The sequence below is a fragment of the Malania oleifera genome, chromosome 6, assembly GCF_029873635.1.
Source record: "Malania oleifera isolate guangnan ecotype guangnan chromosome 6, ASM2987363v1, whole genome shotgun sequence".
NCBI lineage: Eukaryota > Viridiplantae > Streptophyta > Magnoliopsida > Santalales > Ximeniaceae > Malania > Malania oleifera.
In genome coordinates, this window is record NC_080422.1 from 3928036 (window position 1) to 4037644 (window position 109609).

The following is a 109609-nucleotide window of genomic DNA, read 5'->3' on the forward strand; positions in this document are numbered from 1 at the left end:
TCAAGATTTAAACAAGTTCTTTGGAAAATTTATTAATAAAGTTAGTGTTTTTATTCAGTAATTTGTGAGAGTTTAATTTTGCTTCTAGTACTTTTATTTAGTTGAACTTTATTATTTTGCATAGTTGGTTCTTATTCAGTTGGATTATTGCAGGGCTATTGTCACGCCCCAAACCTGCCAAGTGGGGTACGGGATGTGAAGTGATCCAATCACCTGTGTCTGATACCATAACTTTAATCATGCAACGAAAAAATAAATAAACATTCTCAATAATATACCAGAATTCTATATAAATGTAACGACCTGCTTAAATATTCATATAATAAAAGAAGAATAAATAAAATAGTCAACCCGAACCTATGGGTAGCGGGAACACCTGTCATACACAGAGGAACCTAGGTAGCAGTAAATGTAAATCACATTCATCAAACAATAATTACATAATACTAGAATCTACTATATTCCCAAAGATACTGTGTTTATACATATAATCTCCAAAATATCAAAATAAACCTAAGATCTTATAACAAAATCTCCTGATCCTAGATCAGAATTTACCCTTTTAGCAGGGAAGCTCAACTCACTCAGCGGCGGCCCTGACTCGCCGCTCTCTCCGAGTTTCCTGAAATAATCATTTAATGTTCGAGGGTGAGACACTTCTCAGTAAGGGAAAATAAACTAAATACAATTGTGTGGCAACATGAATACTTACTGATAATATAGATATACAATACAATCTTCATACCAGAAAACATTCATCATTTAATAACTGCAAAAGCGTATACTTTCATATTTTAATAAATCATACTAATCATAATTGTCTGGAATAACAAATAATACTGAAAACATACCCAAGATGAATAGCTAGTCGGTGTCATGTATTACCCTCCATGATGGGTTGTTCTGCCCGAAGGCGGGACCCTACAATGGCTGGCCGACCACTGCCGAGTTAAATATGTCTGTAAATATGATGGACCCGCCACACCCTGGTCCAGACTGTTAGGTGGACGTCTACAACTCTACACTGAAAGCCACATCGACTATCCATCTCCCACCCCCTCGTGGGGTGGTTAGCACCAATCTGATCATAAATGTATGATCTATGAGCTAAGGTACCACGCTCCTGAAACTGAACTAAACTAACATCCGGGTTCTGATAACATATAATACATGATAATATAACGTTTAACATAAATGGATTGATAGCATTTTCTATAATTTCATAAATACGGCCTCGTGCCGACTATTAATCATGGTCTTGCGCCGATTATCTTATACATATCATTCTAAATATTAAATCAATTATCATGTATTTTCAACATCATTTTGTACTGTATTATTTCATATTCCTGAAAACATGCTTCATTCATAACATTGTCATATCATAATACTTCTTATGTAAAGTAAAATTCATGCCACACATTTGTTGTATAAAACCATATATTATATTCTAAAATCATAATTTCTGGCATCTCATACATATATATACGTTTCAACATAATAACAGTATTTTCCCAAATGTGCATTTCCTTCATAATATACACATATAATACATGCTTTCCTAAAAATTAATTTACTGATAAATAATAATAATTTGCATGGAAAATAATTACTTTAGTTTATTCCCATATCTGGTACTGAAAAGAAAACCCCCCTAAAAACCTACTCGTTCTGTACCCGCAGGGTTCCTCGAGCAACATCCTGAAACCAACAATTCACAGAACTAAACTTCAATATTTTCATGTAAGTATCATTTCCTATAACTGCGGAAAGATTAAATTTGGCATAAAAAGTCTTACCTCAACCCAGGGATGAATGTCAACTCGCTTCCACCAACGATCCGCTCCAGCAGATTTGGAGAGAACTTCCCCAAAAGCGTCGCGGTGGCCTCACATTGTCGATCCGGGGAATGACAGAGCCGAAATCGAAGAGAGAGGAGACAGAAACCAAAGGGAGAGAGAGAGAGAGAGAGAGAGAGAGAGAGAGAGAGAGTGTGTGTGTGTGTGTGTGTGTGTGATTTTTCTTAATTTTCTGCATTTAAATTTGGGTTTTGGGTTATTTATAGGGCTGGATTCGTCAACAAGACACATCACCTCATCGACGAGTCCTGTAGAAAGTTCGTCGACGAACCTGCACCTTTGTCGACGAATTTCAGATTTCCCTAAAACCCTCTCTTGGTATCATCTCGTCGACGAAACTTGTCTTTGTCAATGAGGCCCTCTTGTACCCTCGTCGATGAATCCCCTGTGTTTGTTGACGAGGACTTGATAAATTTCCTCAGTTATTACTCCCAAAGTGCAATGTTGTCGACGAACGCTTCGCGTTCATCGACGAAGTCTACTGCCTCCTTCTGTTATTGTTTCCATTTCCCTACCTCTCTATTTAAATTACATTATTATTATTATTCGGGTCATTACAACAAACATCCCAAAAATTTCCCAACATCCAGTATCCACATATATACTTCTCAAAAAAACTAAAAAAAATACATTCAAGATATGTACCCTCTTACAAAAATGCTATGCCAAGAAACCCACCCCGCGCTTGGTAAGCTCAATCATGCAAAGGTCCTGAAAAAGATGAATTGTATAACGGGTGAGACACATTTCAGTAAGATGGAATAAATTAATACCAGTGTGTGGCTATCATGAAGTTTGTGTACAACATATAATCATCATTTATAAATTAATCCACAATTATGAAATCATTCTCTATACCTACTCACACACATGCAGTGTATTTTATTAACAAGAGCTTCCTAAGGATTGGGATGATTTGTGACGACCTGCTTAATTTTCACATTTTTTTTATACAATAAATACAATATCACAAAGCTTGGCAGATCATAGCCCACCTGGACCCGTGGGTACTAGGGATATATCAGAACATATAGCAAAAGCCTAAGCAGCAGGAAACATACAATCATTTACATCTCATTATACCATACATCACAATACCAGAGTTACTACAATCACTGTATATATATATATATATACAACACTCAACCCAAAAAGATGTCTTAGGGCCATTTCCATAAAATAACACCCACCCTATCAAAATACTTACCCTTCTAGAAGGGTAGATCTACCATACTAGATCAGCGGAGCTTTACCCGCTCTCCTATTAGGGGCTCTTGAAATATTTATAAAATTGTGAGGTGAGACACTTCTCAGTAAGGAAAATAAACTAATACCAGTGTGTGACAACATGAGTATTTTGTGTTATACATATACCATATAGAACATATTTAGTAACTGATTTGTTAAATCTGGGAAAACATATATATATCATCAAAACATAGCAGAACATACTGCATCTTCATAAACATATTTCATCTCATATAATAATAATACAAAAACATTCTTGGTAGGTTAGTTGGCTGTTGTCATGTATTACCCCCACATGAAAGGGTTGTGTGGCCCAAAGGCGGGACCTGACAATGGTTGGCCGATCATTGCCAAGTCAAAAATACAGTATGTAAGTCTGATGGGTTTGCCTGACCTGGTTCGTACACCAGGGGCGCTCACACACTTCTTAAAAACCACATCGACCATCAAATCTCAGACCACTTCGTACAGCGGCGTTAACACAAATATCATGATCATGAAGACCATAGACACATAGCAACAGTACCGTGCAAGTGCTAGCCTAGACCAAACCAACCAGGTTCTGATATCATATAACATATACTGAAACTGTGATACATGAATATTTCATATCATTAATTTTCAAATCAATCATATCGTTTTGCATATATACGTATATCATGAAAATCATCAGCCCGTACACCGACAAATCATAGCACAACCCGTACGCTGGCAAATCATTTCTATAGCTCGGCCCGTACGCCGGCAAACATACACATAGCTCGGCCTATACGCCGGCAAATCATACACATATCTCGGCCCGTACGCCAGAAAATCATACACATAGCTCGGCTCGCATGCCGAAAAATATATCAAAATCTCAGCCTATGCGCCGGTTTTCCATTATAAAAATCCGTATCATTAACACATTCCCAGAAAACAGTATTTCATAACAATTTCTACTCATGCCACACTAACAGGTTTTTCGCATATTCAACATACCATCATTTTCAACAGTATTTTCCTAAATATAAATCATATATAAATATATTTATTTTCTAAAAATCAAATGCTATACCAATATACATATTTTTCATAAAATACTAGTTTAGTTTATCCCCTTCAGATTCCTGAAAAGCCCCTAAGAAAATTTATCCCGCACTCGCAGGATTCCTCGTTCAACACCCTGAAAACGGAATTTTTCAGAACTAAAGTTCAGTATTTCTATGTGTATAACACTTTCTGCAACTGCCAAATATCCAAGTATTGAGTAGAAAGTCTCACCCTAGATTTGGGATGGTTTCCACCTCAGTCCCACCGACAATCCGCTCCAGCTGATGTGCAGAGAACTTTCCTAGGAGCGTCGTGGTGGCTTCAGATCCTTGAACCGGTGAAAATTCTGCCCGAAATCGAAGGGAGAATAGGGAAGAACTGAAAGATGAGAGAGAGAGAGAGAGAGAGAGAGAGAGAGAGAGAGAGAGAGAGAGAGGGTTTCTGTGCAATATTTCCATCAAAAATCTGAGTTTTTCATTATTTGTAGGGCTGGATTCGTCGACGAGCCACATCATCTCGTCGACGAGTCCTTTAATAATTTCGTCGATGAAACCCACTCCTCGTCGACGAAATTCAGACTGCCTAAAACCACTCTCGGTATCTCCTTGTCGAAGAGGTCCTCTTATACCATCGTCGACAAATCCCCTATGTTCGTCAACGAGGCCTTGATAATTTCCTTCGGTTATTCCTTCCAAAGTGCAATGTTCGACTGCCTCCTTCTATTTCCAGTTTCCATTTCCCTTTCTTTTATTATTTAAATACCATTATTCTTCGGGTTGTTACATGATTACCTGTGTAGAGACTCGAATAATTATCGTAATTTAGTAACAAAAGTATTTATTTATGAAAAATATGTATATTTATTTTTTTGTGTTTAAAATATGTATATAAGTATTTAAAATACTAAAAAAGACCTTTTAGGTTTATTTCCCAGCACCCACGGGTCTGGGTGGATTATGTATGTGGTAGTTATAATTATTGGCAGGCTAATATGTCGAATATATATATGGAAGTTAGATAGGTTGTTACACGGATGTTTGGCACAATTCCTATGAGGAGCAGCTTGACAGCTCGGCAAGAATGGCCACGAATAGAAGCTCGACAACACGGTAAGAATGCCCAATGAAGAGTAGCTTAACGGCTCGGCACAAATGCCCCACGAAGAGTTGCTCGACACGAATGCCCCACAATGAGATGCTCAGTACAAATGTCTTATGGAGACCTGCTCAGCACAAAATGCCCGACGAAAACCTACTCGGCAAAATACCAGGCTCGGCATGACTCACATATAGAAGCATCGACTCGGATGAGCCAGCATGTTAGTACATTTGGCTCGACAAGCCACACCCAAATCCAGTTCGGAAAAATGGCTCGACAAAGTCGTGTACGCCTCCACCTCGGCTCGGACTAGCCGACTCCCCCTCAAGTTTGGCTCAGCAAAGCCAGGAGCGCCGCAAGATCGACTCGAGTTAGCCGAGCACATCCTAAATCCTATGGGCCCAAGCATTCGCTCCACGCACCTTGTCTGTCAAGTTAATTAACTTTTTAGGGTTAATCTCACTATCCCTGATGCTACTCTTGATTCTGCCTGCAATAGATTAAACATGCGAAAAATATTATACATATATGCTTTATAAGGTTGTGTTTGGGAGATAGAGCTTTAAGTTTTTGAATTTGAACTTGTATGGATTTAAACAAAACTCAACATAACTTTGTACCATATTTGTCTAAATCCAATCAAACTCAAATATAAATGCAAAATCTGAAAAGCAAACTCTCAACACATATAAGTTTTTGAAGTACCAAATCATGTAAAGAATTAAGGTGGATCCACGCACCTTGTCTGCCAAGTTAATTAACTTTTTAGGGTTAATCTCACTATCCCTGATGCCAGTCTTGATTCTGCCTGCAATAGATTAAACATACGAAAAATACTATACATATATGCTTTATAAGGTTGTGTTTGGGAAAATGAACTTTAAGTTTTTGAATTTAAACTGGTGTGGATTTAAACAAAACTCAACATAACTTTGTACCATATTTGTCTAAATCCAGTCAAACTCAAATATGAATGCAAAATCCGAAAAGCAAACTCTCGACACATAGTAAGTTTTTGAAGTACCAAATCATGTAGAGAATTAAATTTTCTCACCAGCAGATGATGAAGAGGTAAACAGGAGGAGGAGAATAAGGAAAACTAGTGTTTTCATCTGAGGTGCCATTGTGAACACTCGTGAAATTTTCTCTTTCTGCTAGAAGCTTTTCAGGTTTGGTGCTTGGAGGGTAGGGGATGTGGTGGCTTTTATACTAGGAGCATGGGCTGAAATGAGATTGCTGATGAGTACACAGTACTCATTAATTAATTAGGGACCCCATAAAAAGTCAAGAGCACTATCTTTTCTATCATTCCAATGGCCAAAGTTTACCTAATGAGTACTCAAACTCAAACACAGAACACCCTAAGGGATTGAATCACTTATACCAAAGTACTTAGAAAAATACTTATATGAAAAAAAATTTATCCAAAAAAATTTATAATCACTTATTATAAGTACTTTTTTAAAGATAAGTAGTTCTTTTAACTGTGTATCAAGCCATGCTTGTTATCACAAGTACTTAATTGAAGTATTTTTATAATAAATACTTATTTTTTAAGACATTCCAAGTTGCTGCTCTACTATTTTTGGGTCAGGGGCTGATTACCTCATATGATTTGTGCTGTGCAGTTTGTGTGCTTACTGCAATCAACTAAGTTTCACTAGTCTCAAAAAGGTAGGGCACTTCCATTGAAGCTGAGCACCTCATCTATCCATTTCTTTTCTTAGACTCAAAATTTCCAACCATGGATTCTTTCTTTGGCAAGAGTTACGGAGGACCATTCTCTATGTTCGTGTTACATGAGTTTACCATGAATGGTCGAACAACTAATGATGAAACATATATTACTATGACATATATATATATATATATATATATATATATATATATATATATATATATTTATCACGGATAATTTTTTCACTCAAAAGAGAACGATTCTTGCAGTCCCTTAATAAGGACAGAAGTCTTAGCTCAAAATTTCAACGCTTACTTAGAACAAACAAAATAATTCAATTTTGTTCTAAAAATTTTCTCCCAAAAGCTTTAATATTTCTTCTCTAATGATAGCTATTAGCGCCCCACTTACATCATGCTCAATGCATTAGTTTTGAGTGCTTGATTCTATCTTCAAATGATCAAACCCTTTCTTCTGAATCCCATATTCAATGCTCCAAATTGATGCTTACAAACTAAACATGGAATATTTTCACTTGTTTCTAAGAGATGAGACATTGATCTAGTGTTTAGATGTTTCAAGTTCGGAATATTAGATCAGATTTGTGTAGACTTAAACTGCACACGACATAATATTATATTTAGTCTCATACAAATCGAAATAAATTTAAATTTAAGATTCAAAATTCGTATTCATAAAGGTTGCCCAAAAAGGACTGATTGAAGAGGGAAGGTTTGGTGTGTTGAATTAATTAAACAAGATTAATTAACCCTGATTCCACAATATTTCAAATATGCCATCTTGAGAAGTGGATTCTTTTAAATATATAAATTATAAATTCAAGGGAGTGAGAAAGGCTATGGAAATTTGGTGTCTTTCCATAAGGGAGCATAGGCATCATGTAGCTCCCCATTGTATATTTTTGTGCAGTGATTGCTTTAGGCTGTTTGAGCAGAGGAGGGGAGAAATTGAATTAAAGTATTCCACTAAGTAGTGCATGAAAAATCTTTTTATTACCATATTCTATTCAATGAGTAATTAATTGGGAGCTAAGGTACAAATGAATGAAAACTGATCTACTGGCCTCCACGTGGTACCTAGTAGCCTCCTCGAGTAGGTCTAGGAGAAGGAGCAGCACCAATCTGAGCCTGACAATCCCTCATCATATGTCTTAGCTCCCCACACCAGTAACAGATACCTCGCTCGGCATGACACTCCCCCGAGTGTCTCTTCCCACAAGTCGGGCAAGCTGGAAGTGGCTGCATACCTTGAAAACCGTGAGTCCCTATCTCCTGCCTCCAGTCTCTGTAGTAGCCACCTCTCTTCCACGAACCATGGCCAACTCCTTGCTGGGAACTAGAAGGTGCAGATCTTTTCTTCTGCCTCTGCTCCTCAACCTTCAACCGCTCCCCAACCTCTGCTATAGTGGCCTTATCTACCACCTCAGCAAAATCCTATAACTTCAGTATCGACACCTGCTTATATATTTCTCTTCTCAGGTCTCTTTCAAATTGTCGTACCTTTTTCGCCTCATCTGGAATAATATATGGGGCGAAGCAAGATAGTTCGATGAACCTCGCTACATACTGCTGCACGATCTTCTGTCCCTGCTTCAGATTCAGAAACTCCTCAATCTTAACTTCCCTAGACAAGGCTGGAAAATACATATCGAAGAATATCTCCTTAAATCGCTCCCATGTCATCTCCACAAGTACTATCCTCTGCTGCTCTAAGAGTTTCACCACCGTTTACCATCTCTCGGCCTCTCTAGACAATCTGTATGTAGCGAATAGCACCCTCTACTCCTCCGTACACTGCAGCACTACAAATACTTTCTCAATCTTCTACACCTAGTTTTCAGTGCAGATTTGTAGATGTCCCCTTGGTAGTCTGGACTAGGGTGGGGTGGGTCCATCATACTTACAGACTTATATTGATCTAGCATGGTCGGCCATCCAGTGCTAGGTCCCACCTTCGGGCCGCACAACCCAATCATGTAGGGTAATACATGCCATCAGCTGGATATCCATCCTAAGATTTATTTCACGTATTATACAGTGATATAAGATGTTTTACATGTACCAATATATAGCATGACATGTATGCTACTTTCAAATATGTTTATTCCGTATTTATCAAACATGATTTATGTATAGTATATGCTTATGACACGTGAAATACCTATGTTGCCACACACTAATATTAGTTTATTTCCCTTACTGAGAGGTGTCTCACCCTAGTTTTTAAATATTTCAAGGAATCCAAGTAGGAGAGCGAACAGAGCCCCGTAGCAATAGTGGTCGCCTGATCTACCCTGCCAGAAGGGTAAGTCGTTCTACTAGGGTCAGATGGATTTTGGGGTAGTGATCCTAGGGAACTTTATGTTCATGTTGGTATATGTGTATTTGAATATGATAGATTTTTGTATAACTTTGGTATTGTGTTTGTTGGACTATTTGATATGTATATGTTGTAGCCTTCCACTGTTAAGGTGTCAGGTTCATATGACAGGTTTATTTCCCAGCACCCACGGGTCTGGATGGATTATGTATGTGGTAGTTATAATTATTGGCAGGCTAATATGTCGAATATATATAATGGCAGGCTAATATGTGGAATATATATATATATATATATATGGAAATTAGATAGGTTGTTACACGGATGTTCGGCACAATTCCCATGAGGAGCAGCTTGATAGCTCGGCAAGAATGGCCACGAATAGAAGCTCGACAACACGGTAAGAATGCCCAATGAAGAGCAGCTTAACGACTTGGCACGAATGCCCCACGAAGAGTTGCTCGGCACGAATGCCCCACAATAAGATGCTCAGTACAAATGTCTTACGGAGACCTGCTCAGCACAAAATGCTCGACGAAAACCTACTCGGCAAAATACCAGGCTCGGCACGACTCACATACAGAAGAATCGACTCGGATGAGCCGGCATGTTAGTACATTTGGCTCGGCAAGCCACACCCAAATCCAGTTCGGCAAAATGGCTCGACAAAGTCGTATACACCTCCACCTCGGCTCGGACTAGCCGACTCCCCCTCGAGTTCAGCTCGGCAAAGCCAGGAGCGCCGCAAGATCGACTCGAGTAAGCCGAGCACATCCTAAATCCTATCGGCCCAAGCCTTCGCTCCATGGACTAAGCCTAAGTAAGAAATCTCCCATTAAGAAGCCACGCATCATTACTTTGGATCGGTTCATCACTCGGATCAAACACAACTAGGCTTCACAAAAGCCCAACGAGAACAGTTTTCAAACTTTGGGAACACGATTCAAAACTTCAAAACTAAAGAGGAGCAACTGATATACCCCAAATATATCACCTACCCTATAGAGAAGGCATGTGCCCAGCATTAATAGGGGAAATCACCTACAAAGTCAATAGCTCGACCAAATCCATTGACGCTGGCCATATATTAACTAGAGTGATCCACGCCCACACTATAATTATCAGAGTGATCCATGTCAAGCGCTATAAATGATAGATCTACCAGGGTCATTCCTAGCTAGTATAAAAGGGATACTACGAAGATGTTAAGGTATCTCATTCTAAACTCATATTTACTGCTTCTTACAACCTCTCTTGAACAATCTCTTACTTAAGCATCGGAGTGATCCCCCAAAGTACACCCCGGGTCCTCCAAGTCGCATTTTTTTCATCCTTTTTAGGTGATCGGGATCGGAAAGCTCGTTAGAGGTCAAATCGACATTTTTTGTAGCAAGAAGCTTAAAAAAAAGTCCTCAAAAAGAGAGAGAGAGAGAGAGAGAGAGAGAGAGAGAGAGAGAGAGAGAGAGAGAGAGAGAGAGAGAGAGAGAGAGATCAGTTTTCATTCATTTGTACCTTAGCTCCCAATTAATTACTCATTGAATAGAATATGGTAATAAAAAGATTTTTCATGCACTACTTAGTGGAATACTTTAATTCAATTTCTCCCCTCCTCTCCTCAAACAGCCTAAAGCAATCACTGCACAAAAATATACAATGGGGAGCTACATGATGCCTATGCTCCCTTATGGAAAGAAACCAAATTTCCATAGCCTTTCTCACTCCCTTGAATTTATTATTTATATATTTAAAATAATCCACTTCTCAAGATGGCATATTTGAAATACAGTGGAGCCACTTTGAGGGTTAATTAATCTTATTTAATTAATTCAACACAACAAACCTTTCCTCTTCAATCAGTCCTTTTTGGGCAGCCTTTATGAATGCGAATTTTGAATCTTAAATTTAAATTTATTTCGATTTGTATGAGACTAAATATAATTTTGTGTCATGTGCGGTTTAAGTCTACACAAATCTGATCAAATATTCCAAACTCGAAACTTCTAAACACTAGGTCAATGTCTCATCTCTTTGAACCAAGTGAAGATATTCAACGTTTAGTTTGTAAGCATCAATTTGGAGCATTGAATATGGGATTCAGAAGAAAGGGTTTGATCATTTGAAGATAGAATCAAGCACTCAAAACTAATGCATTGAGCATGATGTAAGTGGGGCGCTAATAGCTATCATTAGAGAAGAAATATTAAAGCTTTTGGGAGAAAATTTTTAGAATAAAATTGAATTATTTTGATTGTTCTAAGTAAGCGTTGAAATTTTGAGCTAAGACTTCTCTCCTTATTAAGGAACTGCAAGGATCGTTCTCTTTTGAGTGAAAAAATTATCCGTGATAAATATATATATATATATATATATATATATATATATATGTCATAGTAATATATGTTTCATCATTAGTTGTTCGACCATTCATGGTAAACTCATATAACACGTAGAGAATGGTCCCCCGTAACTCTTGCCAAAGAAAGAATCCATGGTTGGAAATTTTGAGTCTAAGAAAAGAAATGGATAGATGAAGCGCTCAGCTTCAATGGAAGTGCCCTACCTTTTTGAGACTAGTGAAACTTAGTTGATTGCAGTAAGCACACAAACTGCACAGCACAAATCATATGAGGTAATCAGCCCCTGACCCAAAAATAGTAGAGCAACAGCTTGGAATGTCTTAAAAAATAAGTATTTATTATAAAAATACTTCAATTAAGTACTTGTGATAACAGGCATGGCTTGATACACAGTTAAAAGAACTACTTATCTTTAAAAAAGCACTTATAATAAGTGATTATAAATTTTTTTAGATAAATTTTTTTTCATAAAAGTATTTTTCTAAGTACTTTGGTATAAGTGATTCAATCCCTTAGGGTGTTCTGTGTTTGAGTTTGAGTACTCATTAGGTAAACTTTGGCCATTGGAATGATAGAAAAGATAGTGCTCTTGACTTTTTATGGGGTCCCTAATTAATTAATGAGTACTGTGTACTCATCAGCAATCTCATTTCAGCCCATGCTCCTAGTATAAAAGCCACCACATCCCCTACCCTCCAAGCACCAAACCTGAAAAGCTTCTAGCAGAAAGAGAAAATTTCACGAGTGTTCACAATGGCACCTCAGATGAAAACACTAGTTTTCCTTATTCTCCTCCTCCTGTTTACCTCTTCATCATCTGCTGGTGAGAAAATTTAATTCTCTACATGATTTGGTACTTCAAAAACTTATGTGTTGAGAGTTTGCTTTTCAGATTTTGCATTTACATTTGAGTTTGATTGGATTAAGACAAATGTGGTACAAAGTTATGTTGAGTTTTGTTTAAATCCACACAAGTTCAAATTCAAAAACTTAAAGCTCAATCTCCCAAACACAACCTTATAAAGCATATATGTATAATATTTTTCGCATGTTTAATCTATTGCAGGCAGAATCAAGACTGGCATCAGGGATAGTGAGATTAACCCTAAAAAGTTCATTAACTTGACAGACAAGATGCGTGGATCAGTACGGTCATTTGAGTCTTACAAATGCATGAATGCTAGGGACTTTAAATACAATTATCCTTATGCTACGTTTGGGAGCACGAATTTCGGACGTTAAATTTGGATTTGGTTGGGTTTGAACAAGTTTCAGTACAATTTAATAGTACATCTTATCCAAATCGAATACAATTCCAAATTCAAGACCTCTACAAGTATATATAGGGTTATTGTTCTTGAAAAATATGCCGCTACTCTTTTAATTTGCAGATTTCTTGTTAATCACCTAATTAATTTTCTAATTAAGCTCTTGTCTTGTACATCTTGAAGGCTAGTACTGCAATGAACATGAGAGAGGCAATGGAGCTTGATGCTTCTTTGGACTATGACAAACCAGGAGCCAATAATAAGAATGACAAGGGAAAAGGGAAACCTCCAAGGATCAGTGGCAGCAACAATTGACTCCAAGACATATATGATGCCTTCTCTATATATTGCTTGTTGGCTTACGACAATAATACTCACCATTTATGGAGTGAGGATTGGTTTTAACACTACCAAGATGTGATCATCTCTATGTATCAAGTTCTTATGGCTGGATTTAATTGAGAATACCATTATATTTACATGTATACACTAACTAGCACCGAAATGTCGTGATCCTTAAATAAATATGTCACATGCAATATAGCAAGTGGTCGATTGTAGCTCTCCATTCTCTCTTCAAAGTTATAAAATAGAGGAATATGTCGAAAATGTGTTGTGTGCTTGTTAAATTTAATATGTTTTAACTAGCTTAAATTTTGATAATTAATTTCCAATACAAGTTATTGTATATCTTGATTTACTTCTTTAAGTTATAAAATATTGAACTTGCATGTTCTATGCTCTACTGTTAGATTCTTTATTATACTTATTATAAGACAATCTATCCTATGTTTTATGGATAGACGGCATGTTGTTGTGTACGTATTTGGTTTATGTACTAAGCTTTGTATAGTGGGTTTGTTTAGCGACTTTGTCTAATGGACTCTCTAATGTCTAAACATGTTATATATTGCAGCATATTCAATTTTATTTTTCGAAGTTAGGGTATGTCTTTTATTTAATATTCTTGATTTCAAAATCCTAAGCAATATATCATGGATATCTCATTTATTTAAGATAGATTTTTATGAATAAGTTGACTTAATCAAGCCTTGAAATGTATTTTACTCGGATAGAAATTTATTTTTTTTAATATGGATTTCTAGTTAATCTAACCACGATTGAGTTGCCAATTTGGACTGCATCTTTTCTACAAAATAATTTAAATTATTAGGCTTTCAAAGATATTAAAATAAATAGAGATTTTCTCACAAAAATATGGTATTTCTTTCTTCATTCCTCTCTTATAGTAAGTTAGCAACTCTCAAGTGGTGTTTAAATCTTTTGGCCACGCTTATTTAAATTTTGAAACTTGCATTTAGTGGTCAACTTTTGTTGAATGATTCTTCGACAGTATTTATTCGAAGAAAACGGGGACTACTTGTTGAAGTAATGAGTAGCGGATCACAAAATCTTGGTGATTTTCTCTATCTAATGAATGGAGAGTCTGCTTTTTCATGCAAGAAATTGTTCAATAATTTTTTTATTTAATTATTAAGAAAAAGTTTTGATCGCTTAATTCATCCCCTCCTCCCTCCTAGCTAGGTGCCCAGATAACCAAACTAACAACAACAAATCTTAAAATTATAACATAAGAATATACTAATTAAATTCATATAATTTAAAATTTAACTACCTTACGTATTACAAATACTAATTTTTTTTAATATTTATGTAACACTATATATAAAAAATTAATAAATAAAATACATCTTCTTCTTTCTTTCTTATTTTTTTAAAAATCTAAATACATGACTTTTTCAATATTGGGAATGCATGTCAATATGTATTTTGTAGTTTTGAAAAAAAAAACTCGTAGTTGTACTGCTCTTCGCTATATTAGGGTTTTCTATGAATAAAATAGAACATGAATGCATTATTATATGTCTCAAACATGTTTAAAATTTTTCTAAGAGCTCTAATGAGTGCCAAAAAAGTGTTGAAAATAATTAGACATTAAAATAGATATTTAATATTATATAAACATATTAATCGAGTCCCTAATGCATGCCAAAATACTAAAACGGTACCTACTAAAAAATGTCGATATCATTTATAAATATGAAACAAACATGCCCACTTGGTTTTTTTATTCTTTAATTTCCAAAATACATACAGATCCCGATCTAAGTTGGTCGAAGATAAAATCTAATTTAATATAGCTTTAAATTCAAATAAATAATTAGTTTTTCCTTTTAAATTTTTTTTCTTATCAATCAATTCTATACATCTAATGTTATGTTTGGTTTGCAAAATAAGATTAGATGGAAAAGAAACATAATCAAAACTTAAATTAAAAAATATAACAAAATTAAATGACCAATTCAATTGTATTCTGTTTGGTTTTATTTTATTTTATTTTATTTGTCAAACATGGTGTACGGCGTGTTTGGCGTTTTTCATTTTTTATTAGTTGCTAGCCGTGTTTGGCGTTTTTCTTGCCAATGCAGCACTTTCAGCATGACCCTTTTTTATTTATGATTTTTTAAATTTTTTTATCAGTACTTTCAATCCCAACCATACACGTGGAATCCAAAGTCTAATGTGAAGACCGATATTGTAATTTTAGTGTAAAGTCGTTATTTAAAATTCTTAAGGTTGGCTAAAAGAGATTGGCTGAGAATGAAAAGTTAATATAAAAAGTTAGATTCTAATTCTTAAATTTTAAGATATTTAATGTCAATTTAAAAAATATTTCTTATGATACGGGCATGCAATATGTATATGATACAGCAAAACGATATTTTGAAGTGAGAAAATTGCCGAAAAGAGATTTGGAGTTGCTATCTTATTTTATTTTAGAAAATAGAAAAATTTATTTTAATTTTGAGAGCATATATAGATTTCAAATCAAAGAAGATGAATTTAAGAATCTAAGTAAGGCTCTATTTGGAACTCAGAAAATATTAGGGAAGGAAAGAAAAATACCAAGAAATTCATATTTTTATATTTGGTTATTGAGGAAAATCAAAAGGAAAATAAAAAATATATACCAAATCTGTGAATAAAATTAGTTTTCTGATTTTTAGTCATATTAAAACAGACTTTTATTTTTTATAATATTTAATGGAAAAGAAAAATATAAGAGAAAATGAGTTTCCATCTTATTTTCCTTTCATTTACTTTCCAAGTAAAATCTTTAATCTAAATGGACACTAACAGTCTATTTGGATCAAGGATTTTATTCGAGAGGAAAGGAGATGAAAATAAGAGGAAAACTTGTTTTCCGTATATTTTTCTTCTACATTAGATTTTATGAAAAATGAAAGTTCGTTTTTATATGATTAAAAATTAAGAAAAGCTAAACATCAATGATGAGTAAAATCAAAATTTTGTTCATGAATTTGGTATATTTTTTATTTTCTTTCTTACTTTTCTCGATAACCAAACATGAAAATGTGGATTTCTTGATATTTTCCCTTCATTCACTAATATTTTCAAAGTTTTAAATGGAGAAAAAATGTATGCAAGGTCGATGATTTTAAAATCTCAACACCCTTGACATGACTAGATCTCGTGTTTATCCAAAGAAATATTTAGTAATTAGTCAGCTGCTTTCTCAAAAAGCAAAAGTATGTTTACTTTGAAGGAAAATGGAATGACTTTGAAAAAAAAATTAAAAAATAAAAAATAAAAACATAGTTGGAGAAAACGAACAGTCTCATGACCTCTAAGGATGACCACTGATCCTTATTGTATTCCTTATTGTTGTGAGCAAAGAATAAAGAGAAAATAAAACATTAATTTTGCACTCCTCTTAACTTAAAAGAGGGAAAAAGAATTCATATTCGTGAAAACCCTTTGCTAGTCCCATTGTCGGCCAGTCAAGCTAGAATACGAAGAAACAGAAAACTCTATTTTCAAAACAAACTTTGAAATTTATTTTCAAATTAATGAGATGAAAAATAGTTTCTTAGCTAGTTCAGGAGTAGTCCTCCCACATACTCGATACAAATGGACGAGGACCAATTCCACTAACTAAACCTAAAAATTTAAGTCACTAAATTCTCAACTTATGCATATACATAATCCACTCTTCTTCCACTCTATTTCCCTCCCGATAAGATGGAACAACTTACAAGTGAATATCTCAATCACATAGAGAGTGCTATGAGCTTAATCAGTGCTCAACTCCAAGGGAAGTGCCCTGCCTTTTGTGACAATGACTGTCTTGGAACATGCAAAGCAAAACCCTAGCTCTCGTCCAATTCCAATTTCCTAAATTTTCATTTGGGGACCCCCCGTCCCCCCACGCCTCCATTGATCCAGTTTTGCCCGTAAGCAATACAATGAATGTGAAGGAGAAATAAAGTTGTGGACTGAAATTGGGGAAATACCCAATTGATACAGTAAGCATACAAACTGCACGGCACAAATCACACGGGGTTTAGGGTTAAAGCTCATCCTAGAGGCTGACACAAAAGTGGTAAGGGCTGCTTTTAGCCATGCAAAGGGGATTTCAGTCCACAGCATTAATAGATTAAAGGCAAAGTTTGGCCTTTGAAATGATAGAAAAGATAGTGCTTTTGACATTGTAGGGGTCTCTCCTAAATTAATTAATTAATTGGAACTGTGCTTCCATTATCAGTCCCCCACCCCCCGGGCCCTGAGTCCTTACATACTCTCAACCCCACTAGTATAAAAGCCGCCACACCCCCACGCTTCAAATCCCAACTCTGAAAAATAAGCTTCAAGCACACACAGAAAATTTCACAATGGCACCTCAGAACAAAACACTTTTTCTCGTTCTCCTCCTCATCCTCTTCAGCTCTTCATCATCTGCTGGTGAGCAAGTTAATTTCTGCATGATTACGTTGGCACCAAACTAATTTGCATGCACTCATTAGCTTCTAGCAACACATATATAACATTTTATGTGCATTTAATCTCGTGCAGGCAGAATCAAAACTGGTTTTTGGCATACCAAGATTAATCCTACAAACCCACTTAGCAAGGTAAATATTGTACGAGTTTCATACATGAATTTTGGGGGACTTTGGCCTCTAGCGGGTCACCCCATTGGCAAATTTCAGTTGGGAGTAACTAGTTAGATCCATATTATGAATTGGAGTGAGAACGATCGACTCGTCTGGCCGTGTTGATGCTCTTGCATGTATATCTATCTACTCAGACAGTGCACTATCCCGTTACTCGGTCGAGGTAGGAATCAACCGAGGAGGGGTCAGGGATGGGAGGGCTGCCGCCACTCAATGGATTAGCTAGTTGGGCCTCGGACGTTATACGCCACCCGTATTAAAAATAATAATATTATTCTTGAAAATTTTTCTCATTATTTAAAATTTTTGTGTTGGGTGATTTGTTTATCACCCATTAAATTAAGTTGCTAATTAGTTGACATCTTATTGTGTTGTGCATTTTGAAGGGTACTACCCTAATGAAGATGAGAGAGGCTATAGAGCTTGAGGATAGCACAGATGACTACCATCCAGGGGGGAATGACAAGAATCAGAAAGGAAAAGGGAAGGGCCCAAGTGGCGTTGACACCGCCAATTGACTCAAATTAAGAAACCATGCATGCATGCCTTGTATCTCACTTGTTACTTATACAATAAATGCCATAATTGACAATATAGGGAGCAAGAGTTTGTTCTAGTTAACACTACTACAAGAAATATATGTATGATCATCCTATAATATGTAAAATTCTTACAGCTTTGATTGGAAATACGAGAATATGAGTACTATTTAATCTGTTTGATCCCTTTTGAGTATTGGGTTTCTATTTTTATTTTTATTTTTCTTAGAAAGTTAATATATATTTGGTGTATTAATTGATTTAATCAGCATACAACAAGATGAAGACATGATACTCTGATATAGTAAGCAAAAATCTTTTCGATAACTCAGTGTAACTAATTTATTTATTGGTTCTCTAAAACATGACTTACATAAAAATATGAAAAATTGTTAGAAAATTTAATAAAATAAAAATAATAAAACTTAAACTTAAACACAAATAAAAAAATAAAAATATAAACACAAATAGGCTGAGTCACAAATATCTCGATCTCTTTAAGGAGATTCAAGCCCTCCGCGGTTTATTGTAGAAGAACTTTCTTTCTTTCTTTCTTTCTTTTCTTAATTGATGCATGTTGTAATATGGATTGAATAATAAAGATGCACAGCGAAATAAACAACAAGTAAATGTAAATAACACACAACCAAAACAAGATCAACACGAAGATTTATGTGGTTCGGTAAAGCCTCATCCACGGAAGCAATGACACACAAATTTTAGTATGAAAATCAATATGTACACAATACACTTCTCAAATGATCACTCTCCATCTCAAAATATGCCCAGATGACATATATAGAGATTCCTCGAAGGTTTCCTCCCGTTTGCCAACCACCCAATGTTTAAAAATTCAAATTTCTGAAGAAACTGTCGCAGTCCAGGTGCCTCTCGTCGACGAACACATGGTTTCGTTGACGAGACCAAGAAGAACCTTCATCAACGAATACAAGGCTTTCATTGACGATTCCCGAAATCTGAAATTTCCTACTCTCGGTAATTATTCGTTAACGAACTTCAAAGCTTTCGTCAACGAACCTCTGCTATCCCCTCGTCGACGAACATAGTATCAAATGTAACTTTCATTCATACCATTTCCATAAAATTGAGTACAAGATATAGAGATACAAGAAACTATTTTAAGAAGCTATTTTATTTATGTACAATATTTACGGCTACAATCATGTTTGACCCTTGATTGAAGGAATTCCTAAATCTAGGATTTCCATAGCTGGCTAATTGTGGGACTCACGCCAACACTCCCCCTCAAGTTGGTGTGTAGATATCTCTAACACCTAACTTGTCAAGTGAGTCATTGAAGTTTCTGTTGGAAACTGCCTTGGTAAGAATGTCAGCAAACTGATCTTCAAATTTAACAAAAGGGAACTAAATGATCTTCTCTTCCAGGTTCTGTTTGATGAAATTTCGGTCTATCTCCACGTGCTTGGTGTAGTCATGTTGAACTGGGTTGTGAGATATGTCGATGGCAGCTTTTTTATCACAAAATAAATTCATTGTAGAGTCAGGAGGAAAACCAACCTCTACGCCAAAGAAGCTCACATAATCCTTTCGCCATGCCTCGGAACTCAACTTCAGCCCTGGATAACGCTACCACCTTCTGCTTTTTACTCCTCCATGTAACTAAGTTTCCTCCAATAAATGTAAAGTAGCCTGAAGTAGACTTTCTATCCAAGATATTCCTAGCCCAGTCCGCATCCGTGTACCCTTCAATCTTCAGATGAGCATTCTTGGAGAACATTAGTCCTCTTCCTGGTGATGACTTTAGACAGCGGAGAATTCGAATTACAGCACCCATATGGTCTTCACTCGGATTATGCATAAATTGGCTTACCACACTTACGGCGTAAGCAATGTCTGGACGAGTGCGAGATAAGTAAATGATCTTCCCCACTAGTCTTTGATACCTCACCTTATCGATTGGCACCTGGTTTGAATATTCTCCAAGCCTATGGTTCTACACAATCGACGTACCCACAGGTTTACACTCTAGTAATCCCACTTCCATTAATAAGTCTTGCACGTATTTCTGCTGAAAGAGGAATATGCCTTTTCTTACCTCGTCACCTCTATTCCCACAAAATACTTAAGCCCTCCCAAGTTTTTCATTTCAAATTCAGTAGACAATTGTTCTTGTAGCCTCGAGATCTCATCAGCATCATCCCCCGTAATTATCATATCATCCACATAGACTATTAATGTTGTCACCTTCCTTTGTCGGTGTTTTAGGAAGAGAGTATAGTCAGAGTTACTTTGGCGATTGCCATACTTCCTCATAGATGAACTAAGTCGGCCAAACCATGCTCGCGGTGACTATTTTAGTCCATACAATGCCCTCTCCAGTTTACAAACAATTTTGTTCCTAGCCGATCTTATATATCTTGGCGGGATATCCATGTATACCTCCTCGTCAAGGTTGCCATGAAGGAAAGCATTCTTCACGTCGAGTTGATGTAGTGGCCAGTCCAAATTTGCTGCAAGAGATAGTAAGACTCTAACGATATTCAGTTTAGCTAATGGTGAGAAGGTTTCTGAGTAGTCTATGTCATACGTTTGGGTAAAACCCTTTGCCACAAGTCTCGCCTTGTATCAGTCAATTGATCCATCAACCTTGTACTTTATAGAGAACACCCATTTGCATCCCACTATTTTTTTTCCTTCCGATAATGGGACCAACTTCCAGGCATTATTTTTCTTTAAGGCTTCTAGTTCTTCTTATATTGCCTGCGCCCACTCTGGATCAAATAACACCTCTTCAACACTACTGGGAATATGGTAGGAGGATAGTGTTTGAGTGAAAGTCTTGAGTGGCTTGGACAAACCTTGAGTAGATACATAATTTGCAATTGGGTATTTGGACTTCCTTCATTCTTCATCTGGGTTGTATCTGTTCGGTGGTTTCCCACGATTGTGTCTAAAAGGCAACACATAACCAGTAGATGAATCCAAAATATTAGCATGTAAAGGTGCATCAGGAATACTTACCCCAAGGACATTCTCAGGAGGAGGAGGAGGGTCTTCGGGTACTGAGGAGTGAGGGGACTGAGGGTACTCTGTAATTTCTGCTTCTTCATTTTTGGCTTCTTCATTTCCAAGTTCTTCGGCTTCATCATTCCTCAATTCGACATATTCAATCTCTAGTGGTACCTCATGCGGTTCAACCTCTCTATTTCCAGTTCCATGCTCACCTACAGGGGCCATCAACCAATTTGTCTCTTCTACTTGAGTCTCCCCCTGAAGGGAAGAATTGGGTACCGGTGAAGGATAGAAATTCTCGGACTCAAGAAATGTAACGCCCATGGTTATACAGGTTCAGTTGGGGGTCATAGCAATGGAAGCCTTTTTTATGTAAACCATATCCCAAAAATAAGCACCGAACGACACATGGGTCCAGTTTGGTACGTTGATTCTTGTGGAGGTGGACAAAAGCAACACACCCAAAAATTATAGGAGGAAGCATCAATATTGAGGGAAGGGATATATGAGTAGAGAGGATTTGTAAAGGGATTTTAAAGTGTAAAATTTTAGATGGCATACGGTTGATTAAGTAAACTGCAGTAGCCACAGCATCCCCCCAATGGCAACTCGGCACCATTGCTCCAAGGAGTAAGGCACAGGATGTTTCCAAAATATGCTGATTTTTCCTCTTGGCGACACCATTTTGTTGTGGTGTTTGAGAGCATGAGGTCTCATGGAGGAGGCCACGTTGTTGGAAATAGGCCTGAAATCTTTGGTTGATGAATTCGCCACCATTATCGGAACAAAGAATTTTTATCTTGGAAGAGAATTGAGTCTGAACCATGGCATGAAATGCTTGAAAAATAGTGAAAACTTCGTCTTTGGTATTTAGTTGATAGAGCCATGTCATTCGAGTACAATCGTCGACAAAAATTACAAACCAACGGTGACTAGAGGAAGTAGGTATCGGGGATGGTCCCCACACATTAGAGTGTATCAATACAAACAGAATATTAGTTTTATTTAAGCTAACTGGATAAGAAACTCGTTGGCTTTTAGCCTTGATACATGTATCACATTTAAAGTCCTCATTCTGCAAATGGGAAAATAAAGATGGGAGTAGATGCCGGAGATAGCCGACTGATGGGTGCCCCAAGCACTTATGCCATAGCCAAATATGTCGTTCATGGGGACTGGTTTGATGGTGCGTGTAGTATAGTCCCCCCCCCCCTCTTAGTACCACGCCCAATAATCTCCTTGCCAAGAACATCTTGAAGAAAACAAAAAGTAGAGTATATCAGCACAACACAATTAAGCTCTTCAGTAACTTGACTCACAGATATCAATTTGTTGGAGAGAGATGGAACAAGAAGTGTGTGAGTTAGAGAGACAAAGGGGGAGACAAGGGCATGATTCCAGCCTCTGTGACTGGGTAAGTGGCCCCATTGGCATTGGCAATCCAAGTCCTCCGTGGCTGAGTTGTGTTGGAGAAGTCATTTGGATCAAATGTCATATGATCCGTCGCTCCGGAATCGATAATCTAGGCACCATCATTTCGAGTAGTAGAGCTGCAATAAACTTGACCACAATTACCTTGATCTAGGGTTGAGGTAGATGGTTTAGCCACGGGAATAAGAGAGAGTTGAGATTCAGTCGTGGCCACCGCTGCTCGACCTGGAACGTCTTCAGTTACAGGAGCATCTCATTTCTTTCGGGCTTGTAATTTGTGCCACCAGTCTGCGTAGCCATGTAATTTGAAACAAGTTTCTCGAGTATGTTTTGTACTCCCACAGTGAGTGCATTTATTCCCATCAAATGGCCTTTGGATCGTGAGGAGGACCCAGACTTTTGTGACTGGCCAGATTTCACGCCTTTGATGGCCATAACAACATCACTAGCCACTGCTTCTGCTCCAGATATCATCACAAATTGTCAAAGATCTTTCCTTCGAATGTGAGCATATGCCTGCTCAATTGAAGGGAAAGGTTTCAGGAAAAGAACATCGCTCCGAACATGATCCAATCGATCATCTAGTCCGTCAAGAAAAGTGTATACTCGCTCCTCCTGTAAAATGGAGTTGTAGCTTTGTATGTCAGTTGCACATTTCATTGGATTTGGTCGACGAAAATCGATCTCTCCCCACAAACCCTATAGATATTTATAGTATTTTTCTATAGATCTACCTACTTGTTTCATTCGAGATACACGACGTCAGAGCTCGTATACCTGCGAGGTGTCAGTTCCATCAAAGTATGCTATGGCAATAGAATCCCATACATGCTTAGCCATTGGGTAGCGAATAAAGTTCACGACCAAGGAATGATCCATGGAGTTGATCAACCAGCCTTTCACCATGGCATTCTCAATACGCCACTTACGAAAGGAGGGGTCGGTTTGTGGAGGTTGGGTGTAACGACCTGCTTAACTAACATAAATTTTTTTTTCCACTGTAATAATTATCATACTCTGATACCATAACATTATCCTAAGCAGCGAAAAGCATAATACAAATAAATATTTCCATACATAATGATATACCATACTATACAATACCAGAGTGCTATCATGTTTCCCAAAAGAATATATACATGTGTTACTAAAATCCCCAAAATTGCCCTCAGCTAGCTAGGGCAAATACAAAAACCCTCCACTGTACTCACTTTGCTGTAAGGGCACTACAGACGCCCCTCTACCTGCGAGCCTTATCTGCTCGCCTACCTAGATCACCTGAAAAAGGTTTCAACACTGGAATGAGCCAACGCTCAGTAAGACGATATATGTTATTACTAATGTGTGGCAAATGAGTCATCATATCATAAAAATCTATTTCCATATAATCATGTATATCTTGATCTATAAATATAGTACAAATCATAATATTCATTACCATTTTCATGTCATTTAACACATTTGTATTTAAGTTACTATTCAAAATACTTCTAACATAAATAAGTAATTCCCTTGTCTCTGTAAATCAGAATATACATAATAATAACTATAAACTTTACCCTGTGGATATTTGTATGTCATGATTTAACCCCTCATGACAGGGTTGTGTGGCCCGTAGGCGGGATCTACACTGGTTGGCCAACCAAGTAAATCACTATACTCCCTCGGTCGATCTGCCCACCTCCACTCATATCTGATGGGGAGCCTGTCCACGTCAAGGGCACTATATGATCGACCTACAGCCTATTATCTGAATAGGCGGTTGCACTCTGTAAATTGTAAACTGTATGTAGCTACGGTACCGTGCTCTATAATCTATACGGTCCAACAGGGTCTGATACTATATACATATTCATATATACACTTTCACTGTTTTCATCATGTTTTCAAAATTACCATAACTTTTTCTTTCTGTACTGTAAATACTGTAACTGTAGTATCTCGATGCTATCTTTATATAACTGTCTATATACTTTGTAAATGCTCTGTCTGTATACTTTGGATGTTATGGTAATAGAAAACATGGCATGCTTTAAACTCTGTAAATCATAATACTGGAACTACATAATCATAATACTGTATCCGTAATTCGTATAATCATGGTATTAAAATCCGTAAAATCATGGTACTGTAATTCACATAATCATAACACTGAAATACATAAAATCATGAAAATACAATTCATAGAACATACTCCCGTACTACATACATAATCTCAAGCCACACCATACTATAATACACAATTTTCTTAAATAAATAAACTGTATAACATTTTGAAACTTCCTAGCATAGCATATATCCCTTACCTTATTTCTGAAAAACCCCTACTGTACTCTAACCCAATACCCGCAGGGCCTCCTACAAAATACCCTAAAACCAATATTTTTCAGAACTAAACATCAGTATTTTTCTGCCTGTATCATTTCCTATAACTACCACAAGGCCAAAAAGAGACTAAAAGGCCTTACCCTGAACTTGGGATGATTTCCAACTCCGATTTCCCAACGATCCACTCCGATAGATGCGTAGAGAACTCCGCCAGGAGTGTCGTGGTAGCTTCGGATCGTCAATCCGGCGACTGGTGGGGCCGAAAATAAAGAGAGAAGGGAGAGAGAATCGTAGGAGAGAGAGAGCAGAGAGAGAGCGGCGAGAGAAATGAAAATATCCCGGTTTAACTGGCAAATTCGTCGATGAATTTTTCAGTAAATTCGTCGACGAAGCCCTGTATTCGTCGACGAAATGCAGACCGCCCCAAACCCTCTCTCGGTATTTTCTCGTCGACGAAGCCCTGTGTTCGTCGACGAAATTCTGAAGACCTTCATCAACGAGACCCTGTGTTCGTCGACGAAGCTGGGCAATTTCTTGAATTTATGATTATTTAATATTATCTCCAAAATACAATGTCGTCGATGAAGTTTACGGCCTCCTTCTGTTCTTGTATCTATTTCTCTCCCTCTTAATTATTAAAATGCTATTATTCGGGTCACTACATTGGGGGTAGTCTCCATTGATGTATCCTAGTTTGTCTTTTCCTAAGATATACATCTCAACAACTTGGGACCATAATCCATAGTTGGAACCATCCAACTTGATGCTGATTGGAACCATCGGGGAATCAGTGATGGGAGAGGAAGAGGTCTGGACCCTTGACAAAACCTCGTCATTTTTTATGCTAGACTATCCAGGATTTTTTCAGTGGAGTCAGCCATGAAGGCCGAGCAAAAACTTGACCCCTACCTGATCAAAAAACAGGGAACCCAAGATCATGCTCTGATACCATGTCAAACGTAACTTTCATTCATACCATTTCCATAAAATTGAGTACAATATATAGAGATACAAGAAACTATTTTAGGAAGCTATTTTATGTTTGTACAATATTTACGGCTACAATCATGCTTGACCCTTGAATGAAGGAATTCCTAAATCTAAGATTTCCATGGCTGGCTAATTGCGGGACTCACGCCAACATATAGTGCCTTCGTTGACGAGGTTTGTTGTGCTATCCCCTTCATGTTTTTCCCTCTTCCTTCTTTGCTTATCAAAACAGAAGTATAAGAGCCACAAATAACAAATCTCCACCTTGGCGATTATACACTCCTTAGGAGATTCCCATAAAACATGATCTGCTCCACCTTGAACTTAAAAACGCTAAGTTTGGGCTTGTCTCTCTTTTATCACTTGGAGACATAGAGTAAGTGTAATAACCCGAGGAATTTTTCAGCATCTTGTCGACGAACACAGGGGATCGTTGACGAGGATATAAGAGGAGTTTGTCGACGAGGACAAGTTTCGTCGACAAGAAAATACCGAGAGAGGTTTTTGGGGCAGTCTAAAATTCATTGACGAGGGAGGAAGTTCGTCGATGAAATTTCTTAAGGACTCGTCGACGAGATGACGTGTCTCATCGAAGAATCTGGGGCTATAAATAATGAAAACCTGGATTTTTTAGTAGAAAACTGGCTTAAAAACTTCCTCTCTCTCTCTCTCTCTCTCTCTCTAAAACATCTCCCACTCCTTCTCTCTTCTATTCCAGGTCTGATTCTCGTCGGATTGAAGATCTGAGGCCACCACGATGCTCCTAACGAAGTTCTCTGCAAGTCTGCTAAAGCTAATCGTTGGTGGAGTTAGTTTGAAATTCATCCCAAATTCAAGGTAAGGTGTTTTATTTAGAATATACTTTCCTTGCAGTTATAGGAAATGTTGTATGCAGGAAAATACTGATGTTTTGTTCTAGGTGATGTCATTTTCTGGGTGTTGAGTAGAGAACCCTGCGGGTGTAGGGCCAGAGTTCAATAAAGGCTTTTCAGAAACTAGGTAAGGGAAATATGCTATGCCCGAAAATTTGAATATATTAATATAAATTTTACAAACATGCATGTGTACCAGTATTTATGTAGTTTTTATAGAATATGTGATTTTAAAGTATGTGTGGCCTGAGTAGATATTATTTGATATGGAGTTTTATACAGTTTTTCAGTATATCAAGTTGTACAAATATAGTTAGATATTTATAGATTTTATACAGACAGAATGTGTATACATATACAGTTTTTATTCAAATGATTACATAGACATATATATATATATATATATATATGTATTATATGACAGTATATAGATTTTTATTCAGATCAGTATATATAATATTTACAGAATGTTATGTTTTTCCTAAATGTCATAACACTCAGAGTATACAAATAGATTATACAGATAGAAGATACGGACAGATTATATAGTATAGCATCAAGATGCTACAATCATTCAAATATTACAGTATTTATAGTATAGAATTATAGTGTTATGGTTATTTTGGAAATATGATGAAAACAGTAAAAGAGTATATATGTAAATATTAGTATCAGATCCCTATGAAAAGATTACAGATAGATATAGATACAGATTACAGATACAGAATACAGAGCACGGTACTGTTGCTAATACAGATAGAGTATAACCACATATCTTATATAGTGTGTAGATACCGTCAACTGTGCTCGGAGAGTATGCAGCTCCCCAGTTCGCTGGGTTGAGGGGGCCAGTTTGATGAGGTAGCAGTCAGTCCCGCGCTTAGGAGAGTATGCAGTTTGGCCAGGATGAGGTAGTGTAGAGTATAGTGACTTTTCTGGAGGGCCAACCAGGTTAAGTCCCACCTACGGGTCGCACAATCCTGTCATGAGGGGTTAAATCATAACATACAGAGTTCTAAAAATAAAGCACAGTTATGTATATGTATACAGTTTTACAGTATTTGATAATATAGTATGATATTAGCAGTATGAAAAGTAGAAAACTTATATGATACAGTTATGTTTTAAACTGCGAAAAATGTAAGATATGCTTTACAGATTTATCCTTTATTACAGCTCAGATGTTATTTAAAGTATATGTAACTTAGTCACCACACACTAGTAATAACATATTTCAACTTACTGAACATCGTCTCACCCTATTATTCTAACATTTTTCATGTGAACCAGTTAGGCGAGCAGATCAGGCTCACGGATAGAGATTTCTTGGTTACCCTTGTTACAAGGTAAGATGGTGTAGAGTTTTGTATTTTTGAGATAGATTTTACTGGGGAAAGATGTATTTTGTGACTATGAGATGGAAATATTGAGTTCTGGTATTATATGGTATATGTGGTTGTATGATTTATGTTTCCGTTGCGTAGGTATGCTTTTTGTATACAGGATTACCCCATTGCCTTCTAAGGCCCGAGTTTCATAGCAAAGGGTATTAGAATAGTTCATATGAAAAAAAATGCTTTAATTTTGAGGTTGTTAAAGTAAGTTCAAGCAATGCTTGAACTTTTCAGAAGTAACTGATTTCGTCAGAATATCCGCTACATTTTCAGACGTGTGAACTTTCTCTAATACAAGTTCACCCGAAGCAATCAATTCTCGAACCCTATGGAACCTCATATCAATGTGCTTGGTCCTAACATGGTATATCTGATTCTTCACCAAGTAAATGGCACTCTGACTATCACAATGCAGAACCACACCATCTTATTGTAACCCCAGCTCCCTAACTAAACCAGTAGATCATAAGGCCTCCTTTGCAGCTTTGGCAACTGCCATATATTCCCCCTCAGTCGTGGACAATTCTACCAGAGACTGTACCATGGATCTCCAACATACCGGTGCTCCTACAAGGGTAAACACATATCCCATTGTAGACCTTCTGTCATCTATATCTTCAGCATAATCTGCATCGACAAACCCCATAACTGAACGACAACACTGTTGCTTGCCGAACATGATGTCATATTCCTATGTACCCCGCAAGTGTCTGAGTATCCATTTTATTGCTTTCCAATGCTGCATTCCTGGATTAGAGAGGAACTTGTTCACCATACTCATTGAATGAGCTAAATCTGGTCTCATACACACCATGGCATACATTAAAATCCCCACGACACTAGCATAGGGGACCTTTGACATGTCTTGGATTTCCTCATCTGAACTTGGGCAATCTGCAGTAGAGAACTTGAAATAATTCGCTAGAGGTGTACACACCGGTCTTGCATCAGCCATGATAAACCTCTCCAACACCTTCTGCACATAACCGCCCTAAGATAGCCATAATCTCCCTGCAGTCCTATCTCGGCGAATCTCCATCCCAAGTATTTTCTTGGCTGAACAAATATCCTTCATGTCAAATTCCTTATACAAAAGGTCCTTTAATTGATTCACCTCAGTTAAATCTCTTGCAACTATCAACATATCATCAACATACAATAACAAGAAAATAAGTGAGTCGTCATCAAGTTTGTTCACATATACACAGCAACCACACTCACATCGTTTGTAACCAAGTTTGATCATATAGAAATCAAACCGTTTATACCATTGCCTTGGAGATTATTTCAGCCCATAAAGAGATTTCTTCAACCTGCAAACTAAATTTTCCTTTCCCGGTTCAATGAATCCCTCCAGTTATACCATATCGATTTGTTCCTCTAAGTCACCATGAAGAAACAATGTCTTCACATCCATTTGTTCCAAATGAAGATCATAATGAGCTACTAACCCAAAAACAACTCCGATAGAAGTATGTCGAACCACTGGAGAAAAGATCTCATCATAATCTATCACATTCTTTTGTGAGTATCATTTTGCCACCAATTGTACCTTGAACTTCTCACCTTCCTTTTCTAATATTGTCTCCTTCTTCCTGTACACCCATTTGCACCCAATCGGTCTCTTCCCATCTGGAAGGTCCACCAACTCCCAAGTTTGATTTTTACGTAGTGACTCCATTTCCTCAATCATTGCTCTCATCCATCTATCTTTCTCCTGGTCGTGCACTGCCTCTTGAAATGTAGTTGTATCGTTGCAACTAGTAAGAAAAACATAAGACACTAACTCTTCAAACCCATACCTTGGTGGAGGCCAAATAGTGCTTCTGGATCTTCTTAACAGAATATCGTCGACTTGCTGGCTTTCTAAGCTAGAGCTCCCTACAACCACGGGACCATGATCATTTCCATTACCCTAAGCTTCCAACTCCACCTGCACAATATGTTCATCACTGCCCCAACTTTCTGGCTCATCTTTCTATTCATCACATTCTTGAGTACGCTTCACCATAGCCTTCTCATCAAAGATTACATCCCTACTGATTACCACCATATTTGCCACTGGGTCCCATAGCTTGTACCCCTTTACACCTATTGGATACCCCCAAAAAAATGCAATGATGAGACTTTGAATCAAGTTTAGACCTATCTTTACTAGACACGTGGACATAGGCTGGACACCCGAATACTTTCAATTCGAAATAGTCTACTGCATTTCCTGTCCAAACCTCTTCCGCCTCTTTACCTGTAACAACCCGAAGAATAATAGTATTTAAATAATAAAAAGAAAGGAAAATGGAAACAAGAATAGAAAGAGGCAGCCGACTTCGTCAAAGAACGCAAAGCATTCATCGACGACGTTGCATTTTGGATGGGATAATCCAAAGAAATTTTCCAGGCCTCGTCAACGAACACAGGAGTTTCGTCAACGAGGGTTCTTCAGGATCTTGTCGATGAAGTTCTGTCTTGTCGACGAGAAGATACTGAGAGAGGATTTTTGGAAGCCTGAAATTCGTCGATAAGGGTTGAAGTTCATCGACAAACTTTCTACAGGACTCATCGACGAGGTGACGTGGCTCGTCGACGAATTCCGTAGTATAAATAGGGTTAAACGTGATTTTTCAGTTCATTTTCTGCCCAGAACCTCTCTCTCTCTCTCTCTCTCTCTCTCTCTCTCTCTCTCTCTCTCTCTCTCTCTCTCATCCTTCAGTTTCTCCTCCTTCTCTCTAAGTTTTTGGGCCGAATTTCCGCCAGTTCGACAATCTGAAGCCACCACGATGCTCCTGGAAAAGTTCTCCACAAGTCTGCCGGAGTGAATCGTCGGTGGGGCTGAGTTGGAAACCATCCCAAATCCAAGGTAAGGCTTTCTACTCAGTATTTGATTATTTGAAAGTTGTAGAAAGTGTAGTACACGTATAAATACTGAACTTTAGTTATAGGGAATGTTATTTTCAGGGTGTTGAACTGGGAACCCTGCGGGTGCAGGAGTGTTTGATTTAGGTGCTTTTCAGGACACAGGCAAGGGGATAAACTAAGCTAGTAATTTTGTGAAAATATGTATATTGTTACATCATTTGATTTAAGGATATATATATATATATATATATATATTTATATATGATTTATATTTGGAAAATATTATTGAAAATGATGGTATGTTAGATATATGAAAAACTAGTTCGTGTGGCATGAGTAGAAATTAAAATGAAAAACTGTTTTCTGGGAATGTGTTAATGATATGGATTTTTATAATGGAAAACTAGTGTACGGGCCGAGATGTTATATGTTTTTCCAGCGTACGGGTCATGCTATGTATATTATTTGCCAACATACGAGCTGAGCTATGTATATGATTTGCCGGCGTACGGGCCGAGCTATGGATGTGATTTGCTAGCGTACGGGCTAAGCTATGTATATGATTTGCCAGTGTACAGGCCGAGCTATGGATGTGATTTTCCAGCGTACGGGCTAAGCTATGGATATGATTTGCCGGCGTACAGGCCGAGCTATGGTAAAATGTGAAATACCAGCGTACGGGCTGATGATTTTCATGATATACGTATGTATGCAAAATGATACGATTGATTTGATAATTAATGATATGAAATATCCATGTATCACAGTTTCAGTATATGTTATATAATATCAGAACCTGGTTGGCATGGTCTAGGCTAGCACTTGCACGGTACCGCTACTATGTGTCCATGGTCATCATGATCATGATATTTGTGTTAACACCATTGTACGGAGTGGTGTGAGATTGGATGGTCGATATGGTTTTTAAGAAGTGTGTTAGCACCCCTGGTGTACGGACCAGGTCTGGTAGACACATCAGACTTACTGACTATACTCTTGACTTGGCAGTGGTCAGCCAACCATTGTCAAGTCCTGCCTTCGAGCCACACAACCCAGTCATGTGGGGGTAATACATGACAATAGCCAGCTAACCTTCCAGGGATGTTTGTTTTTGGTATTACTATTTATATGAGATGAAATATACTATGTAAATCATTATGTTCTGCCATGTTTTGATTATACATGCTTTTCCCAGAAATGATATATATACAGTTCTACTGGTTATGTTTATGATTATATGTATATCATAGAAATGCTCATGTTGTCACACACTAGAGTTAATTTATTTCCCTCACTGAGAGGTGTCTCACTCCGAATTTCATAAATATTTCAGGAGCCCCTGATAGGAGAGCGAGTAAAGCACCGCTGATCTAGTACTGTTGATCTACCCTTCTAGAAGGGTTAGTGTCTTGATAGGGTCGGATGTTTTTTTTTTTGTGGGATGGCCCTAAGATATCTTTTGGGTTGTGTACTAAGTGTATATAAATACAGTGGATGTAGTAACTCCGATATTGTGATGGATGATTTTGTATTTATGATATTATGATTGCATGTTTCTTGCTGCTTAGGCTTTCGTTATGTGTTCTGATGTATTCCTAGTACCCACGGGTCCAGGTGGATTATGATCCGCTAGGATTTATTGTATTATGAGGAAAAAAAATGTGGAAATAAAGCAGGTCGTCACATTACCTGCTAGTGATGCGCTTGGTGATCGATTTACTAGAAAACAAGCCAACTAATAGCCTCGACCCAGAAGTTATTTGGTAGCCCTACATTCAATCTAAGATTCTAAGCCCTATCAACAAGAGTCCGATTCATCATTTTTCCACACCATTTTGTTAAGGTGTCCGGCGAACTGTAAAATGTCTCTTAATGCCCTGCTATGCACAAAACTCCATAAACCGAGAATTAACGTACTCGCATTATCCAACCTTAAACATTTGATTCTCCTCCCCATCTAGTTCTCCACTTCATCCTTCCAAATCTTAAACTTGGCAAACATACTTCATTTGTGACGCATGAAGTAAACCCAGACCTTCTGTGAGTAATCATCAATGAAATTCACATAATACACATGTCCTCCCTTTGATGCAACTCTAACTAGGTCCCAAACATCTGAATGTACATATTTAAGAATACCCTTTATCTTGTGAATAGCTGGTCTAAACTTTGCTTTGTTCTGTTTTCCAAGAACACATATCTTGCAAAATTCCAACTGACATGATTTCAAGCCCTTCAAGAGTTTCTACTTGTGTAGTTCTTTCATGTCATGTTCCCCCATATGCTTAAGGTGCATATGCCACAAGACGGTCTCATCTGATTTAGCATCCACAGTTGCAACTCCACCTACAATGGTAGTTCCCTACAACGTGTAAATATTCCCATCCAGTTTCTGCCCTTTCATTACAGTCAAATTACCTTTCCATACGGTCAAGACTCCACCTTTGGACTTGTAATTGAAGTCATTACAATCCAAAGTGTCAAGAGATATCAAACTCTTTCTCAACTCAGGTATATGTCTTACATTACACAATGTTCTTACAACACCATCAAATATTTTTATCTTTACATTTCCTATGCCAACAATCTTGCAAGGATAATCATTACCCATAAGAACATATCCAAAATTCACTAACCTGTAAGTGCTGAACCACTCCATGTTTGGAGTCATGTGATAAGAGCATGTCGAGTCAAGTATCCAAGAGTTCGTTAGATTATCCAACTCTGTCAAAACTGATAGAACATCACGATCCGCTGAATCTTCTTCTTGAACAATATTCACAGATTTTGAAATCCCCTCATACTTTTCAGCATTTCCTTTCTTCCAATCCAAATACTCCGATTTCACATGCCCTTTTTTACCGAATTTATAACACCAGATTTCCTTCTTCTTCTTAGATTGATTTTGGGATTTATGATTAGACCCATTCTTAAACTTTCCTTTTCCTTACACATTTCTACCCTTTACCACAAGTCCTTCTCCTTCATCACATATCTTCAACCTTTGATAAAAATTTAATAAGACACTTGTTACCTCTTCCAGATTGAGAGTTTCTTTTCCCCACATAAGAGTGGTCACAAGATTTTCGTAGGTATGAGTTGAGGGCAAAGAATTTAACAGCATCAAAGTCTTATCATCCTCGTCAAACTTCACATCAACCCTCATCAAATCACTTATAATTTGATTGAAGGTATTAATGTGTTGATCTAGACTTGATCCTTCAACCATCGTAAGCTAATATAAATGATGCTTAAGAAAAAGTTTGTTATTGAGGGATTTAGACATGTACCGACTTTCTAACTTTCGTTAGATAGCCGCTGGAGAATCCTCCTCTTTCACTCGATAGAGAATTTCATCGGCCAAACACAAGCATATTGTAGATGCTACCTTTGCTTTCAAATCTACCCATGTTGTCTCATCCATTCCTTCCAGTTGAGTATCAAGCAAAGCCTTAGTCTTTCCTTGTTGCACAAGATTGTCCTTCACTTTTCTCTACCATAAATAGAAGTTTTCGGTTCCATCGAATTTGACTACGTTAAATCTTGTAGAAGACGATCCCGATGTCATAACAACAATCGCTCTAATACCAATTTGTTGTAATATGGATCGAATAATGAAGATGCACGGCGGAATAAACAACAAGTAAATGTAAATAACACAACCAGAATAAGATCAACGCGAAGATTTACATGGTTCGGCAAAGCCTGCATCCACGGAAGAAATGGCACATAAATTTCGCTATGAAAATCAAAATGTACATAATACACTTCTCAAATGATCACTCTCCATCTCAAAATATGCCTAGATGACATATATAGAGATTCCTCGGAGGTTTCCCCCCGTTTGTCCAATCACCCAACATTTAAAAATTCAAATTTCTCAAGAAAATGTCGCAGTCCAAGTGTCTCTCGTCGACAAACACAGGGCTTCGTCGACGAGACAAGAAGAACCTTCGTCGACGAATACAAGGCTTTCGTTGACAATGTCAAAAGTCTGAAATTTCCTGCTCTCGGTAATTATTTGTCAACGAACTTCAGAGCCTTCATTGACGAACCTTTTCTGTCCCCTCGTCGACAAACACAAGGCCTTTGTCGACGAGACCTGCTATGTTGGCCCCTTCATATTTTTTCTTCTTCTTTCTTTACTGATCAAAACAGAAGTTTAAGAGCCACAAATAACAATGCCTCTTGTTTCAGTTGTCTTTTTCTTATAGATGTGGAATTCGAGTGAGAACCCTCATGCACTAACATTTTCATTTTGTGATGCACAATTTGATGGGTTTCACTATATCATTACATTGTACCATTGGTGCAAATATTGTACCACCCAAGTGAAAAAGCTTTCTTCCCTTCCTACCAAAACCACTCATTATTGGGACTCACTGTATCAAGTACCACATGGAAAAAGTTTTCTTCCCTTCCTACCAAAAACCACTCATTATTGGGACTCACTGTATGAGAACAGTGGTTGGTTCCAAAAATTTTTGTCTTGGAAGGATCTTTGATCCACATTTGGTACATTTTAGGAATCTCATCTACCCAATATCTGAATTTTCTAAAGCCCAAAGAGAAATCCATTATATGAGAATGGCGTCCTATTCTCACACATTTGATTCTCAAAAACAAGCCACTGAAAAATAAAATAAAATTGTAGACACCTTGGGACGTCGCGATAAAAATAATATAAAAACATAATAGAAATTAGAGAAAATTCGTTGACCACCCCTTGAGTTTGCCAATAAAACACAAACCTTCTCTCATATTTTTGTAAAACGACAAGTCTTCTAAAATGAGATTTGTGTCTTTTTGACAAATCTCTGAAGAGATTCATAACATATTTAAAATCTGAAAGGGCATAAATAAAATTTTTGAAACCTCTGAAGAGATTTCTATTTTTTTACCAAATCTGAAAAGAAATTAATGTCTTTTACTCTAAATGTTATGTAAAATTATAGTATTTTTAAATAGGAAAAAAAAACTACTAATAAAGAAATTAGTATCATTCTGTTCAACATAAAATGGGATAAGAAGAAATTAAAACATGGCCATGATCATTTTCCCTGTGTTTTACATGGATGTATAAGGACTCTTATATCCTCATTTGCCCAATAACAACGCATTTTTTTGATAAATTATCAAATTCTTATATTATGATTCATCTATTCTGAAAATAAATAAATAAATAAATAAACATTCCATAAAGGCACTAACACGCCACTAATTTTTTTCCTCCCAACAAGAAATGCACCGACTATTGGGAAACACTATGCAAAAACAGTGAGTAATGTATGATGCTAGGATAAGAAAAGGCACCAAATTCCAACATCCCTTGTCGTTCTCTTTATTAAATGTCAAAAAAATACATGATTGAGTGCTGATTATTCAGAATCATACGCAATACAATAGCTATAATGATATTAATTAGGAACACAAGGGAGCCATTTGGGCTGTGTCATGTGTATTTCTGTCTGCTGTACTTTTCCTCTCTGACTTGCCCATGCAATGAGGAGAGCCTCCAAAGTCAGAACTCAGGAGTGAACTTGCTTCCATTTTGCCTGTGCTAATCAAGCATTAATGGCCCCTTTGGTGCCCCATGAAATGAAATTGGAGAGTTGTGGGGAACAAAAAAGCAAGGACTTCTTTCAAGGAAGGTGGTCCACTAACCCTGCAACAATTCGATTTCATAAACCAAACCCTAATAATTAAATTAGTAGACAAAGATTTCACAAGTGGCAGGAGGTGGTTCATACACCCAACATTGAGATTTACAATATTTTACTTTGTTATTGTAATATTTCACTTTACTTTTATATTTTTAAACTCACTTCTAGGACTTCAAGAATCATCATTGGTAAAATAAATTTTAAATTACTTTTATTAATTTTTCTAAATTTTTGAAATTTTATGAATGTTTTGTTTTAGTTGCTGTTCAATTTATTGTAATTTTTTATTAAAAAATTATGCATGGAGTAATTTAATTTAAAAATAAATTTTGAATATTAAAGTATTTTAACAACAAATTACCACCATAATTAAAAATCATAAAATCTAATTTTTAGTTTTTGTCACAACTGAAAACTAACAATAAAAGCAAAAAACTACCGAATGTAAACAAATCCATTGTCATCACCTATACCTTCACTGTATAAAATGAAAACCGAAAATAGAAAGGTACCGAATGGTCACTCAGTGTGTCATCTCCTCCCCTTCTTCAGCAAATTAATCATACAGACGGCGAAATACCTTCTCTTTCTCTCTCTAATTCTATCAAACAAAACAAAGGATAAGTATGTAATATATTTAATCAAAGCAAAGAAAAAATCCAAAAAATCTAATAGGTTCCAACTCTATATTCTAGTGGGTATTTTTTTTTCCTTAGTAAAGAACAATTTTTATAAACCAAGCAAATGGCAAAAAAGAATGAGAGCAGACAAGATCATGTGGATAGTTTTAAGCTGTGTAGTTTCTAGATCTCTCTCTTATATTTTTTGTTTTTTTGGCTTCTTGGAGGATACCTTATCCTCCCCCTATACTCATTATGTTTATTTGTTAACAAAGCACTTCATCTATAACAAAAAATAGTAGAATCATACAAACATTACAGTACATGGACTTGGAACAAAGCTGTAGTGGCCAGTGGGCTACAACATTGGGACAAAGGCATGAAGATGTTATTCAAACTTAGAAATACATTGAACCTGTACTTCAATTCTGGAAGAAGAGATGAAATGGATGGGGATATCATCATTCATGAAATTCAACCTTTGTGAGCTCGACTTTTACTCATAAGCATTCAACGTGATGATGACAAAACCTCAATTAGAATCATCTAATCAAATTGTTGGGGGAAAAAATTTGAAGTCAAAATTAGAGTTTGATACAGTAAGCATGCAAAATGAACAGCACACGTCATGTAAGAAGTAATATAAATATTCCAAGTGTCTTGTTTAGCACATTCGTCCACCTTCGCTGCTAACATGGTGATTCAGGACCACACAGAATTTTCTCCTTTTCACAAATACGTAACCCTCTCCAATATTTTTAGTCAAATGATCAATAAGTGTTCTTTCACTAAACCCTATTTTTTTATCCTTTTTTTTTTTCCCCTAGTGAATCAAAGCAGCCACTAATTACAAAATTATTTTAATGCAAGGAAGAATAGAGGAAGTGAAAACTGAATATCAATATTGAAATTTGAAAGACTGTAGGCCGAGCTCAACTAATATGTATTTTCTACCCATAATTATAGTTATTATGACTTACAATTACTTTCGAAATTTTAATACACAGAAGATTCGCCATTCCACAAAAACTCTTTGACTTCATTTTTCGAATTTCTAAAACATACCTCTTAACTACTGTTTTTTACTTTACACGGAAAGCCAACAAGAATATTATAGATAAACAAAATTAGACACATATTTGCAGAAGTACAGTTGACCTGAATGAATCTAGTAGTGGTAATATAGCATCTATCAAAGTCAAGGACTCCCAAAGTAGTGCTTTGGCTCCTCTGCCATGCACTAATACATAGCACCAATACATTGTATATTTAAATATTTTTTACAAAATAATAGGACATTAATATACGTTAAATGATATATCACCATTTTCAATGAGATATTTTTACTTATTAGGATAAAATCTTAAGAAAATTATCAATATTAAATATAGTGCATGGTAGAGGAGTGGAAACCTTAAAGGAGTATGGGTTACTAGAAATGTGAAGGAAGATGTCCACTCCAAGGTTTCACTAACTTCGTCTTGATAAAAACTATTTTGCACTAATGGCCATGCTTAAAGTTGTAATTCAATAGGTTTTAAGCTATTAGAGTTGGAAAATTAAAGAGCTTAAAGATTTTTTACTAGTCTTTTTGTATTTATTTATCTTTATCTCCCTCAACCATTATTTTATGTGGTTAAAATCCATGCTTTTTATCACCTAGTGTCACAAGAAAATGATTCATGTAGCCGACCACACCTAATGGGGCTTAAGGCTTGATTTATTATTATTGTTGTTGTCGTCGTTGTTGTTGTTGCGACATAAGAAACCATTTCTGAAAGCTCAAATTTAGTAGGAGAGTGTTTAAGTATAAAAGGAATTTGAGATGAGATCTGTCCCGTGCATAATGCTGATGGATAGGTTGACCAATTCTACAGGATAGGTCAACCGATCCAACCAAAAGATTGAATGATTGACCACTTCAAGATAGGTCACCTGATTTGTGCAAAATGTATCAATGGCAAGTGATATGTCAACTGGCCCAAAAGATAGGTCAGCCGTTTGGACTCCTACACATTTTAATGGGCATAAAATCACTATTTTGACCCTAAAATCTATATATATGCCTGCCCAAAAAAGCGAAAGAGGTACTACTGCTATCATACTTGCCGATCCTACTACTCTCAATCTCTCTCTGATATCTCAAATCTACTCATCTTCTCAAAGAGAGAAATTACCAACTCTTCGTGCCACAACTTTTTTTTTTGTTCTCACATTTGATCTTTAAAAGCTAATGGTTTCTTACTTCTGTCAAATCAAGGAGTATAATTAATGACCTTACCTTTGTATAAAGAGGTGTAAAGTTTCACTTGAAAATAATGGACCTCAAGGTGATTGAGGCCTTGAGAGAATGGACATAAACTTAGGATATAAAAGAATTTGCTTTTCTCATCCCTCTTAGCTTACTTTCATATTTGTGTAATTTGCTTATGTTACTCAATTTGTCTTAAATTTGGTAATCTAGCATTAAATTTTAATTAAACTCAATTCATCTCCCTCTTGAATTGTCACTTGGGACAACAAAGATGTGTCAATAGTATGTGATCATTCATAATGGTTATGGGGTTCTAGAAACCTATTAGTATGTGATCATACCGTGTCCATTGACACAACTAGCAATGAAAGTAATTTTGTAACACAAATTATTTTTCAACTTAGCATTTGACTGTGTAAATTAAAATTTACAGTACAAATTAACTTTGAACTTAAAATCTCTTTAGAATGACTAAAGTTGTTTTAAAGGCTAATTGTAAGGCAAACGTCCCTTCTCAACTAAATTACTGCATGCTAATTTAAAAGTAAATTTAGAATCTAAAGTTACTTTTTATCAGTTGCCAACAATCACTTCAACCAGAGAATGGTTAGTTTTAACATTTACCATAAACATAAAATGAATACAAGGAATATTAGGGTTCATTAGTGTAGTCTCACTTCCTAGTGCCTGAAGTAGTGGTGTTTGTCCTGTTCTTCTAATTCAGCACTCTAAATGCTTTTATAATAATTTATCCGTCTTTATGTTCCTTAATGACGGAGAAAAATAAAGCAAGCTCCCCCACCTCCCTTTTTGGGTCCTGTGTATTCACCTTTGCCTCCTCTTCTTTCTATCCAAGGTAGCACAACAGCTGGAAAATGTTGTTTTAAAGTGCAAATATGTGTTAAAATAAGGCCACCATTATTGACCCTCACCACCACATGTGCCCGCAACCAGCAGTTCTAGTGACCCACTCCCCCCCAACCCAGGTCAGAAAAAGAACAGAACCTTAAAAACAGAATGGAACAACCATACAAAGTAAGGTTGGTTCTTAGGTCCACAAACCAACAACTGTTTTTGGCCCAATAAAAGGTAAACGTTAGCTTTTGATCTAATAGAAGATAGTGCAGTTTTGACTTTGTAGTGGTCTCTAATGGGTACTATATTTCCGTCATCATTCTGCACTCTACCCCAGTCCCCCACGGCCATTGAGTAGGTTGCACATGTTTCCCACCTATCTAGTATAAAAGCACATCCCCAAACCTATCTCAAACCTCAATTCTCATTAACATAGCTAACAGAAATGGGCAAAACTTTCACAATGGAGCCTCACATCAAAGCACTTATTGTTATCCTTCTTCTCTTAATCTTTAGCACTTCATCTGCAAATGAGCAAGTTCTACTATGTGTACACATATTTTTTGAAAAGATTCAAGCAGCATAAGTAAATAATGTGCACCTGCTTCTTGCACGGATATTGCAGTCCTTCGTGCTTTGGATATTCAAGTAAAAAATGTGGGGGTTCGTCTTACTCGTGTAGTCAGATGGTGTAAATTTGGGATAGATTGGGTTAATTGAATGTGGATGGGAATTGTAGAGGTAACTCAGGGAATTGTGGGGGTGGAGGCGTGATAAGAGATGAAAGAGGCTTATTTAAAGCAGCTTTTTCCTCATTATTGGGTTATGGAACAAATAACATGGCTGAATTGAAGGCGATTATTTTAGGGATTAATCTGTGCAAAGATCTCGAATTTGATAAAGTGGAGATTGCATGTGACTCTGCTTTGTTGGTTCAGTGGATAAATTCTAAGAAGTGCTCGGTTTGGAACTTATGGGACTTGTGGGAAGAACTTATGCTAGCATTAAGAGGCATACAGTTCAAAGTGGAACATGTTTACAGGGAGGCGAATAAAAGTGTAGATTTCTTTACCAAACAAGGTGAATTCGGTATTTCTCGATCATATAGTTGCCAAGATAATCTTCCTCAGCAAGTCAGGGGAATGATTCAATTGGACTTGTTGGGTTTTCCTTCTTTGCGCTCATGATGTTTTGTGTTATTACACTTTTAGTGGTTTAGTTTCTTAGTTTTTTGGTTGCTAGTGTTTGGTTTTTTGGTTTGGTTTATGTTGGTTAAGTTAGTTTTAGGGTCTTGGAATTTTGCTTTTATTGTCCCAAAGTCTCAAAATTGTAACCACGGTTTTCCTCCGCCATAAGTGAGGGGTTTTCTAATAAAGTTAGGAGGTTCCGCCCTCTTTTACCCAAAAAAAAAAATTGATTTCTATAAATTTAATCTCCAGAAGGAAGAGCCAAAGCTGGCTTCAGATATGGCGTGAATCCTGTTCTCTGTGAATGTGCATGCATGGATGCAATCATGCGTCTCAGTGACACATTAATGCATGCATGAATTTTTGAGAAAATATTAGTCAAATTGTGCTGTAAAGTCATCAAAAACAACTTGAGACAAATTAAATCTTTAAAAGGATAGGAGCAAACAAAATAGAACATGTAATGTTTATTCTCGAAAGAATCTGCCAATCTTTCATCTATGATTAGTCAAGTAAGAGTGAGACCAATATGCATGCTTTACAAGAGTGATTCAAATCACTTGATCACTTTTTTGTTTCTATTCTCTCTCTCTCTCTCACGCATTTTGAAGGATGCTATCCAAATGAACACACGAAAGGTTCTAGTTGTAGAAAATTGCGGATGTGGGCTATGACCAACCCAGGGCAAATACTAAGAAAGGAAAAGGAAAAGGAAAGACCCCTACTAGGGATGATGGCACCAATTGACTCCCTCCTCTCAACCTCAATGCCTATTTATTTCTCCTTACAATAAATGTGACTATTACTAACACAGGGAGCGAGCAGGTTCCTTTCAGCCTACAGGATATGATCTATGTAAAATCCATGTATCCCAGATTAGCAATAGAGGATGACCATATTTAGCATTTAGTTATATGTTCTCTCACAGAAATACTCTCAGTTTTGGAAGAAATAATTATATATACTCAGATAATTCTACACTCCTCTTTTTTTCTTTTTTCTTTTTTCAAAAGGCTATAAACTACAAAGTGTGGTAGCTTTTTCCCATATCCATAATCCCTAGTGAAAGGGAGATTTTGTTTCCACATCTCCAATATCACCTCTTAGGGACTATATTAATAAAGTTTAATAATACCTTCGTAATTCTGCTCATTTCTCATATAAACGAGATGACAACAAAATCATACTGGTAATAATAATAAGATCAACAGCAGCAACCAAAAACTTGACACGGGGAGGGGTTCACGTATCTGTTTCTAGAAAGACCCTTGGCTAGGGAATGTAGCTTTTTCCACTTATTTCCCTCGTCTCATTCATTTGAGTGCTGAGAAAAATAGTCATATCTTTCTTCGTTGGGGATCTTAGTCCTTTGGTTTCCCAGAATCTCCATTTTTGGAGACCTCTTAACAATAGAGAGATGGAGTTCGTCTTTTTTGTTGTCTTTATTGAATGGTTGTCACCTTTCATCGGAGAGGGAGGTTCATTCTTTGTCCTTGGATCAGTTGGGGGCGTATTCATGCAAATATTTTTTTGATTTCCTGATCTGTTCTAACTCTTCATTTCCTCTCTATCCTGTTATGTGGAAGGCAAAGGCTCCCTAAAAAATTAAGGCTTTCACTTGGTTGGTTGTGCTTAATAAAATAATTACCAATAACTTACAGCAAATCAGAAGACCTTTGAAGGCTTTCTTTCTCCTAATGTATGTGTACTCTGTTTCAAGAACCCTGAGACAGCACCTCATCTTTTCACTGTGATTTTGCTAGGGGGATTTGGAACAAAATTTTAGGTATTGTAGGACTGTAGGAGAGAGTTGGGTATGCTCTGCATCAGTGGAAGATTTATTAGCCATTTCTTTTGCAGGTTTTGGTAGAAGGATTGGACAGCCTTATAGAGGTGCGGCATATGTGCAGTTTTATTTTGGGGTGGGGGGTGGGGAGGGGGTATGGATGGAGCCTAATGCACAGATTTTCTCTAGGAAAAATTAAATTGGGAGCTGGTCTGGGATAAAATTCAGTATTTAGCATCACTGTGGTACGTTGGTTTTGATTTTTTCAGAGGGAATAGTTTCCAGGATATTCAAAGAGATAGGATGGAATGAGCTGGCTTGTTGATTTTTTTTCTCTTTTTTTAGTTTTTAGTTGTTTTTATGGCTTGATCCAGTTTTTCTTCAGGAGATATCACATTCTCCCTCTTGTAAATTCTTCTCCTATTAATGAAGTTTTCTTTTGCTATCAAAAAAAGAAAAATAAGTGTGCATTTTCTCAGAAATAAACAATCAATTCCTCCTTTAAAATATTTTGCAAGATATACACAACTTGATTATAGGCCAAAGGAGAACAGGGTTAATCATGAGTTCTTTTGGCCTTCAGGCTGGGCGTCACATAATCCTGGTTCTAAATCAGGCTTTTCACATGCACTGGGCACACATTCCAAGAATTCCAAGTCAATTAAAAAAAAATTTTTATTTTTCTGAATATTTATTGTTGTGACGTTTGATGTAATTCAACAATACTATTCTATCATATGCTTCTGGGAAGGCCAAAACAAGAGCTTTTGTCATATACCATGTAACCATTACTAATATAAAAGTTTAAAAAGAACATTTGCAAATTTCTCAGCTGGTAAAATGCCATATGCAGCAGCTATGCCAAAAATACTTACAAATCACTAGAGCAATTGTCTTGAGCTGCCAGTTTTGAAGTAATAACTCCAAGCCCGGATTCTTCAGAGATGAGATTTTTCCCCACTGATGTGAAGTTAATATAGAATTTCCCTGCCAGCACTTTTTAACAACATGGACAATTGCAAATTGCTGAAATTATTCTCAACAATAATGAGTACAAATTTTGATACTTGCTATTCCCTACCGGATTTCTCTCTTACAATGAATTTTGGAAACAAATGGTTCTTGAATTTTAAATACAAACACATGAAAAAAAAAAAATTAACTTTAAAAAAGGATGCTACAAAGAACAATATGTTCGCCAAAATAGTAGCATGAATCACATGGATACAAATGAAGCCTTGATGAGCACCAAAAGTTCAGAGTTTGAACTTCATTGCGTCAAAACTGAGGGCCAAAAAAAATAAAAAACAACAAAAAACAAAACATGAAATGCCAACAAAAACTGAAGTACATGAAATGGAGTTTTTATTTATAAGTACTTTATTTGATCATCATAAATTGCAAGATTTGAAGCTTGAAACAGATTTGAGTTGAGAACCAACAGCACCATCCTTAACTTGTGATGAGCTATATGAATCCTTTTCTACCATTCCACTTTATCTACAGCATCCTCATGTTGTCAAATCCTTCCAATCTCAGTCTCAAAATTATTCTAGGTCTACCCCTCCACCTCCTACACTATCTAGGTTAGATTGAGAATATGCATTTGATAACCTGGATCAAAGATTAATGTTTGCATAAGTCCTGTATTTTTGTAAAATAATTTTTCAAAATTGAGTGTAACTAGTTATACTTGTGCACAGTGACCTCAGTTGGACCTGTAATTTATGTCATCGCTCAGTTCAGTCATCAGTGTGACTTAATCAGAGTGGTGTCTTTTTTGCAACAGATAGGCCCAGGCACCTAGCGGCTAGCATGAACATGCTAATTGAATTGACAGAATATATTGTTGAGCATATTTTCCATAGTAGAGCAGATATTTCAATTGCAGTACTTGCATAAATTATGCAGCACAGATTTTTACACCAATAACTTTATTATAAACAAGATAATTGATCACCATATGGAAAATGCACAACCTGGCTAAGAGGTTTATCAGCACCCAATAGACCCATTCTCTTGGATTTCAGGAGAGGGACAATAATTCCAAAGTCCAAAGCCAATGTCTTGGGAAAAAGAACCCAACTGAATGAGAAAAGCAATAAATCCAACTGGAAACACATTTTTTAGGCTGACTAATATTTTTTTGCTACAGTAACAATTTTTTTACCAGTGAAAACAATGAAGCAGAACTCAAGAACTGCCAACCATAAATAGCCAGGATAAGGCACTCACTGAATGGCGTTAAAGCTCAGAAGAGTAATTGAATTGAAGTAATTATCCATAGAGATGGCAAAGTTGGAAGTCAACTTTTGAGAAGTTGCCGTCACTTCTGCGATGTGACTATCACGCATTGGTCTTAATTCTGCTAGAGAGAACAGAGAAGAAACAGTTTTCAAGTTCATACTTAATATCTCCATGTGAAGAGACTTTTTTCCCAAGGCCAAAACCATAAAATTAGGCCAAACAACTAAGAAAAAGTAAACATACACACGTAAATAAGGAGCAATTAAAGCATAAGAAATAAGCATTCATAATGCAACCTTCCTTTGCTGATTAAAAAAGAGTCCTTCCATTTCTGATGCATAAATATATGGGTTTCATTGCATCATAATAATCAGGTAATAGAAATATTTCTCATCCGCAACAAAGCAAGCCATATCCCCCCCCCCCCCCCCCTTCCCACTCTCCCCTCCCCAAAAAGTACATTACTTTAAACACAACAGTATTATTATCTTTAAGATTCAACAGTGTAATTTGGAGAGTCCACCAACTCACATTGGAAAAAAAAAATAAAGAAACATTGGCAGTCTAAAAACAAGGGTATTACATACGTATCATATTTTTCTCCCCTCTTGGCAGCACAGATTATGGGAATCACTATGCAAGAACAATGGGTGCTGTATAATGCTAGGATAAGGAAGGACACCAAATTCCTTAACTTAAAATATGATTATGTGCTGCTTATTCAGAATTGTAATATTTAGAAACAAAATGGAGCCACCTTGAATTGGGATTTTCATAATATGTCTGCTGTAATTTTGAAATTGTTTTCCAATCAAGAACTCTTTGACTAGCTCATGCAATTAGCCTCCAGGCCAGAAGTAAACAGCACAACCTGGAATTTTTTGCCAATATTAATCACTAAACATTGGCCCCTTTGGAGTTCATGAAATTAGAGAATAATGGGAAACAAACAAGCAAGAACATTTGAGGAAATTGGTCCATTCTCCATGCAACATATTTATCTGAAAACATTGATTAATAAATTCGTGCATTTTTTAAGAACAAACAAGTAGTTACCTTCACGATAAGATACTGCATGAAGATGTGGACACTGAAGGTCTGCCAAAAAAATGCCAAAATATCAGTAAGGCTATTGCACATGGTACATTGCCAAGGTATTACAAATCAACAATTTCATTGAAATTCATAATTGACTTTTGTCAATACAAATTGATGCTCACTTTTTTTGGTTGGAGGGAAGTTGGGAGATTTAAAAAAAAATATATATATATATATATATATATAGGAGGATATGAGAGAGAGAGAGAGAGAGAGAGAGAGAGAGAGAGAAGAGAAAATAAATGAGGTCAGAGTGAAGAGAAAATAACAGCAAACCAAACAAGACAAATACAAGAAATTCAAGCCCAATTTTTTCTCCTTTTTTCCCTTTACTTCCCTCCACTTTAAAGTGAACCAAGAAGAAAAGTAAACTTCACGAGGTCAGGTGTTCAAACCCTCCCGGGCTCGTTTCCGCCCCTGGACTCCTGAATTTACCCTCCCTTTGGAGTTGTGGGGTCAACTTCAAGGGGCGCAGGATTAGTCACGTGAACCGTAAAACGGATGCGTGGATACCCAGTGCGTATTCCAAAAAAAAAAAGAAGAAAAGTAAATTTATTTTCTCCTCTCCTAATTATTAGAGTAAACAAAACAAGAGAAATGAGTTTGTCATCTTTTCTGTCCTCATTAACAAACCAACCAACCAACCAGACAAGCTCTATCTAACAAAGCTAAGTGTAAGAATCTAATAAATTTGAACTCTATGTTTTTTAGGGCCTTTTTTCTTAGTAAATAATTCTATCAACTGAACCACAATGCAAAACAGGACCAAGCAGAATATTCAAGAAATAAGCATACTTCAGCAAGTAACTATTCAAAGATTAGATCTTGAAATATCATTGTTGCATGTATGGAAATTGTATCAAAACACATGAATAGCCAAAAACCACCGAGGCTTGGTATGTGATTTTTACCAAGATTTTTTTTTTCATTGGAATGATTCTTTACAAGATTAATACTAAGGATTTTTGCATGTAAGGGGGGGCCAAATGCAAATTAATCTCCCAATAGCTGTATAGTTGTCTGCCATTTTTAGAATAGTGATACAAATGCTCAAATTTTCTTGCATTATGCCTCCACTTGCAACATGTGGATGTCGTTGAGTAGGATGTTTGACAATTCTAGAGAAATTTGGGTTTATCCTCCTTTGGAGGTTTCTCTTTTCAATAGGATGTAACTTTAGAGGGGAAGCTTCTTTGGAAGTGTGGACAGTGATTCGGTGTATTTGTTGGAGCAAACTGTTGGGGTTTTTAAAGGACAAAGAACTTCACCACATCTCGCATGGAATAGGATTACTTTTTCTTGCTTGCTTTGGCACTTGTCCTTCGGTGGTTTTCTAGGAGTTCATTTGGATGATATGCAGAGCAATTGGTGGGCCTTGTTGCACTAGTAGTTTCTATATCTTGCCTTTGTGATATCTTGTCCTCCCTGCTGATGTATTAATTATTTTTTTCCTTTTGTTTTCTTTTTTTAATAAGGTTCTTTGTTTATCCTAAAAATATCCCAAAGAATAATCAAATCAGATAAATACTCAAATTGAATTTTTTTTCTCAATGGCATACACTTTGATCAAGTTTCAGAAGCTTTTGGCCCAGCAGATAGGGAATAAGACTTGTGAAAAAAATAGATTGAGATAAGTTGTCGTGAGTAATAACAACATCACAAGGCTTGAAGCTCTCATTGAAGCTTAAATATGCATTGAACTTGTGCTTAATTCGGGAAAAGGGATGGATGGACAGGTCTCAAATTCAACGTCTCAAATTCAACCTTTCACATGGGGTACCCATTCCTTTGTGATGTCAACTTTTGCTCACATGCATACAAGATCATGATGATAACCTCACTTAAAATCAACAAATCAAAATGGAGAAAGAAATTAAAATTAGAGTTGAATCAATTGATACAGAAAGCATCCAAAATGAAAAGCACAAATCATATAAGCAGTACGATATTACAATATCTTGTTTGGTGCACCATGCACTTATCCACCTACTGTTAGTTTTCACAAACACGTAGCCCTTACCAATATCCTATGTCAATTCATCAAGGGTGGGGTTGGGATAAGCTCGACCCCAACCCCAACCCCAATGGCCCTTATTAATCTATGAAGGATGAAATTCATTTCAAGTAGCTGAATATACGAATAGGATACAAATTAGCTGAAAATTTCAAGGGAAAAAAAACAAAATATAAACAGACACGAAGACATGCACAAAAGTATATTCCACCTGAGTTACAGCCCCCTAGCCCATCTAATATGGTAATATAACATGCTTAAAGTCAAGTACTCCTTGAAGAATATAGTGATACTAAACAGCTATTATGTAAGAAGAATGTGCAATTAGTGCATATGATTATTCCCTTGTCTGGTCCAGATTTGCCCTCGCCAGAGTTACAGCTTGCCATCTAAACTAGTGATATAGCATGCTCAAAGTCATGGTACTCCCTGGACAGTATGTTGATACTGGACATAAGGATGTATAACTAGTATGCAACCATTCCCTTACCTGGACTTGTCCCAACATATACATTGTGGCTATTTGGCACAACTTTGAAAGAAAGCAATTTTTACAATACAGAATTATTCTTAAGTTAATCTTCAATAATTTAGTTGGTAAATTAGATTCATCAAGCTATTCAATTTTGAACCTAAAATCACTTTGGAGTTGATTGTCAAATTTTTTTCAGAGCTGATTTAAGAGCAAGCATCACTTCCCAACTAAATTGTTGCATAATAACTTAGAACTAATTTCACATTCTAAAATCATTTTCATTTCAAATCTGTCCCAAATAAAGCCACCACCAATTACTAACAGTGTCTCCAACCAGAGACTGATTTATTTAACATTTATCATAAGCCTCAACACAAATACAAGGAATACTGAAGTTCATTTGTGTTGTCGCATTTCCTAGTGCCTCAATTAATGGTTCATATAAATTTACATTCTAAATGTTTCCATAATAATTTCATTAGTAGACTTCTCCATCTTTCTCTTCCAGGACAATTTATGAAGTTAAAGATGCAAGACAATAATCACACATAAAAAGTTACTCCTCAAGATAGGTTGAAACATATTATTATACCACCAGCTCATGCTGGCACTGAACATAAAACACTGTCAAGTGGGAGGGAAATAGAAGGAAAGAACAGGGCAAAGAACCAAAAAGGGGAAAGGAAAGCAAGACGAAAATCCTTTTTTTCTTCATTTTATAGAATTGAAACCACAACCTAATAGCTTAAGCTTTTAGGTAGCTAGCATGGACCAATTGACTAAGAGTATTCAAAAGGAGGTTCCATGGTGTATGTTGTTTGCAGATGATATTATATTAATTGATGAAACTAGGGATGGAGTAGAAGTTGAGTTACAATTATGGAGAGAAACTTTGGAATCTAGAGGCTTTAGGATAAGTAGAAATTAGACAGAATATATGAAATGTAATTTTAATAATGATAGGAAGAATATTGGAAACAAAGTTAAACTTGATGATGAAGAAATAAATAGCACTTGTATATTTCGATACCTTGGATCTATTATGTAAACTGAAGAAGAAATTGAAGATGGTGTAATGCATAGAGTTAAAGCAAGTTGGGTAAAATAGAGAAGTGCTTCAAGTGTACTCTATGATCGTAGAAAACCTAAAAATTGAAAGGGAAGTTTTATAGGACAGCTATAAGACCAGTTATGCTATATGGATCGGAATGTTGAGCGACGAAGAAACATAATATCTAAAAAGTAAAAGTTGCCGAGCTGAGAATGCTTAGATGGATGAGTGGTATAACATTCAAAGAAAATTAAGGAATGAACATATTCGTGGTAAGTTAGGTGTAGGTATAGCTTCTATAGAAGATAAGGGAGGGACGATTCAGATGATATGGACACTTGCAACGTAGGCCACATAATGCACCAACGAGGAAGAGTGAGTTAATTACTATGGGGGGCAGTAGAAGGGGTAGGGGTAGACCTAAAATAACTTGGGAGGAGATAGTGAGTAAAGATTTAATATCCCTACATCTGTCAAAAGAAATGGTCCATAATCGCATAAATTGGCGAAAAACGATTCATATAACCGACCCCACCTAGTGGGACTTAAGGCTTGGTTTTGTTGTTGTTATTGTTGGGCTCTATTTATCATTTGTTTACCTCTCCAAATGCAATCAGGTTACACGTGTAGGGTGTTAAAGCTTGATATACATTGTTGGCACAACATAATATAGCTTAAGGTTATACACAAAGTGGTAAATTAACACCTTGAAAAATCAATCCCTACAGAAGAGGGAAGAAAACGCATAGAAAGAGACTTGCCCATAATTGAGTGAAAGTAAGTTTCTTTTATTTTCCTTCCTTCAACTAAAACACATGGGAAACAGTAAAGAATTAATTCCTCCTTTGAAAGATTCTGCAAGATGCACATAATAAACTGCCTATAGGCCAGTGTTGTAAAAGGCAATTTTGGCATAAAACGCCCTAAGGCGTAAGTGGAAATGCTCGCCTTTTACGCCTCAAATGTCAAGGCGTATGGGCTACTTGTTTAAAACATAAATTAAAAAAGAAAGAACCCAGAATGCATCTAAAACCCTTTCCTCCCTCTCTCCCACGAAGCTTCTTCTCTTCTGCTCTCTCGACAAAGCCTATGGCGAGTCTTCTCCTCGACAATAGCTTCTGCTCTCTCAACGAAGCCTCCAGTCTTCTCCTCTCTCGACGATTCCTCTCGACGAAACTTCTGCTCTCTCGACAATTCCTCTCTTGGCGAAGCTTCTTCTCCCTCTTCGACGACTCGATGACTGCCTTCAACGATTCATCCAAGCTTTTCGTCCATCTCCAACAACTCCACGATTGCTTTTGACGATTCCTTCAAGCTTCTCATCTCTGTCCGACGGGTCGAGGGTCCCTTCCAAGCTTTGATCTGAGGTTTTTGTTTCAGATTTCAATTTTCAGTTTTTAGTTTTAAGTTCTTATTGCACCTACTAATTGTTCATGTTCAATAAAGAAGTTGATGGATAAAATATCTTGTTCAGAAATACATAAAAGAAGTTGATGGATAAAAATATTTTTGATGCAAATTTTGTGATCAAAGTTGTAGTGGAACTATCATAAGATTTAAACATCATTTGGCACACACAAGGAAGGGAATGAAACCTTGCCCAAAAGCCCCTCAAAACATGAGATGAATGCAAGATTGCTCTTGAAAATTCCAAGAAGAGAAGGGCAAAAGAAATGGGCTTCTTGAAGAGATTGGGATGGATCCAGGAGGGAGGGGCTCAGAGTGCTATGTCTCCATTAGTTGGAGATATTGAGTAGCATAACAGTGGAATTGGCCTTAATCCTAGGGCTAGAGATTTCATGTAACGCCCCGAATCCGAAACTAGGGTCTGGAGTGTTATTTAAAAAAAAATAAATCTCTAATACCAAAATAATTACACAGCGGAAGACCTCAATATTCATATATTCATATACCAGAGTACTAAAAACCTTTTATTACAAGAATATCTCAAATAACAAATTTAATACATCCTTGGAAATTCTAAGATAAACCACGAATAACAAATTTAATAATTAATCTAAACTACTATTTCTAACCCCACCCACGCTTCTGCTATGCACTCTGATTACTGTCATACTCCACATGGCATCTGAAAAATATTTGATAATGATGGGGTGAGACACTTCTCGGTAAGTATAGAATAAATTATCATCAATGTGTGGCCAATAAGTTTAGTGTATACATAAAATAACCATTTGTTAATAAACAACAATAACTATTAATACTTTTATAGACTATACTCACACATACACCATTATTTATAAGTGAGATCTCCTGAGAATTGGGGAGATTACAAGCCCATAACATGTAGCGCCCTTTTGCTCTGATACCTTATATAACCTTGCCCATTTAACTTGGGCGTGACTACATCTAATACCTATCAGGGCACTCGCCTTACTCAACAAGCCCTCGGGTGGAGAGTTTACCTCGCTCCAATCACATGTAATGCCACAATATAAAATACATTTAATACTTTATTATAAATAACTTTCACATGCAAACTATAACTCACACCTATATAAATACTATAAACTGTAAGCTGTTAATACTTTTGCAACTATAAGCTGTGTACTGTAAATACTTTGCAACTATACTCTGTAAATTATAACCTTGGAATACTCTACTCTGTTATACTCTATTAAATATGCTCTGTTTTCATACACTCTACTCTGTTATACTTTAGTCAAATCTACAAATATGAATATAAGAACTTACTCCCGAATAGATAAACGACATGCTTCCCCCCATGACAGGTTGTGCAGCCCGTAGACTGGATTTAACCCTGGCCGGCCTGTCACCAGGCTAAGTCAACTATACTCCATCTCTGCTAGTACGACTGGCCTTCCCATGCTGGTCTAGACTCCAAGGGGAACTCTACACTTCACTAGCCCAATCGACTATTCAATACCAACACTCTCCTCGAGAAGTGTGGTTGCACTAACTCTTCATTACTGTAGCTACGGTACCGAGCGTGCTATGGTCCATCGGAGTTCTTAAACCATACATTGCAATTTAACAATAATAATACTCTACACTATACTTTCTTTTCCACAGTTCCAAAAATAATATAATACCCACACCTTTCAGTATATCAATATAGCATACTATAAACTCACAACTTTAATTAAACAATAATATTATTTCTCATGCCAAACGATTTAGGTGTTTCTCATAATTATATAAATTACTGGAAAACTGGTCGTTCTATTTTTCAATAAATGTTTTACCGAAAACACCGATCTAATTATCTCCACCATTTATTTAACTCAAGATATGTATTTAAAGGGAAAACGGAGATAACCAACCCTACTCACTTTAATTCTTTACAAACTACGCATAATAAATCAAACCAATAATTTTAACTGGTCAAATCATTCAGCAAATCTACTACAATAATCCAAAAATCAAATACTTTAATTAAATCGATTCAACTTTAAAATAACAATTATTATAAAATCCCTAGACTCGCAAATACCAATTTAATTAACTCATAATCATAATAATAATCCAAAATCCAATTTTCATATACCAGAATATTCAGAAAAACGTGTATATAATTCCTATAATCTCATAATACAATTTAATCAGTAAATTATAAAAATTCCTAACATAATTTATTCCCCTTACCTCACCCCAGGAGTGATGTCTACAAAGCCCTAATCACGAATCCACTCCAGTTAAAATGTTGGTGGCCAAGAATGGAACCCAAGGATATTTTTCATTCTTCAATCAGCCAAGAATTGGGGAAGAAATTGAGGAGAGAGAGAAAGAGAGAGAGAGAGCTTGAGGAGAGAGAGAGGCGAGAGAGTTGGGCGCAGGAATTGAAATTGGGGGGGGGGGGGGGGGTTCCTTTTGAAATCTCAAGCTTCAGGAGTTAAACTTATATATATATATATGTATACTTATATATATATATATATATATATGTGTATACTTATATATCCATCATATTATTTATTTAGTTAATTTAATTTAATAATGTTTAATTAATTAATTAATTTTTTTTTTCGGGTTACTACATTTCATTTTCACAGACCAAACAATCCACTCTAAACTCAAAATGGAAAAAGGAAGAAAGAAATGAAGTGTGTAGGAAAGTTGGTCGTTGTGTGGTCAACAATGCTCTACCATTTAATTTGATGGATGACGTATATTGGCGTGTTATGGTGGATGGTATTGCTAATTACGGGCAAGGTTTCAAACTTCCATCTATGCAAGAGATGAGGACGTGGATCCTTAAAGATGAAGTGAAAGACATCGATGGCATGTTGAAAGACCACAAAAAAGCTTGGAAGGAATATGGATGTTCTATCATGGTTGATGGATGGACTGATGGGTGTTTAAGGGTCTTGATTAATTTCCTTGTGAATAGTTCTGCTGGTACATGGTTTTTTAAATCCATTGATACTTCTGATTCTATAAAAATGGTAATTTGATGTTTAAAGTAAATGGATGAGGTGGTTGAGGAAGTTGGTGAGGAGAATGTTGTGCAGGTGATAACTAATAATGCGAAGAACGTGATAAATGGTGGAAAAAACCTTGTGGAAAAGAGGGAGAAGCTCTATTGGAAGACTTTCCAGTGTATCACCGCTAGCATCTCCTTCTCTTGAACTATGTTCTTCCGCTTTGCTTCACTAAGCTTACGGCTCTTGTATGCAACAGGATGTCCCTCCTGTAACAAGACTCCTCCAAGGGCGAAGTCTGATGCATCTATCTGTATCTCAAAGGGTTTCATTGTAAAAACCCCAAAAAGGAGAAATAAAATATTAGTGGATTGATTTAAAAAAAAATAAAAATAAAAAAATTAATTAATTAACTAATTAATTAATTGGATTTAAAAGAAAAAAAATAATAAAAATATTTATTATTATTAATTAATTAATTAATCGGATTTTAAAAGAAAAAAGAAAAACAATAATTAATTAAAATTTATTTTTATTTTATTAATAAAATATATATTATTATTAATATTAATTAAATATATTATTATTATTATTAACCATCCTGAAGTTGAGAAGCTTCAGGATGTTTCAATTACTTTCCTTCTTCTTCTTCTTCTTCTTCTTTACTTTTCTTTTCTTTTCTTTTTGCTGCAACGCAGCTCTCTCATTCTCTCTCCTCACGTTCTCTCTCCCTCTCTCTTCGATTTCGTGACGGATTTTCGCCCGATCGAAAATCCAAAGATACCACTGGACTCCATTTGCCGCTGCCGTCATTTCTACCGGAGCGGATCGGTGGTAGGAGCGGCGTAAGCGTATTCCTTAGGGTAAGCCATTTTCTCATTTTTCTTTAATTTCTTGCAAAATATAAGCCCAATTGACGAGCGAACACCACCACGAGAATCTAGGGATGATTCTCTACAAGTCTAGTGGGACGGAATTCTCGTGGAGGTATCGGGCCAAAACCCCAAATTTGGGGTGCGGCGATTATTAAGGGGCTTATTTTTAATTAATTAGCATTAATTTAAAAATGTTAAAATATTAAGCATCTGAGACTGAAGTAGGATTTCTAAAATTTAGGGCTCGGGTGAGCGCCGCGGGTGTAATTTAGGGACCCGCAGGAAAAATTTGAAAAAAAATTAAGTGGGAATGTTAACTAATAGTTTAAATATTAATTTGAGGTATATGGAACCTAGGGAAGGCTAGATGAGTATTATTTTAGAGAAATAGATTAATTAATCTAGGAAAAATGTAAATTGCAGGAATTAAATTTCGAGCGCTAAGGGCGTGAAATTTTGGGTCCTAAGGAATTTCTCAATAGACAGGTAAGGGAATAAACTAAAGCAGTAATTTTCCATACAAATTATTATTGATTATGAGTAAATTTATTTTCAGAAAAGCATATGTTATATTGTGTATTACGAATGAAATGTACGATTGGGAAAATACTGCTATGATGATTAAAATGTATATGTATGTATGAGATGTAAGGAATTCACGATTTTAGAATATGAAGTATGACTTTTAACAGCATATATGTGGCATGAATATTATTTTATGTGAAATGTATTATGATGTGAAAGATTTTACGAACAAAGCATGATTTCAGGTATTATGAAAATATGAGTTATGTTGTGATGGTTTTGACGATTATGTGATAAATGATGTATTTTCAGAATATATATACCTGAAACAATTTTGGCGCGAGGCCATATATTTATGTTATCGGCACGAGACCGTATTTATGTTTTTGGCGCGAGGCCATATATTTATGTTATCGGCACGAGACTGTATTTATGTTATTGGCGCGAGGCCATGTATTTATGTTATCGGCACGAGGCCATATTTATGCTATCGGCACAAGGCCGTATTTATATTATTGACGCGAGGCCATATTTACTACGATTTTGGGCCATATGTATGATTTCGGCGCGATGCCGTATCTATGTTTTCGGAACGAGGCCGTAATGATGTTACGTATGATCATGTATTATATGTTTTCACAACCAGGATGTTAGTTTAGTTCAGACCAGGAGCTCGATACCGTAACTATGGGTTAATTTTGGCACGAGGCCTTATTAGTGCTACCGTCCCACGAGGGGATGGGAGATAGATAGTCGATGTGGCTTTCAATAGAGTGTGGACGTCCACCTGGCAGTCCGGACCAGGGTGTGGCGGGCTCATCGTACTTACAGACATATTTGATTCGGCAGTAGTCGGCCAGCCATTGTCGGTTCCCGCCTTCGGGCTGTACAACCCGTCATGGGGGGTAATACATGACACCAGCTAACTATTCATCCTAAATTTGTTTTCAGTATTACAGTTATAACAGATGATTTTATCTATGATATGATTTATTAACAGATGTGAAAATATATGTTTACCCAGTACGATATGATTATGCTTATAGAATTATGAAATGTACTGTATACATACAAATGCATTAAATATTCATGTTGCCACACAGCTGTATTTAGTTTATTTTCCCTTACTGAGAAGTGTCTCACCCCCAAACTTAATTAATTTTTTTGGAGCCCCTGAGAGACCGGCGGGTCAGGGCCGCCGTTAAGCTAGTGAGATTACCCTGTGAGAAGGGTAAGATTTTGTAATAGCGTTAGAGTTATTTTGTGTTTGACCCTAGAGATATTTTGATGTATGTGAGGATGTATAGAATGCTCTGGTATTATGTTTTATGATTGGATGTTTGAGATTTTATGTTTACTGCTGCTAGGTTTTCCGCTGTGTTTGACAGGTGTCCCCGCTACCCACGGGTTCGGGTTGACCATTTTATTTATTATGTGATATTTTATGTTAAGAAATTGAGGGACGTTACATTCATGACATCCGGAAGAGCAAGTATCGGATCTCTCATCATGGCATCCTTCAAGTCATTAAAGGCTCCCTGGCACTTCTCAATCCAGTTCCACCCACGACCCTTCTTCAGTATTTCTGTCGTAGGAGTCATTCTTTGCAAATATCCCTCTACGAACTCCCAATAATAGTTGGCAAACTCCCTCACTGTCGTTAGGATCTTCTACAAACTTCTCGATGGATATGGAGAAGGTAAATATCCCTCTATGAACTTCCTATAATAGTTGGCAAGGCCAAGAAATGAACGCAACTCCCTCACTGTCGTTAGGATCTTCTATTCTTGAATCGCCTTTACCTTCTCCATATTTATCTGAATATGACCTTGCTCACATAACCAAGGAATTTGATACTCCGCTGAGCGAAAGAGCACTACTCTTTTTTCACATACATATTGTTCTCCCTCAGCCTATCGAACACCTTCCATAGATGCTCTTCATGTTCCTCTAGAGTGGAACTATAGACAACAATATCATCCGGGTACACCACAACAAACTTGTCGAGGTACTCCCAAAATACCAGGTTTGTCAAGGTACAGAATGTTACAGGTGCATTCATCAACCCGAATGGCATCACCAAGAATTCATATGCCCCATACCGCATCACACGAGTAATCTTCGGCTCATCTCCATCAGCAATCCTTACCTGATATTAACCTGACCTCAAGTCAAGTTTAGTGAAGTACTTGGCATGACTCGAATGATCCAACAAATCAGCAATCAACGGAATAGGATACTTATTGCGCACTATCACCTTGTTGAGCGCACGGTAGTCTACACACATCCGCATGCTCCCATCATGTTTCTTCTAAAACAACACCAATGCTCCGAACAATGCTCTAGAAGGGCGAACATATCTTGCTTCCAACAACTCATCAAGTTGTTTCCTCAACTCTGCTAACTCTGAAGGCGTCATTTGATATGGCCCTTTAGTAGGTGGTTTCACTCCTAGCAACAACTCGATCTCATGCTCCACACCCCGTCATGGAGGCAATTTATGAGGCAGATTATCCGGCATCACCTCTTTGTACTCATCCAACATCGCTTGGATGGTTGTAGGCACCAGCTCTTGGTGTACTTCTTCATCTACCACCACCGTGGCTAGATATGTCTGCTCACCCTTTCTCAATCCCTTCTTGAGTTGCATGGCTGAAAGGAACTTTGCCTCGTCTCCTTTCATTACAACGGCTTGCACCATGCAAGGGTAATTTCCCATCAAACACAGGGTACCAGCAGAAGGCACCAACACTACCTTCATCCCCCTTAGGAATTCCATTCCCAAAATTACTGGAAGGCCATCAATGGCACTACTGTGAAATTCGCATGACCTTCCCACTATCCAAGCTTCACAATCAGTTGCTTGACTACTCTCAGAGTAGGCTGGGCTACAGAATTAACTGCTTTCATGCGACTTGTATCCTTCTCCAAGGATGAGTTGAGTCTCCATGCTTCCGGCTGTGAAACAAAATTATAAGTAGCCTCGGTATCCACCATAGCACAGGTACACTTCCCATTTATCCTCAAGTCCACAAACATCAATCCTTTTGCTCGTGTAACTTTCGGTACTTTTGCCTGCTTTTCCAATGCGTTCACCCGCCGTATTGAGCCCATCCTTGGGGTATCATCCTCTTCCCCATCGCTTTCCACTACCTGTTCCGCAGTGGAATCCCGCAAGGCATTAAGTGTTGCTTTGTGAGGGCACTCAAAAACTCTATGAGGGCCTCGACACAAGTAGCATGAAATTTCACCCTTTCCATTAGGTGTGTTGAACCCTCGAGACAATGAAGCTTCCTTTGAGGTTGATGCTTTATAGTCGGCTCCCCCACTTTTGGGTTTGCCCTTCTTGAAAGACTTTCCATTGTTTCCCCCTCCGCCAAACACTTTGGACGAAGCGAGGTTATCACCATCGTCGTCAGTCAAGCGTTCTGCGACAACTTGTGCGTAAGACAAGTCTTGAACTCTTTGCCTCTGAAGTTCAGTTCTTGACCACGGCTTCAACCCCTCAAGAAAATAGAACAGCTTGTCCTTCTACGACATGTCCTGATATCCAACATCAAAGCAAAAAATTATTTCACGTATTCCCAGATTGACCCAATATGGTTGAGGTCTCTCAGCTTTTTCCTAGCAGTGTACTCAACATTCTCATGAAAGAATTGGGCCTTAAGCTCTCTCTTCAAATCTGCCCAACTACCCACTACACAGCGTCCATTTTCAATTTTGTCGTACTTGGTACGCCACCAAAGTTTGGCGTCACCAACCAAGTACATGGTCGCAATATCCACTTTCACCTATTCTAAGGTCATCCTCACAGCACGAAAGTACTGCTCCATATCAAACAAAAAGTTTTCCAACTCCTTGGCATCACGGGCACCCTATACGTCCTGGGTTCTAGTACCTTGGTCTTGCTAAACCCCGGAGTGTGAGTTTCTCATAGCAAGAACCATCAAATTCATCTTTGCTCCAGATCAGCTATCTGAGACTGCAAAGTTTCCACAGTATGGTGAAAGTCCTCTGACATTTCACCTATCAAACTTGCTTGATGCTTTTGTGATTCCATCACTTCATCAACAAGTCCCCTTAGTTGGGCCATCTCGTTGGCCATATTGTTGGCCGTTGTCTTAGCCTATGCTTCCAGCACATTGATTCTCTTAGAATTGGTTGGTGCCATGGTCATTTACCAAAGCTTTCCCAATCCCACAACGAAGGTAACTAAACTCACATAGCAACTAACTTAGCTCTGATACCAGGTATCACAGGCCGACTATTTTCACACCTTTGTCAAAGGACCATGTGGCGCTAGCTAAAGCACTCTTGCTTAACTAGTCAGCCTATCGTTTACCACAATTCATCCACGAAAAACTGTCATTAGAATTCAATCAAATATCAGCGAAAGCAGTAAGCAATTATGAAAGCAGTGGCAAGAAAGCAGTAAACATTGAAGCGACGCAATTCATTAACAACACCTCCATTAACATTGTGTGTTTAGCAAGGGAGGCAAGTAGGCTAAACACGTTGACAAGTGCTAGTGAGTTTTACAAGATTGATGAACACTCACCCTCCCCTAAAGAGCTTTATACGCAAATATCATCCTAACACTAGGAAACATCAAAGTGACCGAGGAGTCATACTACCTTATTTGGCATACAAAGAAACAACCAGTAGAAAATAAACCTACACTAGCATTTACATGATGGAAACCCACCCCCAACGCACGAGACAAGTGGTCACAGGCAAGCATAATGCCCTAAACAAGCTCGGCTCGTGACGCTTGGTGTGGCACCCTACCTACTTTCCTAGGTGCTTAGCGTGAACCATTACCCTTTATCTACAATGTTGACTTACCAGAGCATGCATCATTCACCCTACCTACCCTTTAGCGCTTGGAGAGACACCCTGCCTACCCCTCTTAAGCTCTTGGCATGACACCTTGCCTACTCTCCTGGGCGCTTGGCGTGAACCATTAACCTTTCTATGAAATGTTGACTTACCAAAACATGCAGCATTCACCCTGCCTACCCTTTAGCGCTTGGCGTGACACCATGCCTTCCAGGCGCTTGGTGTGGCACCCTGCCTACTCTCCTAGGCGCTTGGCGTGAACCATTCCCCTTTCTTTGTAGTCTAGTGGAAGTCCTCCAACCACTCCACCATTAAATTGTCATGGTTTCTTTGTGAATTGGTAGGTTTTTGGCCAATTTCCACCACGTGACCCATCAAAAGTGAGTGAGAGCGTTGGTTGTTAACCTGTCACCATCTCAAAAGGATTTTATTAGTTGCAAAATATTTAGGTTTTGGTACCTTAATTCGAGACCCTTTATTGGTATCGATTATCAGCCTTCGAGATGTTTGTGCCATCGCATTTAACATAACACTCATCTCTTGCAAGTTGTTCTGAAATTGGTTCATTATGTTCCGGAGCTCGCCCACCTTTTTGAACTCCTCTTTCAAGGTGTCAACGGATTCTTTGACATTCTCTGCACGCAAATAAAAATAATTTCAGTTAACTCCTGTAGGGAGGCCTCAAGCTCTATTGGCTCTCCCCTTTGGGATGTAAGGGATGGTATCACACCCTCAATGTGTTTCAACCTATTTTCAAGGCTTCCAACTACACAATACTCCTCTGGAAGACCTCAAGCTCTATTGGTCTTTTCTCCAAGGATTTTATACGTGGAATGAATTTCTCAAGTTCCACAATTCTATTCTCAAGATCAGATACACTATAGAGGTTTTCTCTAGTGTTTTCTCTGGCGGCCTCAAACTCTATTGGCACGCCTTTCTCTTTTGTCAATTCCATCAACAACCCTTGGAGTTCAAAGAACTTTGTCTCCAAGGTTTCAAGTTTTGTCACTCTTGCCTCAAGCTCTTCAACGCGCTCTGTCTTTACAGACTTTTAAGTTCTCATTTTACCACTTATGGTGCTCACACACGGTGTGCTCTAATAGCAACTGTCACAAACCCCCAAATTCGACTCAATTAAGGGGCCGCGAGGCACTCGTCGAGGCTCTCCCTCGACAGAGTTAGCTAATACTTACACGTTCAAGCCTGCAGACATAAGCACCAAATAAGTTTCAAAAGCCACTCGTAACCATGAAAGTATTAATACAAACAACAATGAATTATGAAGGCAAGAGGCATTCATACTCAATGATAAATAGAACTACTTATTTTATTCAATTAACAAGACAACCATACAAGTCATAACACAAGTAATTTTATATCCATTATAAATCCCTGGAGAATACATGTAAAGTCATCTCTCCTCTCATTTAACCCACATTACATTATTACCCCCTAACACAAAGTCACAATGATCAATACTAGTGATTGCAAACAAAAGGCAACAAAAAAAGAACCTTATATGTCTACATGAATGCACTTCTATAGAGTGATGTAGGACCAATTTTTTTTTTTTTGCTAAGTAAATACTTTGAATTAAACCCCGAATAGAACAAAAAACACTTGGGGAACAAGAAAATAATTTTGGAAAATTCCATAAACCTAAATACTACTTTTCTAAATAGAAATATTGATAGAAATATTCTAAAATCTAAAAGATATTACCCCAATAAAAAAAATCTAAATAGAAAAAAAAAACGGAAGTAAAATTGCTCCCCGCATCAACTACATCAAAGTCTCCATGGCACTTATAAAAAAAATTAATCTGCGTATTTGTCACGTTATTAACTTATTATGCAAACTATTTATATTCACAGCTTAGTTCTTTCTTCTTTTGGGGATTTTAACAACTTTATTTGCAATCTTTTATCTTCAGTGTGCAAAAAGAGTGAAAAGAGTAGAAAAGGACTAACAGCTTGGAGTTAGAAGACTGAAGCTGCCTACAACATCAAACAAAAATAGAAACATACTGCCCTCATTGTCTCAAGGAAGGTCCCACAAGATTTTACTATGTTTAACATTTAATATCTTAGTCAAAATCAAACTTTAAAGGAAACAGAAGATGCAAATGAATATCTTTTTCCTTTAAATTGCTTTTTTGAGAAGTGCACCGCTTTTTGTTATTGCAGCCACCAGCCTCCTGCCACAGAAAACCAATATTAAACAGTATTAACTACATATAAACTTTAAAAAGAGCATAGATTAAAAAAAAAAAGGGCTAGATAGTGCAAAAATATGAAAAGAAACATATCATTAATACAATAAATTGTACTTCTGTGATCTATTACTATGTTCTACATTTAATATGTTCTACATTTATATCATTACAATGTTCTACATTTGATATTCTAGTCGAAACAAAGTTTAAAGGAAACAGAAGATGCAAATGAATACCTCTTCCTTTTCTTTGCTTTTTTGAGAAGTGCCCCGCTTTCTGTTATTGCAGCCGCCAGCATCCTGCCACTGGTAACCAATATTAAACAGCATTAAACTACATATGAACTTAAAAAAGACCATAGAAAAAGGAAAAAAAAAAAAGCTATATGGTGCAAAAATATGAAAATAAATACATCATTAATACTAATAAATTCTACTTCCGTGATGTATTTATTTTCATGAACATATGACAAACAATATTATCCTCTAACATTTTGTTAGGGATTTTTAACAAACAGTTAAAGGATGGATCGTTGGAAAATTAACATGATTGAATGATGCACGGACTTTTCATGGAATTTTAACACAAGACAAACAAATATAACACATGTAAAAACAAAAGATGATCTCTTTAGCATAGCGTTGCAGATAAAACACACTACCCATCTTTGACAAAGCAAACTAAACTCAACCATTTTCTCTTACATCACTGAGCCCCTTTGTTGGAACCCCTCATCTTCCCTTCACAGATTTTACTGAACCCCTCAAAAAAAATAAAAAGAGACAGAGGAGAAATTCTTGTTTACCCAATATGTTCATAAAGCTGCCTCTAATCGCCACAAAGAGGGCGCACTAAATATCGAAGGAGGACCTCATGGATTATGTTGAATGCTTCAAAGAAAGGGTCCTAGATCAAAGATAGCATCTAAGAAAAGAGATGGGGAAAGTCCGCACCAAGGTGTGTTCATTCAATATTTCATCTAGAAAATATGGATTTGCGATCTGTTGTGCAAATTAATACACAGCGGAAAACCGTTCAGATCATGCAATGCAACAACCAATGATGAACAATACGGAAACACAATCACACACAGATAATAAGGAAAGCAAATAAACAATGAAACAAGAATTAACGTGGTTCGGCGATGTGCCTACGTCCACGAGAGCAAGTGGTGGCTGATATTCACTATCATCAATAAACCGGGGTTACAACATTGTTTATATGCTAACCCTACACGTACAAAGGGATTAGAAAGTTCCCCAAATACCCTTGTATCAATCCCCGGAGGTTTTGCCTCTGAATCCCCAACCTATTGATCTTACCAATTCAAAATTCAAAAACAGCACCAAACAAAACCATCGACAGTTTCAGACAAAACATCAACGTTTTCTTCCCGAGGCTAAACCATTGATGTAACCGTTGACCAAACTGTCGACTGTTTCTTCTTGCAACCCAACGTCTGTGTTTTTTCTCCTCAACATGCTTTCCCTGTGTATGTGTTTCACTCAATATGAGTCACATACTCCAACAATCTCCACCTTGGCGAATATTCACCCCTTAGGAGAAATACGAAAACATAACCCGCAGCTCCACCTGGGACAATAGGTTGGGACGCCTCCCATCTAGCAACTAGAGACGTTGATCAAGTTCAAGCAATGCTTGAACTTGTCTGTGGTAACAAGCTTTGTCAACATATTTACTGCATTCTCAGAAGTGTGAACTTTCTCAAGCAGTTTTTCACCAGAAGCAACTAATTCCCTTATCTTGTGAAACCTCACATCTACGTGTTTGGTTCTCACATGATATGTTAGCAGGCTAGATAACAAACTTAACATAAATTGTTCTACATTTATTTGGGAAACAAATCTGTCAAACCTACCATAAATTGTTGTATAGTTATTTATGAAACATATCTGTAAATATCTATCCTGAATTAGGGGTCAATGCTTAATGTTAGGAGATGTTGTAATCAGGATGCTTAATGTTAGGAGATGCAGTAATTAGGATGCTTAATGTTAGGAGATGCTGTAATTAGGAGTCATCATAATTAAGGGATATATTGTAATTAGGGAAAATGACTTCTATATAAGAAAAGGACCACACGATTGACGGTCATCAAGCAAATCTGACATGGCATCAGAGCCATTCTCTGAATCAACCTTGTCTGTCAAGTTTTCGTGGTTCTAGGCTCTGGTTTTCTGGTTTCTTGAGTGCGGGTTCTAATTTGCAGTTTTTTTGGTGAATTTTGAGAAATTCTAGTTATGGCTAATAACTCCAACTCAGAAGTCTTTCAAACTCGGTTTACAGGGAAGAATTATGCTGCCTGGGAGTTTCAGTTTCAACTTTTTGTCATGGGAAAGGAGTTGTGGGGTCATGTTGATGGGAGTGATCCTACACCTACTGATCCTACGAAGTTGGTTCAATGGAAGGTGAAAGATGCTCGCGTGATGACTTGGATTCTTGGGTCTGTTGATCCACTGCTTATACTCAATTTAAGGCCTTACAAGACGGCTAAATCAATGTGAGAGTACTTGAAAAAGGTCTATCATCAAGCTCATTCTGCCCGGCGATTTCAGTTGGAAACTAATCTTGCTGCCTATTCTCAAGGTACACTCTCTGTTCAAGAATATTTATGTGGTTTTCAAAATCCTTGGGCTGAGTTTTCCGACATTGTGTATGCCAACGTGTTGTGTATGCCAACGTGTTGGCCAAGTCTCTCTCTGTTGTTCAAGTAGTCCATGAAGCTAGCAAAAGAGACCAGTTTTTAATGAAACTAAGACCAAAATTCGAGTCTATTCACAACCTGATGCATAGGGATCCTTCACCATCTCTTGACATGTGTTTTGGAGCACTTCTTCGAGAGGAACAACGCCTTCTTACTCAATCTTCACTTCCGCAAGAGAATGTTGTCACATATGCTGCTCAAGGCAAGGGGAGGGGTCAAGATAAGCATACAGTTCACTGCTACGGTTGCAAAGATTACGGGCATATTGCTGCCTATTGTGCTAAAAAGTTCTGCAGCTATTGTAAACAGAAGGGGCACATAATCAAAGAATGCCCAACATGTCCTTAAAACCGACCCATGAATGCTTATCATGCTACTGCTACTGGCCACACTTTGGATGGGGTAACCAGCACTCAAAATCTCGCTCCAGTGTCACCTTCCACTGCTGCTACACCTGCCCTTACACCAGAAATGGTGCAGCAAATAATTGTATCGGCATTTTCTGCTTTAGGGCTGCAAGGTAAGGGTATTATACCCTCTCAATCTTGGCTTGTTGATTCCTCTACATCCAATCACATGACCAGTTCTCCTGATATGCTTAGCAATGTTCGTAAGTACACTGGTTCTTCTAATATTCAAGTTGCTAATGGCCATCTTTTACTGATTACTGGGATTGGTGATATCGCACCATCACTTACTAATATTTTTGTATCACCTGGGCTTTCTACGAGTCTTATCTCGGTTGGACAATTAGTGGATGACAATTATAATGTTCAGTTTTCTCGTGATGGTTGTCATGTGCAAGATCCAGTGTCGGGGAGGAGAATAGCGAAGGGGTCTAAAGTGGGGAGACTGTTTCCAGTATGCTTTTCCATTCCTAGTATCATTTTCTTTGGCTTGTACTACTGTTTCCAATTATTGTGGAGTATGGTACAAACGTTTAGGCCATCCAAACAATGTTGTTTCATCTCATTTGCTGAATTCTATGATTCTTCTTTGCCTCATGCTTTTTCTTTTGAGTTTTCTATGCGTAAAATCGGAAAAAGTAAGATTCTTTCCTTCCCTTCTTCCGGGCGTAGGGCAAAGAATTTCTTTGACCTAGTTCATAGTGATGTTTGGGGCATTACTTTAAACCTGTCATTTCTCATGCTCATTATAAATATTTTGTGACATTCATAGATGACTATAGTCGGTATACTTGTGTATATTTTCTGCGCTATAAGTCTGAAGTCTTTGCTGTTTTCAAATCGTTTCTAGCATATGTTGAGAATCAATTTACCACAAGCATTAAGACTTTACGATCTGATTCAGGTGGAGAATAAATGTCTCATGAATTTCTTGAGTTTCTTCGTCACAAAGGAATTGTTTCTCACCACTCGTGCCCTTATACGCCTCAACAGAATGGCGTGGCTGAGCACAAAAATCGACATTTGTTAGATGTTGCTAAGACCTTGTTACTTGCATCTTTTGTTCCTCCTAAATTTTGCGTTGAAGCTTTAGCTACAGCATTATATTTGATTAATAGATTGCCTTCTAAAATGCTAAATTCTGACTCTCCATACTATCGTTTGCATAAACAGCACCCTAGCTTTCTTAACTTACACACCTTTGGCTGTGTCTGTTTTGTGCATCTACCTCCGCATCAACGTCACAAACTCTCTGCGCAATCTGTGAAATGTGCCTTTATGGGATATAACTTATCTCAAAAAGGATTTGTGTGCTATGAAGCTGCTTCCAATAAATTTCATATATCTCGTAATGTTGTTTTCTTTGAGCATCAATGTTTCTTTCCTAGTTCTCTTACATCATCTCCTACAGTTTCTGTTCTTCCTCACTTTGATGATTTGATATGCCCTCTTGAACGCTTCAAGCATGGTTTTGTGTATGAATGTCGTCGGCTAACTCTGCCCCTTCCTGAGTCTGATCCAAGGACTTAAATTTCGATTTCGATTGGAAATTTTGATGGTCTCAATTTACGGAAATTTCGATAGAAATTTCAATTTTGATTTCGATTTCGATTTAAAGAAGTTACGGAAATTTATAGTAAATGATGGAAATTTACAATAAAACTATAGGAAATATTAGAATAGATGATTATGCTTAATATGGTATCAAAATACATTAAAAAAAAATGCATATATGACAAGTTTTTAGTGTGTAGGATATTAAACTGCATATCGCGAAACAAACTATGAACTGAAGAACATTCAAATGATTATAAAGTTTTGAAGCTATTCCTTTAAGATTTAAGGCAACAAATTATCATTTAAATAACTACATTTTCAATAAAAATTATACATTTAATGATCTAATACCACATGGACTTTCTTGGTGGCTCAAAGTCATCTCTCCTATCCCTATCATTAGGATTTCGAGATGACATATATTGTTTACAATAATCACTCCATGTCATATAATTTCAAAAATATTGAGTATAGGTGTACATGTGTTGTTCATACTCCTCCGTAGTCATCTGGTTCATGGCAGTTTCTAGTCGGCCAGAAGATCTTCGTGTACTAGGATTTCTTCTTGCAGGTTCTACTTCTTGTGTATGTCCATTGGATTGTTTTGCATTTGCGTACTGGTCATATTCATACCCATATTCTTGGCCTGTTTGTCCATACCCATAGGCATGTGGTTGCCAATTTCCATATTGTCGTGCCTACTCATTTGCATATGAAAACAGTTGGCCATATGTAGATTATGAGGAGTTGTTCTGTGTAGATTCATAACCACCATAATTATTAGAGTCACGCTCTGTTCCTATACTCATAGATTGCATAATAAGAGAAAAGGTATCCTCTTCTATTTGATGCATCTTCCCTTTTCCCTTTCTACGATTGTACTGCCTATCAACTGGGCGTGTTTCTCTTTGTGGACCCTCATCTTCTAGTCGGGAAGGACGTGTATATTCCACTTCTGGTCTATAATCTTGTCATCCTTTATTTCCTCCCCACCATCACCACCTTGCCCACTGCTACCGCCAGGGTTAGATCCGTCACCACCAGCATCATCGTCGTCATTATCATCATCACCACCAGAGGGCATAGTGGATGAAGTTCCATATCTAGACCCAAGATTCATTTGTGAATCATCACTACTAGATATTACTTCTTCTACCATTACCTGATTAACATCAATGTCAAAGTCATCCCGTGCATGCTTGGCCATTTATGGATGGGGACTTCCGTCTCGTTCATCAAGATGGGATGGCCTAATCCATTGAAAAAGTAGATGCTCATCCTCATCAACCAATTCAACCGATATGTCAAGAAGGTCCAAGGGATCTTGTTCAGCCACTTTGTCCATTTTGGCCTCCATATCTCTTATTCGAAGCTTCATGTTGTAATAACAAAAAACAAGCTGCTGAAGTCTGGTGTAGGCTAGTCTATTTATTTGCTCTGTATGAATGAGTGCAAATGTGCTCCAATTTTGTTCACAAGCTGATGAAGATGAGGTTTGTGACAAAATGCGCAATGCTAGCTTTCTTAGGATTGGAGCACTTGATCCATACATCATCCACCAATCAGCTATGCAAGATGCTTTAAGAACACAAGTTAGTACTTAGTAGATTGTAACTTTGTATTGTACATTTATATATAAATACTTACCAGGTGACATGGTTGCCCTAGCTGCTTTAGCAGCTGCTTCTCCAAAGCTTCTTTTAGCATCTCTAAATAGAATAATCTAAAAAAAATTATTATTGAATAATTAAACATGGATTAAGACTTATTTTATTTAAATTTTATTTTTAAAATATACCTCATTTCCAATTTGATCCAAGCCTGAGGAATGTGGCTCAAGGGTGTTAAATATTTTGTGAACTGCATCAAGAAAATAAGGATCTTCCCCAACACCTTCTTTGTATTGACATTTTGGATTTAAGAAATAAGTTGTCAGTAAAATAAAGTAAAATATAAATATGTAATAAGTATTTTGATATATGAATTTCTTGAAATTTATAAATATTTTATACTTGCTGCATGAAGAGGATGTTCAATGGTTCTTTCCCACCGGTCATTGATTACTTTGAGAACCCATCTTGCACTTCTTGCACCTACTTCAATGGCCTCTTTCATCACCCTTATTGTTTCAAACACAACTCCTAATGTTGGCCACACTTCACTATCAACTATACGCAATACTCAATATATATAGACTCATAAATGTTACAAATTTTTGCCACTCTATCCCAAACTTGATGGTTAAGAACTGTATTTTCAATTTCTCTACCCATTTTTATTCGACTAAGAGCATGCTCAGCTCATTCATCATATGTGAATAGAGATTTTAAACCTACTCTTTTTTTTTTGTAGGCTATCAAGTGCAATGTAGTTTGTAGCAAATCATGTGGCCCCTGGACGCACAATATCCCCTTGACAATGCTCCCTCATTTTAGCAAGCAATCATCCATGATTATATATAAAATTAGTGTATGTGTACCCTACAAGATCACTATGCTTATTGCCTCTCTTTTTCCGATCTCTTCAAAAATGGGATCAATACAATGGGCGGCACAAGGAGTCCAATACAAGTTGAATTTTTTCATTAATTTTTAGACCCGCTTTCTTGTAGGCACTACCATTATCGATCACCACTTGGACAACATGTTGCTTTCCTACCTCTTGCACAACATGTTTTAATAGGGAATATATGTATTCATGGTCTTTTATTTTGTCAGAAGCATCTACCGACTTTATAAAAATTGTGCTTCCTTGCGAGTAAACCATGAAATTTATGATGGATAATTTTATAGGTCTGTCCATCCATCACACATTACAGTGCAGCCATACGTGGCCCACTTTTTCTTCACTTCTTTTACGTGGCCTTCCATTTCTTTTACCTCTAAATCAAGGTATTTTGTTCTGATTTCATAGGGTGTCAGTGGATCAACTCTCGTTCCAACTGATTGGCAACCTCATACCATGTTTTTAAAATGATGTGATTTTGCCTTCTCAGGTGGAACATTATCATATATAAAAAACTTTGAAATCAACCTATTCATTTCTTCTTTTATTTTTCTTCTTTTAAATAAATTTTTCAAGTTTTTTAGTTTAGCTGGCGCCTGAGTTGTAGTATTGAGAAGGCTTTGAAATATATGGCTCTATTTCTGGCTCTCTCACACTTTGAGATCGCCTCATCGAAGGTTGCCCTCCACTACTGCCAGCCCCTGAACTACCCCCTTATTGGCTACCTGCAAACCTACGAGATTGGTCTCTTTCCCATTCCGTCTGTTTTGAAACATAGAATGCTTGACGATATGCAGACCTTTCATAGGAAGAAATGTCAAGCGGGTATGCAATATCGTCAACATCATCAACTTCATCAATTTGTTGTGGTTGCATCAAGTTCCCACGCAATTTATTTTTATTTGATCCATTCTTTTTATTTTTTTGGCCTTAGTTGTTGCTTTTTTTTCTAAAACAATTCTCATTTCCTGCTTAACTTCTGGAGGTACTTTGTCGCAAAATTTTATATTATGCTGCGGGTCGTAATTTGCTAGATACATTTTTAATCTTGTTGCCCCACCACTCTTCTTTTGTATTCCGCAGTATTTGCAAATAAATCCATTCTTTACATTGGGTATTAGGTACCCATGTTCCCATGCTTGATCTTGTTTTCTTCCTTCAAACATTTTTGTAGATAATTTTACTTTCCTACAAGGTAACAATGAATCAAAAATTAGGTGTTAAATTAGTCAACAATTTTAAAATAAAATTATTTGAGATGTTTTATTATTAATATAATATTAATAAATAAGACGAACATTAAAATATTAAATTAAATTTACAAAATTTAATGATAATGTACAAAATTACTAATAAATTATGGAAATTAAATTAGTCAAATAAATGAAATAATTTAAACTATATTAAGCTAATAAGTACTTTAATTTATTTCATTACTAGCCTATAATGATTAAGTGTTAAATTACTCTAAATTTGTAAAAAAAAAAAAATTATTTAGATGTTACTCTACAATTTTAAAATAAAAATATTTAGATGCTAAATAAAGATAAATTAATAACTAAGAGAAATATTAAATTATTAAATTAAAATTACAAAATTAATGATAATTTTTACAAAAATATTATTAAGTAATAAATTTTAAAAAAGAATATATTTAAATAAATAAAATAATTTATTAATTTACACTATAATAAGACAATAATAGTAAATTATTTTAATTTTATTTAGTTACTAAATTTACTAGTTATTAACTTATTATTTACTATACTAACTTATTATTTACTATATTAGCAAAGTAGTAACATTAACTGATTAAGGGGTAAATACCGTAAATGAGAGAGGAGGGTATTGTCGTAAATATATTGGGGGCAAGGGAGATTTTGAGTAAATAAAAAAACTTAAAACATGTTATTTAAAATATAAACCACAAATTGCCTTTAGTTTTCAGCCCTTTTATTTCATGGAGCTGGCTGCTGCTCGTGGAGGGAGGGGCAACAGTGGACTCTCGACTCTCATCTCATGTCTCTCATCTCTCTTCTCTCGATTTCTTGCTCGCAGCTCTGCGAGAGCCTCAACAAAAAGGAAGATTGCAGGCTGGAATTCTTGCTGCTGGCTGTGACCGTGTGACAACGATGGGGTGGAGGGTGAAGCCGAAGGCTTGAGGCAGAGGCTCGAAGGGTCAAAGCAGGAGGGGATCCGAAGGCTAGGGCTTTTCGGAGTTCGAACTTTGAAGGTGGAGGCAGGAGGCAGCAGAAAATTTGGAATCTAGGGTTTTTTTTTTTTTGAAGTTTGAAGATGGAAGAAGAAGAAGGCTTTGAGAGTTTGAGGTATGTATCCGAATGCTGCATGATGTTAATTCATACAAATAAATTGTGTAGTCGTAGCGGTGGAATTATTGGGTTGAATGATGGATCTGCAGAGTATCTCTGTGAGATTTTTGCTTTTCACTGTATACACTCACAGGTTGCACAACGTGCACAGTCACGTGGGAAAAGCAAAATAAAATCTGAGAATACTTAGATAAGCGCTAAAATTCCTCCCTTAAAATTTTTTTTTTCCCACATGATTTCCAGAAAATTTCGGAAGAACAGCTAAAATTTTCGAAATTTCGAACGAAATTTGCCAAAAGCTCGAAATTTCGGTCGAATTTTTTCAAAACCGAATCTGTCTCTCAATTTCCTTTCGAGACCCCTCAAAATTCGAAATTTCGACATTTCAATCGAAATTTAAGTCCTTGGTCTGATCTACCACCTAATCCTGATCCCATTTTGCATCCTCCTCGACAATTTGTTCGTGCTTCTCATCCACCGAATAGGTATGGTTTCCCTCATACCTCCTTCACGGCTACCTTATCAACTGTGTCTATTCCTAATTCCTACTCACAAGCTGATAAACATGAGTATTGGAGAAAGGCTATGCAGGAAGAACTTCAAGCTCTTCAAGAAAATCGGACTTGGGACATGGTCCCTTGTCCTTCTCATATCAAGCTAATTGGGTGTAAGTGGGTTTTTTCTGTGAAACTTCGGCTTGATGGGTCTGTGGACCGCTATAAGGCTCGTTTGGTTGCCCTTGGTAACCGCTAGGAGTATGGGGTTGACTTTGAGGAGACCTTTGCTCCTCTCGCTTAAATGACCATTGTGCGTACTATTATTGTCATTGCAGCCTCTCGGGGATGGTCCCTTTGCCAGTTGGATGTGTAGAACGCATTTCTTCACAGTGATTTACAAGAAGATGTTTACATGACACCTCTTCCTAGCCTCTGCTTGTCGTCAATGTCGAATGTGTGTAAGCTGAAATGCTCTCTGTGTGGTTTGAAACAAGCTCCCTAAGCCTAGTTTGATAAGTTCCGAGCTACCTTACTTCGATTTTCTTTCATCCAAAGTTAGCATGATTCCTCATTGTTTCTTTGTACGAATTATGTTGGTATCGCTCTTCTTCTAGTTTATGTTGACGACATTGTCATCACTGGGACTAATTCTGCTCTCATTGATCAGCTCAAGCAGCATCTTCATGATTTCTTACATAAGAAGAATCTTGGTCCTCTCTGGTATTTCCTCTGTAATAACCCCAAAAATGGCTATACAAGAGTAGTGGGGTGATTCCCAAAAATTAAAAAAATTAAATAAATAAAAAGAAAAAAAATAAAAAATTTAATTAATTAATTTTTTAAAAATTAAAAAATTAAAAAAATAATTAAAATTTATTTTTTTTAATAATAAAATATGATTATTATTATTATTATTATTATTATTATTATTATTATTATTATATATGTAAGTTCATTCACTTGAAGCTTTAGGAATTGGTGCAGGAAGGAAGCTGCGCAGGAGTACCTGGATGCCTTTGTTGCTCTCCGTCTCTCTCTCCCTCTTATCATTTTTCCCGACGAATACTCACCTGATCGGAAATCGGAAGATACCGCTGGACTACATTCTCTGCTGCCGTCATTTCTATCAGAACGGATTGGTGGTAAGAGCGGCGTAGGCGCATCTCCTGGGGTAAGCTAATTTCTGCTTTTACCTCAATTTCTTGCAAATTATAAGCTCAATCGACGATCGGACACTACCACGAGAATCTAAGGATAATTTTCTACAAGTCTAGCGGATCGGAATTCTCATGAGGTTGTCACAGCATAACCCCAAATTTAAGATAAGGGGGTTATTAAGGGGCTTATTATTATTTAATTGGTGTTGATTTAGAAATGCTAAAATATTGAGCATCTGAGGTTGAAGTAAGATTTTCGAAATTTAGGGCCCGGGTGAGCGCCGCAGGTGTAATCTGGGGACCCTGCATACATAGCTCAGAAAATTAAGTGGGAGTGTTAAATATTAGTTTAAATGTTAATTTGAGGTATATGGAGCCTAGGGAATGTTAGATGGGTATTATTTTGGGGAAATGAGTTAATTAATTTAGGAAAAATGCAAATTACAAGATTGGAGTTTCAGGCGCCAAGGACGTAGGATTTGGGTTCTAATGTGACTCTCAGTAAGTCAGGTAAGGGGAATAAATTATAACAATATTTTTAGAACTACTATTTGAATTAATATGTGAAAATGAGCATATGGTATTTTGTCTAGAAATTATTATGATATAAATATCAGATAAATTGTATGGCATTTGAGTAATATTAAATTGTAATAATTTGGAGTGTGAAATTAATATATTATGAATATTAGATGAAAACTGTGTGGCATACGACATATAATGAAAAATGTGAAATATAACGATGAGTAATTTTTGAGAAAATATTGAAATGGGAATTATTGTTGTGATTAGTGGAAAATAATGAAATATGGTATTTATATGTATGTAAGAATGATTTGCATGAAAAATGAGATTTTGCGAATTACTGAAATGAGTATTTTGAGAAATGTTGAAATACGTGAAACACGATATATACTATTATGAGATGATGAAATGTGCACAGAAAACAATGAGAACATTTATATTGAGATGAATTGCGATATTCTGATATGAGTATTATGATGTATATTGATATGGAAATACTGAAATGTGAAAATGGGAAATATGAATACTGCAATATAGAATTGAAATATGATTGATGAAATGCCAATACCGCATAATGATTGCGGGTATGTGGTAGTGAACCCTGATGGATGGTTGTGATATTGAGCACAGTACCGTTGCAAGTGGTGTAGTGCAACCACACGAACTCTTAGAGCGTGTGGCGTGACAGTCGACTGAGCCATTTTATGGAGTTGTTGGGCACCCTGAGTCCAGATCAAGGCTATAGGCCGGTCAGTCGTACTACAGACGCGATGTGTAATATGATATTTTGATCTAACCGGGTCGGCCAACCGCGGTTAGATCCAGCCTTCGAGCCGCACAACCTTGACCATGGGGGGAAGCATGGCGTGGAAAGAAAGGTCCTCAAGGTAGCCATGAGTTACAGACGCGATGTTGGTATTTAATCCCAAGGATACTCGTGAGCCGGAAAGTAAAATGGAAACGGAAAGTGAAAGAATGACAAAATGGACTAAAATGAGAAATGAAAGAAATAACGAAAATTGAGAAATAGAGAATGATAAAATTGAGAAATGGATTCGTGTGAGTTAATAATATAAATAATTTAGGCGAGGTAAAACTCTCCGCCTGAGGGCTTACTGAGTAAGGTGAGTGCCCTAATAAGTATCAGATGTGGCCATACCTGACTGCATAACATGTTAGGGCAGAGGGAAGCTACCTGTATGGGCGGATAATCTCTCTATTCTCAGGAACTTCGCGGGTAAATATGTGTTAGAAATAATTGAATTTAAGAAATGATTTTAAAACTTATAAAAGCTTGTGTTGTATATCTATATGATTATGAGAATATGTTTATCAGTGTATTTTTCTCAGATGAAATGTTAATTTGAAAAGTAAAGTGCATTATAACTGAACGCATATGGCCACACACTGTAAATAATTTATTCCTTCTTACTGAGATGTGTCTCACCCAAATTATCTAAATTTTTCAGGAAACAAGGATAGGCCAGATGATAGAGCTCCGTGATCATAGGGAGCTGGGATCCTAACACATAGGGTGAGTTTCTGGACTAGGGGAGGTGTAATTCCCCTAGAGTTGAGTTGTTTTTGAGTCTGTTATGGTGATATATATATATATATATATATGTATGTTGATACTATGGGTATTGTATTCTGACTGATATGTATATACTGTCTTCCGCTGTTAGGTTATATAATGAAATAACTTTTAACCCGGTACCCAATGCAGGTCGGGTCATATGAATGGTAATAGGGTGATTGACGTGGCCGATTTATGGATGATGTTGATGCCGAGTAAATATTTATTGATTATTGTTTTAAAAAAGAAATTGGTACAAAAATCGGGGCGTCACATCCTCAGTTTGGAAATTCAATCCGATTCATTTGGGGTTTTTCTGCATCAGCATAAATACACGAAGGACTTGATTTCCTTGTCTGGTTTGCAGGACTCCTCTCAGTGGATATCCCTTTGGAAGTGAATGTCAAGTATCGACGTGAGGAGGGGGATCTCCTTCCTGATCCCACGGTGTTTCAACAATTAGTTGGTAGTCTCAATTATCTCACTATTACACAGTCTGACATCTCCATTGTTGTCCAGCAAGTCAGTCAATTTATGCAGTCTCCTCGTCACCTTCATCTTACAGCAATCCGCAGAATTATTCGATATCTCCGAGGTTCCTCTCACCGAGGCTTGTTCTATTCTATTGGTACTCCTCTTCGCCTTGTGGCTTTTAGTGATGTTGACTGGGCAGGATGTCCTCATACTCGCCGGTCTATCACCAAGTGACGTATGTTTCTTGGTGATTCTCTTATCTCTTGGAAGAGTAAATCGTGTTTCCAAATCTTCGACCGAGTCAAAGTACCATGCCATGTCGGCAGCCTGCTCAGAAATTATGTGGCTCCGTGGCTTACTTGCTGAAATAGGTTTTCCTCAGTCTACTCCCACTCCTCTTCATGTTGATAATACAAGTGCTATTCAGATCGCTACAAATCCCATCTATCACAAGCGTACCAAACATATCGAGGTGGGCTGCCATTATATTCAAGAAGCTATCAATACTTAGGTTATCTCTCTTCCACGTGTCTCAAGCAACCTTCAAATAGCGGACATCTTCACCAAAGCTATGACACGACTACGTCATCAATTTCTTGTTGGCAAATTGATGCTTCTTGATCGACCAGCATCAATTTGAGGGGCGATGTTAGTAGGATAGACAACAAACTCATCATAAATTGCTCTACATTTATCTAGGAAACAAATCTATCAAACCTACCATAAATTGTTGTATAGTTATTTAGGAAACAAATCTGTAAATATCTTTCCTGAATTAGGGGTCAATGCTTAATGTTAGGAGATGTTGTAATTAAGATGCTTAATGTTAGGAGATGCTATAATTAGGACGCTTAATGTTAGTAGATGCTATAATTAGGACGCTTAATGTTAGGAGATGCTGTAATTAGGAGATATTGTAATTAAGGGCTATATTGTAATTAGGGAAAATGACTTCTATATAAGAAAAGGACCACTCGATTGAGGGTCATCGAGCAAATCTGACATGATACACCTAGTTCTTCGCCAAATAAATGACACTCTGACTATTACAATGCAGCTGAACTCCACTCTACTGAATACCTAGCTCCTTGACCAATCTTGTAAACCACAACGCTTCCTTGGTAGCTTCAGTCACTGTCATATATTCCGATTCAGTAGTAGATAGTGCAACAAGTGGCTAAACCATGGACCTCCAACAAATAGGCCCTACCACAAGGGTGAATACATACCCTGTGGTAGACCTCTTGTCATTCAAGTCCCCTGCATAATCTTCATCCACATAACCTACCACTGAAGGATCACCCTGTTGTCTATTGATCAAGATGTCATAGTCTGTACTACCCCTCAAGTATCTGAAAAATCCACTTGATTGCATCCCAATGCTGTCAACCTTGATTTGAAAGAAACTTGCTCACCACACTGACAGTTTGTGCTAGATCCAATCTTGTACAAACCATAGCATGCATCAAGCACCCCACTACACTGGCATATGGGACCTTTGACATGTCACAAACGTCATCGTCTGTCTTTGGGCACTAGGCGGTAGACAACCTAAAATGATTCGCCAACGGTGTACTCACTGGTTTTTCATTATCCATGCTAAACCTCTCCAACACCCTCTCAACATAGCTACGCTGAGATAACCACAATCTCTTGAAAGCTATGTCCCTACGAATTTCCATCCCAAGAATCTTCTTGGCCACACCCAAATCCTTCATGTCAAACTCTTTGCTCAACAAAGTTTTTGACTTATTGACCTCAGTCAAACTCTTCGCAGTAATCAACATGTCATCCACATAAAGCAACAGAAAAATGAATGAACCATCATCAACGCTCTTCACATAAACGCATCAATCATACTCACATCTCCTGTAGCTAATTTGGAACATGTAGGAGTCAAAACGTTTGTAACACTGCCTCGGAGACTGCTTCAGCCCGTAGAGTGACTTTCTCAATTTACAAACCAAGTGTTCCTGTCTAGGTTGACTAAACCCTTCTGACTGTACCATGTAAATCGGCTCCTCCAAATCACCATGGAGAAACACTGTCATTACATCCATTTGCCCCAATGCATATCGAAATGCACCACCAATCCCACCACTGCCCTAATGGAAGTGTGTCTAACCACAAAAGAGAAGATCTCAACATAATCAACCCCTTTCCTCTGTGAGTAACTCTTTGCTACTAATCGAGCCTTGAACTTTTTTCCTTCTTTTTTTGATACCGCTTCTTTCTTCCTATACACCCATTTGAAACCTACTGCTCTCTTCCCCTCTAGAAGTTCCATCAACTTCCACATCTGGTTCTTCTGCAAGGATTTCATCTCCTCCACCATAGCACCCATCCATCTGCTTTTCTCTTGACTGTGCACCGCCTCCTAAAAAGTAGTAGGATCTCCGCTACTAGTAATGAGTGCATAAAAAATCAGATCATCAAATCCATACCTGGGGGGTGGCCTGATAGTGCGTATGGGTCTGTCTATAGCGATACTGTGATGTTGTTGATCTCCTGAGCTAGAACTCCCTGTGTTCTAAATATTTTTATCTCCACCTTGAGTCTCTAACTCCACCTGCACCACATGCTTATTACTGCTGCAGTTTTCTAACACCTATTTCTCTTCTTCTTCCTGAGTAGGCTGCAACATGACTTTCTCATCGAAAACCACATCTCTACCGATCACCACCTTGTTTGCTTTCGGATCCCACAACTTGAACCCTTTCACCCCTTTCTAATACCTCAGAAAAATGCATGGTCTAGACTTTGCATCAAGTTTCGATCTCTCCTCACTAGAAACGTGCACATAGGCTGGACATTTAAACACCCTTAAACCAGAGTAGTCTACTACACTGCCCGTCCATACCTCCTCTGCAATTTTCCCATCTAGTGATGCCCTTGGTGATCTGTTAATCAATAAACACGTCATATTTACTGCCTCTGCCTAGAAATTCTTTGCAAGCCCTGCATTCAACCTAAGACACTGAACTCTTTCAGCGATAGTTCGGTTCATCTTTTCCGCCACACTATTCTATTGCAATGTCTTACGTACTATGAAATGTCTCCTGATGCCATGCTACTCGCACACTTCATGAACCTCAAATTGATGTACTCAGTACCATTGTCGGACCTAAGGCATTTGATTTTTCTCCTGATCTGATTTTCCACTTCATCTTTCCACCATTTAAACTTGACAAACATCTCTGAATAAATGTAGTCAAGAATTTCCTCCATCTTGTGTGTGGCTATCATGAACTGCATCCTATTTTGTTTCCCAAGCACACAATACTTGCAGAAATTCAGTTTGCATGTTTTAACACCCTTCAAAAGATTTCTCTTATGAAGCTCCATCATTCCACGCTCACCCATATGCCCTAACCGCATATGCCACAAGACGGTACTATCCAACTCAGACTCTGCAGCTACAGTTCCACCTACAACTGTGGTACCTAGCAGTGCATAGATATTTTCTAATAACTTCTGCCCCTTCATCACGGTCAGAACACCCTTACTCACTTTCATTACCCCACTTGCAGACTTATAACTAAACCCATTACAGTCTAAAGTGCCCAATGAAATTAAATTCTTCCTTAACTCCGATATATGCCCCGAAAATTTTGCATGAAGCATCATTTTCCATCAGAACAGAACCAGAATTTACTAACCTGCAAGTGGTGAACCAATTTTGTTTGGTGTCATGTGATAGGAGTAGACCGACTCTAAGATCCAAGAATCTATGAGACGATCTAAACCGGATGATACAGAAAGCATATCTCCGTCACTGCTCTGTGAGTCTCCTTCTTCCACTACATTTGCCGATTTTTATGAACCCTCTTTATTTTCTGCATTCCGCTCCTTCCTCTGGACAATCTGGTTTTATGTGCCTCTTTTTCCCGCACTTAAAATACCGTACGTCATTCCTTTTCATAAAATTGAACCGAGCCTTATTGTTACTCAGTTCGCTCCGAAATTTGCTTCTCTCACGATCCTGGTTACCCTTTACCACAAGCCCTTGTGAATTCTCATCGCTGGCCTTCTTCCTCTAATGAAAACCTAGAAGCGCACTCGTGATATCCTTCAATTTCAAAGTTTCTTTTCCCCATGTCAAAGTTGTAACCAAATTTTCATACGTAAGAGACATAGGTAGGGAATTCAACAGCATCAACGTCTTGTCTTCGTCTTCGAACTTCACATCAAGCCGCTTCAAATCACTGATGATATGATTGAATACGTTGATGTGTTGATTAAGATCCGACCCCTCTAACATCTTAAGCTTATACAGTTTCTACTTAAGATACAACTTGTTCATCAATGACTTGGACATATACCGACTCTCCAATTTTAGCCAAATTGCCACTAGCAATTCCTCATCCATGACATGATACATCACGTCATCAGTCAGACAAAACCTGATAGTCGCCACAACCTTCGCTTCCAATTCCTTCCAAATCATGTCGTCTCACTCGTCCGTGCCTTCCGGCTGCCTTCCGTATAATTCATTTACCATACCCTATTGCAGTAACAAGTCCTTAACCCTCCCTCCTCTGCCATAATCCGAAATTTTCCGATCCGTCAAACTTGACAATGTCAAACTTTGTATATGAAATCCCTGACATTGTAACCAATAGCTCTAATACCAATTTGTTGTGCAAATTAATGCACAGTGGAAAGTCGTTCGGATCGTGCAATGCAACAACCAACGATGAACAATACGGAAACACGATCACACGTAGATAATAAGGAAAGCAAATAAACAATGACACAAGAATTAACGTGGTTCGACAATGTGCCTAAGTCCACTAAAGCAAGCAACGGCTGATATTCACTATCATCGATAAACCAAGGTTCCAATATTGTTTACATGTCAACCCTACACGTACAAAGGGATTAGGAAGTTTCCCAAATAACTTTATATCAATCCCCGGAAGTTTTGCATCCGAATTCCCAACCTATTGATATTTCCAATTCAAAATTCAAAAACAGCGCCAAACAAAATTGTCGACGGTATCAGCAAACCGTCGACAATTTCTTCTGGAGGCTAAATCGTCGACTGTCTCTTCTTGTAGTCCAATTTTCTTATTTTTTCCTCAACAAGCTTTCCCTATGTATGTGTTCCACTCAATATGAGTCACATACTCCAACAAGATGTTCTGTCATTTTAGTAGAGGCTGCATTAAGCATTTAGACGCATAAGAAAGACAACTCCCATTTTGGGAAGAGAAGTGCAAAGGCAAATGACATCCAAAGGGAATATTATCGATTCAACAAGAAGTCGAGGAATACCAGCATAAATGACAGACCTGCTTTACTTCCGATTAAGAACCTAAAATTGTTCTACTTTTTAACATCCCCAAACAGCATCCATAAGCTAGTTTGAGCGTTTTGGCATTGGTAACCGAAATAAAAGCATTCCAATACAACAGAACGAATGCGCAAAAAGAAAATAAACATTATCTTTTACGAATTCAGCGTGAAATGATTCCAAACATGCAAGTCGAATTCAAAAAAGTTTTACATACCTGTGCGTTGTAAAAGTGATTGGAAATGTCGCAGTCTTCGTTCTCACAGGATTAGGGCTTCGCACTAACCACGCTGCTCTCTCTCTCTCTCTCTCTCTCTCTCTCTCTCTCTCTCTCAATGCCTGTAAAAATTGCATCCGCGGGTGCATAAAGATCCCGCCGGACGACGAGAGATACAATCCGGTTCATCGGTTCGGGAAATCACAAACGAGTCAAACCGAACCGACCCGAGTCTAACTTCAAATTCAAGAGGACTTTCAACAAACTTTTTCAAGTTTGTTAAACTGAGAATTTATAATTTGGCCGATTGATTTATTAACTTCAAACAAAAAAAAAAACTTAAGCTCCAGTCAAGTTTAAATTAAATTTGAATACTTATTTTAGTTTTTCATTTAAAGTACCAATAGAGTTTGAGTTGTATGTTTACTACTAATTAATTTAAACGTAAAATTAATTATAAAATCTATATATTAACATAAATATGGAGTAGTTATATTTAAGTTAATTTAAAAAACATGAAAAATAAAGAGATAAAAAAAAAAAACACAGTAAAAGAGTAAGATTAGAATATATTACTTTATCTCTGACCTTCTTCGAGATTTTAAATGAGCTAAAGCTGACACTTATGGTGTGATCCCAAGAGGGGGTGGATTGGATTTTAAAATTTTTTGGCTAAATTAAATTTACCATTTACCACAAATCATATCCCGTTTAAAAATATAAGCATGTAAGTAAAATGAATTAATTAATGAGTATAGACATACACATGTAAAGCATATTTCATTTTAATTTATGTGTGTATGCAAAATAATTATAACATTAAATGAACAAGTATACACATACGGAAATTAAAGTGTAGAAATTAAATGAGATAAACACACACACACACAAAAGATTTGTTATCGAGATTCGGCCAATTCTGCCTACGTCCCCGCCTTGGGCAAATCCTCCAAGGATTCCACTAACTTGTTCACTTAAATAGGCGGAGCAGAAGCCATATACACTTTTTCCTTACGGGGCGGAGTCTCCCTAACTCAATTCTCATGCTGAGCCAAACTGATTCCTCCTTACGGGGCGGAGTCTCCCCAACTCAATTACTAAGTTGAGTCAAACTAGTTCCTCCTTACAGGGCGGAGTCTCCCCAGCTCACCTAACCAGGCTTGAGCCAAACCGGTACTCAAATATGAGATTTTTCGTACAAACAACTACTTCTCAAATTAAGTAAAGATGTACAAATATGAAACTCAAAAATGCATTCTCTCATAATTTGAAATAAGTGTTCAGTAGAGTATATGTGTTTTTCTCACTAAACTTTTTCGCAACCTTTGAATAAGATATATATGATAATCCCTTCAAAGATTTAACCCCAGTAAATATTTCTCCAAAAAATATTTTCCAAAAACAGTGTAGTAGAACCTAGGGTTTTGTTTTAAAAAATTTTTTCTCAAGATAAAAAAATGAAAGAACTTTCATGCAAAGATATGTATTTGAAAATATACTCAAGGTTTTCTTAACTTGCTCAGCGATTTTCTCCAAATTTTTATGTCAAAGAAAATGTAGGAGAATCTCAAGGTTTTGCTCAAAAATGGTTTTTTGCAATAAAGAACAAGTGAGCTTTTGAATCTTACAATGAATATGCAGAGATTCACAAGTTATAACAAGTTTCCCCAAAAATATTTATCAAGAAAATATATGGGAGAAACTTTAAACTTATTCTCAAAAATGATTTTCAGAATAAAAGATTAAGAGAGAGTAAGTGATTTGAAATATTATAATATATCCCAAAGAATGATTCTTCAACAATCTTCTAGAACAATGAATTTGCTAAACAAGAAAGTGAGAAATAATCAATGCCCCTCTTCAAAAAGATTTTTTCAGGGAAATAAAAGAAAGAGAGTTGGAGAGAGTAGATAATTTTGCCCAAAAAAGATTTTTGCAATAAAAGAGTGTGGGGGAACTTTGATTTAAAAATAAATGCCAAAAAATTTGAGAAATTTTTTTGACTAATCAAAGTTGCTAATTATGCTTATAAAAGGGGTATATAGAGTCTTGAAAATTTTTTACCATTAGGGACATGGAGGGTATTTTTAAAATTATTTAATTAAAAATTAAACACTTTTAAGCACTGAAAAATTGAAAAACCTGAGAGGTTTGGTCGACTGGCAAAGGTCTCAATCGACTATCCTCAGCCAAAAATTCAAATTTTTCAAGGGCTTCGGTCGACAAAGTAAAAGATCGGTCAACTGGCCATTGGGCGATTTCTAATTGTCTAAGACTCGGTCGGCCGGGTAAACAGTGCCAGTCGGTTGGGCATTTCTTAGGGCACAATGATTGGTCAGCTGAGTTTGATAAAGCAGGCCAGAGGTATGGGCGGTCAGCTGAGCTTCTCAAGTACAAAAGATGGTCGATCGACTGGGGCTTAGTAAAAGTATGTGTTTAGCCTTAAGTCATTGTCGGTAGACTGGGCTCATTTGAGCGTGTAAGGGTCAGTTGACCGAGGTCTTTGAAAAACTAAGATTATCCCTATTTTTGACCTTAAAACCTTCCAACCCTATGTGTATGAGTATGTTATTTTAGATGAAGGATTTTTCATGAAGGTTTGAGGTTCCATAAGGTCAGTATATGGCCTTTGTCTGAGCATTCATCCACATCATGCAAGATATGCATTATTACACATTAAACTTAAGTTAAATGCATCACAAGTAAAATGTAAGTCTTCTTTTCATTTGCTCTTCAATCTTCATGGAATACGCAAAGTTGAGATAGTCTTTATGTCCTTCATGACTTCTATGTTTCCTCTACCTTATGTGTGCTAAATTATAAAACTATTCACATACTAAATACACACATAAAATATTTATGCTTTATCATCATCAAAATAAGAATTAGACTCAAAAAGTCAACAATCTTCCCATTTTTTATAATGACAAACACACCCCGAGCAAAATGAGTTCAGTTTGAAAAGGCTCCCCTTACAATATGTATAATCTTAAAACATAGACATTGTAGCTCAAGCATATTTATTAAAGAAGACATTTCAAATAATCATGCATTTAGTTATGACATTTAAAACACAAATGCTTGTAGCTCAGATATTTGTCTCTCAGATATTTACCCTATTTAAAATGTTAAAAAAATATATTTTGGCATTTTGCTCATAACTCTCTCCCCTTTTTGGCATAAGCAAAAAGGCTAAGCTAAGTATGAAAGTGTAGTAACCCGAAAAATAATGAAATTTAAACAAAGAGGGAGAGAAAATAGAAACCGAAACAGAAGGAGTTTGTAGACTTCGTCAACGAACACAGGGTCTCGTCGACGAAGGTCTTCAGAACTTCGTCGACGAACACAGGGCTTCGTCGATGAGAAAAATACTGAGAGAGGTTTCCGGCTGCTCTGAATTTTGTCGACGAACACAGGGCTTCATCGACGAATTTTATGAAAGACTCGTCGACAAGGTGACGTGTCTCATCGACGAATTTGGTAGTATAAAAGGAGAGAAACCAAGATATTTTGTCATTTTCACTGCCCCTCTCTCTCTATCATCTCTCTCTCTCTACATCTCCCTCTCCCTTCTCTCTTCGATTCCAGCCCCACCAGTCGTCAGATCGACGATCTGAAGCTACCACGACACTCCTGGCGGAGTTCGCTGCACATCTGTCGGAGCGGATCGTTGGGAAAACTGAGTTGGATTTTATCACAAATTCAGGGTAAGACCTTTTAGCTAGTTTTTGGCTTTCTGACAGTTATAAGAAATGATATAGATGGAAAAATACTGATATTTTGTTCTGGCATATGTTGGTTTTAGGGTGTTTTGTAGGAGGCCCTGCGGGTGTTAGACTTGTATTCCCTAAGAGCTTTCTAATAGTCAGGTAAAGGAAATATGTTATGCTAAGCATTTCTTAAAATATGATACAATTTATTTAATTACGAAAATTATGTATTTAGTATGGTGTGGCTTGTGAATATGTATATGGTATGGGGATATGTTTTACGAATTTAGTTTCATGATTTTATGAATTTCAGTATTATGATTATGCGAATCTCAGTACTATGATTTTATGTATTTTAGTATCATGATTATACGGATCTCAGTACCATGATTACACGAATTTCAGTATTATGATCATGCAACTTCAGTATTATGATTATTCAGTTCTCAGTATTACGTATGAATTACAGTTACAGTTTATACAACATCATGATTATTTCAGTACTTTAGAATCATAACAAATCAGACAAATATATATATATATAGATATATATTATATGATATCAGACCCTGTTGGACTTGCAGCTACAGAGCACGGTACCGTTGCTACAGATACTATGTTACTTTATGAGTGCAACCACGTATTTAGATAATACGTGGTAAAGTCGACCACCTAGGCCCTTGAAGAGGTTAGGCTCCCCATCCAGATATGGGTTGAGGTGGGCAGGTCGACTGACGGAGTTCAGTGATTTATTCCTAATTGGTCAGTCAGGGTAAATCCAGCCTACGGGGCCGCACAACCTTGTTATGAGGGGGCATGTCACGACACAAATAGCCACAGGGAACAGTTTCTGAAGCGCCCCGAACCCTTAAACCTGGGTCCACCACTTTCCCTTAGGGGCCTTGCGCCCGTGGCAACAGCGGGTACCTATCAGAGCACTCACTGAGATTGAGGTGTTACGTATCGCCGTCCCTCAATTCAGCAAGCCCCCGGGCGGAGAGTCTTACTTCGCCACAATCGTTCATAAGCGAGAGTTCCCGAGGATCGGGGGTAACTACCCCTTTGCTCTGATACCACAATGAAGCGCCCCGAACCCTTAAACCCGGGTTCTGCGCGTTATACCTAATAAAATCCCTGATACATATACGCAGCGGAAAACATAACCATAATCTCCATATAACATAATACCAGAGTTTACTAATTCTAACTACCAACCATAATAAATTACTCATTCACCAGTATTCAAATATATACATGTCTCCAAAACATTATCCACTAATACCAGTATGTTTCACAACTATCCTTTCATAACTGAGTTAAAACATAAAGATATAAAACATAAAATATACATATCAGAATTAACATAAAAATATACCCTTTTTCTTATATCTTCCAAAAATGTTATAAAATCTCAAGCTCTCAAAGCTCGATCTTAAGAAATCCTAAAAAAAAGTGAATTCATATTCGGGTGAGACACATCTCAGTAAGGGAAGAAACAATATATTAAACTCAACGTGTGGCTATCATGAGATTATACATATCATTTTATAATATTTGCAAATCATTAACATAATACTGAAAGTCATTTTCTGATCCTAAACAAACACATGCAAATGTTTAACCCACGAGATTACCCGAGGATAGAGGTGATTACCCACCCATACAAGTAGCACCCTTCTACTCTGATACATTTAGCAACCCGAAGGTCACAATTTAAGCATACCAGGGCACTCACCTTACTTAATAAGCCCTCAAGTGTTAGATTGATCTCGTACTCACACATTCAACAATAGTTTATCGGCAAAGGCCCTAAGGATTGGGAATTCTACCCGCCCATACAAGTAGGTTCCCTCTGCCCTAGTGCGTTATGTAGCTACTGCCACATCTGAAGCTACTAGTGCACTCGCCTTACTCAGCAAGCCCTCAGGCGAAAGGTACGCCTCACCCAATCGTAACATGTTCTACGTACATACATACTTCTATTATCATAATACATCATTCTTTTATGTCATTATACATTCATGCACATTCATTCCTGTTCATAACTTAACTTTGCATTTCGTTTCACTTTAAGTGGCTCTTTCCCATTTACATCATTTACATTTGTTATTTCATTTCATTGTCATTTCATCGTCATTTCATTGCATAACATTTCATTTCATTACTTCGTACTACAGCTGGTCTTTAACCATCATCAGTTAGTCTATGTAGAAATGTGCTAAATCTGCTAACACAGCTCTTTTTAGCTGTCATCAATTAGTCTACACAGAAGTGTACTAGATCTGCTAACATGGCTCTCTTTCAGCTGTCTTACATTTACATTGTTGCATTTAACATACACAGGCAACATTATCCATATCATATTTTATTCTCATTATTTTACTTATTTAGCCTGTATCTCATACATTTAACATATAATTTGCACAGATTATCATGCCACACAATTTAGCAGTAAAATTCATACACTGCCTGTAAAATAAGCCAACCAACATTTAGTGTTTATATACTGAAAATACCTTTCATTTCTTACTTAATTATCCTGAAAATATTTTTTCACTTTCATCAGTTCATTTTTGCATATACATATATAATAAACAGCCCTAAACTCAAAAAAAATATAATTTAAATGGCTGGCATTTTACCCATACTAAAACATATACACGTACATATAATACAATTTATTTTTCCATTAAATTCATAAAAATTCTGATTTAATATATATTTTTCCCTTTACCTGATTTCTTGAATTACGCCAACAGGGACTCCGAAAAATACCTGCGGCGCTCACCCGGACCCTGAAATTAAATTCCTAGTTCGAATAAATTATTCATGAATAAAATATTAATTTAATACTTCCTAGGGTCATAATTTATAAATAAATAAATATACCCTTAAATTTAGCCAAATTGTCAAATTTCCCAAATCCCACTCTCGCTTTGGAGTAGAGCCTAGAAAACCCCAATTGAAAAATTACCTACGTCAAAATGATGACAACAACGATTAGAACCCCGTGGTGGTACCTGATTGTCGATTCAACAGTAGATTTAACCAGAAATTGAGAAATTGGGAAAAAATTACCTTTCCCCAGGAGCAGTACTTAAGTCGTTCCCACGATAAATCTGCTCTAGTAGAAATGTCGGTGGCGGAGTTACGAACCCAACGGCACCTTCCATTTCCCGATCCGCCATAAACTCGTCGAGAAATAAAGGAAGAAAGAGAGACGGAGACGGAGGAGTGGAGAGGCGAAACAATGAGAGTAGAAGCTCTTTGCAATTCCAGTTGCAGAAGCTTCAGTAAGCTTCTTTATTCTTTTTTTTTTTTTTTCTTTAACTTACCTTAACTTAACTTTACTTAACATATATATATATAACTTATACTTTAACCTTTATATATATATATTAGGCTTACATATATATATATATATATATATATATATATCTTTATTCCATTTTTTTTTTAATATTTATTTATTTAATTTAATAACATTTAATTAATTCATTAATTAATTAATAATTTTTTTTCATACTATTTATTTTTATTTGTTTATTTAATACATTAATTTAATATTGTTTAACCAATTAATTAATTAATAATTTTAATTAATTATATATTTTTTTAATTTTTTTTTTCGGGTTATTACAGTTTCAGTTACTATTACATACGTACGGATTTACAAAAACAGGGACTCTACTTATGTACACTAGAAGTATTTTGAATTATAACCTATAATACTGCTATGTTAAGCAACATGAAAAGGGGTGATGTATTTTATTATTTACACTCTACTTTTGCATTCAGTTATTCATGTTTATATGAAAACAAATTTCTTGATATATAGTAGCTCATTTGCCATACACTAGTAATAACATATTTCTCCTTACTGAGCGTTGGCTCATCCTAGTGTTGATATATTTTTCAAGTGATCTAGGTAGGCGAGCAAACCAGGCTCGCAAATAGAAGGGCTTCAGTAGTGCCCTGCCAGAGAGTGGGTATGTTTTTGGGAGTGTTTTTGTACATCCCAGTATAGTTGAGGGAATTTTTGGGAAAACATATATATGTGTATACTTTGGGAAAAAACATGGTAGCACTCTGGTATTGATATTGTATGATATGGACATGTTTATTCAGTTTATGCTTTTCGCTGCTTAAGTTTATGATTGAGTTTTTCCCCAATATGGGTATCAGAGCATGTAAAATATTATAGTATGGAAAAAAAAAAAAACCCATTTAATTATTTAATTAAACAGGTCGTTACAGAAACTATTTGATCAATTTAAAAGAAATTTAAACTTGAAAAATATTTCTCCCCCTTTTTGAAATAATTTTTATCTTACTTTGAAGAAACTCTCCCCCTATTTGATATAGGATTTGGGCATAGAAAATAGTTTTATGTTTGTTTTGAAAATTTGACAATTTATGCACATAAAACAATATAACTGGCCATATGTATTTAAAATGACATGTTAAACATGGTCAGACTAAAAATATTTACAAACCATTTGCAGTTCAAACATTACATAAAACTCGAAAAAAAAAAAAAATAGAGTTTAAAGCATACGACATATGATAGTAAAGTGTAGGTTTGTGAATAAATTCAGTCTAACTAGATCGCATGCATTTTCATTAATGAACCAGTCATGCTATGCACCCTTTAAGAAAAAGTAAAAAAATTTCAAATTTCATGACAAGAAATTGAATTTCATTAACAATAAGATTTACATGTCATGAATCTTTTGAGGCAAGAGAAAAAAAATTCTAGTTTAAAATTATTTCTTGCCATAAAAATACATCACCTTTTGACTATCAATAAATATTCAAGGACGATGCTTGCTAAACAAGAACCTTTAACATGAAAGTTCAAGTAAGCAACATTTTCTAGTAGGCATTTAAGAACAATTCATAATATAACCTAAAAAAGCAATCACATGGATCCCAAACATATAAGAAGATTTTAAAACCATAAATCATATGGCTGATTCAAAGAACTTGTGGCTAAGCAGTATATTTTCATTCAAGATATTCAAGATAATCATTCAAGCATTTATGCACGTAAGCCACAGAAGATTTGTAATCTAAGCTAACCATGTGGGTGAACACATAAGAAAGAAATTTAAATTTAAAATCTCCCATTTTCAATTTTGAATACGTGCTTAGATTTTGTTAACTACTTATACTGATACTAACTGTGAGAAATTCATTAAGAGTTTATACAGTATAAGTACTATTTTTCATTCTTAAACAAACTTCACTGGATATATGTTAAACAATATGTATTTCGCCAGTAAAACCATTCTTAGAACACACATGCATCGGAAATTTAATATTAAGTCATGCGCGAGGTGTCATATGCCCCAAAAACAATCCATATTAGATATTGATTCAATAGGCGTAGGATATGATGTTCATGGTACACCGAAAAGTCTTAGCACTCAAAAAGTAAAAGCAATAATAATGTGAGTCCATGAGGCAGGTGACTTTAATTCTTTATTTCCAATAATGGGACTTGAGTTCTCTAGTATATTTGCATGCATACATACTTGTATTTAGTTCAAGGATGATGTTCATTTAAGAGCATTCATTATATATTCATCATTTCAAAGAATTTTAGCATGCAGCAAATATTAGTCATTCAGCACACAAGCGTGACATGTTGCATTTCAATTTAATGTACGATAGCCAAGCAAGGTTATACTCAAAAGTTATGCAACAAGAGTTCAATATAAAGATGACACAACTCAAAATATACAATGAGTGTGTGCAAGACGAAAACTCCCCCTAAGTCATTCACTTGTCCTAGTTTATGGACCATCATCAAGACATAGGACGATTAATTAAAGAGATGATGTTTTACCATTTAAGAATTGAGTGAAAGTACATAACCCAAAGAAATAGACCAAATGGTGTTCATGAACTAGTCCTTCCTAAGACAATAGAATGTGTACATATTTTCAATTTATATAGCATTTTGGATTTAACATGTACTAACCTGTTTAATTATTTAGCATCCTAGAAATGAGCCGCTTATACTAATAAAAAATTAATTCCACTAAGTATACCAAACATGTATGATTGGTCTCATAATACTCCGGGCCCCACGTGGCGGGTCTGGGGCGTTACAATATCAATTTAATAAATTAAGTTATCTTGTCTTTAAAAAATTAATGAATGAGTGATGTTGGAAAAATTAACGAGTGAAATACAATATTTTCAAAATTAAAACTATAAGTGAATTATAACAATTCAATAGTTCGATAATTGATAGACCAAAATAAAGTAAATAACTATATTATTAATTAAAAATTTTAAATATATGACTATACCTTGTTTGGGTCACCAAGAAATAAGAGATGTAGTAGTACTACTGTGATGACCCAAAAAAATATATATATAATTAAAGTACAATAATAATAAAATAATAAAAATGATCATTAAGTTAATATCAATACAAAAGTGTTTTTCTGTAAGATCCTTGATTCCATGTTTGATGCCTAAGAAAGACCTTGTCTTAGCGAGTGCTTAGAGACCATTGCGGCTCAGTCGCTCCCTAGAGGTCGGCCTGGTCAAAATGGAATTTCATAGGATAAACAGGATAGACACTGTTTGTACACGTAAATAAGTATATATACATAAAATAGTGTTTTGACAGACATAATTTGTAAAAATATATAATAAGATGTTAATAATATAGGTATCATATGTGGGGCCCACAAGACTATGTGGGGTCCACATGAGTCATAGAGCCACAAGACACTGTTTATATACGTAAATAAGTACATAAAATAATGTTTTGACTGATATAATTTGTAGAAATATATGATAAAATAATAATAATATAGGTATCATATGCGGGGCCCACAAGACTGTGTGGGGTCCACATGAGTCCCGAAGCTGTATGGAGGTTTACACGAGTCTCGAAGTTATGTAGAATGCATAAAATCATATAAGAGTTATTCGAGTTACGTAGGATCCATTCAGGTCTCGAAGTTGTGTGGGGCTCACATGAGTTTTCAAAATTCAAATTTAATTATTGTTCAAAAATAAATAATAAAATAAATAAATACTAAAAATAGTTTAAAAGTAAAAACAATGATAATAATAATGATAATAATGATTTAAAAAAATAATAAAATAATAAAATAATTAATTAACTAATTGACTAATTAATTAGGTAAGTGATTAATTAAAAATTTATTTAATGGGAATGGTAGCAAGCACTCCCACATGGCCTACATCCCCATCCCATACTCAACCCATACCTTACCCATCCCTTGCCCATTCTTTAATTTTTAAAAATTATAATTTCACCAATTTCCCCACACTTTTATAAATTTCATTTCTTCCCTAAAATTTTCCTATAAATAGGGAGCTCTCAACCTTCATTTTTTCACAACAATTTTCCAAGGAAGAGAAGGATTAGTGAGTGAAAGAATTTGTGGTAGAGAGAGAATTTTTGAATAAGTTCTCAATCACCCACTCTTTCCGATCTTATTTCTTAAAGATAGTTATTGTATTCGTAGCACACGGTATAAGGTAAGTGAATTTTGATTACATTAGTTTTTTTTTTTTATTTAAAATTTATACCCGAGTTTATTTTATAAGTAAATTTCAATTATGTTAATTAGTTTCACAAAATTTCCATGAGTTTATTTTTACACATATTTAATTATACTAGTTCTATCTTTAATATATTTGCATCTATTTTTGGGTTAAGATATGTTCTAATCCCCTCGGGTAAATTTTCAGCATTTCTTTCTATTCAAAAATAAAATTATATATATTTTTAACACAAAAATTGTGTGGCATGAGTTTATTTTTGTATTGCATTTTTTTATAAAAATATGAGTAAAGATGAGATTTTTACGATATTATTTTAAATTGCATAAATTATAATAAGATGATTTTAAAACCCCTTATGACAACGAAAGTTCAAAGTTACAGATGTTCGGTACCGCAGCTTAAAGTTTATACGGATCAGAGTGCACCTACACTGTTTACAGAGTGGTTATTTATGTTAGTGGATTTCTCCTAAGTGCATACCTGGTTCCAAATCATGACTTAATAAGGAAAATCTCACTTAAAGTTTACGTACGTTGATTTAGTTTGGTTGGCCAGCCAGTTAAGTCCAGTCTTCGGACCGCACAACCCAGTCATGGGGGTAAACATGACTTACGGCAAACAGGGCTACGAGTGATTTTTTTTACAATATATGTTTATACATATTTAATTACGTATACAAAAATATTGATGATTTGAAATAAAAGTGTAAGTTTACATGAAAATGATCATTCTGATACTTAAATGACGATTTAAGGAAAACGTATAAGGAAAAGTATATGTATATTTATCATTAAATATTTTTACAGTTTTAAAGTTAAAAGTTTAATTTAACAGTTATAGTATATGATTATAAAATTTTACTGTTGTAATTGATGGTAAAAGTTTTATATAGTAAATTTTAAATTTATATTTATTCTAAAAGCAGTTTTGAAGTTATAGTATTAAATATTGTTTTATGAAATTTTTTTTAAACTCATTTTGGCCACACACTAATAATAATCTTATTTACTTACTGAGCGTCGTCTCACTCCAATCATATTTTTATTTCAGATGACTCTGGAGAGCATGTCAGAAATCAGGCTTAGCAAGCACGCAGGTGGGGATAGAAAAATAAAGATTGATTAGAAATATTAGTATGATGCTAGATATTTATGTTGTGAAATTTTTTTTTTTGAAATAAATGAGTGTAATATGGATAATTAGCGCTCTGATTTAATAACAATTGAGTTTTATTTACTTCCGTTGTAAATCACTAAGTAAAAAGTTAATATCTCAGGCCCCTCAGGGTTGGGGTGTTACAACTACTGCATGCCCATCCTCTATTTAATTAAAATCTCCCAAATCCCATGGCTCATATAAAGTCTCCTAAATCCTTGCTTCATCATGCATACTCTCAAAATTTTTGAACATGAAAGATCATTAAACCCTCTCTCTCTCTCTCTCTGAGTCTGTGCAGATGTAACAGGTCTCAGTGGCACCTGCAGCTGCTTTGTTACACCTTCCGATCCACCACCCATCGTTCTCGAAGGCATCCACCTTGTCCAGAACGTCGAAACCTGTCACCAGAATCTAGGGCGAAAGAGGCCTCACATCGGCGACGTCAACCACCTCCCTCAGCGGCTGCCTTACTTGCTAGGTCCAAAAGCAGAGTAAGGTACTCCATCAGAAAAAGCCTCACGTTGGCGGGCTTCTCTCTGTTACATGATTGTTCACATTTTGTTGGCGACCCTTGTGCGCCTAGCCGTGACGAACGACGTCGCTGCATTCCTGACCAATCTCCAGCGCCTCTCGCCTTGCGTCGTGGTGTTCGTGGACAGTGAAGGATGAGCAGACGTAGGCTGGTGCACATGAAGAAGAAAAAGAGGAGTGGGATGATGCAAAACTCGCTATTTCGCATGGTAATTTTTCAAAAAAGTAAAACTCGCTGGACCAATTAGCGAGATTTGTTTAAATCTCATTATTCTAACTAGTGAGATTATATAAGCATTAAAATGAGAAAATTTTTCTCAAATGGAATATTATTTTATATTTTATTATAAAATAATAATAAATTAGGAAAAACTCCTTGTTCCAAACTCAAAATTTTAAAACTAAAAAATTAAATTATACATGATACTTTACCAAACCATGTAACTGCCACGTCATCGATTAACCCTGGGGAAGCTGGGCTCCACATGAGATGGCCACACCTAACTCACTGCAAAGAAAAGCAGACATTATCTTCTTCCTCCTCTGTCGGGTCACCCGCTCTGCTCACACTCCGTTTTCAACAGATGAGAATGGTGGCCAGTACTAATCCCTTCTTAATTTATCTCTTTATCCTCTCTCTTTAATGGCGTCATTTTCTTCCTAACTCTCTCTCTCTATTTATCTTCTCAATCTTCGTCTTTAATTAAGAAACAAAATATCGCCTCTCACCGTCGCCGGTGCCGCCATGCCGGGACTCGTCTCAGTGAAAACCCCGCCGGACGCACCTCCGCTGCGTATCTCCGTCCCGGAGGCCACACCAAACCACCAGATCCAAGGATCCGACCTGAGATCGGCCAAAACGGTGTCGCCGATCCAGCGGAGGCCGCCCTCGCCGTCGCCGTCGACTTCGCGGACCAAGCCGTCTCCGGATCGGATCTCTGGGAAGAAGAAACCACCGCCGGAGAACGCAAAACTCGATGAATCGGCCCTCGACAACCCGGATCTCGGGCCGTTCCTGCTGAAGCTCGCCCGGGACACGATCGCGTCCGGGGAGGGCCCGGTCAAGGCCTTGGACTACGCGATCCGAGCTTCGAAGTCGTTCGAGGTGTGCGCGGACGACGGCGAGCCGAGCCTGGATCTGGCCATGAGCCTGCATGTGCTTGCGGCCATTTACTGCAGTTTGGGGAGGTTCGAGGAGGCGATCCCGGCGCTGGAGCGGGCGATCAAGGTTCCGGAGGTCGCGAGAGGTGCAGATCACGCGCTTGCTGCGTTCTCCGGGTACATGCAGCTCGGGGACACGCACTCGATGCTCGGGCAGCTGGATCGGTCAATTGATTGTTACAAGGAAGGTTTGAAGATCCAGATGGAGGCCTTGGGAGAGACTGATCCAAGAGTCGCTGAAACTTGCAGGTGTGTTTATTGTTTATCATCTCTTACGCTTTGTTTGGCACTGCACACGTTGGGATATCTTGCCCCAGCTGACTAATTCAAATATTTTTATTTATTTTTTCCTCTAAGCATGTATCAAGTTCAATTTGGCAATTCCTTAATATTAGTAAAACTAAAAAAAAAAAAAAAAAAACTAAGAACTGCTTGAGGCTGTAAACTTCGATTAATTTGCGCGTTGTTTTGAAACCTGCTTGTTTAATTTATTTTTTTTCCCTTAGTAAAATTTTACCATTCATAAATATTAGTAACACTAGAAAAAAACTGGAAAACATGCAAATTTTGATTATGTGCTCATTTAGGGGGGAAAAAAAAACGCTGATTTATTTCATTGGTTTTTTGCCGTATACTGAGTTGTGAGGGACTATTTCTAAGGTAAAAATCTGGGTGACCAATGCTTTAACCGGCCATTTTGTTCCACTTTGGATAAGGAGCTTAGCTTTTCAAAATTGTCTGGCAAAATAAGACTTGAAGAAAACTGTGGCTTGACAATCTCAATTGGTGTGTGTTTGGATTTCTTTTGGAGATTGAGCTGACGATTTTGTGTCTTATTTATTTAATACGACTACAAAATGAAAAAAGAACTTGTTCAAAGAAGAATTCCTTTACCACATGTTTTGGGATTAATAAAGTGGATTGAATTGATTTGTGGAGTGTACTGATAAGAAATTTACACAACACAAAGTAGAAGACGCAAACCTTCACCAAGGACCACCACCATTTTCTTTTTATTTCATCTTATGTTTTCACCTATATTGTCCTCCATAACCAGTAATCACAACCAGGGTTACCATAATTTTGAAAAGCTAAGCTCCTTTTTGAAAGCATCACCAGTGATTTGAAAATAAGCCGGTAATACCATAATTTTTTTTTTTTTTTCCGAAGAGCCATTCAAGTAATTTCCCAGTATGCTCCTAGTATGAAATTCAACAAAATTGATTTTAGTTTTGTTCTAAAAAAGTTAATTTGACTTGAAAATCAACCAAACTAAATTATATTTAAACAAAATCAGTTCATCTCTACTAAAATTTGTCTCCATGGAAACTAGCCATGTGTGGTTATAGCATTAGATTTGATTGTGTCCTTTCCCCTTCTGCCTAAATTTTTAACTTTGAATTTTAAATGCTTACTGCAATATAGTGGACCTTTCATTCATGAGACACCTGGATGTGGTGGTTGGATATGTAAATTAGTGGACAAATTAAATTCTGAACTCCCAAAATATAAATCTGCTGTTCGTAAATTATTTTATTTCATTTTGGATTTGGAAAACTTGACTTTTTTACTATTTTACCGGTTCTCAAATTATTGTTTTCCAAATAATCTTTTGCAAGAGAAAGAAGCTGAGGAGGAACAGTCTGTTAAGACATTGAGAAAAAATTGATTATGCTCACTGTTTTCGGTGTAGCTACCATGTATATCCACCACATTGTGTCTGCTTGTTCAGGCATGACGATTGCTCTGCAGCTGCAAGTGATTAAAAATTGAAAACTTACCTTAAGAACACTAAATGTTGATCCCATATGATTAGCTAATAGTTATGGTTTTGGATTTGTTAAACAGATGGGGAGCATCCAGTTCCACGAGATGGCCAAATGCCCTTCATGAAGCTTGAACTGAAAATAATATTTGCGAGTTTAAACTATTTGGTCTTCGACTAGTTTGTCTTAAATTGTGTGACAATCATGCTGGATTCTAGATCTAGAGAAATTTAGGAAGTTACCAATGCAATTCTTATATTTCACATTTAATTTTAGATGAAAGAAATGTTAGGATTATCCCACATCGGTTGTGGAAGGGGCTGGTGGTCAGTTATTAAGTGTGAGGGAAAGCCTCACCTCGTGAGCTAGCTTTTGGGGTTGAGAAGGTTCAAGACCACCCAACACTGGTATCAGAGCTTGGTTCACCAACATTCTCCCTAATGTGCCATGCTGGAGGAGACCCCGATGGTTGCCTTGCCGGGAGAGACCCCGATGTGTGAGGGGGAGATTGTTAGAATTATCCCACATCGGTTGTGGAAGGGGCTGATGGTCAGTTATTAAGTGTGAGGGAAAGTCTCACCTCATGAGCTAGCTTTTGGGGTTGAGAAGGCCCAAGACCACCCAACATGAAATCGATGTCGGTACCAATGCAATTCTTATATTTCATAGCTGATTTTATATGAAAATATAGTTACTTTAGGGATACAAACCACCTATCTTTTCTTTTTTCTTTTTTTTTTCAATTTCCATAATATATAAAAGGTAGGAACTTTGGGGATCCAAACTAAAGATTCTGGCTGGGGGAAGATTTGAGTGAAAAGTCACGAACTTGGTGCAAGTTTTTCAAAAAGTGGGGCAAAAGGAAAAATTAAGTCACTGGTGCACAGAGTGCCTTTCATCTCTTATGATTGCTCTCTCTCGCACGCGCGCAAACACACACATGCACACGCGCACGCGTGCACACACACACACACAGGATTAATGGAGTGCGAACTCTATTAGCCGGCTACTCCTACCTGTGGCACTGGGTAAAACAGGCTACAAAGGCTCTGGGGTCACCTGAGTCATTTGCATTACACTTCTCAAGGTGCTAATCCTTGCTCTCCTTACTGCTGTAACTCAGGGCATTATGTTTGCTCCATCTAACACTTGCTCTGTGATAACATGAATCACATTGCCTTTATGGGGACGGTATTGATCTGATCTGATCTGATGTATCATATTGGATAAATTCATTTCTGTTAAACTGATTGAAAAATGGCAGGTACTTGGCAGAGGCTCTTGTTCAGGCAATGCAATTTGATGAAGCAGAAAATCTGTGCAAGAAAACTCTTGAAATCCACCGTGTGCACAGTGCTCCGGCATCTCTTGAAGAGGCAGCTGACCGCCGGCTGATGGCCCTCATATGTGAGGCAAAGGGAGACTATGAATCTGCCCTGGAGCATCTTGTTCTTGCCAGCATGGCAATGATTGCCAATGGACAGGATACTGAGGTTGCTGCTATTGATGTCAGCATTGGCAACATATATCTAGCTTTATGTCGATTTGATGAGGCCGTCTTCTCCTACCAAAAGGCACTTACTGTCTTCAAATCATCAAAAGGTGACAACCACCCTTTGGTTGCCTCTGTCTTTGTACGCCTAGCTGACCTATACTACAAGACAGGGAAGCTCCGGGAGTCCAAATCATATTGTGAAAATGCTCTGAGGATTTATGCAAAACCTGTCCCTGGAACTACTCCAGAAGAAATTGCAGGTGGATTGACTGAAATTTCAGCCATTTATGAGTCTGTTAATGAGCCTGAGGAGGCGTTGAAGCTTCTGCAGAAGGCAATGAAGTTGTTGGAGGATAAACCAGGACAACAAAGTACCATTTCTGGAATAGAAGCACGGATGGGAGTAATGTTATACATTATTGGGAGGTATGGAGAAGCAAGGGACTGTTTCGAGAATGCTGTAACAAAACTTAGAGCCAGTGGGGAGAGGAGGTCGGCCTTCTTTGGTGTTGTGCTGAACCAGATGGGGTTGGCTTGTGTGCAGTTGTTCAGGATAGACGAGGCTGCAGAATTGTTTGAAGAAGCAAGGGGAATACTAGAACAGGAATGTGGCTCATGCCATCAAGATACCCTTGGAATATATAGCAATCTTGCTGCCACTTATGATGCTATGGGGAGGTAATGTACCCTTCATGGGTTTCTTCTCAAGCCTCATGCTGATGTTTTGTGTGAATTGTCTGTTAAAAAGTAGCTTATTTGGTTTTGCAGTAGTTTATAGGAATCATCCCTTCAATTGGAAACTTTGTGCTTCTTGCTGTCAGGCTTTCATAATCAGTTTGACAAAATTGTTGTAAGGACTGTATTATGCCACTTCTCAGGTCGCAATAAGCGGCAGACATGAAATACTACGCACCTGTACATTTTCAAGAAGTAATAGGAGAAATATCTGTATGGTGATGTTATTTTCATTGGTGATGTTTGATGGACAGTTGTAGGTTATGTACTCCCAGGAAGGAAGCAATTCCCTTAAGTTGTTTGGACCATGAGAAAGTAATTGTTTGAACCATGTGAATGTCAATTTCTGCATATGACATATGCAATGTACTTCTTTCTTATTGTGGATACCATGATTGTGAGTGGAGAGAGGTTTAAATTCAATAGTTAAAAGTTGTTTGGTACTGACAAATTTGCAAGAACATTGAAATACTGTAAGGTAGGATTGTTTCCTTAAATGGATGCACTTCCTGGTATATTCTATTGAAACATTAGAGGCACGATACTCTAAATTTGTCTCTTATGGGCATTGTCTTTGGTATCTATGTCATTAAAACACTTCTCTTCCTCTTCCTAGATATTCCTTGCTGGTTTTGTCAAAATAGTGATACTGTATGCTGTTGTTTCTATTGGTACCTTGAATCCTCTGCAAGATAGCATAAACAAAATCTGTAAAAGTTTCTACTAGAGTATGCATATCCATGAATGAATTACCATCAGCCAGTCATCATCAGCCTTTGTTTCCCCTCCTAACAATTCATCCAGCATTGATCATGAAGTTTGCAGCCAACTCTAAATCTTACTCTCTATTTGATAGGGCTTCTTCCTATGCGTATGAATTCCGTTGGACCTAGGAAGGATGCATTGGAAGAACTTTTGGGTTTTCCAATATCAGTTGGTTGATTGTTTCACTCCTGTATCTTTTAAAAGGAATAAAGGTTCTCTAAGAATTGTTTCTTGGATCTGAAAGATAGTAATTGGGTTCTTCCAATAACTAAAAAAAGTGTATCATGCCTAAATCTAACTGGGGTTTGCATGGTGGAGGAACTGGATCAGGAAATTAAAAGGAATTCTAGTTGTAAGATATCTAATGAAACCGCCGCCAGAATTGAGATCTCATTCAAAGAGAAAGATATCAACTATTTGGAGTTTCTTTTTGCATATTATATGGATGACTCGATCCACAAGGACCACTATAGGGAATTGTTTGATCATCTTTCTGTGAGGAAGAGGTGAAACTTAATCAGCTTGAATTGGTGACAGCTATTTGAAATCTTAGTGATGTACTAGATTTGTTATCTCATGTTTGTTTTTCTTTAAAAAATACCAATTGAAGTGGAGGGTTTCTTCAAATAACAAGGTGCTAAGTCAACTATTCAATCAATTGATATTTAGCATCTTTCTCATATCTTCTTGAGAGGGCAGATCAGAATTCATTTGTGTATAAAGCCTGGCAGATCGATGAATTTAGGAACAAAATTGAAATTGTATATGTCAAGTTGATGTAATTTTACTGAACCTATTAATATAAGTTGTACAACTCTTAAAACAAAAAGAAGCGAAAAGGAACATGGGTTTAGTCCACTAGAAAAGATGGGGGGCCTACTGTGAAGCAGAATAGCTAAAAATATGCATGTAGTCAACCTGAAGTTGTTTCTCAATATTGTACTTGATATGGAGGAAAATATTAAGTTTAAAAAGGAAATTTATCAAAATATTAGGTTTATTTGGTAAATGGCCAAGATTACCTTCTTATTTTATTATAGTTGACATCCAGTTGGCTCTGCTTTTCAAAGATATGGTCATCATATTATTTTAGAATCTGGTCTATCCTTAGAATCTAAAGTTGCTGCTGTTATTTTGGCAAATGATGCATGGAGCTGGGCAACTTCTTCAGCTGCTGCTCATCAGGATTTTTGGAGTAAAACTCCTATTGAGTGAATGCCTAATACCACTGTTATTAATCAAGTTTAGTGGGATGCTGTCTCTACTGGTCCATTCACATTGAAGCCTGCCTGGAATGTTGTTAGATCAAAGGTTCCTCCTGTAGGTTTGGAAAATTTTGTCTGGTTTGGGAGGAATGCATGAAAACAGGCTTTATCTTTTGGCTTGCTGTCTCAGAATGTGAGTTTTTTCCTTTTATCTTTTGTGCAGTGATCATAAACCTAAAAATAGAGATCATTGTTTTTTAAGGTGCAGGTTCTCACTTCCCAGAGGAAATTGTTAGCAGGGTCTTTCCTTTCTGCTTTGAAAATAAAGCTGGAGCTGACTGTGAATGTCAATGGCTTTATAAGCTTAGTTCTGTTGACTTTCTGCACTCTTATGTATGCAGATTGGTGTGGACAGCTGCTATCTGCTATAATCTGTAGGAGTTGGGGAGAAATGCATTTATGAAGGCATTTAACCTGATTCTTGAGGCTTTATTAATGGTATCCTGTTTGATGTAAACTGAAAAGTTTAGATTAGTTGGTTATTTATAGTGGTCAGATGAGGTGGTTGGAAAGGCCTTTTGAGGAAAGTGAGGTTAAGGCGGTTGTGTTTAGGATGATAGGGATAAGGCTCCACGACTGGAAGGGTTCAAGATTATTGGGATGTGGTCAAGGGGGATTAAATGAAGATTTCCAGTGAGTTCTATTTTAATGGAATTTTGGGAAAATTTATTAACTCAAATTTCATCACTTTGGTGCCTAAGATTAGTCTAGTTTGTATAAGATCATTGCAAAGGTTCTAGCTGATAGGCTGAGTTCTGTGATAGGAGATACTACTTCAGAGGGTCAATGAGCTAATGAAGTTGTTGAGGATGTTCATAGAAGGATAGGTAGGGGAGTTGTTTTTGAAGTGGACTTTGAAAAGGCTTATGACAGAGCTAGGTGGAACTTTCTTGAGAAAATCTTTTTGAAAGGGGTTTGGTGATAGGTCGCAGACTTGGATAAGGGAATTTTTATCAAATACCACCTCAGTCATTATTAAATGTTAATGGAGAGTCTAAATCATGGTTTAGGGCTTTGCAGGGGGTTAGGCAAGGGGATCCTCATTTTCATTTTTTTATTCATTCTCGTGGTAGATGTCTTGAGTAGATTGGTTCTTAAGATTGCAGAAGAGGGTTTGTGAGTGGGATTGGGGTGGGGAGTTGAGGGGTTGTAGTTTCTCATCTTCAGTTTGCTAATGATACTATTTTCTTCTTAGAGAATCAGGGAGTATCTTTTAATTGAGCCTACTTTGTTGCAATTGTTCAAGAGTGCTTCTGGTTTAAAAATAAATTTGGGGAAGAGTGGGATTGCTTGTATTAATTTTTGAGTGTTTCTGGATCTTTGGAGTTGTCCTCTTTAGTTGGATGTGGTATTCTTGATCAGCCTCTTAAGTTTTTTAGGAGTGCTGCTGGGTGGTAATCCTAGGACAGTGGGGTTTTGGGATCCTCTAATGGTGAAGGTATGCAAAAGGTTGGATGGGAAGAAAGATGCTTTATTTTCTTTAGATGGGCTTATATAACACTTATTCAGGCTTGTCTTGGTAGTATTCCTCTCTATTTATTATTCTTTTTTAGAATTCCTGTGAGGGTAGCTATAAATTTTGCAAAAATCATGAGAGATTTCTTTTGGTCTGTAGAGGTGGTGAATAAAGAATCATTCGGTTACTTGGGTCTTGGGTTTTGGAAAGTTGGTTTCTAAGAACATTGCTTTAATGGTTGTGGCTTTTTCCCTCATTTGGAATGGTGGTATGAAAGGAGTAAAAGATAATAAATTTCCAAAAATACCCTTGTAATAAAAAATACCCTACTAATCCAAAAATAGCAGATGCTGGTGACAGTACCTTATCCCTCCTCCTGGATCCCCTGCAGTGTCTCTCTCGCTGGAGCTGCTCTGATGTCAACAATGGTGGATTTATTGGGAATGAATGGTAAGGAAATGCGTGGGGTTAAGGGCTCAAGATGAAGGATTGTATCGGCCACAAGGGCTCATGGTGAGGGTTCACTACTGCGGCAACGACTCATGGTGGTGACGGCAGTAGCTCATGACATCAGCGGTGGCAGCAACAGCAGCGGCAGCTTATGGCAGCGGTGGCGGTGGCGGTGGCGGTGGCATTGACAGCTCATGGCGGCGGCGGCAGCAGCAGCAGCAGCAGCAGAAGCAGCTCATGGCAACGAGGGTTCAGTGCGGTGGTGTATATTGGAGGGTATTATGGGAAATGGGTTTAATTCCATGGAATGGGAAATGATTCCAGTCCATTTGGGCAGGAATCACAATTCCCCCAACTGATGGAATTTGCATTCCGGGCGGAGTATGTTTCCATCCTTAATTCCGCAAACCAAACACAGGAATGTGATTCCATTCCAGCCCTAAATCTGCAAACCAAACGGGGGTTAGAGGAGTCTTCCCTTTGGCATAAAGTAATTAAAAGTAAATTTGGTGTGCAGGGTGGGTAGGATGCTAATTTCGGGTTGAAATTTTATTGTGACTATCCTTGTAAGGTTATTTCACATAAATATTTTGTGGGCAATGAGTTTTGCATTCAATTTTGGGAAGACATTTGGGAGGGGAGTTCTTTGTATTGCACTTCTTTTGGTTGTTTTTAAATACTTTCCTCTTTGCACAATTAATATGTATCTTCATTTTTTTTTTTAATATTTTTTCTAGTAGGGCAGATTTCTCTTGGGATTTCCACTTTCATAGGGCACTCAATGATAGGGAGGTGTTGGTGCTCACCTCCTTTTTATGTTTGTTGGAGGGTAGTATTCTTTATGATAGGAGGGCTATCATTCGTTTGTGGATTCTTGATTCTTTGGGGGATTACCTCCACCTTTTTTTTTTTTTTTTTGGAGCATTTGACTCATAAAACTTGTACTTCCTGCTCCACAGTTCTATTTGGAAGGCCCAAGTACCCTCAAAGATTAAGGCTTTTGTTTGGTTAGTTGTTTTAATAGTTTTAACTCTTTAACAATCTATTACTGAGTAGGAGGCCTTTTAAGGCTTGGTCTCCAGATATTGTTTCCTTCGTTTTGATGGTTCAGAATCTGTCTTTCGCTTGTTTCTCCATTGCTCCTTTTCTCAGAGGGTGTAGAATAATCTTTTAGGCTTATTTGGAGAGAGTTGGACATGCCTAGGGTCGGTGGAGGATTTTTTGGCCACCTCTTTTTGTCAGGTTTGGAATGGGTAAAGATGGGTCAACTTTGTGGAGGTTTGCAATGTGATTGGCAGGCAGTGTCGTTTTGATTTTCTTTTTTAAGTTTTGTTCATCTTCCAAGGAGGTTTTTTTTCCCTCTTATGCTCTTTTTTGTAATTCTTGTTCTTTTTAATAATATATCTTCTTTTTTTATTGAAAAAAAAAAAGCTAATGGTGATAGTTGCGTGGATAGGCTTTGGAATAGATGGATTAACATCTCAACTGACCAAATATGTATAACTTTTTCCCTTTAGCCAATACATCTCATAAATCTTATTTCTTTGAAAAGTTACTGTGTTGACTGTATAAGTATGTGTTCGGTTCTTGTAGGATGTTTTATTAGCTTTCTTGCATTATGGAGATGCTGTGTAACTTTTCCCCGTTCCTCCCCTTCGCTTCTGAACCAGAGTGGGGAAGCTAGTTTGAATTTTACAGATTATTCAAAGCTGATCATCTTATCTTTTGGCACTCAACTTGCTAAAAAAAAACACTAGGTTTTGTTCTCGTTGGCTTGTGCATATTGTTAATTTGCTGTATTCCTGATGCTTATGATCTATAATGACATTTATGGGTACATTATATTTGTTAATTGTCCATATTTTAGCACGTCTGCTTCTTAGAGCAGGAAACTAAGACATATTTATTGCATTGTTACAGGGTAGAAGATGCCATTGAGATCCTGGAGTTTGTTCTTAAACTGAGAGAAGAAAAGCTTGGAACAGCAAATCCCGATTTTGATGACGAGAAGAAAAGGCTGGCAGAGCTTCTTAAAGAAGCGGGCAGGGCACGAAACAGAAAGGCAAAATCATTAGAGAATCTCATCGATCACAGCTCCAAGAGGAACAAGAAAGAGGTAACGAGGAGGTGGTCTGGTCTGGGCTTTAGAACTTAATAAGAGGATTTTTCTCTCATTTCTTTTGCACATTCTGTAACATAGGTCATGTATAGAGTGGTCAAATTGTAATTTGGTGGGCTTTCTGTTTTTGAGCTTTGGAATCTCAGTTTCTTTTCCTTGTTTATTGTTTTATCGCGAATATGTGCTGTGAGCTTGGAGCTGTTCACTGGGAAAATTTGATTGAATCAATTTATTCATGTATTTGCTTCTTTTTTTGGAAGCCCTATTTTATTTATTTTTTGGTTTATTTGTTTAAAAGCATTTATCTCGGTCATTCTAAATACCCTCCTGAAATTACCTTTTTTGATGCCTTTTGTTCTACAATAGTATTACTATTTGACATAAAAATACTTTTGTTCGTTTTGCCCACAAAGATTCCTGGAAATGAGAATACGGTATTTGCCGTAGCATTGGTGTTTCAAGGGTGCATTTGTTTTGTTGCCCCTGCAACACGAGACTAGTTTAACACCTATGTTTAGATTAGGTTAAGTGGCACGGTCTTGGGTACAACTCCAGTGAGGTACGGTCCATTTTTGCTCGATGATTCGATGATGGATTGTGACATTCGACACCTATAATAGAACAAGTGTGCCAACTTTTATCCATTTTCATTGTATAAGGCTGGTGGTTGGACTGTCCTTTATTTTCTCTTTTTGTTATATTATGTTCATTAATGTATTTTGATTTTTAAATTATGTGTTTTATAGATGTCAATTCATGCATGGAACAAGATAGTAACTGTTGGACAATCAGTCCTATAAAGCTTCAAAATAAATGTACCCTAAATCATTTCAAGGTATTAATAATACACAATTTTTAATGTGCATATGTCATATAATTATAACAATCACTAATTAATAATAATAAAGAAAAATACTATTACTAATTAATTAATTACTATTATAATAACTGAAAAATAACAACACTAATTGTTGATCGTAATAATTAAAGAAATAATAATGATTTGAATTTCTTCCGAGATTAGTAGTGGATAGTAAGGGATTTTTTGCTCTGTAAGGATGAGAATCTTAAATTATTTGTGGAGATTGAAAAATGATAAGGAAAGAAAAATACGAAATAATCTGCTTTGTCATGTTTGGTTATTAAGATAAGTACGAAAGAAACAAAAAATATATCAAATCATACGGGAAAAAAATTTAATTTTACACATTATGTATATTTGATTTTTTTTTTTTATTTTTGATTTTTAAAAGTATCAAAACAAATTTCATTACAAGTATTAGATATAGAAGAAAAATATACTGAAAAATAAATTTTCTTCTTATTTTTTTATCATTTCCTTCCTTCGATCTAAATTCTTTGATTCAAATAGGCATAAACATGTTAGATATCATATTTAAAATTGATAAAAAAGCTTGAACCAAACACCTCTTACAATGGTGAACCATTTTTATAAGTGAAATTCCTAAAACATAACACCTAGTTACAAGTGTCATTCTTTTATTGGACCTACACATGATGGAGGTCCATTCTAAGTATATATTTATTAATATTTCGATGACAAGGCATTGATTATTCATATATATACCGTCATCCCAATTGGACCTATGCAACCCTAACCCTAATACAAATATTATTTACATCAATGCCCGTACTATTTATCTCAGCCCCACAATGTTTAAATTTTTAAATATCAAAAAAACAAATAAAAAATAATAAAAGATAAGTTTTGGTCAGGAGTTTGTATCAATCGCGAAAACAACTCGTAACTCATACCTTGTAAAGATGAAGTGCAATCTATTACTTGCAGTTCAATACATCAAAACCGAATAAACGATTCATGCGAATCACTTGACAATCTAAGAGATTCACAACAATGGAGGCTTATATACTAATACATGATTTTTTTTTTTTTTAATGTTTTTTCCTAGTTATAGGTCGAGCAATGAGCTACCTATGTTCAAGGCACCAACAAGCGTGCGCAAAAATATCTCGACATCAGCAGATTTAATCTTAATGCTATAAATAGTTGTATAATGCCATCTTGTCTGCACCCAATGTTGCATTTAATTCGAGTTGTCATATGTAAAATGCACGAATGATTAATATTAGATTGTCAGTAGAAAATATTATTTTGTACATAAATGAATAAACGATTAACATCGAACCGTTACAAAAGTTATTTCAAATTAGTTATGTAAAGACAATTCCTAATCTGCATATAATTTGAACATAAATGATATTTTATTTTGTTAATAGATAATATATATGTGTGTAGGAGACCAGTCACCAAGCCCACTTGCATGCATGCAACAAAATATGTGTGGTTGAGCTCATGCAATAATCATGATCAACCTTTTCATAAAAATCAGGACCATCAATCAACGGCTCAAATTGCTTGAGATTTTTACCACTAATTAACCCAAAACTAGTAACTCTGGCATAGTTGATGAAATAATAATTAACCCATATTTAGTAATTGAGTCCATTTTTTTTGGCTAGCCATATATATGCTATGCAAATAATTAACTGCGGAACTACAAATTCAAGTTCATTTATTTTAATTAATCAAATCCAGATAAGGGCTGAGTGCTTATTCGATTTAAATTGAGAGTAAGATTAACATAAATGGATCGATCGTAATAAGACATAACATATAGTCCACAAGATTTCTCAAGGGTTTGGAGAACACGAGTAAGATCTAAACACTCTTATTTATAGCTAATTTTCTTAACTTGAACTTGTGGCTTTTAGATTTGGATCCTAGTGGTGAGAATGATGAATGAT

At 36.7% G+C, this 109609-nt stretch overlaps 3 protein-coding genes and 1 long non-coding RNA gene across 7 annotated transcripts; 1 reads left to right on the top strand and 3 right to left on the bottom strand.

Moving 5' to 3' along the window:
* Nucleotides 1–19938: 19938 nt before the first annotated feature.
* On the bottom strand, nt 19939–20711 carry LOC131157780 (secreted RxLR effector protein 161-like). Its single transcript, XM_058112169.1, has 2 exons — nt 20502–20711; nt 19939–20391 (listed from the first exon to the last, which is right to left on the bottom strand). The coding sequence occupies exons 1-2, from the start codon at nt 20709–20711 to the stop codon at nt 19939–19941; spliced, it is 663 nt and encodes a 220-aa protein (XP_057968152.1).
* A 15890-nt stretch (nt 20712–36601) lies between these two features.
* Nucleotides 36602–82784, bottom strand: LOC131158354 (uncharacterized). 4 transcript variants are annotated; one of them, XR_009137461.1, is made up of 8 exons: nt 82655–82784; nt 63625–63693; nt 63342–63370; nt 46950–46991; nt 46651–46764; nt 45882–46011; nt 44522–44642; nt 36602–37545 (listed from the first exon to the last, which is right to left on the bottom strand). XR_009137461.1 is itself a non-coding variant. In XM_058113162.1 (8 exons), exons 2-6 carry the CDS (start codon nt 63684–63686, stop codon nt 44618–44620), a joined length of 288 nt encoding a protein of 95 aa, XP_057969145.1. In that variant the 5' UTR covers nt 63687–63693; nt 82655–82784; the 3' UTR covers nt 36602–36946; nt 37457–37545; nt 44522–44617. The 4 variants fall into 4 exon arrangements, 3 of the variants coding, with proteins under 3 accessions (XP_057969145.1, XP_057969142.1, XP_057969143.1); XM_058113162.1 differs by lacking the exon at nt 46651–46764 and having other exon boundaries at nt 36602–36946; nt 37457–37545; XM_058113159.1 differs by lacking the exon at nt 46651–46764 and having other exon boundaries at nt 36602–36946; nt 37457–37545; nt 44522–44930; nt 45882–46014.
* A 12348-nt stretch (nt 82785–95132) lies between these two features.
* Nucleotides 95133–96993, bottom strand: LOC131156977 (uncharacterized). Its single transcript, XR_009137196.1, has 2 exons — nt 96043–96993; nt 95133–95759 (listed from the first exon to the last, which is right to left on the bottom strand). It is a non-coding gene; the product is annotated as an uncharacterized LOC131156977 (long non-coding RNA).
* LOC131156976 (protein KINESIN LIGHT CHAIN-RELATED 1-like) lies at nt 96000–107070 on the top strand. Its single transcript, XM_058110761.1, has 3 exons — nt 96000–97020; nt 99802–100710; nt 106624–107070. Exons 1-3 carry the CDS (start codon nt 96356–96358, stop codon nt 106856–106858), a joined length of 1809 nt encoding a protein of 602 aa, XP_057966744.1. The 5' UTR covers nt 96000–96355; the 3' UTR covers nt 106859–107070.
* Nucleotides 107071–109609: the final 2539 nt, after the last annotated feature.

Bases quoted from the DNA above. Each gene is read 5' to 3' on its own strand.
- LOC131157780 (XM_058112169.1), bottom strand. From the start codon at position 20,711: ATGAGGAAGTATGGCAATCGCCAAAGTAACTCTGACTATACTCTCTTC. The intron at 20,392-20,501 runs GTGACGAGGTAA...TCGATTGTGTAG, and splicing joins AGTATTTTGTGGGAATAGAG to AACCATAGGCTTGGAGAATA.
- LOC131158354 (XM_058113159.1), bottom strand. From the start codon at position 63,686: ATGCTGGCGGCTGCAATAACAGAAAGCGGGGCACTTCTCAAAAAAGCA. The intron at 46,015-46,949 runs GTAACTACTTGT...TGTTCTCTCTAG, and splicing joins TGCAGTATCTTATCGTGAAG to CAGAATTAAGACCAATGCGT. The intron at 44,931-45,881 runs GTGAGTGCCTTA...TTTGGCCCTCAG, and splicing joins CTGAGCTTTAACGCCATTCA to TTTTGACGCAATGAAGTTCA.
- LOC131156976 (XM_058110761.1), top strand. From the start codon at position 96,356: ATGCCGGGACTCGTCTCAGTGAAAACCCCGCCGGACGCACCTCCGCTG. The intron at 97,021-99,801 runs GTGTGTTTATTG...GAAAAATGGCAG, and splicing joins AGAGTCGCTGAAACTTGCAG to GTACTTGGCAGAGGCTCTTG. The intron at 100,711-106,623 runs GTAATGTACCCT...GCATTGTTACAG, and splicing joins ACTTATGATGCTATGGGGAG to GGTAGAAGATGCCATTGAGA.